This window comes from Polyodon spathula, chromosome 10 (genome assembly GCF_017654505.1).
Source record: "Polyodon spathula isolate WHYD16114869_AA chromosome 10, ASM1765450v1, whole genome shotgun sequence".
Classification (NCBI taxonomy): domain Eukaryota; kingdom Metazoa; phylum Chordata; class Actinopteri; order Acipenseriformes; family Polyodontidae; genus Polyodon; species Polyodon spathula.
This window is the reverse complement of record NC_054543.1, coordinates 4,023,035-4,167,213: the sequence shown is the minus strand read 5'-3', so window position 1 is coordinate 4,167,213 and position 144,179 is coordinate 4,023,035. Positions and strand designations below refer to the sequence as shown.

Genomic DNA, 144,179 nt, shown 5'->3' with positions numbered 1-144,179 from the left:
CATAGTTTGCTTTTCTAAAATTGTAAACCTTAGCTTTAGTCTTTACTTTTGGGGATTTAAAAAACACTTCAAATGAGACCATGTTGTGGTCTGAGTTTGCCAGTGGTTCTCTGACCTCTGTTTTAGTTATTCTATCTTCGTTATTTGAAAAGACTAAATCAAGGCATGCCTCCCCTCTAGTGGGTGCCTTCACAAATTGTGTTAGGAAGCAGTCATTTGTCATTTCCACCATTTCTATTTCATCCTTCGCGCTACCCACCGGGTTTTCCCATTTTATTTGGGGGAAGTTGAAATCCCCCATTAGTATGGCTTCTCCTTTGCTACACACATTTCTAATGTCATTGTATAACAGATTATTGTGCTCACCGTCTGAATCTGGCGGTCTATAGCATGCTCCTATTATTATGCCTTTTGAATTTTTGTCTGTTATTCTGACCCATATTGATTCGGTTTTATTTTCTTTGTCCAGGTTTAACACCTGGGCTTCAAGACTGTTTCTTATGTATAGCGCTACCCCTCCTCCTCTTCTGTCCTGCCTGTCTTTCCTATACAGTGTATACCCACAAATATTATATTCGTCCCCATCACTCTCAGACAACCACGTTTCTGTAACACCTATCACATCATAGTTACCTGTTAGTGCAGTAGCTTCAAGTTCTAGAATTTTGTTTCTGATACTTCTAGCATTTAGATAAATACATTTAATGGTTGTCTTACCTGAGTTGTTGTTCTTGTTTTGATGCGGTCTCCCTTCTGTTTTTTTGTTGATTTCTCCCCCCTTCCTTTCTAGTTTAAATGCTTCCGAACCTGCTCGAGGATCTTTTCTCCGAGTAGACTAGTTCCCTTGTTATTTAAATGCAGTCCATCCCGTCTATACAGATAGTCCTCGTTGTAGAATGTGGTCCAATGATCAAGATAGGTGAAGCCTTCCCGTGTGCACCACGTCTTCAGCCATTGGTTTTGATTTATTATTTCCAGCTGTCCATATGGTCCTTTGCAAGGTGCGGGTAGTATACCAGAAAATACCACAGTTTTGGTTTTCTCTTTTAATTTCCTTCCTAGCTCTCTGAATTTGTTTTGCAGGGATTTTGGTCTGTCTCTTCCAATGTTGTTTGTACCGATGTGGACGACTACTACCGGGTCGTCTCCTGTTCGTTCTAGGAGCCTGTCCACGTTCTCAGTGATGTGCTTGACCGAGGCTCCCGGAAGGCAGCACACTGTTGTAGTAAGGGGGTCCAAACTGCGAATTGAACTTGCTGTGTTTCTCAATATGGAGTCCCCAACAATCATGACCTCCCTTCTTTTTGCTGTCTGGTCACCACTGTCAATAGGGTCCTGGATGTTGTTCCTTTCATTCTCTTGTTGTTGGTTCTGCTCATCACAATTCTGAAGTGACTCAAATCTGTTGGTTGTTTTGATTTCTGGTGGTGTTTGACGAAGTTTCTTTTTTTCCCTGCTTCTGCCTACCTGAACCCAGCTGTTCTGACCTTCTATCTCCCTGGTGGCTTTCAGTCTGTTAGGGGTGATGCAGACTTCCATGAATTGTGGGTGTGCCAGTTCCTCAAGATCCTGTTGCTGTCTCACTTCTTCCAGCTCCATTTCTAGCATACTTACTAGTTTATGCAAATCCTGGATCGCACGGCACTTTAGGCACACTTGGTTTAGCTCCGCTGGGTTTTCTCGGATTTCCCACATCAAGCAGGTGTCACAGATTACTGGCTTGAAGACCATGTTGAGGGTTTTTTTTTTTTTGAAGTTTAGTTTCTTCTGCAGCTGTCAACCTGCTTTCAAACTGCTTCGAAACTGCTCTGTACTTTTCCACGCTGTACTTCTCCCACTCGCTGTCGCTGGGAAGACTGCCTCGTTTAACTGCGTTGTTCTGCTGTGCTGTCGGCTCCTCCCCTCGCCCGTGTCTCAAAACGGCGCTGAATTTGAATCAGCTGCTCCGAGTTTCAGCTTGTTTGTTATCAGAAAAACACACGCGGCTGTGTTTCCCCAATGTCCTCTGTTTTCTGATTAAAGCAATTCAAGATGCAATTTCTCCTTTCTGCTTCGAAACTGCTCTGTACTTTTCCACGCTGTACTTCTCCCACTCGCTGTCGCTGGGAAGACTGCCTCGTTTAACTGCGTTGTTCTGCTGTGCTTTTACATTTTTTTGGACATATTGTACACGTAATATACGTCAAGAATGTTGTGTTACTATGGAAATGTTGCATTCTGATGGATCTCGAAAGGCTTTTCAGGAGTTACATGACAGCTTGCATTGATGTAATACATTTTAAATTACAGTAATTATAATAATTAATATTTCTGAGCTGTCTGATAATCTTGTAGTCGTCCCTAATATAAAATGATCGTGTAGAAATAAACCGTGGATCTAGTTTCACACTTGCTGGAGTGAGTGATATGTTCTCCAAGCAGACTATTCCTGGCCTACTTAAACATATTAAAAAGATATTTTGAGTAGTAAAGATATTTTCAAATGCAACAAATACAAATATTTCAGTAATGGGAATGCACTGAGAAAACTGTTTGCATTATCTAACACTGTTTTAATTAAACATTTACTGTAACAAGGGGAGTCTTTTAATGAAATTGCTGGGTTGTATTACATATTATTGACCCTAAAGATAATTGTCCGAATTTTGGCCTAATAAGTTCTATGGATAGGCATATGGCAAAAGTGAATATTTATTAATTATACATCTGTGGGAGGGTAGTGGGTGGAGCTTTTGGGAAGGACCAGAAATGACAGCACACAGGAGCCGGAAATGGAGATTAGTCCTTAGAGCCCTGTACCATCAATGGTATCAGGGCAGGGTTTTATTTTACAAAAACAATAATAATAGAACAGTCCAGTATTGCAAAAAATAAACAAGAAAACCACCTGGAATACCAGCAATGGTAAACTCAGGTTTGAAATAAAAAGAGTAAACAAAAATGTCACGGTTACAAAATAAATAACAAAGGAAGCACTGGGTTTCGTTGTGGTACTGCGGTGGGTTTCCTCTCACCGCTTCTTAGCTCCCTTTCACAGATTAATGGCCAGTCCTCGGTTCCTCACTCCGGTAATTCAACAGTGTCCAAGATTTTCAAGCTTCTGTGAATAACAGCAGTGAATGAAAGCAACACAACAAGCACAGCATGTGTTTTCAGTTCAGCCCAGCGAGCGCAAATGGCAAAACCATACTGCTTAAATACTGCCAAGTCCCACCCCTGCAATCAGCACGCTGCCCCACGTCAGCCAATCAACAAGAACAGCGCAGCTGATTGCAATGATGGGACGCGACGGCCGCTTGGTTCTACCTTGGGCCAAAATGACTGCCTGACCCGGAACTTCCTGCATGGTCAGAGTTCAGCCTCCTGATCCAATCACGGTCAACCCTACACAGCGCTGCCGGTGGTTGGGAGGGCAAATTACGACAGGGACTCCTTCCAGTTCTGTCACAACATCCCATACAGAAAATTACAGGAACAGTGCATCTAGAGCTTGCCAGTACACACAATGCCTTCCTAATTTTGACAGGTTGAGTAAGACTGTGCATCCCAAACAGGTGAGATCTCCCCTTGTGAATCTCAGATTTGAATGTCGGCTCAATCTTGCTCTCTGTACCGTGGGATTCCTCAGCCTCTATACATTCAGTAGGACTAGTACAAACTCACCATATATTCATTTTGCTATGTTTGTGAATAATATGTGAAAATGTTGAGATGTGCAGCAGAGCCTCTTTGGTCTGGAGCACAAAACAAATGGATGGCATCATTTTTTTTGCCTGTTACTGAACCTCATAATGCTGCATCACCCACTGTGTCTCTATGGTTTAGTTTAGCTTTATAGTTACCCACTAACTGACCTGGGCTTATTGCTCCTGCAGTGACTGGTGACTGGTTTGAGTGTTGGTAAACTGTTAGATTGTGCACCACTATTTAGATACAAAGCCTCCTTGCTTATAACTACTCTATTTCAGTGCATGCAGTCATACACAGCCAGGTACCTTTAGTAACATCATAGTTACTGAAAGCCTCAGGAAAGCTGATAAAGGCATATGCTGCATAGAATTTTTTTTTGTCATACCACTAATTCTTTAAAGAGATAATTCAATCTGTGAAGATATGCTAATGTTACTGTATCACTAGTTTGACTGCTTTGAAAATCTTTTAACAGAAAATATGTAGCGTTGCAACATCTTGTTATTCAAGATGTCCTGTCCCCATTTGTAAATGTAGCTGGCTTGAAGACTAGCCTAAGGGATGTAAGAAGGCAAGTTTTTTTTTTCAAATGAAAAAAGTGAAAGAAGTAAGCACATTTAAAAATATTAGAGTGATCAAGTTGGCTGAATGAGGAGGAAATGGGATTCAGTCGATTTTACATACAAGTTTATCCATTATAGTGTACACAGTTTTAAACAAGCTACTCAAATCCTCTAGTTATTAGGCTTTCATCACATATGCAGTGCAGCAAATTAAGAGACTGCTTCAAATGTGCTATCTTATGAATTTTCCGGGCTACTAAACTTGGCCCCTTAAACATCTCCAACTGTGAAGAAACTTGACTAGTAGGCACTGATGCTAGACTTCCAAGAGAAAAAGAAAAGGTTATATTTTTAAACCCAACCTGTGAACATTGCACAATATGGCACTATGTCTGAAGGGAAATATGTGACCCAAATAAATTGATAACTAAAAGTTGTTTCAAATAGCTTTTCCTAATTTTAAATTAACGCGGCTTACTTCGTGCTCAGTTCAGTCATTAGCGCGAAGACAGACAAGTTTCTGACCGGACCGCTGCACAGGTTTACATACATGCGCAGAGAACGCTGTTACTCGAAGGATGAGGCGCATTTGCTTCTCTCCGTCTCCCGTCCTTCCGTCTGTCTCGTTTTCAGTCTATGCGCAGAGATGCTGCTCGACACGCTGATGTTTTTTTGATTTACAGACTACATGCGCAGGGAGATTCGTGGCTGAGGGACGTGGCTGCCTTCCGTTTCAGTCTGATAGCGCAGAGACAATGTTCATGACACGACCGTGCCAGTGTTTACACCATGCGCAGAGGCACGTTGTTCTGAGATGGGAAAAAAGAGCCATCTATACAATTTTATGCAAAATCTGTTGATGCTTTTTGGAAATAAATCTACTTTGTGAGATTGATCTTCTGTAAATTGGTCAGTGTGCTACTTCTCAGCTTCCTTTTATGTAAATCTGATTAAATAATTTTTAAAAAATGCTAAATTAAAGTAGTGTTATTAGCCTTAAAACATTTGTGCTTCTTTATCCATTCTGAAAGAGAATGTAAGAGGTTCAACAAAATGTTGTGTGTTCTGTGCCTGTACCACTGTTCAGCACCCTGTATTGGCGAGATAAACCACAGCATGAGTGGGTTTGCTCAAAGCAATTTATATATTATTCATGGTATTTCTGTAGTGTTTCCAGTTTGACGCTTGTTGTGAAATATTGATATTATTATCATTCTTAAAAAAAAAAAAAAAAAAAAAAAAAAAGAGTCAAGAATAGATTGTTCTGCCAGTTCTTGTTGACTAACTATTTCAGGGAAACTGTATTAACTTATAATTGGGATCAAACAGAAGACAGAAAGAAGCAATTCTTGGGTAGAGCCAGTATCTGTGTCAACGTTTTCTTAAAATATTTCAGAAAAAAATCTACTACAGAGATAATTCTACATATTTATATATGATGTTGTTCTTTTTTGCACCCCACTAAACGTGGGGTGATTTGGATCTTAAATCTTATATATATATATATATATATATATATATATATATATATATATAGATTTTTACAGATATATATAGAGAGAGAGAGAGAGAGAGAGAGAGAGAGAGAGAGAGAGAGATAGAGATAGATAGATAGATAGATAGATAGATAGATAGATAGATTTTTTTTTAAATTGTCAGTTTTTGATCCAATATGTTATTATAACATTATTCAGCAGCTTTCATTCAACTTAAGAAGCAAAATTAGTTCATTATATATGGTGATGATAAAACTTTCGGGCATAGCTGTGATGTTTTTAAAAAATGGTTCCAAGCATATCCTTCTTTAAAAGTCTGTGGGAAGTAACGCCAAAAAAAAAAAAAAAAAACCCAACAAATGTCAGCACCCTGGACAGTGCTTATGAAAGATTAACTACCCCTGTCTCACAGCCAGCCAGCCAGCCAGCCAGCCAGCCAGCCAGCAACGCTCGGCAGGGGACATGTACCCTTTAGTTGTCATTGTTCCCTTTTGTACTCTAACAAAACTACCGTCAGTGAAACAGTAGGATATGCTTGGAATACATTTAACTTCCTATCTACAACTATGGCCAACAGTTTTGCATCACCCAATACAATTAACTAATTTGTCTTCATAAAGTCGAATTAAACCTGCTGAATAATGTTACGTTAACATATTGAATCACATACTTCTTTGCAGTTTTCAATATACTGAACGAAAAACTGAAAAAAAAATTGAAAAATCTGCCATTTTTAAATATAAAATTAAATAATGTTCTACTATGGCTTCCGGTTTTCGACATCATTTTGTAGCTTTTTTTTTGTTATGATTTTATTTTTATTAAAAACTAAAAACTATCTGTCAATCCTAACATTTTTGTTTATGCTAAATTTTTATCCATAGCTGTACAAAACAACATTTTTGCATTTAATCCTATCACTTCATAATGGAATCCGTTTGAAATTCTTCAGTAAGAACTCTGTTTATATTGTCAGCTATATACAGTAATAGTTGTTCTTTATAGACGAGAATATGCCGATTCACCGGTTGGCTATTTATTGTAGCTGGTTTGGGTTGTCGCAGTTTTCTTCAGAAACAGTAATGTTGTGGTAGATCAGTTTTTAGTTTATTCTTCACACAGAAGTTTCGCGTATAACTTCATTGGTCTATTTATGTTCTTGACCTAAATCTAAAAACGTGAAGAAAACAAAATTTGCAGTGGTCAATAATGTTGTTTGATTACTTAAAAAATAAATAAATAAATCTTCCAAACTGACAGTTTCAAATAACACTCCCGATAAGCGTCACCGACCGGACAGCTATAACAGGCAATTTCAGAGAACATTTGCATCGATATACTAATTATGTTCTAATTAGAGTAGCGTGTTCTACTTGTAATACTTCCTTGTAGCATTTCCAGCACTCCAACACCATCCCCTAGTTTGTAAAACACCATTCAATATTGAAGAGGCTCTGCATTCCAGGTTCAGGTCAGCTGAGATGATTCCTCTGGTTCTTGGTGGAGTCTGGAGTAAGACAGTGGACTGTTACTTTGTCTTGTGGGCTGGAATATGAGCTGCATTGTTGTGCACTACAGCTGTATCAGCGTTCCAAGCATAGCCTTGTACACACTTGCTTGCTACCCGAGAGAGGTGGACGTTAACTGTGCCAATTTTTTCGAAGTATTTATTTTTATTTTTTTCATTATTTTTTTACAAAAATACTTAGCCAGGTGCGCTTTTTCATTTAAATCATCAGAAAAGTTCTATCTGCTTGAGGACGGGGAGGCTAACTGTTATAAACGGTACACTTTCAACCCTTGTTTCAAGTTTCTTTTTTGGGAGGGGGGACGGGGGATAATCGGAAAACCACCTGAAACAGCTTGCAAACTCGTGTGTGAGTTAGTCTTTGTACATCCTTGCAGTGAAAGATGGATTCGTTTACGGTATCTGTTAACGGCGTCTTGTACACTGAAGCTCCTGAGATTCTGAGAAAGAGAGACCCATTCTCGGGTCCAGATGAGTCCATAGCACCTTGGAACTTCAAACTTTTGGCAGCGTTAATGTTCTTTATAACATCTTTGTCACTTTCTGAGAACTTTACTGTGATGTTTGTGACGTTTAAGTTCAAACAGTTAAGGCAGCCCTTGAATTATATCATTGTCAACTTGTCTCTGGCGGATTTTCTGCTCTCACTAGTTGGCGGGACTATTAGTTTTCTGACTAATATTAAAGGTTATTTCTTCATGGGATCTTGGGCTTGTGTTCTGGAAGGATTTGCAGTTACATTCTTCGGTAAGTGTACAATTTACACATCTTAGTATTTCATGCGCTATACGGGACTACGCTGTTCATAACGATTACATGGTATAATGACATTTAAATTGTGTCAGTGAAGTTTAAACTGATCACAGCGGATGTAAACTAATCTAACTGTAGGTGTCAGTGTCGTCTCTTTAAAGGGACACACAATGTATACGATACTGTGGAAGTGGACACTTTCCTAATGGGTTTAAAAATATGATAGTGTGTGTGTGTGTCTGTGTGTGCATATATATATATATATATATATATATATATATATATATATATATATATATATATATATATATATATATATATATATATATGTGTGTGTGTGTGTGTGTGTGTGTGTTGAGGTCCATACAGGGAATTCCCCTACAACAAATATTTAGTAACCATAAATCATGGAGATCAAAACGACAATTGTCATTTTATGTCAAACGTACCTTGTAAACATTTGCACCGTGTCCGAACTTATATTATTATATTATTATATATATTATTATTATTATATTATACTCCCTTATTTATTTTTTTTTTTTATCTATAAAACACAAGCGAAGACCATATGATTTACTAGCACATTGGCCATATAAGTAATTGGATTCTTGTTGCAGATTTAAACACAAATAAAGTCTGTCTCTGATGTGGAACAGTGGTATAACATCTGAGGTAATGAAGGGGAGCAGATTAGAACAGAACATACAGTATTGGTAACTTTTTGGACTAAATAGTCTGTTGCATTAAAGAGTTCCATAACCCTCTGCGACATGATGTTGTCTTGAAGCAACAAAACACACTTCAGTCAAAATCTCAATCTCATGTATAATAAATGTACAACACAGTGTAAAACTTAACGTGCCTGGTATACTAGTTTAAAATTGTAGACTAGTTGTTTGGTTATGAGCTGATGACTGATTGAAGTGGCATGCATCCAAAACATGATGTAATTCTAATAAATTGCTCCCCATTAACAAGACATTTAATTTATTTAACTGGTATGTGCCTGAATGATAGCGCTAGTCCCCAGCATTAATTACATTTTGAACACTTTATTTATTTTTTTGTCAAATTAAGTTTAAGCTTGAACTTGACATACACTTTGTATTTAACTAACCTCTACTTCTTATATCATTTTCACTTTTTTTGGTAAAGTCACCCCCCCCCCCCCTCTCCATACAATATTACATAAAATTAAAATCAAATAACTCCCACTGAGTGGACTGACCAAAAACTTACATTGTGTCAGGATAATCCACCTTATTTAAACACCCTGGCTGATCTTGCATTAGCTGAAGGCATTCCTGTGTGGATTTGCAGGGTCCTAGTCCAGCAATGAACATTGGAGATGAATACCCTAAATCACATTAAAATAAAGCCATGAATACCACGAGGACTGGTGTCTTTACATCTTATAGAATAGTTTTAGTGACAGATTTAGCAAAGTTCGGTCCTGTAAGGAGAGCTTGTCAGTTTATTTTTCTTACGTGGCTAAGAAACTGCAGTTGTTCTTGATCTCTGCTTCACACCTGCAAGCAATTGCTTTCTGGAGTCCCACGCCAATTAAAGTAACAACTACATGGATGAATACTGCCCAGGAGTTACAGGAAAAATATATGTATTTCATTTACAGAGCAAATTTAAAATGCTACCGGTGTTTTGAACGCAAATAATCAAAACAAACCACACATTCCAAGTGCATAAACAGAACATCAGTAGGTCTACTAAAAATACAAAAGCAGACCTCGCTTTTATAATTCTTTAAAAGAAGAAAACAAATATTTTGCTTTAGAAATTGACTTGTATTGTGAATATTGTGCACAGTGCAATACAGTGTTACAGTCTGTCCAGGTGTGATTGACATGTACGAATGTAATTTTTTTTTTTCCTGGCAGGGATTGTTGCTCTGTGGTCATTGGCGGTTCTTGCTTTTGAACGCTTTTTTGTGATCTGCCGTCCACTGGGTAATATTCGCTTACGGGGTAAACATGCTGTCTTTGGACTGTTATTCGTATGGTCCTTCTCTTTCATATGTACCATCCCGCCTACCATGGGTTGGAGCAGCTACACTGTCAGCAAGATCGGGACAACCTGCGAACCTAACTGGTATGTAGCATACACTTTAGTACCACTGTGCTATACTTATAGGGCATGATTTCTATTATGTAATGAGATACAAAATAATGATGCTGTAATCACATATTCAATAATTACATCTATTTTGTATTTTCCCTTTATTTTAACATTCATTTTCATATTGTATATCTTTTAGACTGGGGTATTTCAACTTAACCAGGGAAAGGGTCCAGGCCAATGTTTATCTATTCTTTTATGTACATTTTTTTAGTCTGCAATAGCACCTGTAACAATATCTGTACAGAACGACCACCTATAATGAATTCAGGATTAATTCAGAATGAGAATTCCTGATAGATTTAATTTATATGTGGATGCAACTTATGAACTAAAGAACTGCCTGCTTTCACTACAGGAAACTCTATAAAAGAAACAACAATATGTGGAAAAGGGACACAAATAATGCTAGAAAAAGCAGGTGTATTTGTTAAAAAACCTATAAACACCATTTTAAATATTTGAGTTTAATTATCTCTACCTTGCACTGTATTCAGTTCCTTTATAGGAGTGAAGGAAGAGTAAGGAAGTGTAAGTTTTTGAAGCTCGTCTATAATTCAACTGCGTTAACCAGATTTTAATTCCTATGAGTAAATTATTTAATATGACCCAATTTGTCCCCAGAAAATCATATCTTTGAAGCCACAAAGTTGTCTTTTATTATTGTTTGTTTTAATAGATATATTTTTTTAATTCAAGTGAAATTTTGTTATTATAACAAGCATGAGGAGCCTAATAGCAATGCTTTCCTCTGAGGACAGAGAATGTGTTTTACTGAGAGTGAATTCATAACCTGCCTGTTAGTCAAGCAGAATAGTGGAGGGGTTTATATCATTGAGATCTATATTGGGAAGAAAGTCAATCTGTATAATATCTAGCGACAGCTATAAAGATTCTGCTAACCTGACATTTCTGCCTCAACCTTATCAGGCCTTTGAAATTCCTATGACCTTATTTCTGACAGATATTTTCCAGCAAAGAGAACATTTTTTAAAGAATTAACATCTAGCGCGCAATTAATATTTTTCAGGGGTGGAATATCTGTTGGGGTTTATAGTGACACACCCATCACTTACTGGTAGACCAAAAATCAAAGCAAGACTTTCAATGGGAATTGCTTTGTACTGTTGTTGTTAAAGAGAAACTAGTAACACATAATGTAAGCGTATTTCTAAGCCATTAAATGAACCCTCCGTGCTGCAATTTACTTTGTATTGAAACTGTCACATCTGGCTTCACAGACCACAATTAGCACTAATCTCGGCCTACGATACCTTGGTAAAGCTGGCCCTAAAACCTGGTTATGCTGATGTATGTAACTCATCTGTGAAATGGGAGAAAATGGCAGAAGAGTTGTTTGTGCTTCCTACAACAACAATAACAAAAAAACCCATAAAATGTCTTGAAGTTGTACTGTATACCCTTTAATAGGAAATATATCTAACCTGACTCTTTTTTTTTTTTCAGGTATTCAGGGAATTACTTTGACCACACATATATAATCACATTCTTTGTAACCTGCTTTATACTGCCATTGGGCGTAATCATTGCATCATATGGAAAGCTTATGAGAAAACTAAAAAAAGTAAGTCTTTCATTGGTTAAACTATAGTTCCCTTTCAATTCAAAGACCACCACCAAAACATTATGTATGGGATATGCCTGCCTATTGGTAGGTATTCACTGAGCTCTCTATACCAGATGACATCCTCGGTCCCGCCTACCGAGGGGTTAAAACCGTCATTCCACGGAAGCCATTTCTCTTTTTGCCTCTCAAGATGGTAAGCTAAGACCTCTGCGTTGAACTGAGCGTTTTGTGAAAAAGAGCTTTTCTGAGTCGACTGCAGTTCCCCTGCATTCGTGCTGAAAGCTGGCTTGCCGCTTTCCTGGAATTAGTGGCTCCATAATTGAAGCCTGTTTTTCTTTCCTCCTTCTTTCAGCAGCAGGCTGCCTCTCCTTACTGTCTGCCATGTGTGAGCGACTGCCTGTGCAGTATTGATTTAAAGGAGTGAGTGTGTATGTCTTTTCTAGCCTAGACTCTTGGGAGAACACAGTTCCTCCACCATGGCCGCATCCCCGCTGTCGAGTGATTCCAGCAGCCAACCCTGCACAACCCTGGCTGTTCTGACCCTGGCATCCCTGTCAGTGAGTCAAGTATTGCTCAAGTTCAATTGACAGCCCTGCTTTAAAGTATAACACACCCCAACTGGGACAGTAGTTAGAGTGATTGCAGCAGAGGAGGGTCAAAGTGAGGGGGCTTTGTCACTGTAAATTGTTCCTCCCCATGCCTTGAAACAGCAATAAAGAGCTATAGAAAGCATTAGCATTAGCTATTGAAAGTAACAGCCCCACGACTCCACTAGTTTTCAAAGGGTCTGTACATATAAGTGGATGTTACCTGAGGAAGAAATGACAACAGTTAGTTTTTAATTTTAGTATCTGTTTTAAGGAATGTTGGCCATACCTACAGTCTCACATACAAAAGCTTAATTCTAATTACTGCATCATTTTTTTTCAAAAAACAATTAATCCTTTAAATATTTGAAAAAAGGAAACTGAATATCTGAAACTAATGCATATGATATTCGGTGCAGATTTATGTCCTCTAGGGAGCGAACTGATTAATTATGAAAACCAAAATTTAGGTTTAATTTATGCATTTATTTTTGTACACTAGCAGTTCAACCACCTTTACAAAGTCATGTAGTTTAAAGGCACTCTGGTTTAAGGAACATTCTCTCAATATTAAGATGCATTGGAACTTCAGGTCTTCACCTTTCCACAATACTGATTACTGACCAAGCTATTGACGGTTATAACTGCTTGTTCAAATTTGACAAACCTAAGGCTGTGATTTGTTATGGGATCCTATGTTACATAAAGTGGTATAGATCACAGCACAGCCACCTGCAATTTTATACCTCTTAAAGCATTGTTCAAATGTACATTGTGCTAAAGTTATAACCCTACAATCATTACTCTTTTGAAGGTATCAGATACTCAAGGACGACTGGGTAACACAAGGAAACCAGACAGAGAAGTTGCGTGTATGGTCATTGTAATGATCCTGGCATTTATTATCGGCTGGACACCCTACTCTGTTTTTTCCATTCTTATCACAGCATGCCCGAATATTCATCTGGATCCACGGCTGGCCGCAATCCCAGCCTTTTTCGCCAAAACGACCACGGTTTACAACCCAGTGATATATGTGTTTATGAACAAGCAGGTACTCTCTAAACTTTCGTTATAAGTTGCACACAACGTGTGTTCTGATGTCTAGATTTAGGTGTCTGTTTAGTTGATCTATATACTGTTGGACCTAAACACAGCTACTCTTTAAAATCAATCAATATTTATTTAATATAGCGCCTTTCATAGTGGACCACCATCACAAAGCGCCTTACAAGATGCAGTAACAACAAGAAAATCCATAATACTTTAAATACAGAGAAATGCATAATACATGATATACAGTAAAAAAAAACAACAATGCATAATATATTAAATACAGTGGAAAGTGCATAATACATGATAGTAGCAAAATATTACACATATGGATTTCATCAACCAAGATTATGGAAATCAGTCATCGAAAAATCCATGTCAGTCTCTTTTGTCCATTTAGTTTGGTTCTTATTATATATCTTATTATTATAAACAGCACAGTATTTAGATCCACCATGTAGATCAAATGAAAACACTCTTGTGTGTCTCTCTTTCACTTGCCTAAACAGTTTTTGTTTGCTATAAATTGTGCCAGTGGAATCAATATGTGATTTTTACAAATACAGCTTACATCTTCTGTTTTTGAAAAAGTCTTACTACATAATAGTTTTAAGCTTTATGAAATCAATAATTTCAATGGAAAACCAAAAATACATCAACTTAAAAATACATCAAGGAAGTCACACTGAGATTCAAAGTCTCTTTTTCAAGAGCGACCTGGCCAAGAAGGCAACAATACAGAAACAATCACACACACACAGAACTACGCAGATTAACATGAACATTTCAAAAATAACAATACCGTTAAAAAGTAATTAATCAATACATTTCATTGGATTATTTACAACTTTAAAATGAATCAAAACAAGTACATTTATCAGAAATACATTTTCCAGCCTGATTTTTTCAATCTCTTAATGATATATAATCAGATAGTTTTAAGTGTTTTTGAAGGTTGTTCCATGACCAAGGGACAGAATAACTGCAAGCCTTTTTCCCAAACACAGTACATATTTTTGGAATTGAAAGTATTGGTGGTCACCAGAGCACTAAGAGAAGATGTAAGTTTTCCCAGAATAACTTTATATACAAAGATATAGCAGTGCTTCAGTCTGCGTGAAGAAAGTGAGGTCCAACCCATTAGCATGTACAGCTCAGAATGATGAATTAAAGATCTAAATGGGTTACAAATCTAAGAGCTCCATGATAAAGAGTCTAGTATCCTCAGACTAGGTGCAGCTGCATGCATGTGAAGAATATCCATAACTATAAAACACCCGATCATACTGCTTTTAAATAAAATAATCTAAATTTGTTCAGGGACAAATGTTTAATCTAGAAAGACATTGAAAATTACTTCTTGTCAAAACACATCACTGAATTTATTCTGTTTCTCTTTGCATTTTTGAATAAGCTTGTACATGAGTTTTAGTGGTAGTTCTGTTTTTGTTTTCCTTTAAATTCATTCATATTATTATAGTAAGCAAACTGTTCCCAGTTCAGAAACAGTGGACCTTAAAACTTTGAAATAATGCATGTTTTTAATTCTGCTTGAATGACTTCCCCTTGATATTTCACCTATTCTTACCAGAGGCTAGAATTGACTCCCTTTCACAAGCACTAACATCTGCCTTTAATTGAGCTCTTTGTGACACATTTAATTATATTGAAAACCAATTTATTTCATTTTCTATTACATGAAGATTAGAGTGTTGAAGAATCAATAAGTAATTTTGCAAACCAGACAAAGGATTTGATATTTAACGTAAAAGACACCAGATCTTGCTTTCTTTCCCTCAAATGTATTGTTAGCTTTATGTAGGTACTCCTTAGGTAATATTTTGTACCAACAGCCATTGCTGTCTTTTCAAGCTCATGAAAATTTTATGTATAATACAGATAATAGGTAGCACTAACCCAGGATGTAGTCTATTGATTTGCACTCTGTTTCAGTTTATTGACCGATTAGAGTACTTTATGTTGTATCACAATACACCCTTGAGTGCAGTCGATGTCTGCAAATGAAATGTATTGCCAATGTTCAATAACCTTAAGATGGTCAGTTTAAAACTTATTCATCATCTTTCATTCCTTTTTTTTTAAGCAGTCCCCTACAAATACTGTTATTACAGTAATATCCAGAGCAGAGGAGTCACAGGGCATCAAAAAGACATAAAACCTTAAGGGAATGTCAATGTTAAATTAGTGCATCTAGCAGAAAGATGCTTCTTTTTAGGTGTGATAGTACAACTTTGACATTCAGTTCCTGTCACAAAACAAAACAAAACAAAGCACCCAGCTGTGTTAACAAGGTAATACATTCACAATTGGGCATTAGCAAGGCCCAGTGCACATTTATACCATGCTGCAGTAGTTACTGAAAATAATATTACCTACATCGGAAAAGTAAACCATGTATTGAACATCCAAACAAAACAACAACAAACAAATTGTCTACTATCAAACAACAGTGTGTTGGTTTTTTTCTCCATGTTTGCTCTGTAATCTCTTTCTCTTCACTTCCAGTTCAGGAAATGTTTGATTCAGCTGTTCAACTGCAACACAAACGCAACAGAGTTGAACGCCAACCAGACTACAGATAGGGGAGCTACAACTGCTGAAAGCAATGATGCAGAGATGTCTACCATCGCTACCTGCATTGCCACTTCAAACAAAGCTGCTGGGAAAACAGAGGCCGAGGAAAACAGATGCAGCTCCTTTGCTCAAGTGTCAATTCCTGAAAACAAAATCTGTCCCATGTAAAGGGTAGTGCAGCTTGTGCTACTACATTTATTCCTCTATTATTTTACATTAGTTATTTTACAATGAAATGATGCTGAATAATATTATGTTAACATGTTGAATTACATACCGCTTTGTAGTTTTCCTTACTTAACTGAAAACTGACAAAAATTGAAAAATGTGACATTTTGTCTTTTATGACTTTTACTTTAAGACTGAAATGTAAATTACTTTTATGGCTTACCGAAGGCCATTTTGTAATTGTTTTTTTTTTTGAAAACCCCCCCCCATCCCCCCCCACACACACACACACACACACACACACACACACACACATATATATATATATATATATATATATATATATATATATATGATAGTCTTTCCAGTAAACATACGAGTCATACCCCTTTTATGGGTAAGATCTAAATTGAAAGTTTGGCTTAAAGAATTTTGAAACTTTTGCATTGCAGTAGAGACTCTACTGAAAATATATATATATATATATATAATATATATATATATATAGTATATATAATATATATATATATATATATATATATATATATATATATATATATATATAATTTTATATGTAGATACGTAATAACCAAAATAATAATATTACATTATCATATGGGTATGTTGCTGTTTTTTTTTTTTTTTTTTTTTCAGCGGTGGTAAGCTAAATTATTACATAATTAAAATGTGCATTTTAAATATCTGTTTTTAAATTGAGCACATTTCTACAGTAAATGCACAGGCTTCTAAATTATTTCTAATACTGCTATGTGCAAAACAAACTGCTTCTTGAACTTTCCCAATTCTGTAACAGACAGCACTTTGGTTGCAACCGTCGCTTGATTACTTTAAATTAGTATAGTTTTCAAGTACAGTCACCTACAGCCTCTAAGGCTTCAGTACATGTATGATCATGATCATTATTTGGTGTGCATTATCAGATGTCACTACAACTTTTTTAATGACATTATATATATATATATATATATTATATATATATATATATATATATATATATATATATATATATATATATATTATATTAAATAGGTGGAAATATATTTAAGTCCCATTTTCCACCTTTTTATATTAAGTATACAACAATTGCATCTATTTTATTTTATACATTATGAAGTAAGTTGTGTTTACAGAATAGTGGTATCAAATGTATATGATTTTGCATATACATTGTTTCTGCAAGACGTTAAACATTACCTGTGCAGGATAATGTATTGTATTTTTTATTGTATAAAGAATCTGGATGTGTAAAATGTGGTGGACCATGTTTCACATGTGATGCCTCCTATTTAAACCTTACCTGGTATTATACACTGTCACAACCTTTACAACCAATCAGATTTCTCCATTTCTGTAGGATATGCCACATTACACTACAGCTTTGCATTTCTGTAGTGTATGAAATGAAACAAGTTTAAACTGAACTTTTTTAAAAAAGCAAAAAAATGTCAAGATAATAGTAAACATTAGCATCCAAAATGTTTGCAAACAAAGCCATGGCAAATGTGTATTGTGTGATTCACACTCTTGAATTCTATTTACCCCACCCCAAACCATTGAAATTATTCTATATTTGTCCTGTGAGGGGCTCACTGAAACAATGTTAAAGAGCCAGCATGTGTTTGTGGTTTGTACTGTGTCAGTGAAACTTGTAAAGACAAAGGCTTTCCTTTCATAGGCGGTTAGTTTGCATGGCACAGTCACAGTAATTGGGACATGCCAACTCTAAGCATTTGTTTGTATGTTCAACTTTCTGTGTATCATGTTGTGTCTATATGTTTGTGGTATGTTTAATGTCTTACTGTGTCAAAACAGCATTTATAATATACAATTGGATATTTTTTCAACCTTTGATGTTTCTGTTCACAATATGTAGAGATTGCATTTAGCATGTATTGTATTTGAGATAGATCTGTGTTGATTGTTCCTTGTTTTAGCACATTTCTCAGCGGTCTTCAAGGTCCATTACACTGGATTTAATAAGTACAATAAATAAACAGCTGATTTTCCCTCACTTTGGAAGGGGGGATGCAAACACGTACCAGCGAGGTCACAGTCATATGACTTATCTCCCAGAAGTTTAAAGATTTGTGATATTTCTTTAAAATGCATTGTCATTTCCCTTTTTTTAAGGAGTTAAACTGCTATACTACATACTGAAAGGTGGTGGCATCTTACTGTTTTTTTCATTTTCTAAAACTAGTGATACTTGGTGTATGTATGTGAGCCACTGCCCCCTAGTCTTTTGTGTTATTAAGTTTGGTTGCTTTTTAATAGAATATATTGAGTCACAACTAGTAGATCTAAAATAAAAAAAAAAAAAAAAAAAAGAAAAACATGTTTTTTATTTTGTAATATTCAGAATGTGGATTTATAGCCCACCAAAAATCTTAATTTCCATGTTAGTAAATATAACAATTTTGACCGTGTGATGACCATTTATCACAGAGTGCTGTGCGTCATTGATTGCACCCAGATATTTATCCATAACAGCTGCTGTGATTAATGAACCCAGAATGTGTAACATTGCAATGGGAACATTCTCCTCTAACCTCAGGGACCTCTGTTATGCATTTCAAATTACTCAATGGGAGAGCCGAAGGGAATATAAACTGTATTTTTTAAAAAAGACCATGTTATGCATTGGAGGAACACCAAAATGACAATCCATCTTCACCTAAAATACATTAATTGATGGCCTAATACATGAAAGTCTTTTTGGTCTTTTGTAGTTAAATTTTTGGCATACTCTTGGTGCTAGGTATTTAAAAATACATATATTACAGTATTACCAGGCTGTAAAACTGTCCTAGGCTTTGGTCTGGTCAGTACTTAACACTTGGAGAAAGCTGAAGTCATTAAAGAGATGTATTGAAAGCACTGGAACAAAGGATTGGAAGTCATGCAAAATATACTTTTTTAACTTGATAACTAATTATTAAAAATATTTTTTTTGCAACACTGAGCTGCATGTTTCGTAGTCATACATTTCTTTCCACATACTTTCTACAAGAGCTATATTTGTTTTCAATAACCTTTTAACCATTTCTTTTAAAAGCCTTTAAAAAATGTATAGAAAGATAAAAATACCTGAAGCAAAGCATCACAGAAAGAATAAACACAGAAACGTTAAAGGTCCTTGGGCTTGCTTTACAAAGAAATTGCAAAATGCTTTTGTAACAGATGTTATCTAGCGTGATCTGTTCAAATCTTGAAGTGATATATATATATATATATATATATATATCATATCTATATATATTATATATATATATATATATTTACCTTCGGAAGCAGAGAGCATAAAAAGTTCTAGGTCCCAAACAATTTCAAATCCATAGATTTTCACTAATGCTAACCTAGGTTACCATTGTTAGCACTTTACAACTCTTTTTCTCACTAGCAATAGTATCACTGACTTATTTTTCTTCTGATGAAGACCTTTTGGTGCTTCAGTTTTGAAAAGTTACTGCTGCTTCCTGGTTCCTGTCTGCTAAGAAATAAATAATATGCAACTTTATGCATTGTAGTTCAAACTCGCCTCAGTGGTCTAGCTGCAATCAAACCATGTGACCAATGTGCAGTTACATAGCAATAATACTGAAAATGCCCAATCACATAAGTATGTAAGCCTTTTCCTACTGTTATTCCAATTAGTATGACAATTTTACATTGTATGAATAGTACCACACATATTACACAAACCAAGGTGCATCACATGTTGCATCTACAGTAACATGCATGTTTTTTCTATTCTTGTTTCAGTTTTACAGATTGCATTACAGTATTTGCATGATTTTATGTGGTGCTGGCTTAAGGGTCTACTGCAGGTCAAGACTAGGGGAGTCTAAATCTGGTTGTATACATATGAGTTGTCACTTCCAATCAACTTAAAACTCTCACAGGTATTCCTTATAGCAAATAACTTTAATATTCATGTGAATGCTAATATTAGAATCTGAAGCCGTACTCAAAATATGGACATCAAGTTGCCCAATCTAATAATTCAAGAAACAGCCAATCAATTTATTTACACATTGATAAATAGTATTACTAATTATTATTCATACCAAACAGTAAATAATGCCTATGTGGCATTGATGTGAAAAATGTATACAGTATATACACGCAATTATTTGCCTGTTATAAATATGGGGAGAAGATAAAATCACAATCAAAGGTGAGAAGGACAGATTATCATTTCTCTGAAAGGGGTATAAGTCAATTATCTACTGCAACAACCAGTCGAACAACAATAGGATGCCAAAACCAGAATGTTTGCCACACATGTATACCATTTCTTGTTGACAGTAATGCCATTAATCCATGACACACTGCTGCTAATGCGAGTGCCAAGACTGATACTGCCAGTGCTGAATTGAGAGGCAGTTTCACCTCTTAAGGGTTATTGTTACCATGTATGTATTAATAGGGTACCTCTTTTTTTGAGGAAGTTGTTGTCATGAGCAATAGGTTTGAATTCCCCAAAAATATTCCAAAGGCCGTGATGATGCTGCCAAGGTTATGGCTTCCATCACCAGCACTGACGGATGCAAGAGATGATGAAAAAAGTCCTATTTATTACACCTCTGTCATGTTTTTGCTAAATTAAATACACAAGTCAGTATAATTGATAGAGTTTCTAATGCTTAAAAATAAAAGTAGTAATGCTAAATTCCAATTGTAAAGTCATTGTCAATAGTCAATAGTCAATTGTTTTACTGTCATTCCACCTTTTAAAAAAGCTCCTTTGAATAATGTTGCAAAAGATAACACTTGGAAAACTTTGTAAAACTGACATTGTTTCAGAATCATTTGTTTTCATTAGCTGAGAGGGACTTAATAATAAATAATACCATTGAAAAAAATAAATATTTGAGCAAATAATGGACACGCTATGACCCGACCAAATCAGTTAATTGTGGTTTCATTATGTTTTAATGCATCAGTGAAGTTGTTCTTAAGTGACAATTGACTATAAATATTTTAATCTTTTAAAATGACAGGAGTGCTCCATCATTTGCCTCATTTATTTCAGAAGGGTAAAATTAGAACATTATGCATTTCAAGCAGTACACACTGTGCTTATCAGAGTTCCGGTTACAAATTGCTATACATTTGTATTACATACCTGTACTACATTGTCTTTGGGTTTGTAGTGGATTATGGCCTAGTCCTATCCTTAAGCCCCACTCTAAAGGGTTCATATGGGTTCATATTTGAATGAATGTACCCAGAACTGATGGGCCCATATTTCAATTGTATGTAATGCGTGTGAGAGTGAGACCCTTGCTGTAATATTGAATTTCCTGTTATTCTGATTGTTATTCTACTGGCGATAGAGCTGTGATTTATTATGTATTGTACATGCTGCTGATCAAGTGTGTTTCATATATGATGGTATATTGCTGTATTTAGATCAAGGCACTTCCCTTAATGAAGTTGTCGCAGTTATACATGTGGAACAAGGGTTTTGCTATAGCCATATGTTCGGTAATCTTCCAATAGAATGGGGTAATACTCATTTTTAGTCCTTACTGGTAATAGTTAAGGACCACACAGTGACATGATAATAATGACGAGTAAGCAATATAATAATTTAACAATCGTGTTGTAAACAAAGACGGTATTCATGCAGGTTAAAAAATGAGAAGACGCATGTGTCATGTAAAATATAAGAATTTTAAACAGGTGAGGAAGTTTGTTGAATGGTTGATCCTGTTAGGAGTCTTTTCTTAGGAGAGAGAATTATTAGGTCAGTTGTGATCTTGTCCGTGAAATGTCACTTAAGGTATAACCTGCCAGTTTGTGTTAGTCACTTGTAATTTGTGTGCAATATCCCGTGCCACAATGGATATTTATACCTGTGAAGGATACCAAGTGACTGTTTTGTGCATTCCAAAGATCTCTGTGCTCCTGAGTACATAATGTGATTGTGGGTGGGGCTAAGCTCAGACCATTGCCCCGTTACAATGCATAATAAGTTTTACAGACAAATAAACTTTTAAAAGTACATTGCGTAAAGAAAGATAACATTTAATCACTGGAACACTCCCACGATGTAAGGGGGTATTGGGAGAACACAATGACGTCGATTTTATAGTAAAGCAGTGAAAAATACAAGGATCGTACAAGGCTTTCAAAATTGAGGTGAAAGAAATATATTGGTCATTATGGTTCAGTTGCAATATCAGTTGTTCTGTGTGATACATACAAAGAGCTAGAAGTTAATAAAGAGAGCACATTGTATTAGAGAAATTAAGGTATCAGCAAATACAGCATACTACTACTACTACATTACTAGTACTACTACTACTACTCTACTCACAGGCCTCTAAAATTCAAAAGTTGCAGGATTTAGAATGTTCACAAAACAGACCAGATGGTAAAAGATGATAGAACGTGAAGTGGTTACCCTGTATTTAGTATTCGAGACTAGTGGTTTCCTCTCCTAATGTGCTAATATAATTGTGTGTGGCTTTTAAATCTAATGATACAGGGACTTCCACTCCTACAATAACTCAATTATAATGGTCTTCTATCCTAATTTCAATTAAAACAAGTTAATTATAATAAAGTCAATTCAAATTAATGTATATAATACCAACTTGTTTTTTTTTTTTTTTGTTTTTTTTTTTTTTTTTTTTTTTTTTTAATTAGCAATGCATTATTTATATGTTCAAATTGAACATATTTATTTAGGTATTCCAGTAAGCAGCAAATAGTCAGGAATAGAACAGTTGCTGAAAATTTTTCTACAAACTTCTTTATCCACAAAATCATGGCTTCTTTAGAACCTATAAGATACTACCTTAGAACACAGTCAAGTAACTCTAATATTTAAAGAAAGCATTTCTTTATAACAGTAACGTTATTTTCTTTAAGCCCAACTTAGAAGGCAGTAATTATTTGTGCTATTGGTCATACAATCCATAATCACTGGTGTTGTTATTGGGATTATATGTTACTGTATGTTTTGGGTTTGTTTTGAATTAAATCGTTTTTTTCTTTTCAGAGCTGTCTTTACAGTATTGTAAAATAAGTTTAATTTCATCTATCTTTTCTTGTAAGAGGAATTCATTAGTATAGTATTACATTTCGAATCTATTTTTCTTCTTCAATTCCACCTCAGATTGATCACAAATTCTCAGACAGCCTAGTTAACTTCTTATTTCTCTGAAATTGCACATTTTCAGCTCTGAAGTCTGGAGGTCAATAATCAACTGTCTAGTTACCCCTTTCCCAAGGAGTCAAGCTAACACTCACTAAAGGATAATCTATAGACATGTAATAGATGGTAGTGGGGAATCCCAGAATGTAATGAAGAAATAAGAGTGTATTTTGCTCAGTAAACCGACTAAATCAATATTTTTTTATTTTGCTAAAAGTGACTACAGCGATGTAATGCATGTACATTTCATCATGTAATCATTTTCTGAATCACATGCCATGCAGTTCATTCATAACCCCTGATGCGTCCACAATGCTTATAGTGAGAATGATAGACTGAATGTTACATAATGTGATTGTTCTAATTTAGGTAAGTTGCAAGTAATGAGATTGGTTTAATATGTTTAATAATTTACACCTTAAAAACTAGGTCATAACATTTAAATATGGTAAAACAGATTCCTTGTAGAGAAAGAAAATTATATATATATATATATATATATATATATGAAAAAATACTTTGTATGATGTTTCCACCACTGAAGAATGAAGACAGCAACTCTCGCTTAATGAAAAACTTATATCCCAAAGCGTCTCTCAATTATTCATATTTTATTAAGAATAAAATAAAAGGCTAAAATAATAAATAAATAAAATAAATAAAGCTTCTCTCTCCAATATTTAGGGAGAGTTATTGCATGTCACATCAATCTGGTTTCTTTCTTTTTGAGATTTACCAAGTTGATGACTTGATGCTGGACTGTAATCTCTGGGTCAACGGTTTGCAGTTTACTCTCAAAGGCTGAATGTGGCATAATAATATCATTACCTTGTTCATCTGAATATAAGAGACATTCACTTCTTGCTCCTGAGAGCTTTGTAATTTCTTCAATTTCTACTCATTATTAATGGATAATAAACTTTTTGTTTAAAATCACAAACTTTGTGCAGCCTTGGTAAATCTCAAAAAAAGAAACCAGATTGATGTGGCATGTAATATTGGAGAGATAAGCTTAATTTAGTTTTTATTTTTACCTTGTTCTTAACAAAATATGAATAATTGAGAGATGCTTTGGGATATAAGTTTTGCATTAAGCAAGAGCTGCTGTCTTCATTCTTCAGTGGTGGAAACACAAAATATTTTTTCTTTTAATTGTTTTTTAATTGTGTTGGAAATGATTGAGGCATCTTTGTAGCGCCGGTATTTTTTATTTTCTACTATATATCGTTGCTGCTTAAAAGCAATTTACACTTGAAACGTTTCAGCAACAGTTTGTAATGGATTTGACTAGACAGCTTCTTCTTCAGTTGAATGGTAAGTCGTTCCTCATTGAACCATGTGGTTGACAAACCCATCATCTCAATTGATGCTAACAAGCATCTTTGTTGGCACTCTCATAAAGTGTCCATAGGAATGCTTGTGCATAGCGGTTCAGATACTGTCTAAACTTCTAGCAGGTGATGCCTCGAAGGCATGCATTAGTGGAGAACTGTGGAAGAAGAACAGTTACAAACTGTAGCATAATGGAAAACCAGCAATTGTACAATATATGGAGTATCACCTACCCTTTCATGCCCAACACCTCTCCATTAAAATAGCACCTTTCAGATGGAATTAGTCAATTTAAAACAGTTCAGCTTTACCAATGTTTTACAAATTATTCAATTATTTATTGAGCGGAAATTGTTTTGGGTCCCAACATTCAAAGGTATGTTGATCACTATTAAATATATATTTTTATATTAATAATATATATATATATATATATATATATATATATATTATATATATATTATATATAATAATACATTATATATAACTTGTAGGACCTTTTCACACTTATTGCAGTGAAAAATGAACACTCTAGAAGCACAGGTAGGAAATAAAACAGGGCAGTGCCTGTATATTTATTTACATACAAAATAAATCATACAAAACACAAGCCTAACTCCGTCTAGGAGTGATAAACTAAACTTCTTAGTTTTTTAACTATACAGGAAAGCTATGCTGATTACCGGTCACACAACACACACACAAGTTATACACAGTACTTTGTCAGGTCTACCCAAGCTTTCTTCAGGCCTTAGCCTTAACATGTCAGCCCTGCTTATATCCACCTGCCTTAATTACAAGCATGTGTCACTAATTAAACTAATGAAACAATTAAACAATAAAACAATTACATTGTGGCTGTGCAAAACAGCCACAAAACCCCAATTTTCAAAGTGTGTAGGGTAGGGCCGGACGGTGATATATATATATATATATATATATATATATATATATATATATATATATATATATATATATATATATATATATATATATATATATATATATCCATATGATGTACTGGTATACTAGCTTATCTCGAAAAAACCAACTGTAAGTCAGCAAGACAAATAATAGAGAGAGAATAATGAAAACCGTTAATGTTCCCATTGCAGCACTGTATTCCAATTCAACTTCAACATGTCTTAAAATCCCAGACACTGGACTCGAGTGCTTAGAACAACCTCCCATAAGATATGTTAAGTATATTATTTAAAGTGAGAATTGTTCTAGCTTAAACAGACAGACTTTAATGTACATTCACAATCTACTATAATCTACTATAATATATATATATATATATATATATATATATCTATAAATATATTCCAAAAATATAAATACACATGATCATGTAGCCATATAACTTGCCTGCCTAGGCATGACATAAGATGTAAAGTAAGTGTTATCTTGTTTATTCTGAAACATTATATTGACAATGCATGACAGCACATATATCCTTAACTACAATGAGTAGTAACACTATTCAAAAACAATTATCCTACCATTCAAAGAAGTGTTTACAGTCAACTTTGCAGTGTTTCACATGCCCTGCAATGCAGTTTGATTGTAGGAAGACCCAGAGTTTTCATATTGGGTCACTTTGGGTTTACTGAGCACACAGGGTGGATAGGATTGCAGGCAGTTCCAAAGCCTTGCAAAATTATTATATTATTAAAAGTTATTTCTGCGATTAACAATTTAACAGTGACACATGCTTTTCATTTTAGCAAGCAGTTTCCTTATTAATTTATCTATTTGATTGATAGCATGTTTTTACATTATTAAAAAACCAAAACACCCAGAAATATAAAGTGATATTCAAGCTGATTTCTTCCAATGTCATAGTAAATAAACACAGCAACCATCCACGGCTTCAGTTCACTTTGGTTCTGCGGTTCGTGTTGCTGTTTTTTTCATGAATGGTTTTTTCATTCTTATCTTTTGATCCATCTTCCTTCATCTGGATCTATTAGATTAACACAGGAGAGCACACACATACTTAAAAATACTTTCAGCTTTGTGTACAATATGCATAGTAAAGTACTGTACACAGCTTTATCTTTACTACGCCACCTGTGCAGCCCTTACCATAGTCAAGTTTTTTTTTTTTTTTGCTTTATTTTTCTTGCATGTGCTTTACAATGGTTCTTCTATTCTTTATTATCCCTTGTCAAATGTTTACCAGGGCATACTGTACTAACCCAGCCGTCAATGGCTCTGACTTGTGAACACTCTGGTACAAATGACTGAACTTGTTATTAGAGCTGACACACATAATGTCGAAGTCAATATCTGTCTTAAGCGTAATCAAACTGAAGGCATATAAATAGACTAAAGCATCACATTTTACTTAGAAATACATTTACCTTAACCTTCCACTTTCAGCACACTATGAAGTCAATTACAAATTGACGAGCTTACCATTATTTTATCATTCCTTCAACTGTAATCTTTTGGCTGAGTAAAAAATAAAAAGAGAAACCCCTATGGTGTTTTAACAAAATAGTATTTAATTTTTTACATAACCCATCTTTTCTTTTTTATATATAAATATAACCCTTTGGGGTGTTAATGCCTTTATCTAATCAACATTGCTGCTCATGTTCTGTTCTTCTTTTTAAATCATTATTCATATCCTTTACATGCTTCAAAGGGTATGACCTTTAAATTACTGCTGTACATTTCCCTTTTAGCTAGCTATGAGAAACAGATACAGCTTTACAACTTTAAACCAAGTCAAAAGGATTTGGATTTGCTTACAAAGTAGTAAATCCCTAGAGCTTTGTCAGGGATTCAAATATTTCTCTTTAAATGTAATTCAGGGCTTTAAAAAAATGTTTCAACTAGAAGAGTCTAGCTAGTATAGACTTTACGAAGAGCAGTCGCTTTTGAGACGATCCAATGCTTTTTGAAAACATAGTATAAGAAGGAGAACATCTTCTCAGGTATTTCTAAAATCTGACCTTGCCACATGAAACATCAGATTCCTGTTTTGCCTTTGGACCTTGTTTGAAGATGTTATTTTTAACCCTAAAAAACACTGTGAAGTGCATAGTAGAATGAACCACTGAATGCCGACATAATTGTGAGCTGCTTAGCTTTCTGCCTAATTTATTTAAAAATGTCAAGATTATTACCGATTGTAGTGCTTTTTGCTGTAGTTCTGCTTTCGACAGTGGTCTTAGGTGGTCTCCAGTCATTTCTTCATCCTCGCTGTCAAGCAAGCTGAAAAATAAAAACGTTCTGGGGTTAACCAAGGGCTAGATTATCAAAGCTTTTTACTCCAAATTTAAAGCTATAGACTATATATATATATTATATCTATATATATATATATATATATATATATATATATATATATATATACTTCAAACAGAATGGAAAACCTTTTCATGCATGAACTGTGGTGAGGATCACTGAAACCTACACTGTACATGTTCCAAGACTTCTGCATTAATCATTTATACCCTGGTTACTGGATTTGTGTCCAGTGGTTTGTTTGAGGTCATGACAGCGGTTCTGTAAGGAAGCACGATTCTTATTCTCACTGGTGGTTTGTGTTCTGTGTGCCACTTCAAGTGTTTCAGATCAGTAGAATATTCAAGTCATAAAGCTTTCTTTTTCAGGCAGTCTGGTTGATTTCACAGAAATTATTCTTGTGTAGAACTCTGTGCAGCTTCTTCAACAGTACACTCCTAAACCCATTTAAACGTTAAAAAAAAAAGAAAAAAAAACAACTTGTTTGACAAGTTAAGCCCACTATTCCTACCAAAACACTACAACTTTGGGTTAAACCAAAACTGTGGCGTTGCCATGGCCATTATAAAGTATAGCTTCTTCATGCCAGTGCTATAACCTTTGATTTAATTCAGTCTTTTTGGTGAACTTTAAATATTGTCTGATAAAACGACTGCATCTTCAAACTGTACCCTGTAGAAGGCAGCTGGACTTCATACTCTGGCATGGCTTTTGGTGGGGAGACGCCTAAGAATTCCAGAACTGATGTTGAAGTATCTTCACTCCTTTCAGCATCCTGTGTGGAGAGTTACAGTGAACCACACTATGTTAATACCAGCACACAAGACAGTATAAATGCTACTGATATTTAATTAAGAAAACAAATGATTGCCACTAGGTTAAAACACATGCTGTAAACCATAAAACCAGTGCCTCAGAAACACGAGTCATATGTTAATGGCAAAGTTTTGTGGCCCCAGTAACATAACCACTTATTGTTGGTGTAGAATGAGAAGATCAATTCACACGCTTGTGCTTAATCTCTCAATGGTTCATTTTAAAGGAAAAGCTGATTATTCTCTTAATGTGTTTTCAAACAAGCAGGGTTGCATCTTTCAACCATTTGAGAAGTCTGCGTACTGTATCTCATGGACAATAGTCAAACACATACAGTCATTTAAGTATAACTACATTTTTTTTTTCTGACACTCGTGAAAGAAAATTATTAATCTTACACTATAAAGGGCCCTGCCAACACACTGGAAGCATTTTAAGTTACATGAGAGAGCTGTAATTCACATTTTTCTGACTGAATGGCATTTAATGGCTATTTATTCTCACCTGGTATTTCCTATAGGAGCATGCAGCCAATATTTCACTGGCTCTTTGTTCAACTATTCCAAGATATGTGATTATGTTGTGGTTAGTGGGTTCATCTGTCCCTCCTAATGTGACCGAAAATTCTGTAGTGTTCACTCCAATCTTCTTTCCCAGATTGTGTACAGCTGTCTCGAGTAACAATATGAGTAAATAAACTGGAATTACGTTTTTAATTTTTTTATGCAATGAAATATTTAACTGGAAATGCCAGGGTACAGATATGGGTTTTTAGTTTTATATATATATATATATATATATATATATATATATATATATATATATATAGCAGCACATTGCTGTTCATGTTCTGCTCTTCTTTTTAAATCATTATTCATATCCTTTACATGCTTCAAAGGGTATGACCTTTAAATTATTGCTGTACATTTCCCTTTTAGCTAGCTATATATATAGTCTAAGTTTGACATCAATAGCTCATTGGGCACATACATAATGTTATTTACATTTTAAATAGTGAGCAGATAGTTTTGTTGATTGTTTGAGTAGTATTGTTCCTTGGGATAACAAAATAGAAAAAAAAAACAAAATTAGAAGCCCTAAATATATGGCAGAAAGAAATACTTTTAAATCAGTGCTGGTACTGTGTTAGTACTAAAAATGAAAAAGTCTTTCGATGTAGTTTTAATATATGTATACAATGTAGTGTGATGGGGGAGGGAGGGCGGTTGCTTTAGCTTACCTATAAGCCATCTCTCTTCTGAACTTAAATATCTGGTTTGCAGAAAACCGTGGAATGACCAGTCATCTTCATTATGTGAGTCATGGGAATAAGCATGAAAACAAGCACACCTGTGCTTCCAATGTCTTTTAAATGCATGTGCTCCATTTATATAAAACTTCAACATCCAGCAAAATTAGCAAGCAGGTCAAATTTGCTAGGTAATGCCTACCACTGCCTACTGCTATGTTTACCACTGATATGAAGAACAAACAGAAGTCATTTTCATAAAATTGAAAGTTTAAATGTTTTCAAAATATAATGGACTTTTTATCATGTCAATTTTGAAGCATATTGTGACAGGGAGGACCCTGTGGCTGGTTCAGCTGTGTTGCTGCTTAGTTATCAGGAAGGCTTGTGGTGTTGTCTGGTTGAAATTATTATTATATTGGTTGTCTGTTTGTCTATAACCTTGAGTTTAAAGCACCTTGTAGGGTTACAGATATGCATCCTGAACCTCCCATAATAGTACAGCAATCATTTTGTTAGCTGAACACTAATTCCTACCTGATATTGTGTGTGAAAGGAATTTAAATGAGGCTTTATTAACAAGTAATGTGCATCTTTTCTACTGCTATAGTACATGTATAATAAAATTATTTTATTACATGTGAGTACACATATGAATGTATGTTGTTTACACACATAGAAGAGGCTTGAAATGGCATCAATGGCAAGATTTCAATAAGGGACAAAGCTGTTGCAGAAACGTTTTGATTCAGGGGTCAACAACTGTGTGTTTAACATTCACAATACACCATCTTATCTGTGTCTTACAAATAAATTCATAGAGATGAATTGTAAAAGAAGTGCCTGTTTGAACATTATTATTGTAAATACCTGGCCATTACCACTTATTACTTTCACATGTTTTCAGATTATGTACATAATGCAGTCTTAACTGAACCAGTTTTACTGCAGAAATGTAATCTATCCTTGTAATTGACTTTGCCTTGCTAGAACATGTGTTCAGAATAAATACAAGGAATGCATGGCGAGTGAACAATGTGTTCTTTTAGCAGACCTGCTTAGTATAATTACCTAAAAACTGCACCTAATCAAATGAAACTGGAGTCAACTATGGCACAAATGCACATTTCTAGCTATAAATTGCCCCCAAACAGGAACCATTTTTACATGCTTTAAATATATTTAAGAGCACACTGATCACACATATTGACTAAACATCTACCCCAGTGCTAAGTATACACCAGTTTTTTGTTGATTCTCAACATCAACACGCTTTCTTTTTAGAATACACAAACAGTTAACTCAGCATGGTGGTTTTGCTTAGTAAATATGGCAACGGGATTATAGGAGCACACAACTGTAGATCTTGCTTACCTGTTTTTATCTGGCCCCAAATTTTCTCTCTTCTTCCAACTTCAGTTTCAGACTTGTTTGAAGCCTCTGTTGCCTCTGTCGTTTTCAGTTCAAGTTCTTTCATAATGTTCTTGTGTTCATCACTTACAGCAAAATCCTTGTCTCTCAAAAAGCTGATATTCATTTTGAGCTACACAGAACAAAGACAATAAATCTGTAGTGAGTTGAGTTAGACACATTTACTTTAATTTTGCTACAGAAGTATATTTTACATTAAGTTTCAAGCTTTTTTTGTAGAAAGAGCAAAACCAACATTTCTCTTAGGTGTCTCCCATCACACATTGGTTATTTTTATGTTACCCATTAGAACCATCATCTATAAAATGGTTTGGACAAACCAAGCTCTGATTGGTCGTAAGTGATCATATGAATGCATTAAAATTTCTTACAGAGGGCTAATAATGTCATCAGCCACCTTCACTGAGAAGCTATAATTTGCCTCCCTGAAGAAATCTCAGTGCCATTAGCAGCAGCCATCTTGCCTAAATATTAAGCTAAATTATGTATCTATTTATTTATTTATTTCTTGAATCATGATTGATTGGTATTTTTATTGATTGTTATGGTTGTCATTATTTGTATGTACAAATTACTCTGCTTTCACTTTAGTCGAGAGGTAGGTAGATTATGTTTCAAATTCAAAAGTTAGAGCACAGCACGCAGTCACGCTAAAGAATCAAGAAGTACAGTTAGAATATTTAATGACTGGTGAAATACAATTCAACGCTGCTATGTCCACTGTAGTGTCATTTTAAATATTTTCACAAAGCAAACATCACGCCTTAAACAGTGCATTGCAAAAGCGCATCCTGAAAAACCACATTTGTAAAAATACTAGAATAAAAATGCTAGACTAAAACCTGCTACATTTAAAAAATAGACACATGTGAAATTACTTCTAGGTAGTTTTTTCTATTCATGTGAGCTGCAATATTTCCCCTCAGGCATTATTTGAGCAAGGTAATTAAAAACCAGAATTTAATGGTGAAAACCAGGGCATTGACAGAATCCGGTATTATTAATAGTAGTAGGAGGAGGAGGAGTTTTGATATCACCGGTGTTTGTTAGTATAAGAAACTTAGGAAGGCATAAAGTAAATTAATTAATTAATTAATTAATTAAAAGACGTCATATATTAAAGTATGCTGCACCTCTTATGTTGCAGATGCATTTCTTTTTGTAAATTATAATTTACATGGTAGCATATAACTGTTACTGATAATAATCATAAAGAAATATACATCTTAAGTAAGGCCTGTAACAAATAGATAAAGCACAGCTGCTACATTTGTTTAGCAAAACAACCAGTATTTAAATATTTCAAATTAAATAACAAAATCAGAATTTAAAGATGTAAATTAATTACATGTACTTCACCTGTTCAATTTGCTCCTGAATACTGTCAATATCACTGGTCTGCTCTGTGACATAGTTAAAAAGTGCAAAGTTCATGTCTTCCCCTGCAATGAAGATGAGGTGTTTTTTAAATATTAGGCTAGGTAAGGTGTTGTGCTTGCAGAGGTGATAGCTCTACTCAATTTGAAACCTAAGCAACAATTGTCCTCTAAGTGGATTCAGTTTCCAAAAACGTAATTGCCGGTATAAATGACATTTGACAAGCAGCTTGACGATGCATGGTGCATATATTCAGTAAAGACAGAGAGGTAGAATTTATAATGTACTCATAACACACCAGGGGTAATACAGTAAATTATGTGACTTAACTTATGAAATCTCTAAGGAGAAATTGTATAAAATGTCTGAATCTCTCCATATAGGATAACCCGCTCTGTATCATAACACTTACTTTCCATGTACACATTATAGAATAGTTCAGCATCAGAGTCCAGTGAGTCTTTTTCCTCCAGTTTATCCTGATGCTCCAAGGCTTTCTTCATTAGCTCTCTTAGTCTCTCCTGATCCTCTGTTGTGGTTCCCATTATGGTGGATTTCCGTCTGTGTTCAATCACCCTCCTTAGCTTCCTCTCAGAGTCACCATCTCCAGCAGAGTCTTTAAAGAATGGGCTTAATATGGTGGACTTTCTTCTGGTAGCTGTAGTAACAAAAAATACCAGAAGCATGAACAACAAGAAAAACAATATCAACAACAACAACAACAACAACAACAACAACAACAACATATGTATTGCATTGAAAAGTTAGATACAAGTACTATCCACATGTGAGAAAACAGTACTGGTTCTCCTAAACAAAAAAGTAAAAAAATAAACATCTTGATGTCGAGATCTTTTCTAAATTGATCCATTATTTGTGTCAGAGGCTGTAGAGGTGGAAGTGGAGCTCAATTCCCAGAGAAGCTCTTGTTTACATATTCTGAGAAAATTGAGATTAGTATTCTCAATGGAGCCAATGTCTCACAGAAGTAACTTAGATAAGTAACGTTTAGACAACTAGAGGTGACTTAGGGCTTATTCAATAAATCGATACTGTATGTGTTTTTTTTTTTCCATTAAGTTCCAGTAATCATTCTGCATTTCTTGTAGGGTATTGCAGTGCAGTGGGGTTTTCAAGCAAGGGATTACAACATAATGCTAGATGGATGAGTGTGGTAAGAGCGTCACAATTCATGTCTACCTGACAGTGGGTTTATTTCCCTAACAAACACCATGCCAGTCTGACAAGCTGTTACAAATAACGTATGAGATGCAGTGTGATGCACACCTGGTTGATTATCGTAATTTCCAAAATATACCGCACTTTCTAGGTATAGTGGAGAATATATTTTTAAATTTTGTAACTTTAATGATGAAGTGATATTTGCTTATTTATATTGTACAACAAAATGATATTTGTGAATGAGGTTTCTTACATTAATGAATGGTACAGACAACCTTTCAGTGTCCTGATTTTCTGTGCAGTACTGTTACCAGTATCGTACAACCGAACACCCCCTGCTATTCATAATCCAATTATTTTTCTTTTCCACATAGCAGTTCACATCAAACTATCAAATATTCACAGCTGACATACCTAAATCCCACAAACGCTTCCTTTCCTCTTCTGCTGCCCCTTCATAGCCATTTTTGTTGTCAGATTTGCTCATTTGTCGCTGACTCATATCTCTCTTCTTGGCACCCTTTTCAATGATTTCGTTGAGTTTTTCAACAGCTTCTTCGTACTTATTTAGCGCTATCTGGTGTTCAATCTTCCGTTCTCGCTCCTTGGTCTCTGACGACAATCAAAAAGAACATAGCTGTCTTTAGGTGAAATTGTTTGATTTAAAGGAATAAAAAAAAAAAACATGTCTGTATTCCAGCTTTTTCTTTCATTTAAAATGAAATAATCACAACTTGACTCATTACACACAGCTAAACTATTTTCACTGGATGTGGCTTGTCCTATGAGAACACCAAGGGGATTTATCCTTATGCTATTATGTCATGTTTTGAAACACCTCAGGATGTACGCTCAAAAGAAAAGCACCGATTTTACTAATTTTATATTCTAGTGACAGCTGATGAGTAAAATTTACTAAGCACCCATAACCCTGGCAAACTGTGAGACAGCAAGATGCAGACAATTAAAATCTCCATTCCAAGAGCTACTGTACAAGGAGGAAGATTTGAAAGAAACTGAAATGCATATACAGGCTTAGTTGTTATCTCAGAGTACATGTGCTAAATGTAGACAGATTATACTTCACAATGAAAGCTGTTTATCAAGGCCACTGGGACAAAAGTTAATTTCACATAGTGTTTTATATGGTACAGCAAGGGAATTGTTTGTTTTGTTCTAGTAGCCATTCTGCTAAACATCAGTGGGAGGTATGGAGGTTGGCAATATAAAACATGTTTGACAAACTGTTCTGGCTTGTATTATGACAGCAGGCACCGCTTAAAAAGACTTAGAAATGAATGCGCCAACTGTGTATTTTGGATTTCCAGGTGTAGAATTTACTTGATAAAAAATAATGCCTACAATTCCATGAAGGGAACCCCCAAGCCCTGTTTAGTTATTTATTCCAAGATGTGAAAGAATGGTTGGTACATGCTATTGGAGAAGCAGCAAAAAAAAAAAAAACCTTCAGACTTTTAAGTCAAGGGAGCAATTTTCAATGTTCATGCATTCTATACTGTAGCAGCCAGAAGAGCAAATACTATGACCATCTTTGATCAATAAGGTCCTGCCAGCACCAGCCCTCAAGACCACTGTGATCAACCTCAATCACTCTGATACTAGTGGCGCAATGAGAACAGAAAGACAGGGCAGTGAAATTCTTAAAGTAAGTACCGTATTCAAATAGCTACTTCATACATTACAAATATGCCTGGCAGATTTCAAAACAGAGAAGGCCTGTCCATGCAATGGGTGAACATTTGTTAGAGGCCTGCTGCTGATATATAAATGTTAATGGCTAGAAGGTGTCTTGTCTGAAAAGGAATTCTGTCTTTAGGCCATTGTTGACAGATTGGATACTGCATTTGACAACCTGTTCCATTTTTTTTAAATCTCACTCTCAATATTATAAACCATTTGACTGATGTCAATAATTATTTAAAATAGTGGCGGAGGTTAATACTGTCACAGTAAAATTAAGAAACCCGTTTTTAACTGTAAAATAAAGTTAACTTTTTTCACTGTATTTTTCTTTTATGAAGTAATGTCAATAAGGGGGGGTCTATAATCATTAATATATCCACTATTAAGAACTCTAAAATTGAAAGAAAGAAACATAATAAAGGTTTTGGGAAACATATTGCAAGTTACAAACCTCATAGAGAATCTCAACACCCACCTGCTGTTGCAGTGAATTACTGTGCATGTACAGGTGATGCCTACTGATATACATGTATTACAACATGCTCTCTCGTTTCAAAGTTGTACAGTTTTTATAAACTACAACGTTAGATAAGAGGCCCCTTCCTTTTGAATTCTGAAGAAATCAGGCTGAATTACCTCTTTTCTTTTCAGCTTCAAGGAAATTGTCATCTGGTTCTCGTTCCTTTTTCTTCTCCTGGAGGAAATGTTCGACCTTTTGAGCGTGGCTTAGTTCTCTCTGCATCTCCCTTATTTCTGCATTGTACAGCTCCATGTCTTTTTCCTGCTGTTCATTAACTCGAATAATTCTAGCCTGAGCCTCTTCTCTGTCAAAAAGATAATAATGATTAAAAAATGATCTTCAAATGAGGTGTGAAGGGACCAGTGTCATCTAGTGCCAAGCTATGTCAACAGTACATTGTACTGTATTGTCAACAGTACAATAAAACTTTATCCTTAGGATCTATCCAAGTAGATGTCACTCACTCTTACATATGGCATGAAACCCAAACTGATAAGCAGCTCCTGAATTCAAAGCAACTTAACACAAAAAAAACACAATATTTGAATCACTCAAAAAAGTACCACTCATAAGAGAATATGCTTAGGAAAAAACAAACAGCAAAAAATACCTTGTGTGATAAGCTTCAGTTGCCTCATCAAGAACTCCCCTTGATTCTTGTCGCACTTCCTCCATTGTCTGAGGGTCAAGTGTACAAAACAACATGCTTTATACAGGCACGTGGTTATTAAGATTATTCATGGAAAAAGAGGCCATGTACTTTTACCTTTTGCAGCTTTTTGTACAGAAGCTGAAACTTTTCTTTCTCCACCCGCATGGTTTCGATTTCTTCCCGTAGCTTGGAATTTGCTGATAACAAAGAGCTGAACTTGCTATTTCCCTGAGTCAGTTAAGAAATGATACTTGTTATTAATTAAACAAACAGGTCATTCATTTTGTTTTGGTATTCACTAAAAATAAATAATTTTTTTTTTTCATTTTAAATTGGACCGGTGAAACTAATATTCTGGGTTGTATTTTTTATTTATTTTTTATTTATTAAAAATGTCTTGAAATAAAACTGAAGCTTACTTGATGAGGGAGTGTCAATAATATTTAATTGCTACTGCATTTAGTAAATTAAACTGCCACTATGCCACTCAATAGTAAACAAACTATAACAGCAGTATTACATAGACTAAAAGTTTTTACGACAAAACTAAATCATACGGGATACTGTATTGAGTGCTTGTATCAATAATCTACCATAACGATGAAAAGGTAGGATATTTAAACATTGATTGGCAACATACATTGTTCCCACGTGTAAAGATACTGTGATGTGGTAGCGACAACAAAAATAGCTTGACACGATCAACCTAATCATGTGCTCTGTGTCACTGCTATTTTTTTTTTTTTTTTTTTTTTTTTTACACACCTGTGCTACTTGAGCTGTAAGTCTTTGGGCTTTCTTGTTTGTGTCTTCTTTTAGGGCAGCAGCTTTTCTATTTTGTTCAAGTTTTCTTTGAGTCTCTTTAATCTGATCAAAAGAAACTCAGAGAAATTAGACTTTTTAAGTTTGTGTTTAAACACAATTATTATATATATATATATATAATATATATAATATATATCATATATATATATATCTATACATGTTATGTATGTGTGTGTGTGTGTGTGTGTGTGTGTGTGTGTGTGTGTGTGTGTATGTATGTGTGTGTATATGTATATATATATATATATATATATATATATATATATATATATATATATATATATAGTATATATATATATATAAAATTATATCGTCATTTTATATATGATACAACTATGACATAATATATATATACAACACTTTGTTGTTACTGTATTATACACAAGCAAACCTAGTACATATAGGGGTAGATGTAAGTATAGACGCAGTGCAAATAACTGCAGATGCAAAATTCAGACTGTATTGTGGCCAGGCAATTATTTTGCACTGCGCCCCATGTAAGCTTAAGAGCAATGCAAATTACTCAACACGCACAAATACTGGTCTGCAATTATGATAATGAGGATCTCAATGAGCGCATCGGTCTATTTAGCAGCCAAATTTGCAGCCCAGAGGTGAACAAAAAGGAGTACAGAGAGCAATAGGCACTGTATGACATTTGTGGAGCATAAAAATACAAAACAAAAAACTAAATATGTCAGAGGAAGGGCAGCAAATTCCTCTTGGCATACATAAAAGAAAAGTTTTCTGAGGAGCTGAGAGTCTTTACGGCTGTGATCACTCAGCACGAGACAAGAGTTTTTTTCTAAAAGCTTCAGCTAACATCAGTTATGCTAGCATCCTTAGTAAATGATATATATTGGCCTTCCCTTTTCAGCATGACATATAGAAATTTGCCTAGCACTCTGGAAAAGGTGGTTTGGGCTATCCCTCCGGACATTCCAGCTGTGGTCTGAAAGGAACCAGAGGCTAAGTAGTGCAGAGAACACAACACTTTGACATGTGCAGGGATAGCGGATAGCGGTCCCTAGATTGACGCTGGGGTCTAGCCCATCCTCAATTCAGCTATAAGGGTTTAGCACAGCATCCTCCTGCATTCTAAACAAAGTGACCCTGACATTGAATATGCAAGGTCTTCTTTGTCTTGCCCTCCTCCAAATGTGTCCCTGCCTCTCCTCAACAAGAGCCAAGTGTTGCCGCATCAGGAAGTGTACCACAGCAGCCATCCTGAAGACAATGACAAACCTCTGCAGGTGTGTGCTTTTATACAGCTCGTACTTACTTAACTTCTACAATGGTTTGCAGCTTGTAAGAAGAGATGTAAAGTTTTTAGAGGGTCAGCCATTGCCTAAGTGCAAGGCGAAATCCTTAAATCACATTATAACATTTGTGCCCGCTTAGTAACCAGATTCAACCCAATTCCATGCTCTTTTCTTCATTTGAATGCATTTAAATATAATTTTAATGTATTAATAATGGCAAAGTGCAAATTTGACAGTGGGTGCAGAACACCAGGTGAACACCATTCTTTATATATACTGCATTATTAGCAGAATCCGACGATTTACAGCATCGTTATGGGGGTTTTGCACCTGCAGATCACTTTGCGTATATCCTTACATCTACCCCATAATGCAATGTATAGAGTATGTGGTAACCGACAGAATATGTTGATTCTTTGATTCCTGCTTGGAAATCCCTCCTAAATCCATACAGTGCTAATTTCACAAACGGTTCATAAACTCTTTTGCATTTTAAATTCAAAAGGAAACTATTATTCACTGCCAACACACGTTCAATTAACCGCCCAGCAGTATGTCTTGACCAGTTGCTTTGTAAGACCAGCTGATGATTACTATAGACATTGCATTAAATCTGTTTGAGTGGGGTTTGGTGCTGTTTTTAATCCTCATCTTAGTTTCAATATCTTCAAGATTGTTCTCGTGCTCTTCAAAGAGTTATGAGGTATATTCATTTCAAACACACTGGGGTGCATTTGCATCCCTTGCTGCTGATGAAGGGTAAATATTATTGGTGAAGAGCCTGTGTTGAAAGTAAATCCCATTTTAATCCTATTGTTATTCTTACAGGGTTTTGAATGGTCTGTCAATGTACTGCTGCATCATGAAAACAAGCCTTAAAAGCAAAAGAAACATTATCTGAGTCCAAACTGCAGAGTTTTCCCTGGAGCGGAATCAACAACTGTACAATTTGCAGCAAAAATATAATGACTACCGGTACATAGTAGACCATATCACTGGAGGAATACATAATCCCATCTCTCTAAAGCAAAGGACAATGCAAATCAAAGTGTAAAAGATAACCTTTTCAAGACAGAATAAATATAATTTCAATACTATAAAAAAAAAAATAGCACTGACACATGGGCCAAGATTGCCCAAGCAAGCCCTAATCATTAATCAGAGCAAAAACATTGTGCAATAATTTAATTCAGCTCAGGTTGAGGGTTTTGTTGGCCGAGCTTTGGTTTGTGTAACATTAGAATAAGTCGCTACATTTTAAAAAATATATACGCACATTAAATTTTCAGTCCACTAAAATAAAGGGCTTTACATAATCTCTGTAAGTAAGAAATTGCAGTTAACAGTGTGAAAAAAAAACAAGAAATAAAAACAGTAACATCCAAAGTAGCACTATAGCATTAATGGTTCTACAAAAAAAAAAAAAAAGAAATCCAAAATATAGGTTGTAACAGGAAAGCATAATCAAATCACAGTGTGGAGTCTGTATAGCAAGTTTGGTTGTCTTCTCTGGTACCTGTAATATATATCTATATATATATTATATATATATATATTATCTATATATATATATATATATATATATATATTATCCTTGACACACATAGCAATTTTATTGTTACTTGTTCTTAGACTGCATAAAACAACATTTTGAACAAAATATGTTACTGTTGTTATACAGCACTTTTAAAATGAACTTTGTTTCTTGTGAGTGCATGGAAATCAATATAGCTCATTGTTGCTCTCGATGGTAAGCTGTGAACCCATCTCGCATTAAACTGAAACATTACAAAATTTTATCCTCGGTGTGTTTGAATCTTTTAGAAACATAGATGAACAGCTGAATATCCACATAAACAGCTGAGATAGACAGTTTCAGGATAGATCTCATTGTGTTTGTTGTTTGATTTATTAAGTGTAAGGGGTTATCTAACTAGTACACCAGTAGGCTTGTGGACTGCAGTTTCATTTTTTGGGTCTGGGTCCAGCATCTGAGCCATTGTCTTCAGTTCCAAAAGAGACTTTTCTATGGGTACTATACCTATATGTGAGACAAGCACATGTTTCTGTATCGAGAACTATTTTATTTGAATGTGGTAAAGATAAAAGCAAGTGGAATGCTGGTAATTTAACAATTATCTGCAAAGCTTTCATATTGAATCGAAAGGGGTAACTGCAAATATTAGTGATTTAATACATACCGGTAGTTATATAGTATATCAGTTTCACTCTATAAGAGATTATTAAACAAACAAAAAAAAGTATAATGTCCTGACCTGTAGCCCTTTATAATCTGTGATGCAACATACCTCTTCATCAAGTTCTGAATGCCTTTGTTTTTCTTCTGCAATTTTGGCATCAATATCATCTCCTTTCTCAAGCAGAGATCGTATTGCTCCGGTTGTTTTGTGTTCCTGAGTTACACCATTTTTGCCACTTGCTCCCTTCAGGTTAGTTGAAATTTCTTCCCTTTCTTCTTGAAGTTGTCGAATCAACTGTCTGTGAATTAAGTGAGGATATAGCATAAAGGGTAAAAATTGAATGCATTGTTGAAAATACAGTGACCTTGAATTGCAAGGAGAAAATTTTGGTGTTTGCATTCTTTCAAAAGACAAAAACAACATTATTATGTGTGTCTGTGGCCTACAGCTGCATGCTGTTGTAGTTACAGAGGAAATGCAACAGATAAAATGAGAGATTATGAACAATTTGGATGGTGTATTGTGCTAAGTCCCAGTTTTAAAGAATATACCTGTGATTTTTATAATACAGTATTCTTACTACTTAATGTTGTTATCTTTTATAAATAGTGTTTCTTAAAACACAATCACAAATGTTTTGATATTTATTTTCACTGTACGACATTAATCATGATTTGGCCAGCCCTGACAGTTCCTAAAATCGACACGCAAATATGATTTGATATATGATTTTATAATATGATTCTGAAAAAAAATTCTGAGTGCGAGAGGATCCGTCTTGTCCTTTGTGTTCATCGCCATTAAGACACAATTTCACAGTTGTGTGTGTGTGTACGTGTGTCTATATATATGTGTGTGTGTATATATATATATATATATATATATATATATATATATATATATATATATATATATATATATATATATATATATATATAGTATTTCAATGACTACTTACTTGCCAGTTTGCTTAAGTTGTCTTTGTTTGCCAACTGCATCATGCAAACCCTAGCGTGAACAATAACCATATGTATTATTAAAAATAAAGTACACACCTCTGCCTTCTGATCTCTTCTTGAGTTTCTTTCTCATAGGCTTGCTTATTGCCTTCAAGGTTATGATAACGAAGCTTCAGAGAAAGCATTTCAGTCTCACCTGTGGTAAAGAAAAGTCAGTTGGCTTTTTATTATTGTTCAAGTAATATATTAATTTCTTAGCAGACACCCTTATCCAGGCCGACTTACAGTTGTTACAAAATAAACCACTATCATATCACATTACAGATGAGAGCAGTTATAAAATACAATAAAGTCAGTAGTAAGAGAAAAATCAAATATGAGAAAATAAGGAATACAGTAAACAATTACGTAAGCGCATATTTTGACTCAAATTCCATTAAGTGCAAGTAGTAAGTACAATGAGAGCAGTTATAAAATACAATAAAGTCAGTAGTAAGAGAAAAATCAAATATGAGAAAATAAGGAATACAGTAAACAATTACGTTTAAGCGCGATTTTGACTAAGTGTCGTTATAGTAAAAGTATTTGCTTATAAGATCAAATTCCATTAAGTGCAAGTAGTAAGTACAACAAACAGATAATGATTTCTAATAACAGCAATTACAAAAAATTGGGCTGCCCTTCGTATCAGTGATACCATATGGCAAGTACAGCATGGAAGAGGAGGCCTCGGTCTTAGTTCAGCTCCTCCTACATGGCACAAAGCAGCTCCAACTCAATGGAGGAAGCTAGTAGTCAATGAGGTACAAAAGCAGGAGGAGAGGATGAGGTGCGTAAATGCAGTTTCCCAGGCCAAGCAGGGAGAATGGGTGAGGTGGGAGTGTGGAACTCTCAGGTCAACAGGTGATGTTCTCACATTACCATAGAACCTTAATCTATGGCTAGGAGAGGATCCTCCAAGAAAAGGTATTAAAACCTAAACTCGCCTAGAACAACTGGAAGCTGCTAGAAACTGGAAAAGGCTGGCAGATGTTGGACAATGGCTTATTTTCCCAACTGAGCTTGCCACCACTAAACTTCAACCTGATATTGTCTTGTGGTCTGGATAAGCTTGCCTTGTTCACCTGGTAGAGTTAACAGTGCCATCGGAGGATGCTGTGGATGAGGCGTATGAAAGGAAGAAACTTCGGTACCCTCAACTAGCTATTGAAGCAGAACAGCAAGGATGAAGAGTCCAGGTTTATCCAGTGGAGGTGGGTTGTCAAAGATTTGTGGCACACTCCACAACCTGGTTTCTCTGAGACATTGGATTCAGTGGTCAAGAGTTGCAATGCATAGTGAAGAACTTATCTGAAGCAGCGGTGAGGAACAGCAACTGGCTCTGATTGAGACGAAAAGATTCTGGTTGCAGACCTCAAGCACAGTAGAAAAAAAAAACGTTGAGTAAAGTTAGATGAGTAAGTTGGGCTTAGCTGAGTGGGGAACAGAGGGGGGTGATGTTGGGAAGCCAGAATCACTGCCAAGCCCTCTTAAAATGTGTGAGCAGGCTAGTCGGCAAAACACCAAGTATAAAAGGTACCCACTTGAAGACCCCAGATAAGTACCCTACTCTGCTCAATCCAGATGGTTGTCATGCTGATATGCTAAGGAGGCCATCCTGTGGTTGATCCCTGGAGCCAGCATTGCAGCCTCTGTGTGTGCTGATGCACCAGGGAGGCAAAATAGGCTGATCCCTGGAGCCAGCATTACACTTCAGCCATCAACACCAAGCAGAAGGATATCTACATCATCAGATGGAAGGAAATGCAGATGGATCACATAAGCTTATAGTAAACAAAGCTGTCTTAGTTGGTGCTTATCATGGCGAGAGCCGAGTCCATCAACAGCAACACCTACTCTCATGTAATGGAAATCTGCATGCTAGCAGAATTAAGAGTGACACAAGGGTAAAGATGAAGGCAGTTTGCTGCTGAGAAGTGCACATGGGAGCGAATAAATCTTAAAACCCAACTCTAGTACTGGACCAACAACACTGCTCCTTTCTTCATGTGGAGAAGCAGATATATAGCTGCTGCAATACTGCCCAAGAGAATTAAAGAAAAATAATTAAACACTACAGATGAATAAATAATATAAATGTGATTATGATAACAGTTGCTTAAGTGTCTATATGTTGCTTAGAACATTATATAAAGTGTAAATCATGAATATAACAACTTATTTTGGTATAAATATAATGCAATTAATTGTAATAAACATCACATAAGTGAAAACACAAACACACACACACACACACACACACACACACACACACACACACACACCAAAGCACACTACAATAACACCACTGGTTTGGCAAACTAAAATCCAAACAAACTATTTCTTAGCTGACATTAAATGGCAGCCAAACATGTAATTGGGATTTCAAGTCACAAAAGGCTGTTAAACTTGTTTTTCTTCAACCTTGATTCAGCTCAGTGCATTATGTCCTGTAAGCATAAGCTTTGTTCTGATTTTAAATACTGTGTAGGAGGCTTTCACTTCTAGTGTTTTGTAGCATATTTACTGTTGTCAGGCACACAATCTTTGAACAAGCCTTTAAAAGATCCATTCTGTTGACCTTGTAATGCACATTTTAAATAAATAAATAAATGCATGCATAAATAAATAAACTCGTTATAAGTTTAATTCTAAATCAGGTCAGACATCATATAAAAACTTCCACGGTAAACCTATTATTTAAACAAGAGAATCTATACAATTTCAAATTCCCATTCCACGCTCAACAGTTATGTCCTCAGGAGTACATTCAATAGCTCTATTTTTATACAAGCAAATACCTATTCTTCAATCAATATTCAGACTAAAAAATCATAAACCGCATTGAAATAATAACACATATAAAGCACTCCCTGGTGTACCAGCAAGCTAATCTATTCAAATTACTGGTATCTTTGATTAGTTCTTTTTTTATTATTTTTATTATTGCCTTACCTTCATTATCACTGTCAGCATCATTATTGTTGTATCTTCTGGTAACTTGTGATTTCACAGAGGAAACAAATAAACCAAAAAAAAAAAAAAAAAACATGAAAATCTATGGTTTTGCAAAACATTTGAATAATTTAATGTTATTGTTGTATACTGTATACAAAAAATTGAAATACACAAATTGAAACTAGATTTATGTTTAAATTCTATATAAGCATGGGTAGTCATTCATTTAAGTATTTAGGGAATTGTTTAAAAATAAAGTACAATGTTGTAAATACAAAATCAACCAAAGTTTAAATGTAAATACTAGACCACAACAGCTGCTGATTAACAGATTGAAGAATGATCGATATTAATGCAAGTGTGTGTGACTGAATATATTATATGCAAGGGTGAATCTAATTTGTCAAATAATTGCACATATTCTAGAACATATTTTAAAATATCTATTACATTATGTTAGTAAAGGCTAGATTACTTACCTAATTTTTTGCTAGCTGGATCTTTTTTGTTAGGCTTCCCCATTTTCTCTCACTGTTGAAATCCTTTTTAGTATATTTGTATTAAAACAACCCTGAATGCTGTTTCCCAGTCTTTAGATTCAGAAATCAACACAATACAGGAGCTAATTCAAATATAACTTCTCTATCGTGAAATTCTGACATCTAGGAGGACAGGAACTGACAAATGGAATAAACAAAACTGGTTTCTATGCAATGAGGGAGTCATAAGTTATCAGTAAAGTACACAAGCACCTTAACAAGTCTAGGATGCTTAGTTACAAGATAAAAAAAAGTATGCAATACAAATATTGAATAGTATAATAAAATGTACCACTAACAAACTCATTGGTTATGTAGTATAGAAGGTAGGGTCCAACATATTTCTTCTATACTAAATACAGTAGATTACTGCAAAGACGTTAGGAACAGGCAAGCTTTAGTTAAACATTAATCGTTGTTTCCAGGGAACTTGTCCTTATGAAACCTTGACGCTGCAACATAACACACTGTGGGGCTGTTAACATGATCCTGACAAGTGTCAGCAAGTTATGTTCCATTTATTAAGTCATCTCTAGAGTGGTTTTCAAATATACATGTCAAATAATAGTTATTTGTTTTAATATTGAAATCCCACAACTGTTTCCATTCACTGATTTATGTCTTTCAATTGTAGTTTGACTTTATATAATGACTTCTAACAACAAGTGCTCAAAATTTCATATTGTTTCGAGGTTGTTGCTTTGCTTGACAAGTTTCAAATTCTGTTTACAGTATTAAGCAAACTCTGACTTTACTTGAGTGCCTTTGGGGTGCTTCCGTTGTATGTAGGCACAACTAAAACAGCAATTAAATAGCAGATGTTGAGCACTCGGCAATGGAAAATGTCTGTGGTTGAAACGTTTAACTTATGATATTAATCATTAATGGTCTAAGCTTCTTTCTCATTCAGCAGTAATAATAGAAGGAAACACAGTACTTCTCTGCACACAAATGGGAACAGGACACATTTTTATCTAGCAGTAAATGATCAGTCGTTTCTGTCTGTTTTTGAACTTTATTCCTGTACTGCCCTCAACAGTACTATAACAGGCCAAACAAAGGGAAATTTATTAGGCCTTATGTGTCTTGACCAGCATCCCAAGAGGGCAGAGTCTCAAAAGCTGTCAGCCTATACACCTCTACATCAAAATTAAGCACCAACGTGTACTGAGTTAAAATGTCCCCAATTTCTTTTAAAATAGTTAAAAACATAAACATATTCAAATATAATGGCTCAGGTAAGTGTTTGAGGAAAAAAAAAAAAAAAAACTGTACATTCTTGCGAAGTGAAATCTCAACAAATCCACTTCAACCTGCCTTACTCCAAAATGTGATAAATATACATAAAGTTTTCTTTAACTTTTTTTTTTTCAACAGCCTGAATGCTTTGCATTCATAACAATAGGCATACTAGTCTTTATATATTGGAAATAAAAATCAACATTTGTTTCAAAACACAATATTTTATTTTGTGATACAGATTAAGTATATTTTATGAAGGGGGGGTACAGATTGCATTACAAATATGAAAGGATATAAGATATATTACTACTGTGCACTCATAAATATTTTGTTTTAAAAACTCATGTTATAACTAGGTTAGGAAGACCATATAACACATAGTTGAAAGATGAATGCAAAAAGACTTTATGTTCTGGAGGATCACTGTTACAGAATTCCTCTTTCTTGCTTTCGGGAGAAAACAAAAGCATAGCCCCTACAAAAGATGTAAAAAAAAACACATACAATTATTATTGTTACTGTTATAATAATAATAATAATAATAATAATAATATAATAATAAATAATAATAATAATAGTACAACTTTTCTTAAATAAAACCAAAACACCATAAAACAGCACAACAAACTCTTGGAAGAGCAAATACTAATAATATTATTAAGGAAGATTGTGCACCAAACGTAAGTTAGCAGAATGCAGAAGATATCAGCCTGCCTTTTAGGTGTCAAAAGTAATTTAAAATAAAGTGAAGCACTGGGCCAATAAAAAAAAAAAAATTCACCTGGGGCTTGATTGAGAATATAATAATGTACCTCCTTTATTCATAAGGACAAATGCTGTACAAAAACATTCAATTACTCTTATCTTATGCATGTCAGTCTTTATACATACACCAGTATATAGCACACGGTTGAATAACAATGGGATTATAAAGATACAAAGACATCACTACAGATGAAAGAAAACTGTTCTAAAAGGCAAAAATAGGTCTATCAAGTCTATCAGATGAAAATGGGAAAAAAAATGTCAAAACAAAGATATGCTTTTTTTTCCCTGTTAGGCTAGCTTTGTTTATGATTATAATATAAATACTTGCCAAACTTTTATTTGATGAAAGGCATAATTGCATAGTAATAGGTTAAAAACACTATTGTGTATGTGTTTCGGTCAGTTAGTTTGAAGTTTCCCCATAGTAAAAGCAAAGCATAGTGAAAGCATGGCAAAGCTGAGGCAAGCATTGTAAAGCACAAGGAGGTATGCTAAAACACATTTAAAAAAAAAAAAAAAAACAGGGCAAACTGTGATAATGCATAGTATAACCATGGAAAAAGCATGGGGAAAGTGAAAAAATGTACCTTCATTGTTAATGGTTGATCTGGGATGCTCCTCTGCTTCTATAGGTTCATTCTGCATTCCACGCTTTTGGACAGCACGCACTGACTGGCCAGCTGTCTGCCCCAGCTTCAGTAGATCTAAAAAAAAAAAAAAAAAAAAAAAAAAAGAATAGAAAAAAACAGACAAAAAACAACACATAGTTAAACATTTTCAAACAATAATTAACAAGCTAACAATGAAACATTTGACAAATCTCTAAAATCCAGTCTTGAGCAACTATCTGTTGAGTTTCTGTATGATCTGAAGTCTGATCCAACTCACAGACATATCTCCTTACTATCTAATTTCTTAGATAGCCTGCAAGTCTGAGGCTTACGACAAAATGTGCTTCAGACAATAGAAATTATTTCAGTATCAGTAAGACGTTATGTTTACTAGTAAAGTCTTTGCAGGAGCAAAGCACTTACTTTCAAATATTATGTCCAGTTTTACAGCATTTTGTTGAAGAGTGCTATGCCACTGGTTAGCCATGATGGAGCGAACACCAGTGAGGCTCAAAAGAATGGCTGTATCAACAGGTCTTTCCAGTAACAACTGCAATGCACTGGAAATAAATAAATAAATAAATAACCAAATCAAAACAGGTATTACACTTGGAATAGATATTTCACATGACTTTGCATCCCAAGGTCCCTTACTGTCTTTTAAAGAACTCATTAAAATGTTTCCCTTAGTTCAGAAGTAACAGTGTGGAAAGATAAGGCACCTGTGAGTCTTTGATGTGCAGTGTTTGACAAATCATTTTCCAAAAACTCATTTGCATTATGCTGACAGTCAATAACTTTGATATACAGTTTGCATATTGATAAAATAATGCCCAGAGGAATCCATATATGAAAGGCAATCATTTTCACTTCATAGAGATCCCAAATTATACAACACGTCATTTACAATAGACTACAAGGGCTGCATTTACTGCCGTTCAGTTTTTTTCTTTTTTGGTTTAGATGTATCCTGTATAGCTGGATTATTATCTATGAACATATAAAGTAGCACAAAAGTTCATGTTTACCTTTTTTCTACATCCAGTTTTGACTGTCGTAAGAAACTAAGACTGCTCTGGACCAGATCAAATATGATCACCAGCTGGCACTCTAAAAAGAATAAGAAACAAAATGGCTAAAGTTATAATTAGCAGAGTTAGATCATGTGACTATTGCGCGATAAGGAAATTATATATATATATATATATATATATATATTATATATATATATACTATATATATGATATATATATATATATACACATACACACACACACACACACACACATACATCTCTTGTTTATTGTTTTTTGTTACATTTATGACAAAACAAACAAATCAATTGAATCACTGAGAGAAAAGAAAGAAATAAAGAAATAAAGTGATCCAGTGAACATATTAGGGTGCAGCAGCCTCCTTCATCCAAACAGAATCAGCCACATGGACAATAGAGCTGCAAAAGCCAAGGTGGGGGACTGTAATTCAGACAGAGAGATGTCACTGGCTTGATTTACATGCAGTTTAGTATCCAAATGATAATGTATCGTAGCACAAACAGACTTTAAAGTTAGAAGTAAAAAGTTGTCAGGATGTTAACAATGACAAGAAAAATGACAGGTACGTTGTTTAAACAGTAGCAACAAGTGGTGATGTATAACACTATATTTTTCAGAACTTTGCTACTTACTCTAATAACCATAAAACGACACTCAAAAAAAGGACAGGGTCAAATATATTTTATTCAGGAATAACAATGCTACAATCATAGCGTGCAAAATCAAATCAGGAAACTGAAATATTCTTGTCAAAACAAGACTGGACATACAAATGTGATTATTATTATGGTTTTGTAACTAAATAATATTGTGATATTATGCAATGTCTCAGCCACAATAATAAAGACTTACTTACAGTACTACCCCAAACATCCAAGTGCAACTCTATTTCCTTATACAATAAGTATTACCTGTGATATGCTGTTATAACACTGCATTTTTCTAAGTATGTGCAACTAAGCCACTGCTTATATTTGTCATTATTCTATGATCGATGTCTCAAAAAGCCACCCTGAATTCAGAATCTTAAAACTCGCTTTAAAACACAAACTTAAATTTCAACAAGCTCAGGATAATTGCTACATTATATTTTACACTATATTTTTCAACAATTAAATAGCCACATCATTTTTAAATGGTTCTTTCCTATAAAAGCATACCTTTGCTTACTTCACCCTTCTTGCCTAAGCTTGGTCGATTGCTTTCCTTAGCTTTAACAGGAGCTGTATTGTACCATTTTTACACCAAAAAAAAAAACCCCACAAAAAACATATTTCTCAAAAAAATAACTGATATGGCTACTGATGTAATATTAGTTACAGATGTATAGCAATAATTAATAATAAAACAGATATAATGGTATATTCACCTTAATGTGTCAGCCACATAATGCTTATGTTTAGTTATTATAAAGAAGGTACAAAAAAATAATGCATGCTAATAAAGTAGATCTGGCATTTTGTGAATGCTAAATTGCTAGAAGAAATATTCATGCATGCACAAACAAACTACTTTGTAATTGTAACCATTTAACCATTTACTGGCCAGGGTATGTTCCTATTCTCAATGTCAAAAATATTAGACATTGGGCAGCAAAGGGTTACTACACAAATTGTCTTTGGAGGGCACTGCTGTTTCTCTAAAGGGTCAACTGCTGTAAATGGGGGCAGGTGAAATTTAAGGTATTAAGAAGTCACTTGCCCGTCTCCAACTACTTAAATAATATTTCAAGAAGAACATAATCTAAACATTTAAAGTGTATAGAAATGTTATATTGAATGTAATTAATCTATCTGCAATGTGTTTGCAGCATTATTGAGAATTAAACCCTCAATGATCCAAACTTTGACTAAGAACAGTCAACGTATTGGAAAGCAGTATCTGCATTGCAAGCTCTGGTTCATTTATTATGAAGTTTTTGAATTAACTAGTTGAAAAGTGGTACCAAATAATGACTTTTAGAGTAAAAGCATATTGGTTTCGATTACCAGCTATGTAAAAATAAATAAATAAATAAATAAATAAATAAAACTTTAGAACATTTTAAAAGTAGGCAGTTGATGTGTTTGCATAACATTAGATAAATGTTCGCATAACATTAGATAATTAAAAAAAAGCGCATTGCCATTAATTTGTGAACGGTATATATAATACATGGTACTCATATATATATATATATATATATATATATATATATATATATATATATATATATATATATATATATATATATACTTAAAAATATTACCTGGAAAATTCATTGCAACAAGTTTAGAAGGCATGAAGTTTGCCAGAAATCGTTCTGTTCCATAAAAAATAAATGCACTACAACTATTCATCAGTTGTTCCAATTCGGCATGGCTATAATAAAAAGAAGATAAAATAATAAAGCATATCATGTAATATAACAAATAACAAATATACACTGCTGTGCAAAAGTCTTAGACCTGTTGCATTTTTCTACTCTGATGCACTATGAGCATCAACAATTTACTCAAAGCATCCACTAGTGTTTTCTACTATTATAACAACCTTGAAATGCATGAAGAAGGAAAAAAATTGAGTGAAATAGCTCGCATCACTTGATTTTCAAGGTGTGGTATCCAAAGCACAATCAACAAGTACAGAGAAACATCATCTGTAATTGACAAACTCAGGACTGGAAGACCCAAAAAGCTGTCTAACAAGGATGAGCAATACTTGAAGATAATATCCTTAAGGAATAGAAAGAAGACAAGCGTTGAATTGACAACAGAACTGGCAGAAGGCACAGGTGTCGTCCATCAAATCAACAGTACGAAGGTCATTCTTGAAATCAGGTTTTAAAGGATGTTTTGCAGTAAGAATACCTCTGTTAAGAAAGGGGAACTGAAAGGCTAAAATATGCACAAGAACACAGAAATTGGACTATGGAACAATGGTCAAAGGTGCTTTGGACTGTTGATGTATGGACACCTCTGCCTTCTGCCAGTTCTGTTGTCAATTCAACGCTTGTCTTCTTTCTATTCCTTAAGGATATTATCTTCAAGTACTGCTCAACCCTGTTAGACAGCTTTTTGATCAATACAGTAGCTTACATGAAAAATCAGTTTTAGGTAAATCCAGGTTGATGCAGTACACCCCGATGTGTGAATATTTGACCTGCAATCTTAAGATACTGACCTGGGACTATGTTCTCTGTCCATCACTCCTTCCCAATAATGTGTAAATGGTTGGTTGTAGGTTTCTAGTATTCTTCTCATTTTATGCACTGGACTCACAGATTCTTTAAAAAAAAAGAAAATCTTTAGAGATAATCTTATTGACAGTTTATCAAATACAGTGCAAAATGGTCTGACTTAAAATATATCTTAATCAATAATACATTTATATATATATATATATATATATATATATATATATATATATATATATATATATATATATATTTATTTTTTTTTTTATTTATTTAGTGCATATATACAACAAATAATCATGCCAAAAGAGCTATATAAAACTGAGGTGCCATGGGTAATAATGCCTGTTAAATTGTGGCTTAAGATTATAAAAACATACCACCTGGAGTCTGATGCAGCAATGTTGAAATGGATTGCTTATTTCCCCCAGCAGGGCTTGACCAGATTTAAATGCATAAAAATTATTTAAAAAGACAGGGTCTTTTTTAGATACCTCAAAATGCAACAATATTTAAGCAAGCATATACAACTTGAAAACACACTATTTAAATACTAAACAAGTTTCAACAGCATCCATAAAGGCTAAATGGGAAAAAGTAAATGACATTGTAATTCCTGATGAACACTGGGAAAGTATATGAAAATTTCAAGAATTCCACCAACTCACAGATTTGGAGAGGATTTTGTTGGAAAAACCTAACCCTTTTTTATTATTACTCCTAAAATTACAACCACAACAAATAAGGCACAGCCTCACAGTGTTGGAGGCTATGTGGAGAACAGATGCCGTCTGACAGAATAGGTGCAGGGCTTCTGGCATTCCAGAAGTTCAGCTCTTGGGAAAATGGTACATTTTGAAGTACCACAAGAATTTGCAACTTTTTACCTGGCAGATGTTCAGTATAACCTGTGTTGGCTTGAAGCAAACCAAGTTCATCTTTGGAGAGTCTTATATGTAATGACTTTGAAAGGGCATAGTGAGTGCAAAATAATGTTATGACAATGATGCATCACTGCTCTGTTGAAGTCTGATATATTTCAGCATCCTGAACATAAATCATGAATTAAATGTTCTTGTTGGACCATTTAGGGTCCATTCCAAAATACATGATTTCTTTCACTTCTGTTGCTGCTTATTTAGCAATGAATTACAACAACCTTAAGGCCTCAGGAACAGTTCAGTTATACAATATGTAAAACATGCCATATTCTTTTTGAGAAAAAAGTGAGGCTCACTACGTATAGTATAGGTATTCAAAAGATTCTGTGGCTTACGCCATGAAATTCTACTTTTCGGTTAATTTTGTAGCAAGATCATGTTGATTACTTTGCTGGGCATAATCTTGGTTGTTATACTCTGTGGCAAGACATTCTCCTTCAAAAATATTCAGGGATAAAAAAAGTAAGGCAACTGATTAACTATCCTTGAGATGAGATCCCCTTGAGAGGGCTTGATCTTAATCCATGGGCATGCAACTACTTATCTGTAAATATGATAGCTAAATGGATTCCCTACCCCACCTCCTAGCTTTTGCTGTTACCTGTTTCTCTTGCTTCATTATATGGGTCCACAACATCTGTCATATTGCATTAAGGGTTAATGCTATACAATACAAGTTAAGAGCATATCCTCACTTTTTAAACTATCATACATGGTGTGGTTTAAAGGCTTGAAGCATCTTAGTAGCTTAGTTTAGTGGACATATAGCATTCTTTCAAATTCCACAAAACATGTCTTGATGACATTTTCATCATTAATTAACCTCAGAGTGTTCAATGGAGTTTAAAACACAAGATATATTCTTTTTCTGATGCATTAAAAAAAATAATAATTTCCTGGTTTGTGTTCATGGGCTCATAGGAAACCTTTTGCTGTTCTAAAAAGTATCAACATATTACCTCTGAATAGCCACTGGTTTTAAATACGTTGCCACATGCAGTTGACCATGTACTGTATATCTTAGAGACTGATTTATACTACAATTTATCCATGCTTAACCTTGAAGTAAATTAATGTAAACAAATTGTGCCTATATTTTGGTTTAGTGCATAATCGGCATGATGGCACCCCAAAAGGACAGTGCCCCCCTACAGCAGGGGTCTTCAACCCTGGTCCTGGAGAGCCCCAGTCCTGCAGGTTTTATAGGTGTCTACGTCATCAGTGGCTAAAGATCTGGAATACATGTTAATCTTGATTAATTAAGCCAATAATTGGTTCAATTAACTGAGAGATCAGTTGAAACAAAAACCAGAAGATCCAGTAGTTCTTTGACCAGGGCTGGAGACCACTGCCTTACAGCATGTATTGGTCAACCATAGAAAACTTCAATGATTGGCAGATTTTAATCCAAAGTACAGTATTATGGCCCCTGACAACTATTGCTGTCTTAATATTTAGCCTAGGCACCCACAGAATAAAGATTATGTCTTGCCACTGCAAATGTATTCCTTTCATGTCAACTTTGTAAAATTGCAATTCTTACAAAAATGAGAAAAATGTACACATAACAGTACGTCACCAGCTCTGTGTTAAAAAATAAGAAATTATATACCTAACAAATGTTGTTGTATTTGGAATTTTACAACTGCAATGATGGAATGTTTTACTGCGGCTTACATCAATCCAAAATATGGTAAAAGGATACATTTGATGTTGTGTGTGTCCACTGAGATGCAATTAGGTGGTAAAACTCGATTGACAGGAACCTGGTTTGAAAGATAACAGACTACATTTAAAAGGCAATTCAATTGATTTCCTCATTTTAATTTCTAGCTAGCTAATTTATAAGACCAACAAATATTATGTTAGATCAAGAAAGACGGTTACATCTACATAAGGAGAAAAATAAACAATTATATATTACATATACACACACACACACACACACACACACACACACACACACACATACACACATTTACTCTGCAGTTATCAGTAAACAGAAACCTTCAGTTTATATCTCAAAGGAACAGATTAATTTGCTAAACTTACCCCTTTGATAGACTTCTTTTGATCTCCTTTTGCTTTTGGTTCTTTTGCACTTTTAGCATCCTTTTTGTTGTCACCTTCAGCTACAACAAACAATTTTAAATGATGCGATTTAACTTTCATATTAGTGTATTTAAACCAAATTAAAGCTTCTCGACAAAGTAATCATTTCAGAATTATATTTGCATAAAATATAATCACTCATATTATAGAACTATGACTGGAATATAAAACTTTATGAGCAACTCATTGATTAAAAAAGTAAACTCTCCCAACTTATTTCAATTAACTTTAAAACAGTATAAAGTATGTGTGGAAACCTGTTTAAATGAATCAGTCGACGTGGGATCCAGCAACATTTCTCTCCCATTTAAGAAAATAGAGAACACAATTACAAAGCTAACAAAACAGATATTGGATTATATAAGCCCTGGAGTTATGAAACTACATTTGAAAAGTAATCTTTTTTTACTATATACTCTACCTGACAAATAATAGAGAAAGAAAATAGGATTGTAATGAGCTTGAGATGTAATAAATGATTAACAGAATTCAGAGCCTTTTACCATACAAAGAATTAAATAATGTAATATGAATAAAAGTAGGACATTCATCTTTTAGAGGTAGATCCAACAACTTGACAAAATGAATGGCAGTTATTCAAGCTGAACATTCAATAACTTTTTTTTTCATAAATGTTGACACAGCAATGGACAATGTAGTTCTTGCAAGCTATATGGAGTAATATTTGGAATCTTATATGAACTTGAATGAATCTGGAAAGACATCTCTTGCAGAAGCAGAGCAAAAGACTGTACCTACACTGACAGTACCAAATGATAATACTTAGTTATGAAGTTAACTGTTTGGTTACCTCATTTCAGAGCCAGGAATATAGTAATAAGGGTTAACAATATGTCAGTGATGGTGAGACAGGCAACAACATGTAATGATCTGTATTAAAAGACAACAGGTTGTATTGATCAAATATTTTTGTGTCAGACAGTACAGTGCTGTCCTATAAATGTAGATATGCTGACAATTAATATTATCCTAAAATATTATGTTTAAAGAAATTGTTATTCTGTAATAAAATGGAACGCTGTTTGAATTTGCAGAAGCTTTGAAAAGTACATCCAAATTAGGTTAATTTAATACTAATACCTAATAAGTTGATATCTTGTTTGTCTTACCGAAACATTATTACACCTTAAAAGCATGTAGCATCAGCCCCAAATATGCTACATAAAATAAGATTATCTACTTCTAATGTTGCTCTGGCTCTATGTCAGAATTATGGAAATATGGGTCCTAGGGGAAATAGCGAAATCTACATTTGCTATGTACTAAATTCTATATGTTCCATGGCATATTTCTTTGATTATTACACTTGAAGGTAGTAAATATATTATTTGAAAATGCTTTAAGTCTAATGTGTTGATTTTACCAGAAAAGTGTAGTTGCTACGAGGAAATGGAAAGTGACAACAGGCCTGTGACCTTTTAACATGACCTTTTAAATTCCTTAATGCTAAGTCTCACAGAGCTAGTGGTCTGAAACAGTTTAATGAAGAAAGACATCTGAAGGTTAATGTTATTTTATTAAGAACCTTTCAAATGTCCCCTGCATTTTACTTACCCATGTGAACAATAAAAGATGCTAAGGAATCTGATATCTCGATATATAAATGCTTCTTGTTTCTCTCAGCTACAATAACATCTTTAATATTTGAATATTGTTGCCAATAAGACTAATTTTGTTTGGCACTTTATTATCCTCATTCACCAAGTTTAATTAACACTTGCTTCAAATGAGAAATCTGTACATTATCTATAAAACCTTCCTTTCATTTTAAGGTCACATTATGTTTTCTACATTATTGTTTTGATAAGAGAAAAAAAAAAAAAAAAACACACACACACACACACACACACACACACCAACACACACACACAATAGAATCCAGGGGGTAACAATGTGTTACGTAATATCAGAAAATTAAACAGTCAGGTTTGAATCTGAACTTAAATGATTACTGGATAACTCTTTAACACTACTGTATTTGGACAAAAACCTGGGTTGTCTGGGAGCTGTACCATGACTTTAAAGAAAAAAAAAACAACACCGTAACAAGCTGAGGTAACAAAGTATCTGCGTTACTTTTATGGTCCCTGTTTTAAATATCTAAATTGGCAGATTGCAATATCTTGGCTGTTTAGATCATTAGAATAGGTCACTTTATGAAACGTATTATGAGAACACAGAGGGAGCCTTATGCCAGTAATTTTTTACAGTTGTGTGCACAATGTTTTTACCTCCTTCTTCCCTCTGCATGCGGTTGTAGAGGAGCTGCAGTGAGAAATCTCTTGATACTGCGTTTATCCCATCGTCTTGAAGGACTTTCAATGCTTCCAAAGGCAACTCCATAAGCAATATGTCTGCTAGCAGAATGACACATTCTCCCATATCTGCAGGCGCACCTGGTACACAAAAAGTATTGACTGGAAATTATGCTTTAAAGAAGTTGTCATACACTTCTATTGAAGGTGGGTTTGCTCATAATTTAAACCCTATGAAACATTTTAAAATCAGTCTTTGGGTTACATATGTTTTATACATTACTGATATTAAATGGTATATTTACTGTATCAACAGCTTTGCCAAGCCAAGTATAATGTTAAAGCAATTCAAATATAACATGAAGGACAGAGCATGGTACTTCATCTATAGATACTTAAGATAAGATTTATGATACTTTCATAGCACTTTATATAAGCACTGTATATAAGGATGTTTACCTGTGAATGTGGAATAACTGGATGAGACACAGGGACCTATATGTGTCAGTGTGAGAATACAAGAGATTGAAGCTAAGAAAAAATACACACTTCAACTAAGAAATAATTTAAAATAAGACTGTTACTGAAAATTCTAAAACAAAGGATTTGCCTTTACAGTACTTCTTTCTAGTAGTTGTTTTATCTTATGTGTTTTAGTGGACCAATGACACAGGCTATTGGCACTGGTCCCATATTACATCTCACTATTGGCCAGATAAACCAACTCTGCATCTTATTTGAGCAGACAAATGGTTGCGCTAAAATGTATGGTGGTTTTGTGATGTGGAAACTATATCCAAAAGTATATCACTTGACCCAGGCCTAAATGCTTGTGCAGTAATCCATATAACATATATTTTTCTCCTAATGATACCTAGTTGGGGATATCAGTCGAACATGGCATTGTTTATCCACTTCGAGACCATTAAACAAGATTACAGTGTGTCTAGAACAAGTGTTTAGTACCTGGTAAAGCTTTATCAGCTGCAGGTTTTTCTTCCTTGTCTTTGTCTTTTGTTTTCCCTGACTCTGCAGTTGAGGCTGATGGAGTCCGTGCCCTGAAATTCAAAGACAATAAGATATTAACTTACATCGCCATTCAAAAAAAAAGGCATAACACCACAGTAGTGACGTCAAAAAGTGATAATTCCTCTACAGGAAAATATACTTGAACTTTGACCCATTCGACTCCTCGAGATCATTGCTTTCAATTCAAACACAAAATGTCTCGTTTTCAATCACTTGACAACACCCACAGTAGAGAAATGTTCATTAATGATAAACAAAATGAGAATACGTAAAAAAAAAAAATGAAAAAAAAAAATGATGTAAAGTGTCGTATCTCAGAGAAACTGGATAGGAACAGGAAATTAAAACGAGGTAAAGGCAACCATCTATGACACTCCTAAACAAGCTCAGGTGTAACCAATTACCTTCAGAATTCACACAATAAGTTAAATGGAGTCCATCTGTGTGCAATAAAAGTGGTTCACGTGATTTCAGATTAAATACACCTGTCTCTGTAAGGTCCCACAGTTAGGTAGTGCATTCAAAGCAAATATACTACCATGAAGACCAGGAGCTTTCAAAACAACTCCAGGATAAACTTGTGGAAAGGGGAGGGGTATAAAAAGATTTCAAAGGCAGTGAATATCCCTTGGAGCACAGTCAAGTCAATCACTAAGAAGTGGAAGGCACCACCCAGAATCTGCTTAGAGCAGGCTGTCCTCCCAAACTGAACAGCCAGGTAAGAAGGGCATTGGTCAGAGAAGCCACCAAGAGGTTAATGACAACTCTGAAAGACATACAGCATTCCATGGCTGAGATGGGAGAAACTGTCCATGTGTCAACAATACCACAGGTACTCCACAAATCTGGCCTTATGAAAGAGTGGCAAAAAGGAAGCCATTTATGAAAAAAGCCCCTATAAATTCCTGCTTGGAATTTGCAAAAAGGCATGTGGGAGACTCTGAAAAGATGTGGCAAAAGATTCTGTGGTCCGATGAAACAAAAATTGAACTATTTGGCCTAAATGCAAAGTGTTATGTCTGGCGCAAACCCAACACAGCACATCACCCAGGTAACACCATCCACACTGTGAAGCATGGTGGTGGCAGCATCATGCTATGGGATGCTTTTCATCGGCAGGGACTGGGAAGCATGTCAGGGTAGAGGGCAAAATGGATGGAGCTAAATACAGGCAAATCCTTGAGAAAAACCTGCTTCAGTCTGCAAAAGTCACCTTTCAGCAGGACAATGACCCCAAGCACAAAGCCAAAGCAACACTGGAGTGGCTTAAAAACAAGAAGTCAAAGCCCGGACTTGAATCCGATTGAGAATCTTGTGGCAAGACTTGAAGATTGCTGTCCACCAACGATCTCCATCCAACTTGACAGAGCTTGAACAATTTTGCCAAGAAGAATGGGCGAACACTGCACTATCCAGATGTGCAAACCTGGTAGAGACTTACCCCAAAAGACTCACATTTGTAATTGCTGCCAAAGGTGATTCTACCAAGTATTGACTAAGGGGGGTGAATACTTATCTAAGCAAGACATTTCAGTTTTTTTTTTTTTTCATTAACCGTTGTTTCACAATAAAAATTCTCTTGTCTCTTCAAAGTGTTGCGTAGGTTGTGTAAATCAAAAGGAAAAAAAATTCCATTAAAAGCACCAAGATTTCAGGTTGTAACGCAACAAACTGAAAACATCCAAGGAGGGTGAATACTTACTATAGGCACTGTGTGTGTGTGTGTGTGTGTGTGTGTGTGTGTGTGTGTGTGTCTATATATATATATATATATATATATATATATATATATATATATATATATATATATATATATATATATATATATATATAAAATATTGCCAAGAGCGACCACTCATTCGTTTTAAGCAAAAGTGGTTGCTTGTAAAATGGGCACTTTTACGATGTACAGAAAGGCTACTATTGTTACTGATGTTTCATGTAAAATTTGAATTGCATGCTTCAAAAGGCATCCCACTACACTATCTTAGTTTTTTAACTAACTTTACATACAGTACACAGTACAGTTCTGTATTTAAAATCTTTTAAAAATTCAGTACTTACGCAAATGCTTATTTTCTAGATTTAAGTTATACAATCATTATCAAAAAGACCAAAATGTTATCGTAGATGAATGTTCAACAAAAGCTTGTGGTGATGCAATCACTTGTACTTACAATTTGTTTGAAATACTTTAAATTGTTAAATTAACAAAATAGTCCCAATTATGAATTTTAATATGTTGCATCACGGCAAATGCATGGCTTTCCAATGGTTTTTGTAGACAACTAAAATATGTTAAGATATTTAAGGCATATATGGCTTTGTCAACTGTGTGATCTTCCATAGTTACAAAATCAATAAGATGGAGCTTATGAACTATGATTTATACATACCTCAAACTTGGAAAGTCAAATTGGGAGATAACAGGATTGAGATAATCCTCCAAGTGTTTCACAATTTCACTGAAGTTTGATAGCAGTGTTAGCTCATCTTTTGTTACTTTGGAGGCTTCCTTTTTGTTGAGACACAGAAAAAGCATAAGAATAAAATAACCTAGGATACAGTATCTGCTGTAAAGAACAGAGTACAGATAAAGTTACAAGGATATACTGCATTATAAGATTTGAACATAAGAGGTATATTTTGTTTCTCCTCCAAATGAGTTACCATATGGAAACAGTGCATTCAAATAATACTGGTTAACCCACATTATGTGCTCCCTTGGTGTTGTGCAGTACATTTTCTAACATGCTTCTCTGCTGTGCATGGTGGCTACGCTGGTACTCCTGTTTAAGGAGTACTTGCATCACTTCTTTCTTATGAAGACGAACTCTTGAAAGCAGCTTGGAGAATATTTCTGGGTCCACAGCTGCTCGTGCAACTCTAGCACGAACCATTGTGCCTGTCACAAAGAAAAATGAATATGACAGATACCAAAGAGTATAATATTTATTATTTTGTTATAATATTAATCTTTTTAAACCCAATTAATTATTACAGTACATTCAAACCAACAACATTTGTTCTATCTCAATAATACAATATTATCAAGTAGCCTGCTGATCTGTTCACTGGCAGGTTGTTAACATTGAATTTAAATTGAAAAAAGTTCTGGTCTGAAATGAATATGAAAATTTAGTGAAAATGTCTTCTTAAATGTTATGCTGCCAGTGTTAAGCTGTTTACTGTAAACTACTGAGTCTGTAAAGTGTGTGCTCAAGTTCAATCCGAAAACATTTTCACTGACATAAATCCTATAATCTTAAATGAGGCCCAAGGACAATGGATGCATTCATGTTGGTTAAGATTAACAGTGAACCAGGAAAACACACTGAAGATCAAGAACAACAAAAACTCTTACCCGTTTGTTGAACACCCTTCCCTGTGGTTTTCAGTCTGTCCAGAAATGCTCCATACAGAATAGACCTTAGATAATAATGGAATTCTTAAGAAATAAAGCCTCATATTAAGTCCAAAGACCTTTACATTTTAATCTATATAAAAAACTCAGTTACTGTACTTAGAACCACTGTAATGACAACCATAATAACATACTAGTGTATTTTCAACTTCTTTGTATCATTGTTATTGTTATTATTACTGGAATTATTCAATAAATAATGCTATGTATATTTCCTGTACTGATATCACTGAATATCATAAGACAAAGTGAAACGTGCACATTTTCAAACATACCTGTCTTCAGAATGCTGAAGAATGACAATCTTAAAGTTAGGTGGAAGTTCGTTCAGATGGTTGAGATGTTGTGGATTAATGCTGAGGTTTGCGTAGGACTATGGCAAAAAAAAAAGTACCACACAAAATTACAAAACAAAAAAATATCTGATCTAACAAGGTTCAAATGCGCAACAAGATGTACTATAAATAAGATTTCTTGTGCTATAAATCGAATGTCATATAAAGTGCTAAGGACCTTTGTTAATACACATTAACTACAGCTTTGAAAGTGGATGTTTTTGTTCATTGAAATGGTGCCCGGGCCTAGGGCCTTTAAATTAATGTTTTCATTTTATAACAGGTTACATAAATAACAGTGTTGTGACATAATACCTTGGAAATCGCTGTAAGCCTTTGCTCAATTGTTTTGAGAAGAGTGTTTGTTCCATCAGCCTTAGTTTGATGTAACTGATGCTGAAGATGCAGCAGAGCTGCAAGCTGGGAGCTGCTAGTGTCACAGTTGGCTTCTTTCAAGATATCACCCATCGTAAGAGATGCACGGCAACTCTAAATAAGTAATAATAATAATAATAATAACAACAATAATAATAATAATAATAATAATAGGTAGCTGTATCTATACCATTTATGACCAACTGCAATCCAATGCAATTGCTATCAAACTACATTTTGCCACTAGACTTCAATTTTAGCATCTGCTGTATGAATCAATTCTGCACCATCCCCACCCCCCTCCCAAGGTTTAGAGGTTCAACGGAGGACTACAGTATATGAAATTTACTTATCAGCATAATTTGGAGTACAGTATCACCTACCAAACAAATATACTAGTGTTCTATCACAGATAAGACCATGATTTCAGTGACACCCATTTAAACATATTTATGAATTTCCTTCTTGACATAGTTAAATTATATTAAAGAAACTGATAACAAACAAAGCCACACCAATAGTGAGAATCATTTCACAGTGCCTGAGCAATATCTATCTCTCTACTGAGATTATTGCAGGTAAATTGAATCTCTGATTATTTTCTGTACCTATAAATCAACAGTTTTACCTGATACAAAGCCAAGTATTGACCTGAAGAAACTGGGTCGAATTGTCCAAGACATTCAAGCATATTAAGGCAAGCTGCTGCCAGGATTTCAGTGAGCTTGTTGTTAAGAGATAAACTGATGGCTTGTGCCAATACTTCACTAGCTTGAGCCAAGTACTGCTGTGCCACGATCCTTGCATTCTAAAAAAAAAAATAGAACATGCTTTTCATGAATGCATACTGTGTATTTGTTTTTACATTATGTAGAAAACAAAAAAAAAAACACAAAGTAGTATTGAGAAAAGGCTACAGTACCTTAAGCCTAACAGCTTTTAACATATATTGCAGCACTCCCTGATTTGTAATGGGGTAGTCTCCCAAATTGTTTGTTTCTTGTGAATGTTCTTCTTCAACATGAATTTGTTTTAAAGCAAGCTTAATTTCCTCCTGTAAATGGTATATAATAAAAAAAATACATGTTTTTGATATATATGTTTTTGTTTTGTTTTCTTCTGGAGTTAGTGTATGTTAGGGTTGATAGGTTTTTAACATTGGAGGTCTGCAAAACTATATTTGAAGATATTAAGATATGCAATTGATTAGATAATTTAAATAGACTTTTTTTTTTACTGAGATCTATAAATAAACTGCTTAAATAGTATCCTGTTTCTTGATTTACTGCATACTGTACTATATTCTATTTGCCTCAAACTTCAAAATAAACTTAAAAGCAAGGTACACACCCTAATAAACCAATGTCTTAAAACCTGGAATTCAAAGAGAACATAATTCCACTTAGAAGCATTTGCTTGCCAGATATTTTAAGTTCTAAAACCACTGGAATTACAAGTTTATGACATAGGTTGAAGACTTCTGATCTCCCACTGTGGTGTACATGTAGCAAGTAAATATTGTTCATTGATTGTTTTCAGAATAGCATCAAAAAAAATAAGTGATGCAAACTGTAGTCAATGTTTATAGAAAAAAAAGTTACATTTTGTGTGATCTTCTATTCATTGAAATTATATGTTCTAAAACTAGTAATCCTAATTATTCATGTAACCTCAACATTTCATCCCGTATAAGTAAGTTGTGGCTTTAATGTTATGCAAAATAATAAATATATACAAATAGTTCATACCACAAATTGACTGTCCCACTGAACTGAGGGATGAAGTGGGTCAATCTGAACTGCTAGCAATCGTAGACACTTTCCTATCTGGCACAAGCACTTAGCCCTCATTTCCACAGAGTTAGAACAAAGACTATGTATACTTTCAAGTTGCGCCAAAGCAACTTGCCCCAAGGTCTTCCCAGTAGTGACCCATTCCTAAAAAAAAAGAAACATTAATACGTTATTTACTAATCAGAATATCAAATGTTTAAAAGGTTGCACATTCCAACCATATTTATTGAATAAAGGGACAATATACACATAGAAGTCTGTTATCCCACATGATTTCTCACCAAGGAAAGAAACAGTTAATCATTTTGAAGAACTAGACACAAAACTGAAATGTTGGCAGAGGAAGTTGGTAATTCTGACTGGCAAATTATGTTTATTATATACCTCATTGATTATTTTTTGAATGGATTGTGTCCGCAGTATGAATAAAATATTTTCATCAAACAAAAAATGACACTTTAAATGTAAGTTAAAGTTAATAACTGACTTGTATTCAAGGGGTGTATAATTTAGATTCAATTACCTGCTGCACAGAAGAATAGTTTGGCGTACATCGCACAAACTCTTCCACAATTTTCTGTACTGAGCCTTTTCTTTCTTCAGCTAATGCTTGCTTCTTCTCTTCAATGCAAACCAAATGAAGCATATCTAAGGTCAAGTCCACAAGGCTGAATTTCAGATTGGCCAGCTTTCTCAACAAAGGCAAACTCAGGTTTCTCATCTGAAATAATTATTTACAAAAAGCATGGCTTGTTTGAAAAAGAAATAAAGAAGATGTTACTCTTTTTAAAGACTGACTCCCTGTAATGGAAAATATACAAAACTAAAAAAAAAATAAATACAAAAAAAAACCTAGAGGGCAATACAAATAAAATGTACATTAACAAGAGAATGGTCTAAAGCACACCATTTTAAATGCAATGGGAGGAACTGGCAGTGAAACTCCTTTACCAGTTTGAAAGGTGAGAAATTAAAAATAAATAAATAAATTACAAGCAAAATAGCTCAGCAGCTTTGAAAGCAGAATTCTGCTACCTTGTCATCATAGTAGACTGAGGTTCAGTATTTATTTAAATAAGAGTGGCACAGATATTAATGACATAATAGACAAGTCTCATGATGTGTCTTACCCCCTTGTTATTAGGAGGAATGTTATACATTTTCAAAGTGGCAAATTATTTATTTAAATATATCCTTGTTCATAACTGAAACTTGAGTGCCATCTGTTGGTGTATAAGATGAATACTACTCACATTTATTTTGTTACACACCTAGTATTATAACTTAACATGCAAGATTATAAATACAATACAATTATTAATTTCATGTTTAATAAAATATTTGTAAAATATAAAGTAATATAAATATATTTATAACATTTATATATATAGATATATATAGTTATATATATATATATAATATATATATATATTATATATAGAGAGAGAGAGAGAGAGATGAGAGAGAGAGAGAGAGAGAGAGAGAGAGAGAGAGAGAGAGTGCTCAATATAGAAATTCTACACCCCCTTTCAAAGTTTTCACCTTTTGTTGCCTTTTAGCCTGGAATTAAAATGCATTAAAATAGTTTTTGTTTTTTTGTTTTCATTTATCTACACATCCTACCCCACAACTTCCAAGTGTAAAAATATTCTAGAAATTTGTAGAAAATTAATTAAAAATAAAAACTGAAATAGTTTGGCTGAATAAGTGTCCACCCCTCTTGTAAAAGCAATCCTAAATTAGCTCAGGTGTAACCAATCGCCTTCAAAATCACACACCAAGTTAAGTGGCCTCCACCTGTGTTAAATTGTAGTGATTCACATCATTTCAGGATAAATTCAGCAGTTCATGTTGGTTCCCTCTGAGGGTAGTGCATTTCAAAGCATTTTCAAACCATGAACACCAAGGCGCTTTCAAAGAACTCCAGGACAAAGTTGTTGAAAGGCACAGATCAGGGGATGGGTATAAAAAAATATCAAAGGCCTTGTATATCCCTTGGAGCACGGTCAAGACGATTATTAAGATGTGGAAGGTATATGGCACCACCAAGACCCTGCCTAGATCAGACTGTCCCTCCAAACTGGATGACCGAGCAAGAAGGAGACTGATCAGAGAGGCTATCAAGAGGCCAATGTCAACTTTGCAAGAGCTACATGCTTTTATGGCCAAGACTGGTCAAAGTGTGCAATTATACTGTAAATACAGTATAATTATAAATCTCGAAAAACTACTACTTCTAAATCTTTTGTAGTCATCTTTGTATTACTTTAATATAAATACATGTTAATTTGGATTCATATGTTGTTTTTTTCTGACTTTATGTGAACGAAAAGACACACATTTGCCCATTTTCCCACTGGAAATAGTGATATTTTGAAATATCACTGTCCTGGTCACAAAAGCAAAGTTTGTGGGGAATAATAGCCATTTTCTAAACTTTTGAGGCATAAGCAATTAGGAAATAACACTTACTACCCAGGAACAAAAATGGTGTTACATAGTGTAATTTTGCAGTGGTCTCTTAATTTTTTCCAGAGCTGTGTGTGTGTGTATATATATATATATAAGACCCATCCTGCAGTACGGAAATAATTGTGTGCTGCCTTGAAAGAAACACTTTAACAATAAATCAAAATCAAAAGTATTTCAACTTGAACATCAAAAAAGACTACTGACACAGTTTTTGTTGTTTTTTTTCCCCCGTACACAGCAAGCAAGACCCTAGATACAAGAGTAACTACCAGAAAACCAGGATGTATTTGGACACATATGAAATACAACTGAAGAATAGAAATAAATGAACACTTCACAAATGGAAAAACTACATGTTTACCTCTTGAGGGTGCAACAGGCTAAGTGTATTGTTGAATGTTTCCTCCTCTGCTGTAACTGCTTGGAGAATCAGGGAATAGGAGTCTAACAGATAACGATACTCGAGTTCTTTATCATCTGTGTGTTTAGCAAGCAATCTTAAGCAAAAAGAAACAAAATAAAACATATATTGAATACATTATTAATGAAAACAAAGGGATAAACAATTCACTAGGCTAGAGCGGTGGCTGGTGGTGGGGATTGCAGAGTAGTGGGGTTTGGACCGGGGACTGCCAGACCTCTAAGATGGAGTGGTGAGTTTTGTCACCAGCCCAGAGGGAGACACTGTTGTAGAGGTGGTGGAGGAGAGGATGGAGGCAGCAAGACACAGACACAATGTGAACAGTCAGACTGGGTATAAAAAAAGGGTTAAAAATAATTTAGCTGGCAAAAGCCCTCACTCCACCTTCAAATTCCCAGCAAGGCTAAATAAATTGATATATATATATATATATATATATATATATATATATATATATATATATATATATATATAGATAGATAGAGAGAGAGAGAGAGAGAGAGAGAGAGAGAGAGAGAGATTATATATATATATATATATATATATATATATATATATATATATATATATATATATATGAATATATATATATACTGTACATGAATCACATATTAATACATGTTTTACCGTAACACTTTTGAATGTTCTAGTATGGCATCCACTCCTTGTTCTTTGTAGCCATACTTAAAGAAATCCTTTGCAGACTGGTTTAGTGTATCGCAGGATGCCATAAGTATCTTTACATGCTGAGGGTGCCAGAGTACATGGGCAGTTTCATGTTGTAATGACTCTATCTGTATAGTTGCCAACCTAAAGAATGGAATATGTATTTAGTCTATACAATAAAACCAACGCAGATGTGAAAAATAATTAAATAATTGTTAAACTACATAAATAAATTATTAATTGGCATTGTATCCACAAGGTGGTGCTAATGTATTGCAATTCATTTTTTTTTTTTTTTTTTTTTTAAAGTTAATGACAACTGTAGGTTAGAATACTCACAATATTACTGTGGTCTCACAATATTAGGATTTTACAACACAGACATTTCTATTGAATTTTTTTTTGTTTTAAATAAACTGGCAAGCAAAAGATTATTAAAACATACTTGCACTCCAACGATGCAATCATGAATCTTAGTACTGTTACTCTGTTGGGTCTCTCTTCCAAGGCAGATCTAAACACTGAAATTGTGTGTTCTAAGACTTTACAGGCCTGTAAAAGACAAACAAAGTATTTTGTAGATTTTATGTTCAAACATAATATATAAGGCAGTGTGGAGTCAAAAGGTGTATTTGAGTTGTAATTACCATATTGTCTTTGTCCTTACTGTTTTCTTCTATTATGGCCTTCACAAGACAAAGTGTCAAATTAAACCAGAAGTTTTCATCCCCTCCTATACTCTGTGCCTCTTGCAGTAGTGCCTTGGCTTGACCGTGGTTCATTTCAGAATTAGCCAGCACAGCAAAGAGATATAAACATTGGGCCTGTGCTGCTTTATCATCTAGTTCCTGTGATGTACAAAAGAAAAAACCTTTAAGACATGCAGGTCTCTATTTCAATATGAACAACCACTGTGCATTTTTACTATATATAACAGAATAGAATGGACAGAAACAAGATTCAGCAGTTGAGCCATTGTTTTATTTAGATCATATTGCAATACACCAGAGTAGGGATAGTTAATAGGCGAATTGTGGTCCGAATCCGGATCACCAGTACATTGTAATATTTTCCACATGGTTTGACTTCAGAAAATTGTTTGTTTGTGGATTTGGGGATAGGAGTCAAAGTGAAAATGTTGCTATAACTAAGAATGTTAGACCTTTACAAAAATGACTGACTACCCCTGAACCAGAGCATGGTCCCTAGAAACTGTGGCTCATCAAGTTCATGCAGTGCAATGAGATTCAATGGGAGTCAATCTCATTTCAATCACTGGTCTAATTATATAAATAAGGATTAAAATAAAATTGCCTAAGTGGACAGATTTTAATTACACAAAGCATGCTTATTTGTTGTTGATAGCTTTTCCCAAACAGGTGATTAGGTTTAAGTTTAAAGATCACTGGTTATCCATATAAGTGCACACACTATGAATACATTTTTTTATAGAATAAAAAAGAAGACAAAAAACTAAAGTATCTATTTATTTTATAGGTTGAGTGCCTTTTACAAGCTGAACTTACCCTGGCAGTCATATTAGCCTCTAGCAAAAGATGCCTGGCTGGTTGGTACAAGCCCAATTCAAGCAAAATTTCAGCCTTCTGAATCCACATATTTTGAACACAAAGCCCACTTATTTTCTTTCCAGATAGGGTACTGTCAATAAGCTTTGAGGTCTAGAAAAATAGTAAAGAGAATAATTTAGTTTGTATGTGGGAATCACTTTGTAAGACAGAAATGAAGACAGTAAGTTAGCCAACCTTTTCCAACTGAGTTTCATCTGAAATCTTTGGTGTTCCGTCTTTTATTGCCTGCATTTGTTTCTCCTTATGCAAAACAATAGTTTGTCGACACCTAAAGAGTTAATGTAATAGTGTTAGCATCTAGAAAAAATTAGTTTGCTTTGATTTAAGGATGTAGCTATACATTTATTAAAAGCCAATACTGAACAACATTTGTTTTTTCTCAGAGAATATGATGGGCACCCCGTGTACTGAGTAGCGTTGAGTTACATGCATAACGAGCACCTTTTCCTGTCACGCTAGCAAAAATATGACAGCATGCCTAATGTAAAAGACAGAATATTATTTTCAGCATCCGAGACTGGTTTAACAATTTTGTGGAATTTTCTTTTCAAGCATGCAGTGTTATAAGAATGAATACATTTTCACTATAATTAACATTTTAATCCTTATACAAATGATAGCATTTCACTCATGGGGCTCGGAACTAGGGGTGCTGGGGGTGCAGTAGCACCCCTTGTTTTTGTATGGCTTCCATCATATGCAGGGGTTACAGTTGTGTTCAATGGCTTTCAGCACCCCCACTTTAACAGTTGTTCCAGTTCCACTGATTTCACTGTGTAGCTATATTTTCGGCTTAAAATTCAATTGTATAAATGGGTCAATGACAAACTTGGTCTGTTCCTCCTCGTGTATGAACACTGTTCCAACAACCTTCTCGTGGTATGTCGCAAAGAGATTAAAACCAAGCCCTGAAGAAATCTGTGCAATTCTGTAAAAAAAAAAAAAAATTAATGAACACATACTTGTATTTATCTATACTTCTACACCAATTTGATCATTGCATTCCCTCTTCATCTAGCAGAACACTTTAAACATACAGTATGACTTGGTAGTTCATCTTCCTATAACCGTAAGGCAATTTCTTTTTCATGAAGTAACAGTACTAACCTTAGATGGTAGAGGTCAGACAGACTCTTGCTGTCCATCACTTCATGGGCAATGACCTCAGCAAGTTGTAGAACAGGCAATGTCAAATGGGTTAGTGACAAAAACTTCAGCTCTTTCACTAACTGATCCAAATAGAACAAGCTTCGAGTCTTTAATGAAAAAAAAAATTATAATAAACATAATTATGATTATACAAACCTTTACACAAATTAATTATACATATTTTCTGGTTCTTTTTAGATGGTTTTCTATAATGCATTAACTTACAGGTTTTGTGATGTTCCTCTCATTCACAGAAGAATAACTTAGATCCTGTTTAAAGGCCTTTCTGACTTCATCAGGGCAGTCATACCCAGCCCACTCCTCTGGATAAGAAGGCAAACTATCTGGTGACCCCTTTTGCTTTGGTTTCTCTCGAACTGGAGGTGGAGGCTGCATGAATAAATTATGTTGTTAGGGATCAGCTTTTTCAGGTATATGCTCTTACTCTATTAAACAATCTGAACACAAAAAAGAAATATGAAAATGACTCACTACCCTATTCACAAAACTAAAGCCTTCTATCATCCTTTTACGTATGGTATCAATGATGATGATTGAAGCATGGACTGTTAAAGAACGTTTTTTGGGGGGGGGGGGGGTTGCATTTGTTTTTTTTATGGACAGTATTTTAAAAAAATTAGAATACATTTCTAACTTTGTCTCAAACTGTTTAACAAGGTATATTTTAAACAAATCAACTTTACCACTTAAAAAAAAATAAAACTGTTTAACATCAGAGAATGTACATATAAATACTCTATAGTAAAACATACTGTCCTTAAAAAAAAACAAAAAACAGTCAACATCATTGCTACTATACTTGTAAAATGACAAATAATTCGATCTTTGTAAACAAAAAGAACTACATTTTATTTTGTTCTTTTTGGATCACTGGGTATTCAGGACATATGTGTGTTCTAAAAAGGCCTATGTGATTCTGCCTGGAGTACAATAGTAATTCTAAGCAATGAACACCATTATGGAAATTGCTTGTAAGAGTTACTATCAAGAGTATTCTGGTAACTCTACTATGAACAAAGTTTGCGGTGGTACACCCAGGGACACCATGTATGCTACCCAGAGTACAAGATTTACTTCTATTTCTTACCTGTTTGGATTTGTTTTCTTTGTCTTTCTTTGGAGTGGAAACGGGAGTAGAACGGGAAGGAGGAGCAGAAGGATTTTTCAGTGAATCCTTGATAATCAGGGCAGCAGCTGATAATGATACCTATTGGGGTTAAACAATAGTGTAATATTTATACTGTAATTCACAGTACTTTACTGTTAAGACCCTGCACTGATTCACTGTCCTCATTGTGTCACATTTTGTTCATGTGTCAACTAGTGAATAATATGCAAAACAGTCAAGATTGTATAGCAAGTCATTAAAAATAACCAATTTTTAGAATCATTTAGTTCGGTAACCCTAGCTCATTACCTGCCAGATGCGCATTACGTAAGCATAAGCCATAAGACAGTGCTGTTGGTACTGAGGAGAAGCACAGCTTGAAATGACTGCCATTAATGTGTGTGCTCTAATGAGAGCCTCGAGCTGTTTCACATGTTTTAAGTCAGTAATAGACAGGCTGGTATTTGCAATTTGCACTCCAATGTCAGACTGATGCTTTATTGGGATTATGTTGTCTTTTTCAGCATGCCCCTCTGCAAACAATAAATAACAAAAAAAAATTAGTGACATGCCCAATTTAAAAAAGGGACGAGCAGAGATTATCATGACTATGAATCTCTGCAAACTGTGAAAAAGGTTAGTTACTTTATTCTTATTGTGGCCTACAAACAGTAATCATATCTTAAGTAACAGTAAGGGCACAAAAGTCCTCCCTGCAACACACATACATTCCAGATCTTTGATCTAGATTTTTGCTTTTGTTTAATATCTGAAGCACAGATTTCACGGATTTTCAAATTACTCAATCTCAAATAGCAATAATAATAATAATAATAATAATAATAGAGAGCTTAGAACTGACTAAGCTCTGAAAGAAAGTACACAGTATACCATTGCTTACACCAAATATTTGGGATGTACTTAAAAGGATAACCAATTTTTATGCTAAAAAGTAAAATGTAATACCATAATCCTGGTTATCTTCCAAATATGTCATGTGCAGAAGTATATCAATAGCCCATTCTATCTGGTAAAGTGAATCTGTAATAGGGAACTGATTTTTGTAAAGCCATTCTCCAAACTCAAGCAAATAATCCACCTTCTGCCAGTCACTCTCTGGTTTCTGAAAAAAATATATATACTGTTAATTCACATCCTGACATGCTTTAACTAGTTATCCCCAAGCAATCAGCCAGTTAACCGGTGATTATTAACCCATTACATTTAGATTTACCTGACTGGTTTAAGACAGTAGTTAACTAAAAGGGGCATAACATAGTATGACAGTTACAGTTGGGAAATCAATGCGCTTCTTACCCTTATATTCAAGCTACTAAACAACGAAGAAAGCATGGATATCACATAAAAAATGAAATACTTGCACATGGCAGTTAACACATTGACAAACTAATCAATAACAGAACAAACTGGGTGGAATGAAAAGCAATTACTGCAAGTCAAGTCAAATGAATGGAACTTATGAATGAATCATATCATTTGCAGAAAAAAAAAACACTTTCCCTGTTGGTGCCCATCAAGTTCTGTATTCGACAGACTGTTCACTTTACAGGCAACAACTGTTTTATTTAGCAATACTGCTGAGAAAATAGAGGTAGTTTTAATTATTAGACAGGACAGATCTTTTTTGTGTGTGTGTTCTATCATAGTTTTCGTGTGTGGAAATTTTGCATTGTGATAAGATCAGCAGTTGAACTCATGATTATGCTAGCAATATAGTTCGAACAGCCTAGCGAAACAATTCAGTGCCATTCTTAAAAGTATAAAAAAGGGTTATATTGATTTCTATGTAGAGATGGTGTCAAAAGAAATCTTACAAACAGACTTCAAATGAATGTCAAAACCAAGGGATCAATTTTTTTTGGCTATTAGCGAAAAACATTTGGCAAATGTATTAGGGCATACATTGTACTACAGTCACATCCCAGTATACTACAGGTATTGTGTTACCATATTTGTTATGTCTGTATCTGAACGATTTTTATATTTCTTCCACAACTTATGACTTATCCAATCTGAAAACACAATCGTATCATGTTAAGCCTCTGTTTTAATAAACTACACAGAGGGAGACCTATACATTGAAGACATATTCATCAAAGAGTCAAAAAGTAAGCAGTAAGAATAAGTGATATTTTTTACCTTAGATTACTGCCATAAAGGTTTTTTTTTTGTTTGTTTTTTTTTTAATATGAAACAAAAAACTAATTTGCATTATGGAATCATATAACCAAGTGATAAGCTAAAACCTCAAAACATTTGGTCCATATCATCTGGAAACCAAATTACCTGACCACAATATGATAGCCATAAGTCACAGGGCACGTAAAGGTAAACAAACTTTTTTTTTTTTTGTTTGTTTTTTTTTTGCACATAACATATACATTACGTATATATTTCAACTGTTTTAGAAGATACGAGCTGATGAGAATGGAAATTTTAGATGTTCTAAAACATAAAAATATGAGCTGATGAGAATGGAAATTTCAGATGTTCTAAAACATAAAAGGGCAGGGATTTAAATAGTGCAACAAAATATAACTGTTTTATTTATTTTACATTGGAAAAATAAGTTTAAAAATGACAAACCTGCAAAGATTCAATGGCATTCTGATAACATGTTAACTGCTCTACTGTTTCCTTAGAGCAGAGTGCCACACGATGCCACATGTAAGAAACATAATCTTCATTCTCATCTTTGAATTTCTGAATATCCATCATTATACTGTGACCAAGTCTGGCTTTCACAATAACCCTGTGCTTGAAAATGAGGCTGCAGAAAAAAATACATGTCAGCCATGAGATTTACAGTTAAAAACCTCAACTTATTGATTACAACATGTACAATGGAGTTTATATTAATAATTTTCACAACAATACAGCAAAAATCTTAGATTTATAAAGCACCTTTCATTTTTAGGCTTCACATAACTTTATGCACTTTTATTAACGTGACTTGTTTTAGTACCAGCTCAACAAGAAGGAAGAATATAGTGAACTCACAGTCTGTGCTTTGTTCTGGGCATTTCTCTGATTGCCTCATCAAGAACTTTTAGGCCTGCTTCCCATTCCTTTCTATCTGCAAAAATATGGAACAAAAGCCCATACATAGCTGCTCTCAAAGTAAGATCCTCTTCTGGGTTTCCAACACCTTAGAAAGTGGTAGAAATAAAGTGGCAAGTTACTGTAATGCTGTCCAATGGAACTGGGTAAAAGATCCTTATTTTACTGATACTAACTTGTAACTGCTGATGCACTTGTAGCAGTGGAATCTCCAAATGTTATGCTTGCCTGTGCAGGCAATTGATCCAATTCATCCTGTTGGTAAAAAGAGAAATCACAGAGAGTGAGTGTGATATTAGGCATTTAGAAAATTAAGGGAATCTGAAAGTTATATAGTTATGTAGACTTTTGTGTACAATACTTATATGCATGTTTTCTCTTACCGGTTTCTCCTTGGAACTAGTAGCGATGGCCTTTAGTATCTTTATAATTGAGCCCAATAACATTTCTCTTTCTGCTGGTGAGTGTATAAGAGGCCAACAAGTATTCCAGAAGTGTCGAGCCGCCACCATTACAAGTTTGTTGCTTCTTGCTTTTTCTGCATAACTAAAAAAAAAAAAAAAAAAAAAAGCTATGTGAGAAAACTATTGTTGGTATACACCACAGCCCTACTGAAGAAGCAACATCCCCTAAATGGCAGTGCTGGTAGTTCAGTGGTGCAGCATGGTCCTCCCTCATCTTCAATAGTCTATTATTGTGAATTGCAAGTAAATAAAAACCTGGGCATCTGTGCCAGCATTTAAATTTTCAACAACAGGTCTCTCTCTCAATTTACCAAGGGATACCTGAAAACAGAAATATTTTAAAGCTGCTACTAATAATGCACTCTTGCTACAGACGATGCGGGCGAGATGAGGTACTAGAGCAGCTAGCTAGGAGTGTGATTGCCTAGGGTGCTACAAATTAACCATAACTAAATTGTATGAATCAACTTGCCATGAGGATACAATGTCACATTAAAATACATTAAAACACATTACAGTACATTAAAAAACAAAAACATTTCAATTAATGACTGCATGCACGAGGAATACATTTGCTTACCTGGCACTCAATTCAAATACATTCAAAGCTGCTTTCCGTAAATGTGGTTTTCCTGCTGAGGTCTGCATTATGCTTTGTCCCTGGATACAGGCAGCAGTACTCAACATCTCTTGCACAACTTTATAATCATATCTGGATAAATAAACATTGAACATACATAAAACAAACTTAATATACAGTATTTTACACATTTTCATAGGACAACAGAAGTTTATACAAACATGTATACCAATGTGTGCTTATTATGTACAGGTAATATAAACATGCACAGTGCACACAGGTTCATTTCTAACTGCAATATTCAGTTGTCACTAGAGGTCCTTTTTTTCTACTTTTAAGTTTTGTTGCTCCGTGGCAAAACTTTACAGAGAGTTATATCGACGACTCCTACAAGTTAAAGCATTAATAAAGATACAAACTGCTTTCGGTTAAACACTACAATTTCCCACTGGAGTATGTACTACTATAATGCCATGTAATAGGATAAACTTACATCTCTTGCTTATTTAATTTAGCTTTTTTAGCTGCTGCTTCTTCTAGCTGCATTGCCCTCTGGGAGCACACCAATACTAATTCATGATCATGAAGCAAATTAGCAAAGTGTGCAAGCTGCACCCATGCCTGCAGTTCAACCACTGGATCAGACCAACTGCAATCGGAGGTCATCTTCACCAACTGAAAATTATTACAACAGCACATTTCGTTATATATTTCTTCTCATTCACTCCATTGATACAGAAACTGTAATATGGGTTCAAAATTGCTCAAGCTAATATGCGAATAAGAAGTTTAGACACCAATAGGTATAGAACGAAAAATAAATAAATAAATAAATAGGTAACTCAAAAGCTCTGTTTCACAGAACACATTTAAAATCAGAGGTATAAAACGCTTAGTAAATAATTGGACTAAGGTTTTTGTTTTGCTCCAGGTACTCTTTAGTTTATAATTTAACAATCAAACACGAAACGTTTGTACTTGATACTTACCACAGAAAGATTAGGAGCAGAGAATTCCATTAAATTTGAACGATTACATGAGTGCATTTCTAGTCCAACAAGTACCTTTGTCATAGCACTCTGGGTATCATTTTTTCCCTAAAAAATTAATGTTATTGAACACATTAAAAATGTATTATACTGAAATGTGGACATCAAAGTTAAGGGCAAATAATGTGGGCGAATACAAACAGCTATTGTTCTCTGTTTTTTTTTCCATTTTCCTTTAATGTAACCCAGCCCTTCTACAGCAGGTATACAGTTTATTTTTCACAGTATACAGAAATTGTTTGAGTAAACATTTCATTTAAACACTTCAACTGTAGTGACCAAATGGCTTTAGGTTTAAAAGGTTTACCTCATCATCAATTTCAAGCCTTGGACCAATTTGTTGTTGCAGAAGCTGCTTCACTTTGATCCAAGTCACAATAATCTGCTGTTTTACATCAATGGGAACTACTTCAGAAGGCACATTACCATTGGTCAAGTTCAGTGCATATTCACAAACCTGCACAAATGAAAAACAAGGATAGTTTAATGTACCACTTAAGCATACAAGTACAGTAAATACAAGTCATGCAGTATAATCTTCTGGATACTTTACCTCCAAAGCTTTTTTTACATCCTGCAGACCATTCTGATCAAGCGAAAAAGTTTGCACACTGCTTGACTTTTCTGTCCCTTTTCCAGCCCCCTTTTTGATTTTTTCAGTTGGAGTATATTTTTCACGTTCTCTCTTCTCTGCCTCTTTCTTCTCGTCACTGTTTTTAGCAGAGCTTGGAATCCAGGGATAAATCAAGCCCTGGGCTAAAGTATTGCACAGCATTACCAAAAGCACAGTTTCTCTGCAAAAAATAAACAGTAATAAAATCTTTAACATAAGTTTACAAACTAGAGACCATTAGACCCATCTTGCTCGTTTGGTCGTTAGTAGCTTATTTTTCCCAAAATCTCATTGAGCAGCTTCTTGAAGGATCCCAGGGTGTCAGCTTTCAATCACAAGTCTCAAGCAAATCATCTTCATAATAAAATCTGCTAATTTTATCAACCAAATAAAGGACAATTTGGCCACAGTTTCTTAAAAAAAAAACATCAATCCACTTTAAAATTATGGGATGTTTATTACTGTTCTCTGGTGAAACAATTTTGTCATGCCTTCTACTCCTACTGTACTTGTAAATAGTTCCCTATAAATAAAATGTGTGAAATTTTCTGTGAAAATTAATTAAATACACTATTGTGTATAAAATAAGTGTTTTACTAAATAGTACAGTAACTGCAAAACAGGATTTAGTACACTGTCAAGTTTTATGCCTTGTTATGTATCAAGATACCTTGCAGCTTCATTCAAAAGACTCACCCACTGTGACCAGTTTGCTTGAGAGCAGCAAGTATTGTCTCAAGAGTACCAACAAGCTCCCACTGCCTTCCAGACCTAATGAGATGGTTATTGTAGTTCCAGATGTACACAGCAGCATTGCAAACAATCCAGGCTTCGTGCAGCTCTACTCCCAGCTCTGCTGCTCGTAAAAGGTTCTCTGTTGCATAGGTGGATAAATACTGGATCCAGTCCCTAAAATATAATGTTGTTGGTTACAGTCGTAAAGCAATATTCATGAATATCGTTCTGCATTAGTGAAGGTACTGGCTATGTCTGTAATTATATTAGTGCACCCACTATCTTGTAAACAATGTTTAGTTAAACACAAGATTTGGAAGTACCTGTAGATTATCCACTCTGGGTCAGTTTCTGGACTTTTCACAATAAATCCTATGGGATGTTTACTTTTGTCCTCTGGTGGAACAGCTTTGTCATTAAGCAGGATTCCTTCTGATCTTAACTTGTAAATAGTTGCCTATAATCAAATCATAATTACACACAGTAAGCAAGGAAGCTTTATTAATAGTCCTGAGCAAAATAGTGTCTATACTAAACACAATATGTATCTAGTACTAACAGTCACAAGACTGAACAAATAATTCTGTGTCACAAATATGTTTTGTAGATTTAAATGAAATCTGAGATTACACTATCTTCCAAAGAGAATCCAAAAGTAATACAAAATAAGTATCAAATAAACAAAGTGTCATACATATTAGGTATTAATTATTGACTGTGACACAGTCAAATTTTGTTTATAAAATAGAATTACACATGCAATAAATTAATACTTTGATTACTCCTTTTTAACTTAAAAAAACTGTGTGTACTACTTTTATGAATGTTTAAGACAGTTTAGGTTTTAGATTTGTTTTTGTATTTCAGTTAATTTTATAACATAAAACTATAAATGAAATGTACTTTATTCAAGGACCATTTGGTTGACTACAAGTAGCTATACAGTGCTTTTGGTCTTTAATCATGTTACCCAATATGGTGTACTCTACTATGTATATAACGTGTCAATACACTCTACTTCTTTACTGAATTTACTTTTAATTTTTTCCCCAATAACTATCAAATGTGTAACTGAAACAGTTTTACTGTCTTAACTTATATTTAGCTATTTTTTGGTCTGAAAATAATACACTTTTATTCTTCCATATACAAACAAATATAAAGAGCTTACCTCTGCACAAATTAACCGTATTTGGGCAAGTAACCGTATTAAATCCTTTTCCAATGATTGTTTTATCATTTTTGGGGATCCTTGAGCTAAAGTAACATCACCAAGAATTCCTTCCATTGCACTTTCATCATCTTTGTTTTCATCTACAGAAAGTTAAAAACATATACAGATGTTTTTTTTGTTTTGTTTTTTTATACTAAATAGTTGCCTATAATCAAATCATAATTACACACAATTATTACACTTTTTTGTTTTGTTTTTATACTTGTGACTTGTATATAGTGATCCAATATTTTACATTTGATGCTGTTTTTATTTTTGTTAAACTTGCACATATAATAAATAAAGTTTCACTTAATTAGATCAACATTCTTATGAAACGACAAGCCCGGAAAAGTTGTGGTGTTTACATCAAATCTTACGATTCATGTAATCGATGTCTAAAAATTCGAAGCACTTTGATTCTCTAGGTTACTGTGGAGCGGTAGTCACATTCCAGATGGTAACGGCTGGGATAGAGACTCAGACACAGAAAGCTGCAAGGTTAAATGTGCTAATACTCAGTTTTAATTAAAAAATAAACAAAAATAAAAATGGACAAAATATTTACAAAAACACACTTATCAAAATAAAAGGCACAAGGGCCAAAACAAAAGCAGATAAAAATAAACAAACAGACAGCACAGCACGGAACATGAAACACAGGCCTCCACCTCTATAACAAACATCCATTCTCATCCTCCCTCTAACACCCATGAACACCTATTTTATACAGTTGACAACACTGTTAACATAATGTTAAATGGTTTGTACATACGAAATTGTATCAATACTTACAATCAACTTTTTTTGGAGCTTTCCAGCGATCGTCATCGTACAATAGACAGAACCTACATGCAGCACAACAGACATCCCACACTTCCTGCTTTCTTGCTACTTTTGCTAAACTTGCCCAGAGTCTCATTCTAAAATGAAAGAGCTCAGTTTAAGATATTTGAAAAAAACATTTTCTTGGCTCTCATGGAAAAACAACTTTCTTGCAAATATATATTTTTCTATATATGCTTGGTTTGAAGTAATGGTTTGTGTCCAAAGTTAAAACTTTCATATTACACTATCTTATGATCGACTCATTTTCATTTTCATGGTGTTTTTTATAAAACTGCACACACTCATATATTGTAACATATAAGCTACAAATACAAACCTTTCTTTGTCATTGTGATTTCCTAATCTTTTTAGGTGTCCATCTATCTTTTGTATTGATGAAGTATGATGCTGGGCTTTTGCAGAAAGTTGGCTTATTAGGCTATTTCTGGTTTTCGCTGTGGAAACTGTAGGAAAAAATGAATACAAACTTATATATATATATATATATATATATATATATATATATATATATATATATACACATATTAATACGTCTTAATACATAACATAAAAAATGGAAATCGAAGTAAAAGTGGTAGTTCTTGGTGAACTTTCCGTAGTCCACACCTAAAGCTATGCCAGCATTAACCAGCAGGGGACGCTTTTTTCTCACACCATCATTTGGATTTCCTTTCTTCGCCTTGAATATTGCATACAATCATACATTATTATTATTATTATTATTATTATTATTATTATTATTATTATTACTATATTGAAAGCATTACATTACATCACACCCTGTTTTCCTGTAATAACAAAAACAGACACCAATTAATAGATTTAGATTTTCTTCGCATCTTCTGAAAGGTCATTTAATACCAGTCTAATTGAACACATTATACTTTGGTATGCAACACTGAAAATACAAAGATTGTGTTCCATTCTATTTTACTATAAAATACCTGCTCAATGGTCATTGCAGCTTGGTCCTCTGGTCGGTCAGGTCTCTTGTACAACATCCCACGTAGAGTAAGAAGGTGAAGAGATGTCTGGAGACACTCTCTATATAGTCCTTTGTCATCCAAACGTAATGCTTTATGAACATGTTGAATGGCATTCTCTATCCGATCGTCATCCTCTTCAATTTGACTTATCTCTATATGGATCTTGCAGCGCAGCTGAAACATCAAGCTAAACAAATGGAAATAAAACGTAAGTGTTCATGCTAGTCTTTTTGATGTCTTTTGGTTCAAATTTTGTACCAGTTGACTTTTCCAGTACCTGTTTATCTCCTCTAGGACCTCTGCCACTCGGATCAGCTGTTTCCTGACACTTTTTCTAATATTGTGTTGAAGAAGTGGCATACAAAGGTTCCACTGTGTGACACATACTACCTGGATTGCATTCATGTCCCCCTCTCGTACAGCATTCTGTAAAGTTTGGTCTAATTTCTGTATCATTTTTTGTTGCACCTGTGACAAATAAATAAATACATACATACATACACATACTTATTAGGCATTGCATTATTTACGCATTACGTAAATTATTGTATTTACCATTCGGCTTGGTGTCACTAAAGACCGATTGTGAAGTAAACTGTACTATGTGGTGCTATCACAAATCCCAATGAAAATGAATGGCATAGAGATTACACTTGTTATCTAATCTTTAATAATAATAATATCCATTTCATTTATAAATTGCCTGATTTTACTAAGTACTGAATGTAATGAACTGCGGCTTTAAGGTTTGTAATGAAACAGACCCATTAAACCAAATCTGGACAGATCTTAAATCAGGTTAGGTAAGAAATGTGTGCACAAACAACAGCATAACTGCATTCTAAATTCATTTTTATTCAGCCTAACCAGAATGTGTTTCTAGTCCCTCAAGGTCTAGTTCACATAAACAGCTGGTTGCCTAAAATAAGTAAGGACTGTAAAATAGCCTGACAATAAATTAATACAAATAACAAAGGCTGTTACAGTTTTATGGTGGCCAATCAAGGCATCTTTCCAATATGATGAGATGCACATTGTATCCCCCTCCCTCCATACATTACATTGGTAGCTAACATTTTAATGCTTCCACATGTTTGTTTTGTTGTTGTTTTTTTTTCTTTTAAGACAAGTAAACATGTAATAACACTTTCTTGAAGTCTACACGTAATATTTATGATTTGCCATATGCATATACAGTACATGGTGTAATGCTGAAATTGACAACATTACTGTTAGCAGTTTGCTACTACAATTGACATGTTTTATCAATAACCAAATCCTTACGTACACAAAATTAAACCTGAAGTAACAATTAGAATACCCACCTATGCCCTTGAGTATTTCTGCAATTTTTGTGACAGAAAGAACTGACATAAGTATCACCCCTTTTGTGGAAGGCACAAATATTATTTTTTTTTATTATTATGTGTAAAGTAACAGTTGCAGCTGTAATACCTCCACATAACTTCTGGAATATTCATCTGCCTTAGTACCATGTTTTTGCAATTCAAGTTCACATTGCAAGCACTCGATCTGAATAAGTTTCCCTTTGTCCTAAGGAAAAAAATAAAATAAAATGGTATACATATTATTCAAGTACTGTAAATACAACTTCAGCTCCAGATAAAAACCTCATTAACAGTTTTAAAGAAAAAAGAAAAACTGCCAAAAACACTGTATACCAGTTACAGTAGACCAGATTTAAATGAAATATTTGGGGTATAATAATTTCTATCCATCTCTACTTTTATCTGGCTTTATGGTAGTTAATGGTTTGGTTTACATGTAGTTTAGAAACTCCAAATTATTTATTTCTCCATTGTCATAACATAGCACACACATACCTTACACATTCCTCATGCTATAGGAAATGTGCATCCAAAACACAGTACAGCTAAAAGGATTTACTTTTATTTGTGTATGTAACTTTTATTTGTGTGTGCATATAGGGATTAAACCCACCCCTGCCAATCACCACCAAATGAACACCACATTATATAACTGCACTTACTGTAACTCCCAACATCTTTAGATCAGATAAACAAGCTTTTGTCACCTGAGGACACTTTAGTTCCAGTGAAAGATGAGCTAGATCTACCAGCAAAGCAATCCTACAGTAGGAAATGAAAAAAAGGTTACTGCAATGCCCAACGACACGTTAATTCAATAAGAAAAATGTGACACTATCAGCCACCTGAGAATACTGTAGGAGGAGATTCAATGCTGCAGTGGATTACTAATACTCAGCACTTTGGATAGGTAATACACATACCATACAGAAAAAATGCATTACATCTAATAATATTTGTGTATATAATATTTGTGTTTGAATGCTTGTCAATCTCTAACAATTAAGTCTTAAGAAGTTACTCCTAATACATCTTAATAATTACAATTATAGAAGATGTTTTATGAGCTGGTTTATGGTTTTTCATTTCAAAGTTGAACATTGATAGGATCATCAAATAAACTGTTAACTGATTATGTATTAGCTTTAGGCAGCATACTACAGCACCACTGACAATACACAGACAATATTTCTAAGACATTCTCTGATGTATCTCTCTATATCTACCAACACACCTGTACAGGAATTTAATAAGATATACTTACAAAATGTTGTATGGATAGATAATATCACTCAAGATTAGTTATGTGTAGCTATGAGATGTTTGAGAAACATACTAACCATACAAGTATATCATAAAATACACAGCAAGTTGCATGTTATTGATCATATGTAGTATTGAACAGTCACATCAGCCTAGTTTGGTATATTCCTGCTTCTGTATTTTTTGCAGGGCAATTGAATTAACCTTAATGGCTGAAACCTCTCAGATGTGGGAGCCTGTCTAACTAAGGTATTTACTATGCTAGTATCAGATCTGCATGACATCTATTTCTGGTATTATTTCTATAGTCTGCATTATCACTCCAGCAGAGTTCAACAATTATAATTTATGCTATATATTTAACATAATTAAAACTGAAGTATATTTTATCCTATCAATACTGGCATTTGTTGAGCTTTCTAATTCCATACTCAATTTGAACTGATGTGTTTGTACTGGGGCCCAAGTTGATTTGACACTGAATGACTCATTTATATTTGTAATAGTGACAAAATTACAAATACCTCTCTGTGTTGGTGATCTGGGAAGTCGGTGAGTCATCAGAAGGACACAGTGAACGTTCTCCATCTGACTGCATCAGATCTTGGTACATGTTTTTCAGCTTAGTTGTACTGTCTTTCAATGGCTCCAAGGAATCCAACTGACTGTACAACACATTACATGTTATATTAGATGTTGTCATTATACACTAAGCATATAACATAATAAAAGAAGGTATAAAAACATAAAGATAACCATCTTATTCATAGTATAAGCTGGAATGGTGAAATAGGTACAATTTTTTTTATCTTTTGTGTTTAGGTTATAGCAAGGAATGTAGTAAGTACTTACGATTTTAGTTTCTGTATATTAAAAATCACTCTCAGACCAAGGTTTGTTTTGGCTTTGTTGGCTGCTTTAGCAGGATCTAGTAATTTGTGACGCACCTGAAACAAGAACATCAGTTGTAGTTAATACTTGATGGAATGGAATGGAATGAAATTATGTAAATGTGTACATTTTATTTAGTGTCTAATGTGTTATATAATATGTCTACCTAACCATTCTAAATTCAGCAATTACACTTAAAAAAAGAAAAATAAAGTATTACAGCTCTACAGAAAATTCTAATAAAGAAACCAAAATGATACTGTACATAATTTCGACAATTGGCTGGGTCTAGAGTATTAGCTTAATTAAAATCACATGCATGACAAGTATCACTAACACAGTAGATGGATTCCATAAAAAATACAAAGCAGTTTAATGACCCACATTATTGAGACCACAAAAAAGTGCAAGTACAGTACTGCTCATTCCTCTTGCAGAAATGCTACAACAAATGGCAGCATATATCTACAAATAACTATGCACTTTAAATGACAATAATACTTGATGGAAGCACTAGCTACCTGAAGTGAAAATATCTTCTGGTACATACAGGGGACATTTGCCTCAATGAATTCAGCTGTGACTTTGGCAAAACTGGTTGCATCTTTTACTTTTCCGGCATCTAAAAAACACTCCACCAGTTCCCTGCAAGCAGTAAAGGTGACATTTTTGTGAGAAAAAATACAAAACATTGTCCTATTCTACATTTTTATACAAATCTACCCATGCAGGACTGAAGATCAACAGGCATTCTGAAATGCATCCGTGAGCAAGATTTTGACTTGCTGGAAAAAGCACTATAGCTTTACTCCTTTAATAAAAGTATTTAAGCAAATTATTTAGAGGTTAAAGAGAGTCAAAATCCAACTAACAACAGCTGATTACAAAAAGCAATACTCTAAACACTCACAACATTAGCTGCGCCCTCCAGCTGAAGTCAGACTCTCCAATTTCTTCAAGTGCTTTCACAACCTGAGTTAAGGTGGGGATCAAACATCGACGGAAGCCAGGCCTAAGAAATGGCCTGACCATTGTCCAGTAAAGAACAGAGGCATTGAAAGTTATAAAGTGGTATCTGTTAACAAAATAATATAACATGTTGTTAAAGCACACAGGAGATCTGCCTTGCCTTTGTTTGGACTTATTTTAGAGCATTTAATAGATGGCATTCTGAGAATGGAGATAGGCAAACACATCAGACATAACCATTGCTAACAGACAGTAAAAATGATATTTGAAATTATCTCTAAAAGGGTATACAGTACTTTCTATTAAATGACAATTAAAAGCATGCCTTTATTATCACCCGCTGGGAATTAAATAATCTGCAAAGGGGATATAGTGAAGGCATTCACATTACACGTTTCCATATATCTGGGGAACTATTATCCAATTGTCATAGAAACTGGTATTCAAATTATTTAGCTTAAGTTATTTTGAAAATCAGATTCTGGGAAGACAGGGTGTTTGTCTGTCCGTACATCCTTCCATCTGTATGTCACACATACATTTTTGCATGTATTTGGAGAATTGGTTAAATATTTAATTGCTAATTCATATTCTAAACTTCTCTGTATGTACTACTGTATCATGGTTATCAGCTTTTTATTTTAATTAAACTGATAGATCCAATTATAAATTGACATCCGTAACAGGGAATGTATGTTACTGAAATACTTGTAACAATAGAACAATTAAAAGTTAAAGATTAAAATCCACTGCCATATAAAAACATTATTTCATGCTTTGTATTAATTACAGACTTGTATAACTAATTCTTAATTGAAGTCTCCAAACAGTTTAAAATGTCTCCGAACTTATAACAATACCCGTGAGATGTATTAGACCCTGCTGTTTGTTTTATATCATCCCAGATAACTTTTAGTTCTTTTTTGGCATTATGAGGAGCTTCGGGCCACCCCAATCTATTCCAAAATATGCTTGCAGCGTTACAATCTTGCTGTAGTCATGGAATTAGCATATTCGTTCTTTGCGATAAGGTAGAAGCACAGTACACCCCAGTAAAAGACAGTGGATGCCTCTATTTTCACTACAGCCCCTGGGTTAAATTACAGACAGCAGCCGCAACATGAAAATCGCCACATGCAGCAGCAAGAGGAATGACTTTACAGTGTATGGGTGTATGAGGATGTGTTTCCCTCATGACATCAAGCACTACAAACTCCTGCTGACAATGGGTTTCGTCTGGGATGCAACCAAGGAATGAAACACAATAGATTATTGGTTTTAGTTTTATTATTGTTTGACACAATGTTATCCTTTATGAAATGCCTACTGCAATTGTAATTGTATAAACGAATACCAAGACCAGGGGTATGTTTTCAAGCCTGCTTTGATTGTGACCTGGGCAAGGTCAGAACCGCAGTGTTTGGTTGTAATCTCGTATTTGCTCCTACCAGATATCGTCTCCATATCGTCTCCAAAACAACATACCTTGGGTGCTTTTTTGAAAAATCAATTGCTTTCATAAAATACACAGTGGCCTTGTCCAGTTCCTCCTAAAAACAACACAAATAATTCATATTCAAATAAATCTTGTTTAATTGAGAGTTCTTTGGGTGGCTAAATTGAACTTTTGTGATTATTTTAATTATTACTGTTGGGCAGCCACACATTGCAATGTAAAGCAGAAAAACTGATTGATAAATACATTTTACATATGAAGTATGAAGCAACACTCCCCACTAGTATACTGTCATTTTTTTTTAACAATAAATAAAAACATATTTTCAGATTTTAACATTACTCACTGGATTTCCAGCAGTCACCGGTGCATTTATCTGGCCTTGGCACACATACGCTCTGCCAAGAAACTGATTGGATGGAGGTTTGTCTTTAAAGTACATCTGTAGACAGTTCTTGCTGGTTTCCTTGCTACCCAGCTGAAAACAAATGTGTTAGTTTTCAAAAACAATCTTTCATACAGGGCCTACTGTACTTATGTAGTAAAATCAAATGAAAGTGAAAAAGCACTTAAGTTTTACAACATTAAATCAAAAACATCATGCACTAAATGTAGACCTACATGGTTAATCAACATCTAGAGCTTTCACAACTGTTTTGCAATCTCACACCCTTAAATGTTGTTTAAAGTCATTCATGTCATTCAAAAATATGTGAAATAAGTGCAGGTGTGTGGAAATCCCTACCAATTTAACACAATAGACAGAGCACTATTTTAATTATCTAAACAGTTGCAGATCTAAATGTTCCATATTAATCCAGTTGGCTTTTTTCCCCCTGGGTTATTTAGAGACCTGCTTATTAACATTACTGCATACAATAAAAATACAGTATAATGAGGTTTGGAAATAATACACCAAGCATCTTTTACTTTTAACACATCAAGTGACCAAAAGGCAAAGTAAATACGAAAAACCACTGAATGTGGTATGGGGTCGGTATTCTCAGAATCTGCAACCGCAGAATTTCACACTGTTGGAAGGTGTGTTTTCAGCAGATACCGACCTGGAATGCTAGTTCTGCGCAGAGAACATATAAATCAGGACTGAAGCTCGCTATTGTATCAACTGTCACTCTTTCTTTGGTCCCCACTTTGATCAAGTCATATGCATTCTTCAATGCCTCAACGTCTAGAAATAATCAAAACACTTGCATAATTAATAATAATAATAATAATAATAATAATAATAATAATAATCAAAGTAATTGTGTGTCCAACAAATCAAAAACAAAGCATAATATAACTTACTTTATCAGTACTTTGTTTCTTTAATGCTTTCAAAAAAAAAAAAGTACCTTTATGATTTTCAGCTGCAGCTAAAAGCTGCCGAATGCTCATGTCCATAGCGCTTTTCTTTTTAGAAGATTGTTTCTTCCTGAAATTAAACGAAACAGACCCTAAGTTTAATTGGATACAACAACAACAAAAAAAGAACAGGTAAACTGCGTCACGCTGTAGTTGTGTGTGTGTGTGTATGTGTGATACAAACGTGATAAAAGCTTTCTATAATGCTCTTGTATTGGCTGTATAAAATAACTAAGTCGCTTACCTCTGTCACGCTGCATATGTTTTAATTTTTTTTTTGTTTTTTTTTTTTTTTTTTTAATTCTAACTTTTTCAAACGTCTGCAATTTCTCGGCACCACTGGGCTCCTTTCTGTTTAGGTCCCGTATCTTAGCAACCAAACGAGAGCCGTGAAAATAGAGGAAGAGAAAAGGGCCAAAGTTCTCTTCCTGTTTAAGACCAGTGTTTTTCAGCGCCTGTTGCTTTTGTTTGCTTTTGTTTTGCTATTTGTGTCAAATTTTGTGTGTGTGTGTGTGTGTGTGTCCTGTATTTCTGGTGTCTACATGAATCCTATAAGCTCAATTTTGAAATGTGCATATGTGCTAAGATAAAACATGTCTTATTGATATTATCACTTCCATAGAAACTGAGTTTAATATATTATTTAAACAAAAAACTCTTGATTATATAAAACTGTGTATTGGCATGCATCTACACATCAGTATATACATCATCATCATCATCATACATCAGTGAGGAGTGTGTCTGAGTTTCACTGAAAATACTTTTCCTATTGCATTACTCAGAATATTTCATGTGGTGACCTCAACATTTGTACCCTACCCACAAGGAAATACAACAGCACGTCACACAGTACTGGAATTAAGATACATACAGTATTTCACTTATAGCAAGCACACATTTACAATAACCCCATGGCTTTATTATTAATTATACAAAAATCCAGCTATAATTTCATCATTACCAACCTTTAATTAGTCCATTGACCATTTCATTGAAAAGATGGAAAGTCTATGCAGGGAATACTGTTAAGTGGCTGAGGTACGCGACCCATTGTGATGTCATCGTTTTGGATGGACTTTGCATTTGAATGGAATCCAGAGAGTGCCTCAGGTCTGATTTTTTAAAGCAGGTGACATCAACTCTGCAGATTTGTAGAATACAGCATGGTCAAAACTGAAAGTGACAAGTTTGATTTCATGAATAGCGTAAAGTTGGCATGAACACTCTTTGACACATGTTCTTCAGAGTGTCAGAATCTTAGACTTGACTCGTGAGTAAGAGTCCTGGCCACTGATTTGTTTGTCTAACAGATGTATCTTAAAAAAAAAACCTTAATTTTTTTACCTGAAGTTTTCAAGGTACTGAAACCTGAGGGATGGTATTAAAGGCTCTTATTGGGTACTAATCTGATTTTGATTAAACTACTGTATCCACGGGCATTTGCTATGGGATACTGTTCTACATGCTGTAGTTGTTAGCCAAAATCTTTAGAAACTACAATAGTATCTTAAAATTGGAAGACTGGCTGTCACAGATGTGATAGCTGTTTGACAGTACAGTATATCATATTAAACAATTTGCCAGAAATTACATTTTAAAATTGAAGTGCATGACAGCTATCAACAATGTTTGTTATTGAACTCTCTTTTTTTGTGTGTGAAATATGTCTTGTCAGTGGATTCATTAAAATCTCACTGAAACACTTCCCCATTATACACTGTGTAATCAATCTATTAGAAAATCCATCTGGAAATCTGACAGGCAGACAGTTAAATAACTTCCCTGGATATTTTCCCAGACAATTTTCACATACGTTTAGTTGATGCCCTGGTTAATCACCCTTAGCTATCACTTAAAATTCTTGACGATGGCTTCCCCAGGCTGTTCCGTTGTGCTGCAACAGACTCTATTAAACTCATGTCTGCTTGTTTCCTAAATCTCCACGAGTGTTTGCCAGAACACTACTTGTGTAGTTTACATACAGGAGGGAAGGACATGTATCACATGGCAAGTGTCAGACCTCACAATCTACGTGCAGAAGGAAGGATGCAACTACTGAGACGTGAACCACTATGTAGCTTAATTGTTATACTTTTACTCTAGATGGGCTTCTCAGTGTTGGAATGAGCCTGGATATTGCAAGTATTGACAAAATATCAGAAATAAATATGGTAAGGGTTTCTTGTTATCTGCTTTCTTGTGAATTTAAAATGGAATGGGAAACAAAAGGCTTTAGTATTCAAGCAGAGTATTAAAGTCCCAAGCATTCCCCAGGCCGTACAATATATATATATATATATATATTATATCGATATATATATATATATATATATATATATATATATATATATATATATATATATATATATATATATGCCATTCTATCAAATATATTTTATCAGCTTATATAGCTGGAATATATTTAAAAAAATAGTGCACTTTTTTTTGTAGGATTATACTGCAACTATATTTTTGAGACAACGATGGACTGATGAACGCCTGTGCTTCGATGGCAATAAGAGTTTGAGCTTAGATGGAAGACTTGTAGAATTGCTTTGGGTTCCTGATACTTTCATAGTGGATTCAAAGAAATATTTCCTTCATGACATCACTGTAGAAAATAGAATGTATGTGCAAGTTAGTTTCCTGTTGATAAACTAAGTTGTAACAGTTGTGTGTGAGTTGTATTGAGCCATGCTTTTGATGACAGGTAAATTTGCTATAAATACCTGGTTTATTAAAATACAGAACATATTTGTCAATCGATCCTCTGACTGTTCACATGAAACCTGATGCTAACTACCACTGTTGCCTGCAATATGGATTTAACAAAATATCCAATAGACAAGCAGACATGTACCCTGCAACTAGAAAGCTGTAAGAAACTTTTAAAAAGTCACTGAGAATTGCCAGACAGCCCCTTCTAATTTGTTTCATCATAAAAAACCCAGATTCCCTAAATTCACAGCTTGGAAGAATGTGATTCTTTAGCACCCCCTAGAGGTGAAACTATGCAGTTACAATAATGGGAATGTCATATTGTTAATGAGGAAACTACTTGATGTTTGGGCTTGTTGGTGTTATTCTATGGTTTCTGTTTTTCAGAGGGTTATAACATTAATGATGTAATGTTTTACTGGACCAGAGGGAATCATTCAGTCGTGGGTTAGACACGCTGTGTTTAGCCCAGCACACAGTGGGAGATTATCACACATCAATGTCAGAAGCCATTTACCAGACTGATAAATCAGTGAATCTATGGGGACATTGCCATGAATCACAAATAACTGCATGCTTTATTCCCTGAAACAACAATTCAAAACAATTCATCTATGGATGCATTAATAACAACACTGCAATTCAAAGGTATATAAGAACAAACTGTATCATTTTTTAGATCATTTTGAAAATTATAATAGTAATAATAATATCTGATCTATTGAAATTTATTTGAATTTGCATACATTATTTTAATATGTTTCTGAATTAAATAACTTCTGCTTACAGTATGAGAACATATAGCAATTTTACGAACAGGAGGCCATTTGGCCCAATTCTGTTGATCCAGTTCCTAGTAGATGGTTGATCTCAAAAGTGCGGTACTTTAAAAAACATAACAAAATAACAATGTTCTTTTCTATTGCACTACAGAAGTAATCACCAGTTACTAATAACTCCCACACCTAATGATATAACTTGTATTGCTATGAAAAAAAAAACAGAATAATCGAGTTCCATAAACAGATATGTAATACATTTCTTTTGCTCTCATTCATGGATAAGATTTTTACAGCAATAGCTATATACATTACACTCTCTATTTTATACAGTCCTCTCACCTTGGTAATCTGCAAACAAACTGAGAAAGTCAGTAGTATTACATAATACATTTTTAACCCATCAAGTTGTGTTATTCTACAGTAAATCTTTCTTTATCATCAGTATAAATCTGTTATGTCTTTCCCTGTGATAGCCGACCACCTAGCAGATGTTTTAACAGCAACATGAGGCATGCCTTTCAGCTCTGTTTGAATACAGCGTTGTCTCATTGCCTCTCGTAGGAGTGATATATTTTAAATCAACATGCCGTGTATAATTCCTCCTCCAGTTTAAAATGCCTGGTTGTCTCAATAGCATGGAATGCAGCAGGTGATGCCACAAGGCATTATTTAGTGCTGCAGTTTATGTCATGCCTGGCAACTCACAGCGGGGTGTGATTTTGCCACTATACCAGTGTGTAATGCATGAAACAAGGTCATCTCAAACCTGCAAGACGGCAGTGAAAAATTCAATCAACTTTAAGTTGGCTGTAGTTTGTGGGGTTTCAGCTTATTGCTTATCACCAGTAAACCAGTAGTGCTGTTTTTTCGTTTTTCTTATTTGTGTTTACATTATGCATCAGCTTAACCCACATGCTATGAAACCTAATAACAAACCTGCAATTGTAACGTTCTTTTTATTCAGCAATTTCTAAGTGGAAGAAAAATATACAGAATATATACTGTAACCCTGTCCAAAATGAAAAACATCTTATCAAATCAGTACGAGCTGGGGCAACTTCAATTGCAGATGTGGATCCAGTTGAAACATCCTGAAATACTGCTTTAAATGCTGTTCAGAATCTCTCCACTACATCCACATCCAAAGCAGGCAATACCCATTTTTTAAGAAAGGTACACAGACTGAGTGTCAGTACTTCTGATCAAGACTTTCCTTTCAAATATATATTGTCATTCAAGCTTATGCAATTTAAAGTTAATTAATAATGGTATCTAATTACTATTAACCCTGACATTTGAAACCACAGCGTGTCAATGCTGAGAATAACCAAGCATGCCATCAGTGTAGACATTAAGAAATACATATTCATTGAAACCTTCACAGCAGATGGGATTTCTTTGAATAGAATCCCTTCTCTGCAGTTCTGCTTGTCATTTTCAGTTTAAATACTGTACAAGAAACCCTTATGACAGGAATATCTGTAGTCATGCTAACAGTTCGAAATTGACCACCTCCTGAAATTCTACTGCACTGCAGGCGTTTGACCCAGAACTCTACATCTATTCCTCTGCTAGCAGTATAGTGTACAACACAGGAAAACACTTCACACCTTGATCTTTCTGTTTCTTCACAGGCCACTACCCCAATTGGTTTTTCACTTTGACCTCAAAAAGAATATTTTGTATTTTATTCTGGAGACCTACGTGCCATCAAGCCTGCTTGTTGTTCCATTATAGGTATCGTTCTGGATCAGCCAGTCTTTAGTTCCCGTGCAAATCTGTATAGGTAAGTGCCTTTAACAACCTTGCTGGCATGGGAGAAAATCAAACACTGAAAGTTAGTTGAAATCAGGGTGTGAATATATCAAAGTTTACATCTAGAAGAGATAGAATAGACTACAAACCCATTGCTGCCTTTCCAGCTTAGAGTGCTCCCTGCCTCACTGCTGTAAATGTTTATGCCTAGTTATGGGATCCTTGCTCCCATAACTAGGCATGTCTAAAGTTTCAGTTGGTTGCACAGATAAGCTTGTGCAGTATCTGATGTTTGCCTTCTTAGGACAAATAGCGCTGGTTTAAGTTATGAATGGGTGCTTTTACAGTGAATACTTTATGCAGCCTACTTCAATCCTAACAGAGAGGAGCATAGAAACAATTCAGGAAGGTACAGTTATACAAAATTGAACCAAAATGAACTACAGAGTCATGCAGAACACACATAAAGTCACATACAGTACAGTAAGGCATATTTTCATGAGACCGAACAGGTTAGACATGCACAATGTGATTTGGCAAAACAATTCCTCTTTCCTCCCCTACAGCTTGTCAGTTTTGTTTAGCCAAACAGTCTGATCCTCTCAGCAAACAGTTCCAAAAACCTGTTCCCGTTCCCATTGAAGGTCAAGAATGTCAATGGCAGTTAGATAACCATTGTATACCACCGGGTGGCACTTTACCTGTGTACCACTGGGTGGTACTAAACTGGAATTTACATCGGAGGCCTGTTCTGAGACCAGACAGGGGTCTCAATCAATTGAGTTCTTGTGATCTGAGTGGACCACATGGCAAAACCATTCACAATAGCATTCAGCAGCCAATTAGACCAAATAAAATACAGTATGAGTTATCCTTGTCTTCCTTGTAATATTTCTGTTAGTGTTGCTCAATTTTGCATGCAAATAATGGCATGGAATACCTTGTGCAGCTGACTGAGAAGTGCTTTCATTTCCTTCTGATTGAGTCATTGCTGGCAGGGTGTTCAGGGTGAGATGTTGATTCACTACCTCTTTATAATGTTGAGGATGCTGATGTGCTGTCCCTTTCCAGCAGCTCCTTCCAGTATGTGTTTGTGTCTGTAGGCGTCACAACAGTCCTTATGACAACACTGATGCTGGGAGCCAGGACCTCCCTACCTAATGCTAACTGCTTCATCAAAGCCATCGATGTGTATTTGGGAATCTGTTTCAGTTTCATCTTGGGGGCTCTGATAGAATATGCAGTGGCTCACTTCTGCACCCTTCATCACCCTGATTCTTCCAGTCTGTTAATGGTAAGCTTCATATTTAAACATATTGCATTGTCTAAATTGAGAACGCTGATACTATTGAACCTTAAAAAAAAAAGTCAATATCAGTAAATTTAGTTTGTATGTAAAAACATGTATTACTTTAGCTTACTTTAACAATGCACACATACTATAGCTGTACAGTGCATAACATATAACCCATTTAATCCGCAGGGGGTGACTGTGAAATGTTAAGAAAAAGGCACTGTAGCATTTAACAGCATCTTAACAATAAGTATTGTAGTAGTATTATTTTCCTATTTTGATTTTTTATATAAGAGATTGAACAGTATACCACATGAGTAAAACATATTTCTACATTGTAAACATTGTATATATATATATATATATATATATATATATATATATATATATATATATATATATATATATATATATATATATATATATATATGATGTTTTTTTCTCACAATATACACTTATTTATTTTTTCTATTAAAGCATCTCCAGATGCATTGGCAATTATGCACATTATTAAAATATGGGCTGTCTAAGTCCCTTTGTATAATTTTGGTTGGTGGAGATGCCTAAAATATTGACTATTAACTACTATTGTATTGTCATGTGGTCTACATCAGTCTCACAGCGCCCAAACATGCATGGAGTCGTGACAACGATTGCGAGCAACTCCAGGCAAGCAAAAAAGAAAGAGGATGCTTCAGCTGTAAGGAACTGCAGCCTGTCCAACAGCGACACAAAAACTGAAGCCAAGGAGCAGCAGAGCAAGGGGGCTAAAACATTCTACATTGTAAAGAAACTGGTTTGTTTTTTAAACTGCTGCCGAATTGGAAACCCCCATTACATTGGCAATTATTTCTGAATGTCTTTCTCACTTTCATTCATATTTGTGAATCTGCTGTACTGGGTATGTTACCTTTATTTTTAAGAACTGTTATACAAAAATAAAAAAAAATCTGTTAGAAGTCATACAGCATGTGACCATCAAGCCGCTGTACAACAAGAATGCAGCATACATTTTAGCAGGGCCCAAGCTGGAGTGCAATTATTACCAGCAACACATGCTGAGGTATAGTAACTGGCATTGTTAAGGCAACAGCAGCATGCATATGGTCATTTGCATCATGAACAGCTCTCGTAAGATTCGCTAAAGTGTTCTGTTTGTGAAGCAAAGCTCACGCCAAATTCCATCCATTCTTTGTTTTGTAATACTACAAGAAACTTTTTGAAGGCATTGCAAAAGACTGCTAATAGAAACGCTTGCCATTGGATTTCTTTTAGTATTCCTAAAATTAGCACTGTTGAGTGTCTTAATAGTTATGGATGATTCTTTATTTTGTAACATTAAGAGGCTTGTTTGCCGCTTTACAGTAAAGTTTTCTTCCCCACAATTGTTATATTTGATGTGTTTTTTGTTTTGTTTGTTGTAAATATGTACTAATTTAATATAAAACAGTCAAAAACTATTCTTATAAGAATTGAGTAAATTTTATGTTACAGATATTTAATAAACATTTGTTGAGCATTTAACAAATTTGAATTTGGTTTACTTTAACGAAGTGGAAACTGTCCAGCACTGCAGCTTTGAAAATGCATCATTCTGCTTTGCTGGATCTAGGCAATTCTTAACAGTGTCCATCATGATGTCCTGTGTATGAGCAGCAAGGAAAGCTCTTTACTTTATAAGTGTATTAACACAGCTGCTGTAAGTGTAACAGGTTGATTTTAACCCAGGAAAATGCTTCCAAGTTCCGTTATATGCATGTGGATGGAATATATTTTATATATGCTAAATATATACATCTTGTTCTTCTGTTACACGTTTTAATTGTATAGTTCTAAAGTATGACACATCATGTATTTAACTTGTTGGTAGACATTGATCCACACTTTAAAAAGTAATTGTCCCCTATTTTAAGGTGCTAGTAGATACAGGACACCCACTTCTGTGTTAGCAGAAATCCTGCTTGTGTGTTAGTATTCAGGAACGCATACCGCCTATCCTCCACTCTGATTGATTATAAAGTTGCCACACTGTAAAGCTAACATTGGGATTCATAAGCTGCCTCTGTAATTTCTACAACAGTAAACACAGATATAATAACTTAGTATAACTCATATTTTTACATTATCAATACTTCAGAAATGTATATATATATATATATATATATATATATATATATATATATATATATATATATATATAATATAAGTTCAGCAGTGGCAAGTACTTATGCAATTCCAATTAACATGAATTTCAATGACATGAGCATTGCCGGGTTAACAGTTTTGTGCTTCATATGTTTTCAGTACATTAACACTTTTGCTTCTTGGTGTCAGATACTTCACAGAGCCTGGAAAGTACATTTTTGCACCTTCCAGATGATTTTCACATCGGATTGTGGAATAGAAGTTGTTTTAAACTCTCCCATGCAATTGACTGTGAAGAAGAATCAACCAGTAACTATAAAATTATACACACTAAAACAAAAAAAAATCAAAATCTGTGCAAAGTGTGGAACAGAAAATACATTATAGTACACTTGGTCAATTCTGAACTTTCTTTTTAAAGCATGTTGTGAACATTTACGTACAATTTCATCAGGATGTCTTATTATGATAATTGTATTAAGCATCCATAAGAAGTTAATAAAATATGTATAAATGACACCTGTGGGGGTTGGCAGTGTAAAACTAAGAATTATTATTATTATTATTATTATTATTATTATTATTATTATTATTATGTTAAATGTAATATTCCCATATAATTCATTATAAAGATATATGGATAATAACCCCACATTGGTAATAACTTGTGGTCTTCAGCACCAGATCCTAACCACTGTACAGAGTCAGACTCGGTTGTGATCGCTTTTACAGACCTAGTTTATTTCCTTTTGCATGCATTTACCTCTTCCATGACACAGGGGTCAGTCTTGTACTGACTTATCTTACCCTGTGCAAGCAGTGTTACCTAATTAATGTAAGAACATTCCCAGGAAACAAACCATGGAAAATTAATCTCATACAATGTTCCTTTACCACACTTAGGATTCCCCTTTTTAACCAAAGAAGCATTTACATTGGTGAAAACGCTCTGGGTTTAAAATAATCCTAAAACACTTGACAAATACTGTATTGCTGACTTTGTGACTTCATGATTCTTGTTACATCTGTAATAGAGCACCATTCCGCCACAAGATGGCAGTGTATAATCAGCTTTAATCATGTTCGGTCTAGTGCTAAAGCTCAGTAACATTGTCTAATACAAAGACAAGAGCATCAGTAAAATCATAAGCGTTTAAATAAATATTAAATAACAAAACAAACAGCGAGTGTGATTTATTATTTTTTTTGTCTCATTCTATGCAGTGTTATCATTAAACAATTGCATGCAGTTATACTTTTTTTTTTTTTTTAAATGTAGTACTAAAGCTGCTATAAGGTTAGAGAAGCCTTGGGAAAGTCTAACTTTAAATGGGTTACCCTGTAAAGGAGCTGCCGCTGTCTCTTAGTGTTTTGGTCTAGTTATTTCAAATGTATTTTAACCTCAATTCTTCTAATATCATGCAAACTGGCACACCCAGATTATGAGGGAGAAGCGCTTTAGCTGAAATAGTTTCCATTGGTGTTGTGGTTCAATGGCTTCAATCTATTCAGTGCAGCATTGGACTTAAATCCCATTAATAACCAAGCCCATATGACTGTTGGTAAATACAGTGTGTTATGCCCTTAGGCAGGTCGTTGTTACATTTTTTTCAGCACAGATCCATTAGTTTTCATGGTGCATGCTCCTCAGTGAATACACATGCTCCTCATTCTAAGAAAAGGTTAAACTAAGCTTTAGCTGTGCCTGCTTTAGAATTATGCCAGGATATAATCAGGCTAAAAAGCATGATTTCCTGTGTAAGTGAAAAACACTATGCTGTCATGCATCATTTAGGTCTGCTCACTTTGATATCTCTGCCAGTATTGCATCTGCACTTAGGTTTGTTCAGTGGAATTGCTAATGACCTTCCTCCCTCTCTTATGTGAATGCTGCAATTTGGTGCACTTGTTTCCTGCCTCGATAGATCAATTTTATACTCCAGGAACGGCTATTTTCTTTCTCAAAAATGAATCTCAAGAAGCTTTATTTTTATTTATTGATTTATTTTTATTATTATTTTGTCATTTTTGGTAATGAAAACATGGATTAATTCTCTTTTCCTCTATTTCTAAAAATAATCCCTGGATATCAGTATAATCTAACAATTATAATGTTCAGGCGCCAGTCGTGTGCCATTAAAAATAATAGCATTTCCTGCAAAAATAAAAAGAAGAAATATATAGTAAATGTATCACATTGTATGCAAAAGGTGGTTCAGTGGCCTCCACACATTCGGCGCAAGGAAGCAGTGGTCAAAATCGTCAACAAGATCCAGGATAACCCGGCACTACCATTGCATGACTATATCCTCCATCCACCAAAGATGCATCTGGAATCTAGATGCCCAGTCTGGCTGTCACTTCCTGACCCTGATTGATCATCAACAACCCAGTGGCAAGAGGAGTGGTTCCAGAGCGACACTCAACCAATTCCTCATTGCTGACCCAACAGACCGCCCGCCCGGCTTTGACCTGCCACGCCAAGATTGGACTTTACTCAGTCGCTACCGTAGTGGTCACAGTCAGTGTGCAGCATGTCTTTATGACTGGGGCCTCGTAGACACCCCACTCTGCTCATGTGGGCAGAAACAGACAATGCTTCACGCTGTGGAGGACTGCCCGCTGACAAGTTTCTCGGGGTGGACTCCCGTGTTCTACACACAGCTGTTGATTCAGCAGTTGCTTGGTTGCGCAAGAACAGCACACGCTAAAGAAGAAGAAAGAAGTGGCTTGCCAATGTATTAAGAAGCGACTCATCCTAGGTCACGGTTCACTTCCGGTTCATGCTGGAACATGATGGGAAATCATTTGGAGATGGTGGCTGTTGCAGGCCTCTGTTATATGAGTTATGGGGGGCTCAGCACAGGTCCACACCACATACTTACACTGGAACATTAGGAGGCCTTCTCACAGATAGAGTAAGTCGGCTTGCAAGCCTAAAATATGCTGTAACCTTCCCTATTTACAAATAAGAAATGTATCATAAATTGTTGTTTTGTTTTTATTGCATGCTTTTATTCACCTAAGAACTGTTGGTCTCAGTTTTGTCCTGTGGAAACCCAATTGCTTGTCTGAAACTGCAGCCTGTTCAGCTGATTATTATTATTATTATTATTATTATTATTATTATTATTAGTAGTAGTAGTAGTAGAAGTAGCATTAGTATTAGTAGTAGCTCTAGTCCTATTTAAAAGCCCATGATTGGACTGTCCAATGTACAGGAATTCTAATTAGCATCCTCAATTTGAGAATGCTAAAAGGGATGGGCTTTTAACTAATTAAACGAAAACCGGTCAAAAAAGGATTGTAAATTAAATTCGCAAAACCAAAGGGGAGGTGGTACAGAGCATGTGTGGTGTAGTCCATGCTGGAGCCATGAACAGGGTAGTAGCAGTCGCATTTAAGGTCCATATGCCCAGACTACACCACTAGAAAAAAATTCAAATTAGCACCCTTGGGGGTGCTAAACAAGACGAACCTTAACTAATTAAACAAAAAACATGTATAAAAAAGGACTGTAAATTAATTGTTCAGAATCAAAGGTGAGGTGGTACAGAGCATGCCCCCTAGAGCTCACTGGTTGACAAAGGTGGCCATGTTGCCAGCAGACTCCGCGTGGGCGTGCTTCAACTTAGCCGGGATCAGACAAGGGCCCTGAACATGGCCCCACAGTCAAAGAGACCCTCCTCGATTTTCTTGCGCTTCCTGGTCTTGTAAATTGCCAGTAGTGGTAGTAGTAGTATTTGCAGCATCATTATTACACATTTTGAAGACTTTCTTGAACAGATGGCTATCTAGCTAAAGGGGAAAGTATATTTCTGGAACTCATAAGTGCTTTTCACATCATTGACAGGGGTTTGTTACTGAGAACACAGATTGGACATTCAGGTCATGTCATCCACTGCCCACAGCTTTATAATGCAATCAATACAGAATGATGATGAACATTAACGCAGCATAACCCTGAAGGGCACAGTGAAATAAAGGAGATTCTTTTAGGTGCAGTGTTTTTATTTATTAGACAAATGGCTTTGCAGCTTCTTCAAGCAAAACATATTTCAAGTCATAAATTCAGCATGTTGCTTATGTATCCAAATGATTCTGTTAAAATGTTAAGCTGTCAATTGCTGATATTTGTTTGTAGTACATATCCAATTGAAAGCCTTTACCTCCTCTGGAATCGGTTTTGTTTTTTGACATACAGAGCCATATAATACAGCCAAAATGAACCACAGACCAAGGACTGTTCATATAACTTGATGCATAGCAATTAAACAGTTTAACAAAAGGTTTCATTTGAAGACTGCATGTACCCAACAATACAAGCCTGCCTGCCCCAAGCAATGCACCTGATTTTATATCAAACCAGTACAATAAGCTAAAAGCACTGTACACAACCTACCTGGCATAGCTTTGACCTCAGCCATTTAAGGCAGCCATTTAATTTCGCCCTGTTCTGGTTGTGCAGGCAACAAAAGATGGAATATGATGCCATAATCTACTTCCTGTCCAGTCTATACAGAATCATTTTAAAAAGCAGATCAATGGAAGAAATAGTCCCTGCTATGAGCTACCATCCCAGTGCACAAGATGGAGGAACAGCAGGAAACCACTACTTTCCAGAATGAAGTGCACTTTGTATTTCTTTCTAATGGCACTTGACAGGACTCACATGACTCATCCTCCATTTCAGGTAACAGTAGAAGCTGTAAGAACCTTGCCTGCCCAAAGATTACTTTTAAAGAACAACATATTTTCTTCTGCTGTACATTAGAGGATGTATTCTTTCACTGGGAAATTAACTGATCATTTAATGCAGCATTTCTGTGTCTTTTTCTCTGGTGATGTAGATAGACACCTATAGGGATGCTAAATATTATACAATTTATTGTTCTAAAACACTGTTTACATTTGAAATATTAGACTGTTATGTGTGTTCAACCAATGGAAAGATTCCCTGTGTTCGGTTTATTTATATTGATGTGTGTGGCTAGTTTATTATTAGGAATTGTTGCAGGAAAAGTACATTTAGCCAGGATTTGCAATGAGTTCAGGTCTACTGTCATTTTTGTTATTTTTCTTTCTTCCTTCCATCTACTTCCCTTGAGCCAGGAACCTAAGCTTCCTGTGATGTGGTTTTTTACATATTCTCTAGGGAGATTTGATTTCAAGAACACAACCTATCCTGGTTCTCAGTTTAATGCATATTTTTAAACCTCAGTGCATCTTTTGAAAATCAAAATTTCAGTTTTACATAGCTTTCAGTTTTCTTACTGCACTCTCAGCAAATCCAACCTTATTTTAAGTAACATAATAAATGTATAAAATAACTGCCCTGTTTTATTCACTAGTAATTTAAAGGGACTTTCTGGAACATATCTATTAAATAATTTAATTTAGTAATTACTGGCTATGTATCCCCATGAGAACAGTTTGTTCCATAAATATTAATTAGGGTGGTGTTGGTTGTGCTCTATGGTTTCATGCATACAGTACGTGTGTATAAACCAAACAGTCTAGTCTGATGGAAGATGGAAGCTATGTGAAAAGCAATTAAGCATTAAATACAAGGTTAGACTTAGATCAAAGATTGCAGTGATTGTTGTGTTATCATCCAGAGAAAAATAATGATTAGATAGCTGCTCTTTAAAGAGGTCAATGAGGTTACAATAAAACCTCATTATCTCAAGATTAACTGTTTCAATCCCCCTCACTGTTTTCAGGGACTCTAGTTAAGATGACTATTTTATGTAGAGTTCAATGGGTTCCCATAACTGCAGCTGCTTGTGAGAATCTGCAGAAGTACAGTAAAAATTGTTGAGTAGCTAATAGAAAGAGACTGGATAAGTACAGCATATTACATTTTATTGGAATGCCAATAATGAGGAGAATAAAATGCCCTGGGGGTTCAATTGAAGGCTATTTAAATATTACTAGCTTTGGCTTTAGGCTTGGGAAATACTCTACATGTATACTATACCAGATATATAAGCAGCACAGAATATTGGGTTTACTAAAATACAGGCATTTGATTGCAGGTAGTTCGTAGAAGTAATTGTGGCATACATTTAAAAGTATTGATTAAACATACTTTAAAATATGGGATCAGAATGTTTTGTTTAAACATGGTGGAACAGACAGAGGAGTTGATTTATTTGTTAATTATTTGATTTATTTGTTAATCTCTGAGACCTGTAAAGTATATGATGGCTGACGTATTTATTTGTGAAGAAAATCAATTGATTATTTATATACAGTATTTTAGAGGAATTCCCTGGACTGGAAGTAAAATATTTTAGAGACACTCAAAGATCCACAGCATGTCATCAAGGTGGAAGACAGTAGAATAGCTACCCTACTGTATTTGTTTTTCTGATGCGAAAGTGTTACTGTACACTCTGATTCAGGAAGAGGATTATAAAGCTTACAGAATGATTACGTGAAGGATGCATTGTCAGTTTTGGATCAATTTGTTTTATGTCCCAAAGTCTCATGGTTTAACAAACAGATTTGTTTAAAGCTAAATCAAATGAAGGGGATTGGAGATCGGAGGGTGATGCAAAGTGAGGTGTAGGAAATTTGAAAAAATGTAAAGATAAATATAGAGATCTCTATGATGGATATATATATATATATATATATATATATATATATATATATATATATATATATATATATATATATATATATATATATGTCAGGGTTAGGGTTTTTACTATTGTTACAGATCAAATTAAATATTCTCATTTTCAGAGAAGCTTGCTACATAAAGACATGACAAGACATGTTACAGAAGAGAAAACAAGCAGTCCCATATTCTTTGATCATGTAAGTAAAGTATTCCTGTGTTTGTAGAAGAGCCCATACCGTTTTTGTTTTTTTTTGTTTGTTTTTTTTTTGTTGTTTTTTTTAATATAAATAGCAAATGCCATAATGATTTTTCACTTGACCATCAACTGGTGAATATATAATAAACACATATGAGTGTTTATTAGAAAAAAGATCGAAGGGACTTTGTAAAGCTGGTGGAGAGAATGCTAGCATACTGGAATGTGCTTCACGGTTAATGTAAGGGTGCATGCAGTTGTAACTAAAACAGGAAGCGAATTTGTTTGAGATAAACAACACTTCCATTTTCTGCTTTAGCTAGAGGCCAGTGTTCTACTTATTCATTCCAGGTTAGGTTGAAGTTCACACAAGTTAGCTTTAACATACTGTAGATCTGGATTAGATTTACTAGCATTGTGAAACACTCTTACACAATTTTACAGTTGTGTCAGACAGAAAATAGCATTCACCTATGGTTGGAACTAGGGTCTTTCATTATTGATTTTTTTATTTTTTATTATTGAAACTGGTGAATTACAATACTGTATATTAAAGCAAGTATTTATATTAATTGTATGACGTGAGTCTCCTTAATTAATCATTGCTGTTTTACTGTATAATTAACATGAATCTGTTAATGTGTTCTTTTTTTATTTTGTTATCAAAATAATTATAACCTATGATAATGATAAATGATGGGTAGTTCATTCTTCCCTGTAAATAGGAGGTACATTCTATTACTGTGAACATTCTTCTTATCTATAAGCTTAGAACTCATGAATGAGGTCAAGGAATTAAAGCACTTTTGCAAGTGGATGCAGGGTGTGGTCGTTATTAATATTAATATTGCAGATAATATTACACTGTATGTGCTGTGATGGAGCATCAGCGACCCAGCGCTCACTTCGGGCTAGGACAGAGATTGTTTCTAAAATGTACAGGTGGCAATACAATGTGCATGTATTTATGTCACAGCTGCATTATACATATCACATATATGTGAAACCATACCCTATGCCAGATGTATTTTGTCTTTTCTTATTTGGAAAGGACTAACAGTTTTTTAACGGCATCTTTAATTTCATAATACACACCTGCTGAAATCAGAAACTGGAGATTTAGGAATTCCGTACAAAAAAATTATTTAATATATATTATATAGATATATAATTATTATATATATATGAGTATATATAAATATATATAATATAAATTTTATATATATATATAAATAGCTAAGGGCTTTGCCCGAAACATCCGAAAAATAAAATAATTTTTTCATCTTCTAAACCTATAAGATATATATATATATGATTATATATATATATATATATATATATATATATATATATATTATTATATATATTAAAGCTGGTTGTTTCGACAACAACAAAAAAAGGTTTTTTGTTTTTTTTTTGTTTGTTTGTTTTGTTTTTTTTGTAATGCTGTGATTTTAAAGTTGCTGTATAGTCTTAGCAGAAAATTAAGTTAATTTCTTTCATTTGTTTAGGGTCTTTTGACCTTTTGATGGATAGTGTCCAGGATAAGAAAACTGTATAAAAAAAAACAATGACCTGAATTACGGCCATTTTTAGTGTATTTTTTTCGTACACAGAGGCACACTTGGTGAGGTAACTGATTCGATGTATTTTTGTTCGTATGCAGGTGTTCGCTTGGTGAGGTAACTGATTCGATGTATTTTTGTTCGTATGCAGGTGTTCGCTTGGTGAGGTAACTGATTCGATGTATTTTTGTTCGTATGCAGGTGTTCGCTTGGTGAGGTAACTGATTCGATGTATTTTTGTTCGTATGCAGGTGTTCGCTTGGTGAGGTAACTGATTCGATGTATTTTTGTTCGTATGCAGGTGTTCGCTTGGTGAGGTATCTGATTCGATGTATTTTTGTTCGTATGCAGGTGTTCGCTTGGTGAGGTAACTGATTCGATGTATTTTTGTTCGTATGCAGGTGTTCGCTTGGTGAGGTAACTGATTCGATGTATTTTTGTTCGTATGCAGGTGTTCGCTTGGTGAGGTAACTGATTCGATGTATTTTTGTTCGTATGCAGGTGTTCGCTTGGTGAGGTAACTGATTCGATGTATTTTTGTTCGTATGCAGGTGTTCGCTTGGTGAGGTAACTGATTCGATGTATTTTTGTTCGTATGCAGGTGTTCGCTTGGTGAGGTAACTGATTCGATGTATTTTTGTTCGCAGGTGTTCGCTTGGTGAGGTAACTGATTCGATGTATTTTTGTTCGTATGCAGGTGTTCGCTTGGTGAGGTAACTGATTCGATGTATTTTTGTTCGTATGCAGGTGTTCGCTTGGTGAGGTAACTGATTCGATGTATTTTTGTTCATATGCAGGTGTTCGCTTGGTGAGGTAGCTGATTAGATTTTTTTTTTTTTAGGATTCAGATGCACGCTTGGTGAGGTAGCTGATTTGATGTATTTTTTTCTTTCAATGAGCAGTAACTAAAATCAAAATGAGGCTTTTACTAATGAGCAATCCATTCTAAACAAGCTTAAGGAAACAACAGGTAATAAATTATTTTTTTTACACTGTATGAGTAATGAGGACAACTAATATATTACCCGTGTACAGAGGATAACAGGATCTGCAAAATACATCAGTGATCTATCTGTACTGATCTGTATTTATATTTACTGGGTAAAGAAAACAACAACAACAACATAGAATTCAACTGAGCAGGATTGTTTCGATGTTGCTCTAACCAAAGTTAGATGCATAAAATCGAATAAGCTGAAGCTGCTTTTAGAAACCAATCACCCATATCCAGCAACTTAACACAAAAATAAGTATGTCAGTTATGGCTTGGGCAAATTTATTTAATAGATGTTGTTTGTTTTCTTTAATGGTGAAAGCTTCTGACATGACAGGATTAAAAGGAAACTGTTATTAAGTCTTTTCTCTAGAAAAGCACTCAAGCAGAGATTGCATCTGCTATTATGTGCCATGAGAGTGGGCTTTTTGTGTTGCTGCCTGTCATTTACTTGCTAAGGGATGGGGTTGAACAAGAGCACTGATGGTAAAAATAACTTTTACGTCTGCAGTTCAGCAGCTGCTAAAAATCCAGAGGGAATGTATTGACAACAGCAGATTAAAACAAGTAACAGAGTGCACACCAGTACCTGGAAGATGAGCAATATAAGTCATGGAAAAGTCAATTAACAAAATAAGAGAAGCTAAGATGCTGCTAATGTTTGCGTGCTGCCCTCACTAACCCTTAAACAGGTAACTTACAGGTCAGCTGAGCTCCAGCACAGGACAGTACATCCTGTTTTTGGAAACAGAGGTTTAGTTCTCTAGTAGGACGGTAATAGACAGATTCTAGAGTTGAGGAACATCAACCAAAGGGCCTGTTATACACTGTAGCAACATCCGTGTGTTTACCTAGACAGTGCAGAGGACAGCCAGTGTAAAAGTTAAAAACCTTTACAATCTTCCAGGTTCATACCAAAAACATGAACCCATAAGTACCAAATTAATTATTATTTGAAAAAATCAGAACACAAGCTGTGTTTATGTAATTTGATGTTATATTTAGACTTGATATTTGCGGTTTACAGAATTAAAGTAAGTTATCATGACCGTATGTAATTAAAGAGACCATTTAAATAACAGTAAATGCTCCAAAAAGTACAAAGTAGCCTGTCCTCAAATGTGGACAATGGCACTTAATGGGTTAAGGGGACTATAACTATTCTAAAATAATCATACAATGGAGAAATAACAAGCATGTAAAACCCAGAGCAATACGGAGGTAGCTTTTTTGCATTCCCCAAAGAAGTAAAAGCTTGTATAAATAAGATATGTTTTCTGGTACAATGTAAATGTTACATTTAAAGAAGCCATTGATTTACAGCTGTAACTGAGGTGATACTGAATGTTTGAGTATCATCAGAAAAGATCACGAAAACATGATGCCTACTCAATAAAACTGCATATTCTGTAGAATTAAAATAACATTGGCCTCGAAACACAAGTACTGGTGATGTCTAGTGCAAGTTAAGTCCATAGGGCCCCAAATTCCAACAGACATTTAATGTAACATGAATAAAATCTAATGCAATGAAGGCAGGTTCTTGAGTGAGTCAGGATTCTTCAGTGGAGTGGTCCATAATGGGGAGCAGTCTGCAACTCAAAACCTCAGCAAAATAAAAATGTTGAGGAAAAAGATTGAATTACCCTTCTGTCCAGGTGAGAGGCGGGCTACGGATGATGGCACAAGTACACTCGTGGGGCAGAGTCTGTCCTGTAAAATGACATGTAGAAATCCATCATATACCAGCAATGTCAGCACATACTAGTGGAAACATTTAACATGAGATTAAAGCCAAGGACTACAACTAAACATAAAAAGTGCTGGTTGTTGTTTTAACTTTTGAATTGAGAATGTATGCTCTATGCGCAGAATGACATCATTACACCGAGTAAGAAGGGTTGGAATTCTAACCCTTTAAGGGGATTGGTTGATTACTCATGTGTGATTTAGAATAGAATAACATAAAGTGGTTACGTTTTCATTTTGCAAGATTTACTGTGTGCTCTATATACAAAGTGACTTCCAGAAAAATCCTGCTCATATGTAATATGTAAATGCATTAGGCACAGCATCTGTTTTCTGATTGTTATGTGGACCAGTTCTCCCATGTGCACTATTTCCCTTCCTTTATATTTGTCGAATAGGCCGTTGCCACAGCTTAACAGTTGTTGAACTTTTTTTTATCATATTTTCCAAGGTGGCAAACTTTGGCCTAGACAACAACTGTCCTTGTATTGTGATGTGGCTAATAAGTGCAAACTCAATACAAATTAGGAAAAATGTTAGTTACGCCATCTAACTTGGCAGGAGGCCATTAACATCTGTATCGGATAAGTATTGTGGTGAGGCATACGCCAATAGCAGTTTTATTGAATGGCTTTAAAAAATCCTTATAGTTCTGGAAATCTTTTCATTATCAACATTAATGAGTTTTTGCCTCTGATGAAAACAAGAAACATAAGGAAACACAAGAATGTTACCAGCTGGTGAAGTGAATTTTTGAATTTTTACTGAAGGCGGTTGAAAAGTGTGTTTCATGGTGCCCTGGGGGCAACTAAGAGAAAGCCTGAAAATAACTAATGATATTTCAGGGGTTTTCTTAACACATTACTGATACATTACTAACAGCATAGCTACAGATAACTATGTTGAATAAAGCCGGTTGCCCCCTCTTGTAAGTACTTTGCTCTGCAGACAGGCTTTGGGTGTAACTGTTCAACACAACTCCCATCACTTCTCTTGCCAGTTTGGACAGTCCTGGTACAGAGAAGCAGCCTGTATGCAGTTGCCACTGCCTTTTAAGAATGCCACACTGCAAGCTTAGCGATGAGCCTAACTTTATTCTCAATCAGTTTATTGCAAATTAAAGTTGAACAAGCATTTTCTCCTATAATTAAATTAAAAAGTATGTGATAAACCTGCCCACTATACAATGCACAACCTTTTTTTTTTTTTTTATCAGAATGGAGAAACACAACCACTAGGCCTGGCAACTAAACAACAAAGTAAGTTTGGCATGGTACATTTGCCATGCTTTGTCACACTTCTCTGTACAAATAATCAGGTAGGGTTTTTTCATTCAAAGACAAAATATGTTACATGAAAACAATACAGATTTTAGATTAATGAAGGAGCTACTACTGTATATTAAAAAAAAAAAAAAAGGGGGTTGAGGTTGTAAGAAGTTGGAAGAAACTTCCTGCAAAATGATGGTTTCTTAAAAACTGTAAGTCTTCTGCTATTGTCGCCTCGGCAGATCTGTGGAAATCAGGTTCAAGGTTTTGTTTGGCAGTTTTCCAACAGTGCAACTCAAAAGAAGGGTAGGTATGAAATAACAGGAAAGCGCTGGTGTTTTTAACTAAACACAGATTCACATATAGGTAAATTTTTTTGGTCAGATTAGAAACACAACAGCAAGCCCTAGCCACTAGACAGGCAGGTAGGGATACCATACTGAATCTGGTAATATTTCCACTCACTGTGTGTTTTAGTTTTCATTACCGCGCTTGTCATACCACATTTCTCTGGGGTGTTTTTCTCTAGATGATCATGCTTTTACTGAGCGATGCCTTGCTATAATGTATCATTTTCTTTTACAGACAGGCTGTCTTCAGACATTGTCTTTTAAAAAATAGCAACCAGAGAAAACCACAGATGTTGGCAAGTTTGTTGTCCAAGAGGTTGGTGGTAATATCTGAGTTATTGTGACTTCTGGTCTTAAGGGAGAAATGTTTTACGAGAACATATGTGTTGATTCAGCTGGTGTCTGTATACCATGGCTTCCACTGTAGATTTTTGTCTGTGCTTGTAATACCAGGCTTAGGATAATAACTTTTATATTTATTTTCTTCACAGACCACCCTATTAAATGCCAAATGCTTATATTACCAGTACTCTGTATATAGCTTATGACAGGGTTGTTAAGATGTTCACATCTTAAAAAGGCGTGAACGCTTTTTAAAATAAGTGTTAACATTAAATGGAGACGGCAGAAACTGACATTTTTTTATGGAATACAAAATAGTTTTATATCACATTAAAGCATCAGAGAGAACCTTCTTTACCCAGTTCAGAGCGTTGAATCCAGCTTGTGTTGTTCTGTGAATTCTTAATTGCTAATTGCTTGCAGGTTCTTCAGGAGTGCAAGAGCCTCATTAGGGAAGAATGTACTTAACAAGGAGCCTTTTTTCATTAACCTTTTGCTGTGTTCTGTTATGTCTGTTTATCCACTGTTTCTTCACTTTAAAATATAGATTACACCCTTTAATAAAAAATAAAGATTAAGTCCTTAGGCAAATGTGAAATCTACTTCAAAAGTTTTATGCATTTTTTTAACATGGTGAAACCCAGCAACATTCCCTAGATTTTTTTTTTTTTTTTGCCTAACTCTCTATATCCCACAATGCTTTGCATGCAGTGAGCCGGAAGTCTCCATTGAAAATCAGCGGAGTCGAGTAACTTGTTAAATAGACTCTTTTGAAATGCCCTTCTAATAAACTGCAATATTATTGACTGAAGCATTTTTGAGTGAGGCTGGATTTTCATTGGTTAAAATATTAGTGTGTGCTCCCATTGGCTAGAAAGGTTAAAGGGTTTTCAGCACAGTGCAAGATTGACCGTTGGAGGTTTGTCTCTTTGTTGGGAAGTTTGTTGGTTGATTGGAAATTTGCAAGTCCGTACAGCCTTTCGTATTATTGAATTGACAAATTAATTAATGAATTATTAGACTAATTGACAAATACATTTATGAATTACTGTATGAATTTACGAATTTATGGATGAATTGCTGGACAAATTTACCAATTCATGAATTTATTTATCATGAATTGACAAATTTATGGCTGGATAGTTTTGGCATTAGTCTTTAACTTACTACTAGGAAAATCAGGGCACAGGAAAAGACTTGAGGATTTTAAGGAAATTGATAGAGAAACATCCTTAATAAAGTACTGTGAATGTTCCAATGAATATTCCTAATGTTGTAAATCAGAGCAGATAATGTGCCCAGCATGTTAGCACCAATGACCATGGTTAATCAGCATGAGACCACACCAGCTAGAGCTGTTGGCAGACAACTTCCTTCACCCATCACAGTAGAACCAAGCTTGACGACAGCAACAGGATTGTGTCGTGCAGCTGTTGAAGGAAGGCTGGCATCGAATGTCTGGAGGTCATCCATGAAACACTTTTAAAGGCCATCGCTCCCGGGGATGTAACAAACTAATCTGTGGTTAAATTATGTCAGGACACAGTATGCAGAAACTAGCATAAAAAATAAAAAAAGACATTAAACCAAATAATGGAAGTAGTAAAAACAGATAATAATAATAATAATAATAATAATAATAATAATAATAATAATAATAATAATAATAATAACAAGGTACATGTGTTAAACTCAGTTATTAGAACAGAAATTACCTGAGTTATCTTTATATGTTCTTGCTGTTAACTATTCACATCTTTGATACAGATGGTTCAACTGTGAAGGAAGCCTGGCAGTTAGCCACAGAAAACAATCATTGATCTTTATTACTGTGGCTATGGCCGTATAGTTCCTCAGCTTTCTCCACTCCACTGACTTCTGTATTGCTTCTAAACTCAGAATCCATTATGTTAAATTCAATGAAAATCATTTGCCTTTCTGCATTGCTGAGTGTAAGGTTGTGACAGCAAGTTTCATCTGTAAAGTTTTAACGAGAGAAATCAAAACTTGTATGCAAAGGTTATTCATTTTATTAGATAAACGCATGATGTGAGTAACCATTCATCTTGAAAACGTGTGACCATTCTAACATTATCATACAACACTGCTCTATTCCCCAGTCCCCCAAACTGACCTTTAAAAACAATGAAAATATAATCTACTCTTTAATAAAGACAGGATGCAATTTCTGTATATCATTGACAGCTGGACCACATTGCATGAAATTATAGTTATGAAACTCTTCAGACAGATTGAGACTTGATACCAACCTGTTTCACACTAATGTATAACCCCCAATTCTACAGCAGATAAGAATACATTGTGACCCTTTTCCCACTGGCCATATCCTTTATTTCCAGCAAGGTGCCACTCAAGAACACAGCTACAAACACGCATTTTAATGTGAAATTAAAAACAGTGTTCCTTTTGTATTTAGGTTCCAAGAAATAAAGCAAAATAATAAACAAAGCCCTTTGGTAGCCCTGATGGAGCTTGCTTTTTTGGATTAAACAAGGAACACCCGTTCGAGACAGTCTCTATTATCATGTGTTATGAATAGACAAATTGTCAGAGCTACCAATGGGATTACTTCCTTATTTAGCAATGCAATATTTCTGGCAATCCTGCTAACAGTTAGACGGTAAAAAAAAGCACAGTAGTATAGCTTTGTTCCCACCCTTAAGTCACATTTTAATGAGCTAAAACACTCCCATGAGATGTGGGAGAATGGGGCTTGTGTATGTCTCTTTGGAGCCAGCTATGGAGGGCCTTTGTTTCTACACTGCCCTTTCCCACCACTTGCCAGGAGAAGGAGGGGGTGGCGAGGGTCGGTTATGCGTACATCATACCATACAGCTGGAAAAGTATTTCATTTCAACAACACGTTCCCATGGATTTCATTTTATTTTTCATAAGTAATAGAAATTCAATTAACACATGCAGTATGTTTCCCAGTTGATCTCAATTCAATTTTCTGAAAGTTGTCATGGTCAGTTGCACAGCTGCATGAAACTTGAGGATGTGAAAACAATGAAGCTTTCAGTTATTTGCAATGTCTTGGCTCCATACTTCTGGTTACCGCTCATGAGGTCCATCTAGTATATGATTATGGGCTGATCTATGCATGCAGGAAATTCTGATTAGTGTGCCAATGAAAGCAAATGGGTTTTTTATTTGTTTTTTTTTGTGATCCATTCTCCCCTACTACTGGAGATTATGACATGATTACTGTACTTGAGAGAATCAGAATTCACAGAATCGAAATTCTTTAAGACAACTACCAGATGCTGCAACGCAAATGAAATGCCATTTAGAGTTCATCTGAGTTCATCATTCAAAGACAGAAAGTAAATTTACTATTCCTGTATTAAAAAAAAATGTAACTAGCTAAGTCCCCATCATTTTAAAATAATGACACATGGCCTTTACCCTTTTGCTAGTGCCCTGTAGGTCTACAACTATGGTCAAAAGTTTTGCATCACCTATAATTTTAGGATTAAAACATCATTTAAAAAAAATAAAAAATAAAAAAAACATATATGAACATCATTTAGATCTGTAATTTAACATCATGTAAACAAAGAAACGACAAAATAATATTGGAAAAGTCAACCAGGAGCCATAATAATAGTACAGTATTTCATGTTAGAATTCAAAATGTCAAATTTTTAAACATTGTCAGTTTTCCGTGAAGTGTACGGAAAACTGCAAAGCGGTATGTAATTCAATAGGTTAGCATAACTTTATGAAACAAAAGAAGTAAAATCTATAGGGTGATGCAAAATGATTGGCCATAGCTGTACACCTTGCTTCCAGTAAGATTAGTAAGGAAGCAAACAGGCAATGTTCAACATTAGCCCCCTGGCCGTGTTTTAAAGGAAAATGTTCAGCAATGCCCATGAGACAGGTATTTACAGCAAGAAATCTGCAAACAATGTGCTTCCCAATTAGGGACCACACAATGCAAACGGGACTGACACATTGGAACAGTAAACCTGCATTAGTATACTATAAAGTATTTGGAAATGTATTTTTGAAATTGTGTGTGAATATCACTACTGATTTGCAATTCTACAGCTGATTAATCAATGTTCAGATCTGATAATGAATAGTTTTGAACACTGTCATAGTCAGATTCTGGGCCACAAAACTGACAGATAAGTGCCAAGAAAAAAATGTAACCACTCCTCCGGCTATAAAAATTCAAACTGTTTTCAGTTTCTTAACACATATTTGAATGAATTCCCACAGGTGTGCAATTCCATTTTCACCAAGATGTTGAGAACATTTTTAAGAAAACAAATCATTCACACAAAACACTATCATTGTGAAATAGCCTCCAGACTGTTATACCTGCTCAACAAACACAGCACTGATCGTCAGTTCTTCAAAGTAGATACTGTGTTTTGTTTTTTGTTTTTTTTTCCACACCCACAATTGATGTTTGAATAATCGAATTGTTTCTTCCTATATGAACTACAATAGACCCCAGCAGTCGAGATAAAGAAGAGCTTGTTTCCCAATAACACTGCTTCTTGGCATCCCACTATTATTGAAAGACTTGAGCAGAAATGTCTTTGGCAGAGAGCGAACCACACTGAATTCTTCAAACTTTTATGGGTTTTTTTTGTGGTGTTTGTCAGCTGGCTAAAGACTATAGAAGTATATTTCATGCATAGGTACAAAGCAACTTGTTTTGGGTTTGACTTATTTTAACCAATCTGGATTTAGATACACTTTGTAAATGTATGTATTTATTTATTATTTATTTGTGTTTGTTTCAATCATAAGATAATTGCAACACTTAAAGCACCTCTGTGACATCTGCAGAAAAGTGCTCCAGTGTAACCATTAACCTTTCCCCTGCAACATCCCTAGCAGATGTAAGAAATACGACATTTCCATAAATATTATGAAGAAAAAATATTATATCTAAAATTATAATTTCAATACCACTTTACAAAAATATTTTCAAATTACAAGACGAACAAGTTCTTTCTCCCATTAATATGAGAGCCAAGTTAAAGTTAGGGGCACTTGTCCAAAAATATTTCGTCTTCAAAATTGTATAAAAGATGATGTCAAGGGAGTTCATTCCTTACTGTTGTGGGGTCGTTTCCCAGGAAGATCGAGTTATTATAAATAGAGGTGTACATCTGTGTAAACAAAATATGATTCACAGATAGAAAATGTGAAAATGTGAAAGTATGTTTTATCCAGCAATGAACAAGCTTGGGTCAGTCTTCTTTAGAGAGTGTGTTCATGTATGCCTTTGGCTATAATAGATGAACGACTGTATACATTTGGCAGGTCAGAAATCTGTTTTAAAACTTAATCTTTCTGGTTGAACTCCTCTCAGAGGCAGTCTGTGAGTATGAAGCACTGGGCGTCAAATGTACAAGAGAAACATTTCTTTCTTTCTTGAATATTTCTTGAGTTTACCCAGCTGGAATCCCTGCCTGGAGCTATTATGGTCACACACAATATGAACAGTTGATTGATATTCCTGGCTAACTGTCTACATAACCTCAAACTGCAGCAGTCTTTTTCAGGAAATAAACCACATATGCTTCCATATATGCCAATGTGCAAATGATTGAACTATCAGTTTAAGTCTTAAATGGAAGGGAAATGTGATTTTAATCTGCAATTGTACTAACTGGATTGGTCATGCTTGAAAAGTGCTTTTGAATTCTTGGTGTCCAAGTTAGCTATGAAGCTGAGGATGGACCCAAAATACTGTTTATAGAACACCAGAGAAAGTCGGTTTATGTGTTTGTGTGTTGTGTTATACTTTAAAGCCCTAAACAGATACTTTGTCAGATCCATATCCGTAAAAATGCACACAAATTGCAAAAATATGTTTGAAGATGTTGGGATTGCGGGGAATATTGTAATCGTGTTAAGTGTATTCAGCTGTATGCTATCACAGAGGGTGTGTGGATGATTGGGTCTCTCACTTTGTTCTCTCTCTCTCTCAACAATATTACAAGAACAGCAGTTCAATAAAGACCAGTGACATGCATCAGAACAGAACAAATAACATTTCATGTCACAAAAAAGCCACTCAAATCAATAATACAGTAGCAGTGGGGAGGCTATCAAAGTAGCGAGGGATATACACATAGTTAGATGCCTTGTATTGTGTAGTATATTAGTAAACTATAGCAAACTACGGAGCGTGGGTGCCGACTACAGATGGGATTGGGTGTTAGTATAGTTAGTTGGGGATTAGGGGACTAACCTGCTAATTAGGGGAAATATTGACCAATGACCGAGCTCGGTTGGGGTGTATTATAATTTTTTTTTTAATTTATTTATTTACATAAATAATTTTTTGGTGTCTATAAAACTAAGAGCAATACACCGTATTTTTACATGCCTTCCAACCTCAAACGTTGAATGCATCGTTACTTCACCGTCGCCGCCGCTGAACTAAGCACAGCACGCTCCGTGTTACAATACTTTCGGCAGCCACAAAGCAGAGCTACAACAACAAAAGACAGCTGTCTATAGCCAATGCGTACCGTCGGCTCTGAATCGTGATCTACTCGCTATTGCACTGATAAAATAAACTGATGGCTTGACAAGGCAAGATAAACACACGCTGAGTTTTTATCAGCCGAATATTAATAATTATATCCGCATCGAATTAGCCATCCGCAAAGGTGTAAAACAATACACCGCACACGATATAAAACAGCTAGTGCACCTCCACTAAGGAGCAGGTCACATTCGAACAACTCACTATATGAACTAGACTTTATGTACAACAGTAATCCTGATTAGCGTATAGGCACACATCCAAAGAGAACACATCGGTTTAGGGAACAAGCGAAAGGAACAGTAACTTTCCTTTTTGTTTGTTTGTTTGTTTGTTTTGTTTTTTAAAAATTGCCTTAAAAGTCACGGCGTGACCTTTGACATCACTGAACAAGGATCCACCTGCAGATTCACTGTAATCTATCTATCTCAGCTTGCATAACACAAATGAGTACGTTTCAGCCACAGAGAAGGTAGAAAACACAGCAACCTTGTTACGTTTATTCCACTTTATGGTATATCTTTTGGACGCCTGTGAAATGTCAAAACTGTAGAGAAAAAAAAAACAACAACTGCTTTCTAACTTCATATGAACCAACTGAAAATACTATCAGGATTAAAGCAGACTTCCAGTTTAAGCAACTGCTCTGCCTGAATCAAACCAGTTTCCTGAAGTTCCTTCAGAGATACTAAACACACCAACGCCTACAGAACATGCAGGAAACGGGATTCCTCAATGTACCTTGTGCTTTTTACTTCTTTACCGCGAGTTAAAGAGCAACTTGGTGTAGGTATGAAACATCTCTTCTACTGTTATTTCATTTTAAATTCACATGTTTTAAGCACCCCTGTGGCATAAACAGCGCTCCAGAAACCTACAAGTACAGCGTGTAAACACTAACCTGTCCACCTGCAGCACTGCCTGAAAGAAGTACAACATGGGTTCTCTTAATTGTTTCTTACAAATGTAAGTGTTACATCCGGTCAGGGTTTCATGGTCATATTAATAGAAACACCTTGTTTAAGGTAGATTCTTCTGTCAATACAGTTAACACAACTTTTGGGAAATGCAATCTGAACTGTTCAAAATGTAAATAACTACCGTAGACTTTCCCTCGAAAAATAATATACATTCATATTAATGTTATCTATTTCTTTTCATCCATGTTTTGTTCTGCAGTTTTTTTTATTATTATTATTATTATTATTTTATTTTATAGTGCTACAACACGCATCCACCCCACCCTGCACTAAACTCCAGAAAGTTTGATTTGAAAGCTTATTAGCATATAAAATAATACATAGTTTACAAAAGTAGCTTGACCATTTAGCGTTTCCATACATAAATCTCTACATTGATTTTAACGTGTACCTCATGACGTGTTTCTTTCTCTGCCAATAAAAACACACAACGACTACACTTCGTCTTGTAAGGGGCGGGGTGGTGTGTCTCTGGTATTCGAGCAACCCCGGCAATACACACACAAAGTGAGTTACTGCTTCGATGCGCACTGGCACAGAGTCTGTAATCAATGCCCAGATAACCTGTTGATTGCTGAGGTTCCAAGCCTGCACCGCTCCACAACTTTTGCATCTCAGAAAAACGGCATAGATCCAGAACTCGGATAATGCTTAACTGAAGCATTTTTGATTAATCTAGGCTTGCTGAAGATGGAAATTATACTTAAAAAAGAAACAGTAATAATAAATCAGTGGATTAACCCATAATGCAAATACAATCTATATGTTTGATGCGCAAAAGTTTTGGACATCAATCAGTGATCATGACAGACATGTGATTTTTAAAAAAAACGCAAGGATACTACAAACTGACGTTAATTATGCTGCTTGCACTGGGAAAAGGACGCTGTCTGACACCCATCTATAACGGTCTGTATTGCCTATGTAAAACAACAGTGACATGAGCGGTTCTCATGTTCCGTGTTGGAAAGGGATAAGACAATCCAAACAGAGATTTTGTTCACGATGAAATTCTTGTGCTTGGTATGTTTAGTTGCTGGATTTTGGGGAATTTCTTCAACAAACAGAAACTGTCCAGACCTAATCATTGATAGTTGCCGCTGTACAGCCGAGCGCTCCAAAGTCAAAGAGTTTGGGAGGCAAATTATTCGCATCAAAGTTGTTTGTAACACCGGAGAGTTACTGGAAACTTTACAGCCCAGCTTTTTGCCCAACACGACAGTTTCTCTGTGAGTATGGTATTTTAATATGAGTAATGCACAGCATACTTTTCTGTAAAGTAACTTGGATTGTTTGTGTGTGTGTGTGTGTGTGTGTGTGTGTGTGTGTGTGTGTGTGTGTGTGTGTGTGTGTTTTAACAAGTTTGTTTCATTACCGAACAGTTTCTTAAGCATAAAGTTAATACATTAAAATGACAAGATTAATTAAACGGTTGTTTAATAAATGTCATAAATTGCAGTAGCTGCACTCATGTAATTATTATTTTTTAATTAATTTGTTTGCAGTCACTTAAACAAACAAACAGACAAAAAAAAAAGGGGGGGTCAGAATCGACATATTCCACAATACAGGGTAGTAGACTGGGGCTGTCATTTTGTTTACAAGTAGTTAGTTTCTTTCTCTATTAAAAATTAATACACATAAACAAATAACACACGCACACTATAAGCCCACAATAAGGCTTGGGCATTTTGGTTTTACCACTTTTTTATGCACAGACAGATTTATATAACTAAAGTGTAGTGTTTGAGAGAAAGAGACTGTGTGTAGGGAGTAAGGTAAGTAATAGTAACTGTACTGTTTACTGTTTCGTCCCGTGTTCCTCAGAAACAGGAGTTGTTTTTTTGGAATGAGACACCGCTACTGTATAAGATCACGTTCTTAAAATATACCCCACGTCTCTCACCAGGCTTCTTTGTCATATCAGCCCACCCCCTCCCCTGTATCGCCCTTTTGGGGGGGGGGGGGGGCAGGCCACATCTGGTTACTGTTTGTGTTTTTAAAACATATGCATAATCTAGGTGAATATCTATCAATTCCTCAAGTTTCTGTGTGTTCTTCATATATTGGTCAATCTGTCTGTGTGAGAAAACAAAACTTAGAACATAGCCGTCATCTTTTGATTGGTCAATTTCTGCTACCTTACAACACCCATGTGTGACATCATCCATATCCAGGCATCTTCTGCCACGAAAGGAAAGGCACAGTTATTCTGCTGCAGCCAAAACTAAAAGTCTGGTAAGGATCTATGCAAATGTCAAATAATAACTCTGTGTTGCAAATGTGGTTTTGATTTAATTGTGTTTGTTGGTGCAGTTTACTCTTAAGATCACATGCGTACTGTGAGTCTCTTTTTACATTTGTGTAACAATCAATGCCTTTATAAAGTGAAACACTCCAAGCTGGACACAAGCCTGCAGTAGTTGTACAGTTCTGCTCTCCTTGGTAGCTGTCCTCTTAAAACTTGTACAGAAATGGCTCCACACCCACCTACTTCCCTGCAATTGAAATGTTATCAACTTAGTTTTATTAGTAACACCTCCAATTTGGCGAAGAGCTTTTCCTGCATTAGGAAACGTGACCTTTAGCTACTTCAAGTGGTTTCCCTCCACTCAATTCTGTTGTGTTATGCAATGAAAATAAACAATAATGGTTTGAAAGAAGTACATTAATAATAACTCAATTTAGCGGTAGTTTTTTTTTGTTTGTTTTTTTTTAATTTTATATCAATATATCTCTCTAATGAAAAAACTCTTTAGAATAAATATTTCAATTTATGGTTACGTGCATTTTCAGAATGGTATTGTTAAAATGTTGAAATTAAAACTTAAAATACTATATATGCTGTAAATAGTTATTTAATGAATTGCCTTGTAATTATTCAGGAAACTAAATAACAGCATGTTCAAGTCTGTACTGTCTGAGTGCTTTTTGTATCCATTACCATTGATGCTTGGAATGGAAAGCTTTCTGCTGAAGAATACCAGTCACCTGAAAAGGTCTCGACACCTGCTACCGTCACCCAGTATCTCTCAAACGTGCTCTGAGCAAACACTGAGCTCAAAGAAAAGCAGATTAACCTGAGGCAGCTCAGCTGTGAAAGGAAGCTGTAATCAGTGTTGCACTTCAAAACTCATGTGCTTTCTTAACCTAGACATTACATATGACAAGATTTATGTTTCTCAATGGTACTGTATAACAAGATCAGTGGCAAAAGAGAGGAACACTGTCTGGAAACTTGAAACAAAATGATCAGGCTGAAACAAGTAGGGGGCTTTATAATTTACTGTCATTTTCAGTTTTTGCGTTACTTCAAGTAAAATTACTCCACTGGTACGCACATATTAACCAAACACTTACATATCCATATAGTAGTTTAATAAAACAATCTCAAACAAACATAAATGCCAGTTGTTTGTGTCCACATTTCATTCAGACCTTTAGTTTTCTCAACATTGAAATCTACAGTAAAACAAAGTCAGGAGTGGTGAGAGAATTCCCATAACGAGACTTTGTCAAAAGGCTATAGCAAGTTGGCAGCAATTTCTCTGTAATAGTAACAAATGCCCAGAAAGCTTACCCGATTGGAAATTCCAGCGCTGGTGTTAAGCTGTTGGCACTGGTAGTGGGGGCTAGCTGCTGATCAGTCATGCATGTTCAAAAGATTCTAATGATGGCTTAAGAGCTCATTGTACATGGAAGTAAGTCAAAATCTGTGTACGGTCTACAGAGAGGTCATCATTAAACAATCTGAGTTACTATTAATATAGTCAATGTACACACACACTTTACTAAAGGAAGATGTGCAGATTCTTGAATTTCTTTCCAGGTACAGCTGTCGAGCATTGTGGTGCCTGGACCATGCCATGTTGTGTGTTTTTCTTTTTATCGAAATAAGATAAGATACATTGTTTTATTGTTCTAATAACACACATTCCTGCAAAGCCTGTTTATTTTTTTTTAATTGTAAACATAAAGCAGCCTACTGGCCCCTGTTTGAAATGACCAGTGCTGTTTTGTTATTATAAAAAAGTACACAGTTTAGTGGCACACATATAACCAGAGTGTTTTGCAGGTCTGATGCAAATCTGTATTATTTGTTCTCTTTTTTTTTGCTTCAGTCTGCTTCCTGAGTCAGGAACCATAACTTCCTGCAATGTGTTTTTAAACATTCTCCATGGAAACTGGGTCATTAAACTATCCACTGATAATGTTTTCCTAATGTACACATTGTATATTGCCATGAAAAGTGATACTGATTTTATCCAGATGGGTTTTATATCAGCAATGGCATAATATATAAGCACTAAGTGAACTCAAGTACAGTTTTGTGCATTATTGCTGTTTTGTCATGTAAATTGGAGCTGTTTGTGTACTTGTACACTGGCATGCAGTACATTGACTCTTGAGGGACCAATATCTGGAAAGAAAACAAAACTGAGAGAATTACTTTTATGTTACCAGACTTAAATAATGTTGTAAGTTGTTAAGGCAATGAATGTGGTATGTATGGATTCCATTAATAACTAAATTAGTCTTCATGTTGCATTAGATTCATAACTGTCTTAACAGTTGGTTTATGAGTTTTGATCCATAGACATTTCAAGCCATCCATATCAGTACTCTATAGAATCCAAGGTTTAATTAAGCCTGTTCTGTTCAGACTCGTGAGTTTCACTCAATCACAACAGAAGAAGCTTCCAGGTGCATACATTATAAGCAGCATTTGGCATGTGTACCCACCTGTCAGATACATCCTTTGATAGACACTGTGAGACCCAGACTGTACAGTGACATATTGCTGTCACCTGAGATTGAATGTGTGTAGAGTCAATTGACTCGGCTATAGACTATGCTAGTAGAGTATGTCTGGGTGTGCTGGAAGGTACACTTATCCAGTAGCTGCCATGCTTCCAGCTCACATGTTTTTTATGCTGAATTCAACACTTTGCATTACTAATCAAGTCAGGATATTGCATTGGATTGCTGTAGTTTCATTAATGCCAAGTGATTTTCCTGTTACTTTTATGCATAGAGAAGCTGGTGAAAGCTGTCTGAAAACATACAGGAATGGCCTTTTATATTAATAATTTGTGATTTGAATTAATCTACTGTGGTTTATAGATTTCTGTGGCTTCCAGACCCTCAGTGAACAGAAGTGATTGAGTCAGTTATTGGCAGACGTGCCCTTCACAGCTCTCGGAAGGAATTGCGCCATACAGAGAAAAATAACTATGATAGATCCACAGAGATTGGTGAACTGGATTTGATGTCTGCATTTCCCCAGTGGCAGAGTGGCATTGACGCTGCTTAGGCAGGTTCATACTTCAAATTAGGAGACCATCGCTGGGGGAGTCAAAGGGAGACTGGACGCCACCAGGGTTTCATTGTTCTCAGCCCAAGCTTGTTGTGTTGCATACCCTTTGCACCACTGTCTCCCGGTATTGTAACTACAAGAATGAAGTAAAACCAGTTTCTAGTGGTTGCATCAGCTGAGACATGAAGGGTGGCTCAAACTTCATGCAACAAAACACATATGTAGTTCACCTTTCTCTAATATAATTACTAGTACTGACACAACTTCAGCTCTGTGCATTAATACATATTTTATAGCTATGGGGGAATCATGAGGGATACTTTATTATCACTATGGGGTGAATTAACAGAGACTCTTAAAATCTACATTTATTCCACTGCCGTTTTATAGAGCCAATGATTTATTTATCCTTAGTGAAAGTACCAGTTTGTCATAAGTGTGATCTTTAACTCTTTCAACATGAAATAACTTTCAAAAATACAACTCAAAATAGCTTCAACGCTAGGAAAGAAAACTATCCAACACTGAATCCAGCCCAGTTATCTTATTTGGCCAGTGCATACAGCCACAGATCTTTAGCTGTAGCTTAAAGCACTCACAATACCACTTTAAGCTCTATAACAGTCTCTATTTCATGTCCAAGGTCAATGTTTGTTGATATGAAATATGTTATTTTGGTTTGCTGAGCATAGCAACCCAATATTATAGAATAACAGAGGTTCAGTGTTTGAAGCAAAGTGGCCAGAACCTATTGAGTTGGCAGTGCAAGTTGTTTGTAATACTTCGTGTTGTGATCTTTACCCTATTTGGTTACAATTGAATGCAATAAAGAAAACATACACAAGATACCTGGGGTGTATTCATTTGTCAGCATCAAGATGTTTTTTTTTCTATTGCTGGCTATGTCCCTATAATATAAAACTTAACCACAATTTTTACCATTTTACCATGCTTTCCCTGTGGTTATACTATGCATTTACCATCTTTTACCCTTTTTTCATACTGTATGCTTATTCATACCTCGCTATTTTTTACAATGTGTACCTATGCTTTTTTTATGCTTGCAGTGTGCTTTATTACACTTTGCTATGCTTTTACGAAGATAACTTTTGTAAGGGTATCCATGATGTATGCTGTAATACGAAATAGATCAAAAAACACTTCTGACATAAGTCTTTCTGTTGCATGGAAACTAAAATCCATCAAATTTATTGATCATTTGGAAAACTAATGGGCCAGGGGTGGCAGAACTGAGCATTCCGTTAAGGGGTTCTTTCACTGAGCTGCTCCGAGCGGCTCACTTACTTAACACACGCAGTATCACAGTGAACTTTAGTATTTTTACTATTTAAACCATCATATGCATGGCTGTTGCCTCAGGAATTGTGCTCAAGATGTGTGTGGCGAGGAACAATGCAATGTTATTGAATATTTGGCAGTGTTTGTTTTTCTTTCCAGTTGTTTGTTCAGGAGACACATCCAGTAGAGTACGTGCTTGGATGAGGGTTAATGAAGTAGTTCCTTTGATCTGGGGTAAAAGGCGATTCTGCAGTTTGTTTTTGTTTGTTTTTCCAGGAAAATGTGGGGTCAGGTTTCAACTTTGATCTATTCTTATCGAAGTGCATTAACCTACATGTGTATTACTAATCAGTTGTGCTAGGAAGATCATCAGTTTGGGAATATCAGAGTCAGCCCTGAGGAGATTGACAAAGGAGGTTGATGACTAGGCTGAAAAAACTGTCCTGTTGTCCCTGATAACAGAAACTTGGACCAAGGAGCCTATGACACAAGGCATTCTGACATAGGACCCCATTCAATGAATTCACACAAGTGTAATATCATCTTCACCGTACAAGCACCCACTTTTGTTGTGTCGTACATTGGTAGAGAGAGTATATATGCTGTATGTGAGGTGTTTATTAATATATGAGAGATGTAATTTCCAGGTGGAGCTACCAGAACCGATTTGCCTTGTATTTACATCACATTTTATTCAAATAGAATAAGGTGTTTCTTGTGAATACATCACCAGTGGTGGTGGTGGGGATGTAGAAAGTAAATTGTTAAGAGGCACAGTAGAAAGTAAGTTGTTAATCTGCACAGTAGAGTTAGTGGAAACCACACGCTGTGCTCTTCGTGCAGCTGACACATCTGCTGATCACTAACTTATACAATGGTGAGAACGCATCATTATGTCTATTTTTACGGTGATGATGGTCGTGCCTTGTTGAGTTGGGGGAGGATATGTCTATTATATGATGATAGGTGTTTTTTTGCGTATGACTCCTCCCATGTGTATGATGAGCATGAACCCCTCACCCCCCGGACGAGCGTCCCGCTGAACAGTTTACAAATGTTGGCAAGTGTGAGTTAGCCCTTATATGAACAAAGTGCTCTATTTTGCTGAATAAATCAGTTGACTCATGTCGGGGAAGCAACCCCATGGTACTGTCTCTATTATATATAATGGACAGTTTTAGGCTTGTTGTCTGTGTAGCTGAACCTCAAGAGCTGGCTTTGATTGGTCTAGGAGTCTGCAGCAGAGCAAGGCCATGCTGCTTGTATAATCTACTGCATGTACAATAGTTTTTTGCTCTGCATTGCAAGGCTATCAGTATGTTGCACTTAGCATTGATTTATTTAAAGAAAATCTATTTTCATGATGTTAATTGTCTTAACAGACTGAATTAGAACCTATTCATTCATATATGAAGTATGCAGTACATAAAGTAAGACCATGGTGTATACTGTAAAGCACCCATAAAGTGCACATTTTGTTTTATAACTCACACAAAGGTTTGTTATTTTCTGTCATAAATCATACCAAGAACTTGAAATATAAAACAGTAATATATATTTGTATGCAAATTATTGTTTTTCAGGTAGGTGAAACATCTTAGTTTTGACTTAATGATTTTGTTTTATTTATTTTTTAATGACAAATGCACTTAAACCCACTGATGACACTCTGTAAATCATTTTTTTTAATGATAGTAGTTTATTTTTGTATTGTTTTTACGCTACTGTATTAACCTCATTTTTTATTTATTAATTTTACAGGTGTCAACCCTTTTTTTATTTGACAGCTCATTTGTTGTTCTTCTAACCAAATTCCTTTCTCGCTTCTTGCAGAATTCTCAGTAATAACAAAATCTCGCTGCTGAAGAATGGCTCATTCTTTGGTCTGCGTTCCCTGGAGAGACTGTGAGTAGCCGACAGTGTTCTGTTTCGTTGTGGCTTGTTATTTCTTTAGTGTGCACAAATACATTATTATTATTATTATTATTATTATTTATTATTATTATTATTATTATTATTAACAATATAGGACCTGTACAGTCTAAAGCTGGTGATCCATTCTGGATCAAAGCTACTTGGCAGTTTCCCAGCGATTGTAATTGAAAAGGAAAGGTGGTGTGTGTGTGGCAGGGGTGGGGTCATGGTTTAACCTCAAAGCACATCTCGGTAACATTTTTGAAAGAGTAGGTGAGGTAAAAATAGATGCAGTCTGCTTCATCAGTGCTGCTAAAAAAGCAGATGCACTCTTCATCTTCTGGGCACGAGTGGATAGCAATCAATTCTGTTAGAGAGTGGCTTCTTGTGCTCTGTACAATAAATAGCATGCTGTCTGTTTCATATACAGTACAATTGAATCTGAAGGGCTTTGTAAATAAGGCTTTTAGACTAATTTTATCCATAAAAGAAACATTGAATGCATGCCATGTGGCTTTTTATTTTGTATTTATTTTTTTAATGATAGCCAGTTTAAAATGGAAAGAAACATGGTCCTCAGTATGTTCATTTAAAATGGCTTCATTTGCAAAACCTCAAAGTGAATCACCACCTTTATATATCACTGACAGCTCAAAGTGGACTTTCAACAGGGGCAACTGAGTTGCTTAGGTCATTAGACCTTAAAATGCTATATTTGCCAAACTGGAAGACGGGGCTTTCCTCTTCAGAAGAAAAAGCAAAATGCCGCTTTTGTTACTGGAGTTGTGCAGCATTGTGCTTTCTGATTTTGTGACAAGTGCAACCCTCTCATTAGTGGTTTTGCCTGTTAAAAACCTGAGATTGCTGCACGTTAATCAGACTAACAGTTTGCTTTTAATTGTTCTTAACCTTTGGTGGGAACAGAAAGTACATAAGACATGGGGCAAGTAGGAGAAATGGTTTGAAGCCAACATAGTTTTTTCCCAGGCTGAGTCAGTTGAGCAAAGTGAATTTCAACGCATAATAGCTGATTCAAACTTACAGTTGACTTTAATTATGTCTGACTTAAAATTAGTTTTGTCTAGAGTCTGAGGCTTTTTGTCCTCATTTAAAGAAAGGGATCAAGCTAAAGTTATGGAAGGGAACTAATACTGAATACTGTACATATAAATGCAGGATTTGGCAATACAAAAACCTTGTGTTGAAAAATGTAATGTATAAGTTATATTACATACTGCATGCATATATATATATATATATATATATATAATATAAAATTTGAAGATCTACATTAAGCTAATGTTTTATAATAATAATAATAATAATAAATCTGTTTAAATCTGGATAAATTACGTAGACTGACTGTGTTAGCATCATTGACCATGGCAAATCAGTGCAAGACCACAATGTCATGTATTATGCCAGCTGAAACTGTTGGCAGACATCTTAATCCAGCTATTAAACTGTACTGAGGTTAATAACAGCAGCAACTGTGTCAAGCAGCTGCCTCTGTTCCCAGGATGCCTGACATATTAATGTCTGCAGATCGCCTCTTAAACACTTTTAAATACCCGTGTACTCAGTGTGTCCACTTACAGTATATTAGGATATTTGTCAAAATTATGAGTGATCTTGAGGTAAAACCTTAATGAATGCAGCTCAGGATAGCCCTAAGAGGTTAAGATGTTGCAGACAGCTACAGTGGGAACCAATTAAATCCACATAATTATCAGCTTTTGAAAGCTATCCAGAAAAAATGAAAGAATGAAAATGAGTTACACATTATCAAAAGCTTGCTGCTGATACTGTGTGACAGGACAAATGAAAAGTAGTCCTGAAAATTGGCAGAGGTCGTGTATACTTTTGAATATTTTTCTGGCTCAGGGTATGTATTCTTTGTTACAAAAGCTCAACTTTTAAACTTCTCTGTATTTGGTAAAGCAGTTTTTCAAATAGGGAGTTTATACTTTTCAAGGTCATGCATCACTTATTCTCACTTACTTATTCCTATTTTATTATATTTGTACCAGTGCAAAATTTAAAGTATTTAGTCAGAATTAATTATTGATATACAGTACAGCATGTGTATTGACACACACTTTTTAATTTCAGTATTTTTCCTAAAATAAATATTTTTGGTGTGTTAATGAAGATAATAATGATAATTTAAGAGTTGATACTGTTTAACAGATTTACAGTACTATGGCAAACACTAGCTTTCAAGAGCTCCACAGTTGCTCTTCTGGTGTAAGCAGAAATAGCACAGTTTCTTTTAAAGATTACTATTGAGGTCTTGAAAGCCAGTGGTTATAAATCTCAATAGTTTTTATATATCACAATAGTTTTTATATATCACAATAGGATTTTTCTTCTGAGCGGCATGTAATAATAAACACTGATTTATTTAAATGTTTCGGTGCAAAATCAAAGCTCTTGGTCCACAGCCCAGAGTTTTGAATCCAGTGGTATTTTTCTGGATCAAGTTTATCCTAGCCTATCCTTTTAGAGATACAGATAGAACTGTTTCATCAATCTGACCACTTACTGTCCTCTGTAGTTTGGCAATTTTATATAAAGCAGTGGGCCAAATTATGCGGCTTGGGGGAACAGCAGTCTTTAAATAAATGATATAGATTTCTACATTCTTGGCAGTTTCTTTTAAGTGCAGTCGATAAAATTGAAACCGCAGTCGGACTGGATGTGGAATGGCGTGAAGACACTTCATGATTGGATGTGGAATGGAATGAAGACACTTCATGATTGGATGTGGAATGGAATGAAGACACTTCATGATTGGATGTGGAATGGAATGAAGACACTTCATGATTGGATGTGGAATGGAATGAAGACACTTCATGATTGGATGTGGAATGGAATGAAGACACTTCATGATTGGATGTGGAATGGAATGAAGACACTTCATGATTGGATGTGGAATGGCGTGAAGACACTTCATGATTGGATGTGGAATGGCGTGAAGACACTTCATGACAGAACATGAGTTGGTTTAGCAGTATGATGAGGAAAGCTTTCCAAATGCCAGTTTGATCTCTTCTATAACATGAACAACCATGGATTCAGCTGAATGGTCTGACTGAATTCCACAATGACAAGGGGTATACGAGTCTCTGTGAGTTGTGCCACCACGGTTGCTTTTTGTTTTTTTCAAGCAGGATTGGGCTGTGATAATCGTTCAGGTTGAGCGCATTCTATGGGAGAAACAATCCCCTTGGCAATTCATTTAAGAAGACACTTCTTGGCAAAAAAAAAAAGAACAACAACAATATAGAAAATTAGAGACCAGACAGATTCCTCAAATAGTGGATGGGTTCAGAACCTCTATCTATTGTTTAGAAAATACATTTACAAATATTAGTACAAAGCTAACATTCATAAACAATACACCAATTTCAGTTAAAATGGTATTACTTGTAAATACTGAGGCTGGACAAATATAGAAGCAACTGCCATAGCACTGTAAGTTATGTGCAGTGCCACATTAGCAGGGATTACTGGACTCAAAAGAAGTAGCGAGTCTGCTAGGTGTTTAAATTACTCTGAAGGGATATGTGGCTGTTATGCATAGCATGGTGTAATCACTTTGGAGATAAGAAACACACTTTTCACAAAAGCATGTGTTGTGTATATAGCAGGTGTTCCCATTCCTTTTCCAACCTCTGTATGTCAATACATTAAAGATGAACTACTGTAAATCTTAATGCACCTGTAATTGTGCTATGAGATGAAAGGGTGATGCTTTTTGAACTTTAGAAGTGCATTGGAGAAAGGTGGTGGAAGCATCAGGTGCTATAGAGAAAATGATTGACTTAGGATTCATCTTGGAAGAAGCACACTGAACAGCTGATGAGACATCTGTATATGAAGACAAGACCAGAAGAATAATTCAGTTCCCTGTGGGCTGTCTGGCAAGGCACATCTTTGCAAAGCCTCCCTGTACCATGAGAAATCACTGAGGTAGGACAACATCTTTAGTCTCTCATCTCCATTCAAAGCACACCTGCTACAGGCATCAGCTGGGTCAGCGCTATCGAGGTTAGCTCTGCACAGATCTTGACGCACCAGTTGTTGTGATGGACAATAATACGTTAAAGTGATTCCAAGTCTTTCTACTAGGAGTAAAGGCCAATGAGCCACTATTAAATCTGACTGTATTGTGTTTTTTTTTAATCTAGCCTCAAACCATAAATGCTGTGCAGCAGAGTACCTTTAAAAAGCACCAATGTTATAAATCAAAGGCTAGCTCACAGAGCAGAATGCATGCTTTGTAATCATATGTATTACATTATTGTGGTACAGTACAGTATGTATTCAAAAACCATTGATCTACTGGAGAGGTTTAGTCAGTAGCTATTACTTTATTAAGAATGTTTCCCTAATACTTGTTAGGATCAAAGTTCAACCAGATACAGATTCCACATGGTTCAGTTCTGGTATGAATAACAGCCCGCTGTTTAATCAATGCATGTACCAACCAGAGTGGTTGTCAGATGTGGATATTGACAATGAAAATGTACTGTACTGTTAATTCCAGTGATGTTCAGTCCGGCCATTAAATGTGTGAGAGGTCTGCATCATGCTCCTTGAACCGATCCAGTCAAACTATTCCATTGTGACCTATGTGCATCTGACACATCACTCAAATAAATGTATTGCTGCCATCCCCTGTAGAATTCGGGTCATAAGTGGTCTAGTAATAAAAGCCTATTCAAGCCAAACTACCCTCAGCACATTGGTCAATTGACATAACAGAACATCGGCTCTGTGCTTATTGTGGCTCTATACTCTCGCCCTATCGTTTGCATTAAGCAAAGTGAAGGCTGAATCACCTGACCACTGTGTTTTTTCTGTGGCCCATGCATTTCATGGTGTCACCCGAGACATGTCTAATACATGACTATGAAAATGTAACAAATTTTGAATAATAAAAGTTTTACCCATAGACTGAAATTGCATGGTAACATGAAGACCATATCATATCTGTTTAATATCTCTGAATACAACAATAGCAAGCTCTGGGGCAAGCTATGAAGCTGGTTTGTATGCAGCTATGGAAGTTCATTGTCTGACCTTGACCCCTCCTCATCTCTCAGTCAGCAAGAGAATGTTGTGGCTTGGACTTGCATACCATATTGTTACGTTACAATCATTTATGTGCCCAAGGATTATAACATCTTGTTTTCAGGATACACTGGATGGCAATTTACAACATGCAAACATACAGAACACCTACAATATTATATAGATCGAAAAAGTAAATACCTGTCAGATAAAATTGTATTGGTAATTCAATGAATTACTAAAGTCTTAATGGATCAGATTCTGCTCATTATCATGCATCTTCTAGAATGCAGGCTTTGAAACCACAATGTATTGAGCATATACTGTAGAACGAAACCCTGTCGAGTGTTATTGTATAGAATATGCAGAGGTAGCATTCTATAGAGGCACCCCAGTGCAGCTTGAACACTTATGTTGTAAAATGGCCTTTCCCCTCATTAGTTTGTTACATGTACTTGGTACATGAATGTGAATTCATTCCTTTTTATTCAGAGTACAATAGGGGTTGTGCTTTTTCCCACTCAGCATCTCCTCAATGGGTGAATAGTTTAGCTGTCCTCCACCGAATGAACTGCCACAGACATCCCAGCCCTTCAGAGCAGTATTTGTTTTCCCATTACTGTATGCCTTCTCCTCCCATAATTACAGTATAACCTGTAGTTTTGGAAAAGAGACATTTTAATACCCCTGCTGCTTCTACTATTGCATTTCATATTTAATTAGTCTTTTATGGCACTTTGAGGTGAAGAGTTTTATGTAATTTGAAAAGAGAGCCTCACCTTTTTGAACCAGGAAAATCGAATTACTGTGGTTATATTGTTTCTGTAAAATATATGTATATCTCTATCTCTATATATCAGACTTGTAGGACTCAAGTGACATTTTTCGTGACCCAGACTCCAGTCACGGCCGCAAAAGACTCGGACTTGACTTGACCTTGTGTGACTCAGACTCGAACATTTGGGCTCCGTGGGAGATGTACAGCCTGGAGGGACAGGAAGTGTCTCTGTGTCCAGATTAGCAGCCAAAAGGCTATACAGTGTAACCCTGGGGACCAAAGCCCGAAGTAGTGTTTCTACTTCTTCTCTGACAGCCAAGATCTGGAGCGGGTCGTTCACCGATGTGACTGTGTACCCTCGAAAGGGAGGAGGTCCCGAGTGGAATTGCAGTGTGTGACCTTGTGTGAGTCAGTTCAGTTGGAAGTGTCTTCCTGAGCGCTCTTGTGCTTTTCCCGTATTTGCTGACAGAACCGTGTCGCGGAGGCCTGGAGGTGGTGTCTCAGCTCGCCCTGTGGTGCCATGGCAATTTGAACAGTTTGGGTTCTTTTTATTGATGAAAACAAACCAAAAAAAATATCCTTTCATGTGTTCACAAATGTGAAATGTAAATATGTCAGCGATATCTATACCCAAGCACTTGTGCTGTTTAAAAGTGTATCTGAAATGACATGAGGCTCAAATACTCAAGCTGAAAGCTTTCTGGTTGAGTTCCACTGGAAGGCAGGGACTTGGGAAATGTTTTTTTTTTTTTTTTTCTCAAGTATTTGTCTGCTTGAGCTTATCCAGCTGTAGTCCAAGCCCTTAGAGATGAAACTTATTTTATACAACCCGAGCAGATGATTGATATGCCTTGCTGATGGTCTGTGTGACCTCAGAAATACAGCCGTTATAGTCGGAATTTTTGCAGCCTAACAATGTGCACAGTGTCTGTGTGTGTGGCATGAGGCCTTAATTGTGCATTCACAACAAAAAGAAAAGCTATTATTATTATTATTATTATTATTATTAATTTGGAATGAGACCTTTCAACTCCGAGACACCAACATTTTTGAACTGTAATGTGTAAAACATAATGAGTTACTTTCCTCCTCCTTAAATAAGGAAATTCTATATCTAAAATAGAATCAGGGGTGTAGCTGCAGCCACTAGCTGATGTGACATGGAATGGCACCCGATAATCCAAGGTTTAAGTGTTTACACCTACAGAAAGGAAAACAAAGGCTTGCTCTTCTTGCCAGGTTTGATTTCATGGAGATTACAGATGCTGTGTTATTTTTTTATTTTTTGCCATTGCTGGTAGGGTAGATTCCTGCTTGTATGCGCCTGTGTGGCCTTTTGGTTTAACACATGAAATATATATTAATTGATTAACATTTTAGTGTAGCGCTAAAAAGAGACTGCACTCCACTCATGCTTGGCACAGTTGGTTTGATTGGCACAAAACAGACTCTAAACCGAATAAGCCAAACGACTCAATTGCCCTCTTGCTCAAGAAGCAAATGTCTCCTGGTTTCGAAGATAATGTTAAGGAAGCATTAATGGAAGCCGTTTTGGCACTCTTATTATCCATCTTGTACTACTTAGTCTGTGTACACAGTGGGATTGAATATTCATGATTTAATCTTCCTCTTGCCAAAATAGAATCCCCCCTGCAATATACCAAAAACAAAATGCAACATACTGCAGATTGTAGCCTAAAGAAACAGTGTTTGCACTGTGTAAGGCAGCATTGCCAGACAGATCTAGGAGGTCCAGTAAAGGGGGAAAGCATTTAGAGAAAAGGAGTAATGAATTGTGAAAATGATTCTTGATTGCAGTTTAAATATTAGAGTCAGGGAAGCTTCAGTGTGTTGGAGGAAATAGTTTTTTCAGACATTTGTTTTGCATAAATTAAGCCATGCTTATTTCAATCTTTTGAGTTTTTATTTTCTTGCATTCATACACTTGCATAGCAAAGCCTTGACCTAATTACATTTTGGTAGAATTCAAACTGAATAATTAAAACAACTTTAATATTGGGTTGGGCCCATTATTTGCACTGATCATAGCCTTGTCATGATCTGGCATATACTACACAAGGTACTGGAAGGGGTCTGAAAGGATACTAATCTATTCATCTAATATTTCATGAAATTGGTGCAGAGAACTAGGCAAAGGATTGGGATGGCCAGCGTTCAAGTTCATCCCATACATGCTCAATTGGATTGAGATCCAAGGATAGTGGTGGACATGGAAGATGCCTGAAGTCGTTATCACGCTCCCAAACCATTCTGGTACATTGAATGGGTGCATTATTGCCTTGAAAGAAGCCATTGTAGGGTCACAACGATGCTTCAGTAAAATATGGCAGCTTGATAGTGATGCAAGGATCCCATGTCACATCACATGATCAACCTCATTTGCATATCTATTTCTAATATCAGGATTATGCCAAATCCAGCCAGAAAGACCAGTCCCAATAAAGTGGCCAGGCTATGTAATTTTGATCTACCTGTAGAATAACATTTTTATAAACTTCTATTCCCTGTAAATTATTGAAACCATGTTAATATTTTATAATTGGACGGTCTGTGTAATTTAAACATCAGAGGTGGTTTTATTGTTCTCTGGAAATATACTGAACTGTGAGGGTGCTTACTTGCCTTGCATTAATATTGCAGTGTACTATAAATCCTGATGCTGTAAGTAACCTGTCCTTCTCGCTTTTTCAGAGATTTGAAGAATAATTTAATTAGTACCATTGAGCCTGGTGCATTCCGTGGACTTTCAGAACTGAAGAGGCTGTAAGTATAAGAACACCATATAGTAACAGTATGGGACAGCCCAGTACTACAGCCGGGATTCTTATACATACAATGATCCTGATTAGAACCAATTTTGTAACACACTGACCAAGCTTTTAATACTGTTTCATTTTGTTTTTAACATTTTGCCCCAAACTAAACAGATTGTACATATTGCCATACTGTGTGGTTTAAATATTGTACATGCTGTAAAAAATAAATAAATAAATAAATAAATAAAAATAGTAATATATAAATTATAATCTCAGCAACCATACTGTTTTACTTTTAGCTTCAGAAATGGGCTATTAACTTGTATCAATTTACATTTTGCAGATACATTAAAGCATTTATTTATATTCATGTATTATATTTTGTTATTATTGTAACAATTTAGCAAAGTGGGCAGCTCTGTTCAAAATGTTTTTTTGTAATTAATTTCAAACCACATGTGCTCCTTTTCTATTACCCATTGTTAATTTTAATAGGGGGGATTAAGGAATACAAACATCTTTGCCAGATGTGACTTCAAAGTGAGCAAATCAAGATAATGTAAAAATGAAATTGTTCTGACACATAAAATAAAAAGCACTCGGGTAGTAAAAAGAAAAACATAAAAAAGGCAAAGGTTTTTTTTTGTTTTCACACGTTAGAAAGGTCCTGGAAGTGACCTTATTATAACTATATTTTTTTAAGTTGCATCCGTTTTACGATTTGCAGTGCATGTGTCCGGGAATTGGAGCTGCTTGTGGTAATTTGAGAGGTCCACTTACTGATGATTATACAAAGACTTGAGTTTACACTTCTACTGCTGCATTGGGTCACACATATTTCAGTTAAAGCAGGATAGAAAAGCAGAGCTTACACTGTAATTAAGAAAATAAGTAGCGTGCTCAGGGAAAATGAGCATGGGGACATCCAAGCTGTTATTCAAGTCAACAGCAATAAGCATTTGCTTAATCCCTTTCTATAAGTCACCCACCTGTGGACCCTAAAAGCCCCAGGACTGCACAGCCATGAGGTTTATCAGCTTTCCTTTCTTCTCAGGTTCTATTTGTTTAAGGGCTGTGGTGATGAATGGACCGGGCTAGGTACTGCATTGTGTGTGCCTGTTCCATAACTCTTAAGTGGTCTATGCCCTCTGTTTGTGGGATCGTGCTGTTAGTGATGTTTTAGTGTTACTTATTATACATCTTATTTTATTCCTATTGAAATGCTTATCTTTTCCTAAGAAATATGTTTCTGTATTTTAAAAGAACAAACCGGCAGAGTCAAATTTATAGTAGAAATACTAAAATAATTAATTCAATGTCTTCAATGCCCAAAAGAAGTATCGAACAATTGACTGCTAATCATTTTGGTTACATTTAAAACTTTTTTTAAGTCTGCTCAGTGAAGTATTTTTGTTCATTTAAAAAAATTAAAAAAATAAAAAGTCAACCTTTTTTTTAAATCAAGAAACTAAATGTTTATTTTAACAGTGCAAGGATGCAGTTTCTTCCAGTTGTATAAGGGAGTACAGCTTTGCACTCATTGTTTTGAGATGGGAACTTTTATGACAATTGCAGGGCATTTGAAATGCATGCCAATAAGAGCAATAATCACTTTGTTGTTTTAGGGACCTGTCCAATAACAGGATTGGCTGTTTATCTTCTGAAATGTTCAGAGACCTCGGCAAGCTATTCAAACTGTAAGTACTACTTTAAAAAAAACAAAACAAAACAAAAAAAAAAGTCTGCAATTCCTTAAATTTTGCTTCACATTGTGCAAATGCAGCCAATAAAAGATCTTTCCAACTTTTCTGCCAATAATAAGCATTCTTTGTCTTGACTGGAATAACAATTCACCCAGAGCAGCAACTCAGAAAGCAGTGCATTACATTGCACCATTTTCATGCCATGACCACAAAGTGGTTACCCAAACAATCCATCTTTCTATGATTTAAGGTCTGTTACATTCCTATCTATTGTAACACTGTTGCGTCTATCCCCTAGAAACATGTGGGTACATATCCTGGGTGTATCCCAAGTAATGCTACTGCGTACTATTCATAGAGTGGCAGTGAACTTTGAGTTTTACATTTCAATTAATTTGACACTACTCCCAACCTTCCCCCAAAACAGACATGCAGATAACTTGTGCTTCTTCCACTTGCTGGGATATCCTTTCTGTTGAATGTGGAACTGTTTTTCTGCTACAGTAATACGTGTTCTGTATTTCGTTTTTGTTTTTTTAAGGAATTTATCAGAGAATATTTTTTCAACTCTGTCTCAAGGGCTCTTCATCGAACTGGTATCGCTTAAAGTCTTGTAAGTATGGCCCTCTAGTACCTGTCTGTTGGGATTCTTCAATCTCTTGCTTTGTAAGATAGGCCATAGTTGTTTCCTAATTCCATTATATATTATTTAGTGTATAGCTTAATTTTAGTACTGCTGTGTTTTTTATTGCTTAACTAAGTGCTCATACACAATCACTAATAACCATGAACAAGCTTATTCAGTGCAGTGAAACTACAATAATGTTACTGTATTTTATAGTTCTAGTTCTGTGCCACACAAGGTGTGTAAAACCTGTGTCATGTCTAATGATTTCTTAAACAGGCATTTTAGCACAGAATCACTCTTCTGTGACTGTAACCTAAAATGGTTGTTAGACTGGGCCAGAAACAACGCCGTCCAGATAGGAAATGAAACCCTGTGTGTTTACCCGAGCACTTTGCATGGACTAGAAGTTCGCAGTTTGAGGGAACAACAGCTAAAGTGTGGTAAGTGAAAAATAGGTTCATTAAACTTATGTAGAATGCAAATTGAATTTTAGGGCCTTAGTTTGTTGTTGTGTTATAGTTTGTGGTTCACTGATAGCTGCCTACATTTATTGTGATTATTTATTTTTTTTGTCTATGCAGTAAAACCACACTCTACAATCGCTAAAAAACTACTGAGATTATCATAAAAGTGATGGCTAAGGCATACACTACATTTATCGTTGGTGCTGTGTGCTACAAATGTTTTCACTGTTTCCTTATTCTGAGAACTGTGAACTTTGTGATTCTTTTCTCTGTGGACGTATTGCAGGTTGTCTGTTTGCCCCTATGTAAAATAATCAGGTTAACAAATGTAAAAAATAAGGCCGTAATTTTGTGGGCTACAATCTATTATTATCGCTATCATGGAGTAAATTGCTTTGCAATCTGAACTGAGCTCTTTAAATTCCTTTCGCAAAGAAAATAAATACTCACACACGCATCATCAAGATCAGTTTGTCTTCATTAGTGAGGGCCATGCATATTCAAATATTGACAGTGGAGAGGGCTTGCAGCCTACAATCACAGCATGCCAGTCTGGCTGGGAGACTTTTTGGAAACACTGGCATTAAAAACTGAGGTTGTGGGTGGCTTGCCGGACCCTAACCCTTTTAGAGAACCAGTTCTTTGAATTCTGCTCTGAACAACTGACAAGCAGTTTTCTTATGTGAAAGGTCCTTTTGCATGCTTTTTCTGTTGTTGGGTTGGGGGAGGTTGCCATGGAAACTGCGTTTAGAGATCAGGTGAGTGGGAATGCCAATCTCAGTGGAAGCAGTTGTTTTTGGTTTCTGTAGAATTCATGTTTTGAATTATCTGGTGCAGTGTTCAAGGTAAACGATACAGTTTGAGACCTGCAACAGATTTATTTATTTCTTCAATAAAACAGTGAATGTTACTGTAGCATTCCATAGCTCAAAAAGACTCCCACAGCAAATGCAAAGTATCTGAAGTCATATATTTGAGTAATGCTAATGCTTTCCATTGTTTAGAAATGATTTGTTCGTGCAGGACGGTCTCGTACTTCAGCACTGTACGTCAGCAGAGTGGGCTTGTGTCTGTATTTTCCATTCAGCTCTAAATAATATTTTATAAGACCCTATAGGGAATATGGTCTGCTGCTTGAGAATATACATTTTACTCTGGACTTTCTGCATTTTCATACAATATTTCATGACCTAAGCCTGGATGGAAAACATACGCCCGTCAGCACAAGCAGAGCTTTCTTGTATGTTTTGAATTATCCTGCACTGAATTGGCATGGAATTGGATACGACACAGCACTGTGGAAAGGATTCAGAAATTCTACCCTAGTGCCGTGCTTGTGGGCTTAACCTTGAAAGAGTTGAAAAACGATCAAATACAGCATTTTGATATAGGATTACAGTATTTAAGCTGCCTTAAAATATCATGAAAACGATTACGCTTAACGATCGCCCATTTGTGTCTTGGTTGGATACAGGAATTGTTCTTAAAGCTGCTTTTTATAGAAGTACAACACAACCAGAAACTGATTTAGATATATAAATATATAGATTTATAAATAGTTTGCTTCTTGAATTGTAAAAAACATGAATTGTATTCACACTTATTTTGTTAGTCTTCAAAGCTCCAAGGGCTATTAATCACAGCCAAAGTTAGTCTAGTAATTCATATTTTAGACTCAGTTCACTTTTAATGGTCAGGACACAGAAACAGAAGCAGCTGTTAAATCAACTTGTCATAACAGTGCTTTGCTTTAAGACAGCGCTGCCTACTAAAATATTAGACAGCGTTGCTATACTAAGCACTTTGTTTTATGCAGTTCTAAAATATTTTGTCATTTGGACCATGCTAGTCACTGAAAGACAGAAAGGAACTAAATTTTTCTTTTTCTCTCTCCTAAAAAGAGAATAGCATCTTTAAATTATCTTGTGTGCTTTGGATATGACAGTTCATAAGGGCTTATTTAAAGATCCTGTCCAATGAAATTCTGTTATCGGCGGGGGGGGGGGGGGGGGTTGATATTGCTAAGACATGTCACTGGTGATGAATATTTTACTGCTTGGATTTATTTAAACAGTAATGGTATCTATAATGCTGTCCTGTATTTGGTTACAATACATGTTATATTGGGCTTATTGGTGTTAGTGGTGCTTTCTCGGCCCACTGCTTTTAACACTAGTATATCGTCTTTCAACATTGATCGATCTTCTAAAGTTAAATTACTTTGTATTCCTGTTGGCATTACTTTACAGTGGTTTACAATCCTGTCATTTTTCTCTGAGCCACTGAGAGTATATGTAGTAAATTATCCTCCATACTACACACTGAAAAGACAACCCAGCAGATGCATATTTTATTAAAAAATTGCTGAGAGGAGATATCCCAGTTCATGCATAGTTAATCTTAAACCTGCAGAGAAGAGTGTTGCACTTTCAGTATTAACAGATAGAAACAGACGACCAACAGGTTTATATGGCTAATGCGTAAAAGTCATTGTTCAAACCAATATAACCTCAGTTATAAAACTTCAAGATATGCTTAATAAAGAGCTACTTCAATTAACCGTGTTATATTGCTATATCATTCTGTGGATATGCTTTCATCATCACTCATTTTCTCAGTATTCCCAATTGTCATGGTTTGGCAAGAAAGAGAATGTAAAAACACCAATAAAATAAATAGGCATACATCTGCTAGTTCAGTAATATTTGCTAGTAATTTAAAACTGCCACAAAATTGCTCCAGTGTACAGTCATGGGGAACATAAACATTCTGGGGCTCTTTAAACATTTAGGAAATGTGGCAGTGCAGTGAAAGAAATAGCTGACCATTGAACAACACACCCTGTACTAAGCACAATGGAACTATATTCTCATTAACCAGGACTTTTGAAGTAAGTCTTGAAATCAATTATTGTTAGTTTGACTAGTGACAGGAAAGAATAAACAAAGTTCTGAACCAACAGACTTTCCAGTTTTTTGTGTAAACCATATTGGGGGTGTAATAATGTGTTAAATCTTTTCATGGCTGAAGGGAACATGAAAACATGTTATATTAGAGAGAAAGTAGAGTAAAATGACATGGTTAGTTAGTTTACCCCTCACATTTATACTACTGGTTGATATCAGCATCTCTTACTGGTTTATACCAAGAATAGTCCAATATAAAATGTGGTAATGGCCTAAAGGTTTTAACCCCAAAACAATACTACTACCCCACTGACCATGTTTCAAAATAACCCTCTCAATATATTTTTTATAGTAGGACCCCTGGAGCTGCCTTTGTTTCAGATGATACCATCCTACAGACAGGTGGTCTTTCAAGGGGATCGCTTGCCTTTTCAATGCACTGCCACTTACATTGACAACACCACCAAGGTCCAGTGGTACCATGATGGTAACTTCGTAGAAACCGAGGAAGACAAAGGCATCTTTGTAGAAGAAAACATTATCCACGATTGTTGTTTAGTTTCAAGGTAAATTTAAATTTTTTTAAAAAAATTACTGTTGTTTTTTTTTATATTTAGAATTTTTTTTTTTTTTTTTTTTACAAATTAAAAACGAACTAAAAGTAATAGCTAGAATCGATTTGTTTAACATTGAAAAAAGGTAAAGAACAAATACATCCCTCGTTTGCAATTCTGACTGTTTTTAAGCCAAAGTGGCACAAAGTAAAATAAATAATAAATTGGCAGAAAGCCATTCCTGTTGAGCAGTGAGTGCCACCTGCTGGTATATTGATAGCGCTACATTATAACTATTTACGTGAAGGATCAATATGATAATACCTGCATATGCTGTTGTTTATTGAAAAAACGGTTTTATCATTACCTACACCTTATCCATCTTTATTGGTTAGTGATATTTTGTTAAAGAAAGATATTTATTTGTAGTTCTAAAAGAAACAGTGTTGCTGGTTTTCTGTGTCTGTTAGCATTGATATGGATGCCAATGGCATTCAGGTTTCTAACCCACAGTGTGTGGATAGGAATATTATGTTGTTTATGCGAAACAACATGCAGTAATGTCATGATACACACAACGCTGGATACAGCAAAGTTAACACAGAAATGCATTGCTCGTTAACTTCTTCAGCAGTGTTTCAGAAGGATTTTGTTTATGGTGTTTTTGTTATACTGACAACGTGTTACACAATAAACTGACATATGATGTGCTCATACAGTAACACATTTCTTAAAAATATACAAAATATTTTGAAAACTTTATGGGGCACCACCTTTAATTAAACAGCTTTCACATTTTTTTTTTATGACATTCTTCTTGGCAGTATGCATTTTTCCCTTGAGAATTCTAATTTCCACTGTTAGCTCATATTTACAACAGTTCGCCAACAATAACACTGCGCTTTTCAGTCATGCGACATACTCCTTTTTTCTTTTTTTTTTTAATATATAATAAACAATTCAATGTTGTGTTGAAAAAGTGCACTTACTGTGAAATGATTCAGCCGAATAACACAAGTAGTTACAGGGTTATTTATTTTAAAAGGTTGTGTAATTAAACAGATTAACCTTCAGTCTGCATGTCACTACAGAAGTACCAATGACATACTCTTGAAAATCTCTAACCAAATACAGTACAGTAGAGCTTGTAACCTGGCAGTCTTTTAATTTATCATTATAGCTATTGATAGATTTGCTGTCAAGTTCATGATTATTTCTGACAGTTCTAACTTGGATACACACACATTGTGTGTGTGTGTGTGTATGTGTGTGTGTGTGTGTGTGTAAAACATGTCATGACCTGACCCAAAGAAAATAATCAAAATGCTGATCTTCATATGTTTTATTGAACTGGCATTTTTTAATGGCTGTCTGTATAAATACATAGGTGACCATATAAATTGACACCTTCTATTCTCCAGTCCTGTGTCCACTTAAGGAACAAGTTAGAGAACATAAAGAACACAGGGTCTATTTAATTGATCTAAACAGTAATACATTTAAATACTGGCCCTGCTTCCATACTACATTAGGACCAAACCAGGTAATTTTACAATTTTAAATGAGTAAGACTCACACACACTGTGCTTTGTTATGGTCCCTTTCTTTCAGTGATTTATACAATGGTGGTCTCCTTGTCCATTAGAAGACACTCTTATACCATAAGGGACCTGGCTCAATATGCAGAACATATTGTATTAATCACAGTATTTCAGTGCTTGAAAGCCTCGAGCTTTCCTGTGCTTCAGAGATATCTCTTTTAATCCTCTTGATTTCTTATCAGCCTAATCTAAGCAGAAATGGGATATTTCCACTTCTGTCCGAACCCAGCCAATGGATTTCTTTCAATCTGCTCCCAGAGTTCTGTAGCCATGGCAACCAGATTTAACATGCTGTCTCTTAAAAGTGTCAGTGGTGGTTCAGAGATCGATGGGCTGAAGTGGAGGTAGTTATCGGATTTGTGGGTGTAAATATGTGGGTCAGTTCTGTTCAACCAGATACACTTGTCATGTAAATGGCCTCACAACACAGAAAGAATCAATGATGCCTGCCACCAAGGGGGATACTACATGTGCATTGTATTCTTTCCTGTAGCTCTGTAGAGCTGCTGTGGACGGGTGGCAAAGGCATTGTAGAATGCTGGTAAACATTAGACTAAGAGCTTGGTGTTGCTGATTGCTCTGTAAGCTGTGTCTCGGCGCGTATGCTATTACAAAACAGAGGTAGATGAAAAGTTTTTTTTTTTTTTTTTTTAAATCTGTGTTCTGTTTTACATTTGACATCATTCATTAAACAGGCAGTCAGCTATAACCCACACCCAGATTTAGCTGATTTTTAATCGGGAGCACTCATTGCAGTGCAAGAGC

General features: G+C 35.2%; 4 protein-coding genes and 1 pseudogene across 5 annotated transcripts in view; 3 read left to right on the top strand and 2 right to left on the bottom strand.

The window, feature by feature from the left end:
* The first annotated feature begins 7,660 nt into the window (after positions 1-7,660).
* LOC121322079 (vertebrate ancient opsin-like) lies at positions 7,661-16,171 on the top strand. The gene is made up of 5 exons (XM_041261583.1): positions 7,661-8,024; positions 9,929-10,139; positions 11,634-11,751; positions 13,156-13,395; positions 15,921-16,171. The coding sequence occupies exons 1-5, from the start codon at positions 7,661-7,663 to the stop codon at positions 16,155-16,157; spliced, it is 1,170 nt and encodes a 389-aa protein (XP_041117517.1). The 3' UTR covers positions 16,158-16,171.
* A 9,873-nt stretch (positions 16,172-26,044) lies between these two features.
* Positions 26,045-45,768, bottom strand: LOC121321607 (coiled-coil domain-containing protein 63-like). Of its 2 annotated transcripts, XM_041260612.1 has the most exons (16): positions 45,594-45,768; positions 45,112-45,156; positions 42,214-42,313; positions 41,267-41,456; positions 37,636-37,737; positions 36,985-37,098; positions 36,829-36,896; positions 36,335-36,522; positions 34,409-34,606; positions 33,225-33,470; positions 32,795-32,877; positions 31,379-31,547; positions 29,260-29,423; positions 28,611-28,714; positions 27,819-27,906; positions 26,045-26,647 (listed from the first exon to the last, which is right to left on the bottom strand). In XM_041260612.1, the coding sequence occupies exons 1-16, from the start codon at positions 45,634-45,636 to the stop codon at positions 26,555-26,557; spliced, it is 1,995 nt and encodes a 664-aa protein (XP_041116546.1). In that variant the 5' UTR covers positions 45,637-45,768; the 3' UTR covers positions 26,045-26,554. The 2 variants fall into 2 exon arrangements, with proteins under 2 accessions (XP_041116546.1, XP_041116548.1); XM_041260614.1 differs by lacking the exon at positions 37,636-37,737.
* Positions 45,769-47,157: 1,389 nt separating this feature from the next.
* On the bottom strand, positions 47,158-89,364 carry LOC121321634 (cilia- and flagella-associated protein 46). Its single transcript, XM_041260634.1, has 60 exons — positions 89,323-89,364; positions 89,069-89,148; positions 88,778-88,902; positions 88,060-88,191; positions 87,743-87,807; positions 86,199-86,363; positions 85,810-85,933; positions 85,250-85,344; positions 84,922-85,062; positions 83,797-83,896; positions 83,241-83,339; positions 82,063-82,253; positions 81,744-81,972; positions 81,406-81,478; positions 81,116-81,242; positions 80,746-80,873; positions 79,909-80,051; positions 79,061-79,194; positions 78,699-78,911; positions 77,943-78,183; positions 77,697-77,846; positions 77,330-77,437; positions 76,834-77,015; positions 76,341-76,472; positions 75,680-75,842; positions 75,473-75,551; positions 75,237-75,384; positions 74,823-75,006; positions 73,182-73,338; positions 72,525-72,748; positions 72,195-72,314; positions 71,312-71,476; positions 71,045-71,193; positions 70,767-70,865; positions 70,112-70,205; positions 69,875-70,027; positions 68,996-69,196; positions 68,794-68,900; positions 68,310-68,492; positions 67,623-67,758; positions 65,313-65,510; positions 64,745-64,933; positions 63,919-64,050; positions 63,625-63,804; positions 62,937-63,110; positions 62,562-62,659; positions 62,227-62,291; positions 61,574-61,767; positions 61,259-61,377; positions 58,800-58,891; positions 57,810-57,974; positions 55,498-55,577; positions 55,151-55,211; positions 54,047-54,082; positions 52,492-52,594; positions 51,578-51,690; positions 49,303-49,384; positions 48,698-48,834; positions 48,251-48,367; positions 47,158-47,370 (listed from the first exon to the last, which is right to left on the bottom strand). The coding sequence occupies exons 2-60, from the start codon at positions 89,115-89,117 to the stop codon at positions 47,237-47,239; spliced, it is 7,977 nt and encodes a 2,658-aa protein (XP_041116568.1). The 5' UTR covers positions 89,118-89,148; positions 89,323-89,364; the 3' UTR covers positions 47,158-47,236.
* A 1,840-nt stretch (positions 89,365-91,204) lies between these two features.
* LOC121321633 lies at positions 91,205-102,403 on the top strand (annotated as a pseudogene).
* A 16,515-nt stretch (positions 102,404-118,918) lies between these two features.
* Positions 118,919-144,179, top strand: part of LOC121321770 (adhesion G protein-coupled receptor A3-like) — a 73,541-nt gene continuing 48,280 nt past the window's right edge. The window contains exons 1-7 of the mRNA XM_041260931.1: positions 118,919-119,623; positions 126,844-126,915; positions 135,494-135,565; positions 137,184-137,255; positions 137,803-137,874; positions 138,166-138,329; positions 141,612-141,825. Coding sequence (XP_041116865.1) covers positions 119,400-119,623; positions 126,844-126,915; positions 135,494-135,565; positions 137,184-137,255; positions 137,803-137,874; positions 138,166-138,329; positions 141,612-141,825 — 890 coding nt within the window. The 5' untranslated portion in view covers positions 118,919-119,399. The remainder of the gene's footprint in view (positions 119,624-126,843; positions 126,916-135,493; positions 135,566-137,183; positions 137,256-137,802; positions 137,875-138,165; positions 138,330-141,611; positions 141,826-144,179) is intronic.

Bases quoted from the DNA above. Each gene is read 5' to 3' on its own strand.
- LOC121322079 (XM_041261583.1), top strand. From the start codon at position 7,661: ATGGATTCGTTTACGGTATCTGTTAACGGCGTCTTGTACACTGAAGCT. The intron at 10,140-11,633 runs GTATGTAGCATA...TTTTTTTTTCAG, and splicing joins ACAACCTGCGAACCTAACTG to GTATTCAGGGAATTACTTTG. The intron at 13,396-15,920 runs GTACTCTCTAAA...CTTCACTTCCAG, and splicing joins ATGTGTTTATGAACAAGCAG to TTCAGGAAATGTTTGATTCA.
- LOC121321607 (XM_041260612.1), bottom strand. From the start codon at position 45,636: ATGGGGAAGCCTAACAAAAAAGATCCAGCTAGCAAAAAATTAG. The intron at 36,897-36,984 runs GTAAAAGTACAT...CTTGACCCTCAG, and splicing joins TGTACAAAAAGCTGCAAAAG to ACAATGGAGGAAGTGCGACA. The intron at 31,548-32,794 runs GTGAAGTACATG...TGTTCTGTGTAG, and splicing joins TTCAGGAGCAAATTGAACAG to CTCAAAATGAATATCAGCTT.
- LOC121321634 (XM_041260634.1), bottom strand. From the start codon at position 89,117: ATGGACATGAGCATTCGGCAGCTTTTAGCTGCAGCTGAAAATCATAAA. The intron at 85,063-85,249 runs GTAAGTACTTAC...TGTGTTGTACAG, and splicing joins AATATACAGAAACTAAAATC to TCAGTTGGATTCCTTGGAGC. The intron at 62,660-62,936 runs GTATTATGTCAC...TTTTTGCCATAG, and splicing joins GGCTTACAGCGATTTCCAAG to TCCTACGCAAACCTCAGCAT.